General features: G+C 40.1%; 1 protein-coding gene and 1 long non-coding RNA gene across 5 annotated transcripts; one reads left to right on the top strand and one right to left on the bottom strand.

Moving 5' to 3' along the window:
- Nucleotides 1–5,321: 5,321 nt before the first annotated feature.
- Nt5c (5' nucleotidase C) lies at nucleotides 5,322–67,538 on the bottom strand. 4 transcript variants are annotated; one of them, XR_011046526.1, is made up of 11 exons: nucleotides 67,294–67,538; nucleotides 51,204–51,379; nucleotides 46,407–46,628; nucleotides 36,291–36,332; nucleotides 22,383–22,511; nucleotides 18,326–18,483; nucleotides 14,240–14,426; nucleotides 13,477–13,617; nucleotides 12,622–12,773; nucleotides 10,946–12,476; nucleotides 5,322–10,823 (listed from the first exon to the last, which is right to left on the bottom strand). XR_011046526.1 is itself a non-coding variant. In XM_068387207.1 (10 exons), the coding sequence occupies exons 1-10, from the start codon at nucleotides 67,454–67,456 to the stop codon at nucleotides 12,272–12,274; spliced, it is 1,575 nt and encodes a 524-aa protein (XP_068243308.1). In that variant the 5' UTR covers nucleotides 67,457–67,538; the 3' UTR covers nucleotides 5,322–12,271. The 4 variants fall into 4 exon arrangements, 2 of the variants coding, with proteins under 2 accessions (XP_068243308.1, XP_068243309.1); XR_011046525.1 differs by having other exon boundaries at nucleotides 10,939–12,476; XM_068387207.1 differs by having other exon boundaries at nucleotides 5,322–12,476.
- Nucleotides 67,539–73,389: 5,851 nt separating this feature from the next.
- Nucleotides 73,390–105,020, top strand: LOC137653634 (uncharacterized). The gene is made up of 3 exons (XR_011046527.1): nucleotides 73,390–73,475; nucleotides 104,182–104,409; nucleotides 104,606–105,020. It is a non-coding gene; the product is annotated as an uncharacterized lncRNA (long non-coding RNA).
- Nucleotides 105,021–126,495: the final 21,475 nt, after the last annotated feature.

Raw genomic sequence — 126,495 nt, forward strand, 5'->3', positions numbered from 1 at the left:
GTAGCTTAACAAGTAATAACAACAACAATAATAATAATAATAATAATAATAGCAAATTAAGTATATAGAAGTAATGAATAATAAATGTGAAATATTTGAAGATGAACTAATGGTGTCCAACCTACAATTGCATTCCTGCTTAGTTTCATTATTAATCCTAAACCAATATCAACCATTCAAACTAAAAAGTATGGGAAAATGATTAAACAGTCTTGGATAGTACGCAACAGAACGACTGTGTTTTTTGCGGCCGAAGATAAAGTGAAGAGTCTTTGACAGGAGAGCGGGCGGGGCAACTCGCCTGCACTCACAAACTGTTGGTAATTACCTTGTTAACAATTTCAGCAGTCATTCCAACTCCACTGAAGATGTTCACTATTTTTAAAGATAAAAGGTTTACTGTATACATGTGTAGGAGCAACTACCGTATACCGTAGATGTTTTCTGATTTTATTGGTGAATAACTTTCTCTTTCCATCTTCTATTTTTATATTTCCACTGTGATGTTAAATATTACAACATAGATGTCTTAGTCCATTTATTCTTTCATCCAATTTTTTCCTGTACTAAGTAAACCTTGTAATTCATATAATTTTTTTCAGGTGACGTCCGGATTTTTTAAAGTACAGTACTGCACTGTATTGCATAATTCACATTGCAATGGAAGCTCAATCTTTAGAGAAAGCTTCTTCGGTCGAGGAAAAATCAGCTGTCAGCCCATCTTCAGGTGCCGTGCCTAAAGCTCCGACTCAAAACCAAGTGCTGATGAAACTTTTCTATCATACAATTGCAATGTTTAGTTTACCTTTTGTTGCCTTTTTCTATAGTAGGAAAGTTATTGAGGAATCATATGGAATTGGTGAGCCAAATAATTTTGTATATGCTGCTATAACTGCTGTTGTTGTTGTTCAGGTTATTATATTCTCCTATGTATACCAAGCTTTCCAGGAGGAGGCAATAGACAGGAAAATTAGGGAACATGAAAAAAATAAGTAATTGTCCAAGAGCTTGTCTGGTGTGACACTTGCCAAATATTCCTGTATTAATAGATTGTCAATGCAATATTACTTTAAGCACTTGGAATTTAGATAAGATATTTCAGTGTGCTTGTTTAAATATAAATGTGCTTTGTTGATATCCAGCAATATTGATAGTAAGTACTCCGTAAGTGTACAGTAATGTAGTGTAATTGTAATACAGAGATAATATACATGAAGCGTTTTCAATAAGAATTTGAAAATTAAATAGTAAATGTTATGAGTTATGTAGATAGGTGTAGTTAGTGTACATAATGTGTTGTATTGTGCAATGCTCACTGTCAAGAGTATTAAGTTTTGGAGTAACAGCACAAATGAATGATATAGCATTAGTACCTGAATTAATATTGTTTTCTTTTTAGTCATGAAATAATATAATATTACTGCATTGTCATATTGTTATTAGAATTTTATTTCCATATTTTTCTTTCATATGAACATGTTACCATAGAAGTGTTTTAGACTCAATCAGATGAAACATCTTTGAATACTAAATATTTAGTCAGGTAAGAAAAAAAGAAATAAGATGATTAAAAAAGTATAAGCCAGAGGAGAAATAGAATTAAATGAGTTATAACAACAATTTATTTTTCATATCATACAATACTTTGAACTATGTGCTCATAAAATTACAAACCCTACTATTGCACTGTCATATTTACTGGAGATCCAGTTAGTAGACCACTCCTAATTTATATAAAGTACTGGAATGATGGTGAGCTATCTTTTATATAAAGCGCTGGAATGATGGTGAGCTTTCTTGAGGGAAGAGGTAGGGCACTATCTTATTCCATTTTGTTACTCTCTCTTTGGTTCTTTATCAAGGACTGGAAAGTTAGACCTGTACTCTTTCCAATTCACACCTTTTTATTTTATTTTTCTGTGAATTTTTTCCCTGTGTTCAGCATATTTTAGTGCTTGCAGTTCATGTATTTTGGTGGTAATGAGCATAACATTAGTGGGTGATTTTCCTTTATACTTGACCCTCTAAGTAGTATCATTTACAATGTTCTTGTGGTACATTGCAATATTGATGGTACTTAAGGTTCTTTGGAAGATCTTGTCAGCCCCTGGCTGTATTTACTTTGGTCTTTTTTCCTTTTTCTAACTAGTCACCTGCTTTTTTTAAGCTCCACCGTGTTTTAATCTTTGGTTGTTCCAACACGGTTACTTACCTAGAACTACCTTCTTCCCACACTGGACACTTCCCCCACAGGAATATCAGACTCTTGGGGAAGGGCAATGGGCCTCTTCCCCGCAACGGACTTCCCTCGTCCCCTACGCTGGGTAGGGGAAGAAGGACGGGCGCTACGGTCTGCCGAGACATCTGGCGAAACCACAGGTGAAGATATACTACTGGAGTCCTTAGGCGACTTCTTAGCTGCCTTCTTCTTCTTCGTCCCGAAGAGCACCCACTGGATCTCAGTCCAGTTAGCACACTCCGGGCACGTAGAGGTAGGGGAACACACTTTCCCCCTACACGTGGAGCACAAGGAGTGGGGATCAACCTCAGGCTTGGAAAGGAAAGCCCTGCAAGACTTCCCAGCCACAGGCCCAGGGCAACGACGAGGATGCTCCATAACGCAAGCTAACACACCAAGAGACACAAGGATGTAAAGGGAAAGTGAAAGGGAAACACGTGGGTAACACGCGGTAAGCACAAAGGATCGGGGGACACAAAGGGTCGCACAAGGTAAGAGAGAGCGCGGCGAGATGTTAATCATGTCGCGACCAGAAACTTACTGCCGATTCGACGACCTGAGCTAGCATGCTGCCCGACCCCGGGTCGCCTCAGGGCACGTATCACACTGCCTGAGGTTGACCCCGTAGAAAACGGAAAGAGGGTAAACTATACAAAAAGCTGGTCGGTTAGGTAGAGTTACCAGTAACTCCTAAGAAGGTAGTTCTAGGTAAGTATGTTAGGAAAAATACAAATTACTTAAAAATTTGTGATTTTTCAATTGAAAAGAAAGCATTTGGGCAAGCTTTATTATAGTACATTATATGGAAATATGATTGTCTCATAAATTATTCATAAGTATTATGGCTGATATTTCCATGAAGATTTAGTGGTCCCTACATCCTTGTGTGGTGGAAAGGCTTCTTGCTCTCTGAGAATCACGAGCGATTGACCTGTTCACCACACAACTGAACAGGAAGCTCCCAGTATTCTTCTTCCCCCTTTTCAGACTTTGGGCAGCGTTCGAGAATGCTTTTGAACACCCTTTGGGCAACTTGGACGGGCACACTTCATCCCTTCTGCCTAATTCGCTGATTAATCAATAGGTTTTTCCTTACATTGGGCCTCATCATGACCCTGGTGACTCTCAAGCGAGGGAGCTACTCCATTGGCCCACTCTTCTCTGACAGCCCCACCTTTAGAGGTACCATCAGTCCTTGGAGTGACCAAGTCAAAGGCTTTTTGCAAGGCAATGCATAGATGTCTAAATATCTGCAAAGGTCCTCTACAGCTGTCTATCAGAAGTGAGCTGTCTTCTTTAATTAGTTTAGTAGAAGGAGTACAGTACTTCTCTGGTCAGAGCCTTTCTGCAATTGATAGTTGATTTCCAAGTCTTCCCTTGCCGAGAGTTCTTTTTAGACACTGCGGTGAAAGTCTTGAGTCCGGTCTTCAGACTGAAGGGCTTAGATCTTTCATCTTTAGGGGAACCGGCTATATTCATGAGGAGTTTCGAGTGGTCTTGTCCACTCCATGATATCAAGCACCAGAGTGGGATGTTACTCGCGTTCTCATTTCTCTTGTGCGTGCCTATATGAACCTTTGAGATGGGCATCAGACACTCAAGGCTGGCTGCCTGCTAGCCTTGGAGTTGGAGAAGCAAGATGGTGAGCTTCGTGACATCTCTTATGTCAAGTCATTCTGAGGGATGAAATATCTCCTTTACTTTTGTTCCCGTGTTTGTGGCCAACACCCAAAACCCAATGAATCACGATTTGGGGTTCAATTCTTGAATTTTCCCTCTCTTGAGAGCCATCCAGCAGGAATTAAGAGGATTTGGAGCTTTAGGCCTGAGCACCAGAGACTTTCTTAGTACCAGCAAGATCAAGAGAAGATATCCAAAAACACAGTTTGGTTCTAGCTTGATTTCATCAGATGAGCCTATCCTTCTTCCTAGTGTATGAAAGGGCCAACTCAGGCTAGGGATCACAAAGTAAGGGGTTCAGCCCCACTAGGTTTCAGAAAGAGACTGTCACTGTCTAAAGGAGTACAGTATACTCACAAGTCCATACCTTTACCCTTGGTCTGTCGGTGGCTGTTCAACAGGTTGTGCAGCCAGACTAGCTCTCCTGTGGGACAAGAAGCATCTGGTCTAAGATAGCAGTTTTGACATAAGCCTTGATTGTAAGGTAGAAATACTGGCATTCTACTTTTCTTTCTTCCCCCCTTGCTTGGGGATGCAGCAGTCTTGGCCGCTATGGGCTGGATCAGATGTCAGAAGCAGGTAACCTTTCTTCTCAGACAAGATATGGGGTTGTATGGATAGAATATATGGAAAGGATTGTGGTGGTGGCCCAATGGAAATGTCCCAGCCTGGTGTTCTGCTAGACTGGTGATAAGAGTACCGGTAAACTCGATAGTTTCTTGTTGTGATTGCAATCTCACCATCCTTGTGAGCTCAAGATGGGGGGGGGGGGGGGGGGGTTGTTTGGGGAGCTTATAAGTCTACCTGCTGAATCATCAGCAGCCAATGCCTGGCTCTCCCTGGTCCTAGCTTGGGTGGAGAGGGGGTTTGGATGCTGAGCATATGGATAATTGTTTAGTCTCTAGAGCATTGTCACTGTCACTTGCCTGTCATTCATGAGGGACCTTTAAACCTATTTCATGTAATGTGTATACTTTCAGACTACATATAATATGTGCAAAGATGAAGGTTCATCTTTGCCTGTGTATCTTTTTCACTTGCTATGGGCCTAACCTAACGACTGTGACATCTCTCCCTCCTAAGGATAAGTCTCCTATAAAAGGAACAATAAGTCTCCTATAAAAGGAACAATGGTTTGTATTCATGTAGGAATGAATCACAAATTTTTTAAAGTAATTTGTATTTTTCCTAACTAAACAGACCTCAATATTCCAAGTTACATTTCTTGCATCAACAGCCCCGTAAATCCCAGGCCTAAGGTAAAAAAAATAAATGTCTACCTGATTGAGGGAGAAATGGGGCGCTTACCTGCCGAGAAATGTAAGCTTTCCTTTTTTGCACTCTTATCAAAGGGCTCAGGATGCTAGTCAGGAAAAACAAAATTACTTAAAAAAAATTCTGATAGTGTACATATTGACCAAAATATATTTACCAGTACTGTATCATGATGATAATGAATAAATGAAAATAAATGTGATTTAGGACAGTGTGTATTTCAACATATCTTACAGGTAACAAATTGGATGGGTAGGCAATTCATAAATAATTCAAAACTATGTTGCTAGTAATCAACTCAAAATACAAAAAAAAAAAATTATCACTCATTTTTATTAAAGATGACGACTGTCAATTGTACACCAATTGCTTAGTTCAAAGTAAGCATTATACTATTTTTTATGAAGACTTACTTGATAAGCTTCAATTCTACATCTAATCACATGTCTATACCTCTTTCAACCAAATTCTCTTCATTACATTCTATAAAGATCAAACCATATCTGCTATGTTTATGACTAATAATATATCTATTAGTAGCAACAAAAATAACACATTCCATAAAACAAATTTAACATTATTATAAAATAATGTACAAAACAGCTGCAATTTTAGTAGTGTAGAAAGTTTTAAAGTAAGTGTTGAGAGTTTCTTTGACAAATTTTGTCAATATTTTTAAAAACTAATACTGTACATTAAAAAAAAATATTTAGAAAAAAATTAGCAAAATGAAAATGATAACCTTTACAGCTTATATGTTAACTCTGCTCTGAATATGCTCACAAAAATAAAAATGTATTGTATTTATAGATACATATACTTAAAGATTGCAAAACTTTGTTGGTAAAAATATACTATGGATCAACCTGAAACATGTACTACAGCAGTTAACTACACAGTTTCAATAATTAACACTCCTACACAGAGATTCAACAATACATTCACAGCTACAACATATTAAATACACTAAAATTATCATCTTTCTGCTACCACAAAAATATCTATTACTGTACACTTCTTTGTGAGATCATCATCAATAGGTAGTTAAACTAGTGGTAAAATTCTTGACTCAAATAGATGTCCTAGTTTAAAAAATAAAAAGTTGTACTTGGTGTAAAGATAGCATAGACTTGGAGTTAAACAATTAAAGCTATTTTGCTAAATTTTCTCAATTATGAAGGAAATATAATTCAATATAGGGATGTGTTACTCACATTCAAGTTTAAATCTACTGTACCTGTTTAGCAAAACTTAATAGAAATCCCTCTGTCAGGCAGTGAACCATTTGGATGCTTATAATTTGTCAGGCAGTGAACCATTTGGATGCTTATAATTTGTCAGGCAGTGAACCATTTGGATACTTACAATTTGTCGGGCAGTGAACCATTTTGGATACTTATAATTTGTCAAGCAGTGAACCATTTGGATACTTACAATTTGTCGGGCAGTGAACTATTTGGATGCTTATAATTTGTTAGGCAGTGAACCATTTAGATACTTATTTGTCAGGCAGTGAACCATTTGGATACTTATAATTTGTCAGGCAGTGAACCATTTGGATACTTATAATTTGTCGGGCATTGAACCATTTGGATACTTATAATTTGTCAGGAAGTGAATCATTTGGATATATATAATAAAAATATCGTACAGTACATAATTCTAAAATGTATACATACAATACAGTATCGCAAATTTTTCAAGTACTGGAAATTTTTTTCATAACTAGAAACAAGAGTTCTTTAATAAGAGTATGATTTTGGCGAAGCTTGAATGGCCATCAAACTTCTCACGAGGTGATTGTAGTTGCTAGTAGGTGGAGGGTAAGCCTTACCCACCTGACAAGTTTAGGTCTAATTTTCACTATACATATGACCCCAAATCACTCGCCTATGCTAATGGAGGCAGAAGGACATAAGACATTAAGATTGATAAAATAAACCTGTAACTAAAGATAATCACAAAATTTTTAAGATTATTTTTCCCTATTTATACAAAACCGAGTCATTTAACAGGAGTACTTTATGCTTTAAGCAACTTTTTGAACTTAACAAGGTGGCAGTAGTTAGGGGGTAAGTTAGGAACAATTCAAATTACTTTAAAATTTTGTGATTAGTTCCTACACTAATACAAACAATTGTTCTTTAATCTTTAATAGACTTATCCTCAGGAGGGAGGAAGTAATCAGAACCAAGGATCAAGAAGCCTTTCTGGCATGCAAGAATGTAGGGACCACGTATAACTCTACACACATCCTTGATGAATGAGCATGTCTACAAGAGCTACAGTATCCCTGACGACTGAGTGTGTTTACAAGAGTATTCCTCTTGACTGGAGTGAACATCTCTTGATGGAGCCATGATGGCCTCCCTGAGGTGCAAGTACAAAGATCTTGACAAACATAGAATCAGTCTTAAGACTTTCTGCAGGAACTGGGCTGGAAACGTTAGCTGTTGTGTTGACATTGCTCCTGGAATCCTCCCCCATCATGTTGGGGGAGGGGCTCGATGTGCAAATCGGAAAAATCTTCCTCCTCAAAGTATTCACAAAGATCAAGCACGGGACATGAGCGATATCCTGACAAGGAAGAAGGGATGTCAGCTTGAAGATCAGACTCTCCTTTCCAGGCTGAAGTGCCCCTAGCTCTTGAGCTTTTGCAGCCTGACAAAGTTCTTTGTGCTTTTAGCCTCTAAAAAGCGACTGGGAGAGCATGGGCACTGAGCGGCGTGTCTTGTGAGTGCCTCTCACCGGGTGAAGAGTAGCCTTGCTAATGATTATATGAACACGATGTAGTATCTCGGTGCTAGTGCTCAGAGTAATTCTGGAAAGCCACCTGTCTTGATTTTCTGTTGTATGGAAGTATTGGAAGGACTCGGAGCATGGGAAAATCTCAACACGTGGATAGATCTCTTGATATTGAGTGGTTTCAGCAAGTGGGAAGATCTCGTTTAGTGGATTGGTCTTGGCGCGTTGGAATATCTTGGTAGGTAGACTAGGAGCATTGGAATGAAGTGACAGATGCTCTGTGACCCTAGTCACTGAAGAACAAGTGCGAGAAGTCTGTTCGGGTGGTGCTTGATGGTACGGTAGGACCAGTCGCGTGGAAATAGGTGACGATGGGGTCTATGATGAGATCTTGTATTTTATTCGTTGCATGGGTGGGGGTAAAACTCGTTGATCGTATGGGAGAGTAGATCAGTCGTAGCTTTCACTTCCATCGCAGTTAACCTAATTCAGGGCTTTTGTCGTGGGTTCGGTTAATGGTACTGAACACAGGTGGCAGAAGCAGTACATACCAATTCTTCTTCCAAGTGTGGGATAGTTTTGGCTTGCACCGATTTTTTCTTCCGTGAGAGAGAAAAACTGGTCGATTGTTCTGGAGCATGAGCACACCTCAGCCCATGTACTCAGATGTCTCTCTGAGATGGGTTAGTACTCAATCCTTCAATGATGTCTTTTACTTGTTCTACTTCTAGAGGTTACATTGTGAAGAATCTAATGATGACGAGGAGGAGGAGTAGGAACAGGAACTTACAGTTTGTCGTCTTCGGAGTATTACAAGCCAACGACAATGCTTTCACAGGGAATTCTTCAAAGCAGTTGGGGCAACAATACCAGGAGATACGTCGTAAGTGTCTTTTCAGGGTTGGGAAGACACTACAGGAGAGAAAAACTTCCTTTGACAGAGCACTGGCAAGGTCTAAGGAATTCCAACTTCCTTAGGTTCACGTTGTCGGCGTTGTAAGGCCACACTAGTAAGGAAAGGACAGCAACAGACATGCCACCCAACAGGAGCAAGTATGTTACTGATAAAGGCAGATTTGCACGGAAACCTGTCAATATCTACATTTTATCAGGAAAACAATAGCACATCTTCTTCATCTTCCTTTAATATATCCTTCAAACACGACTGTCTGCCGGTGCATTTATTCAGTCTAAACGAAAAAACCTAAGATTAAAACAGCCAGACTAGGCAGCATGAAGTATGCCTGTACTAGCTTGCGGCCAAAATCAAAATGAGATTTGCTGAATGTCGGGTGGAAGGGGCTTACCCTCCACCCACCTACAACCACAATCTCCTAGTTGAGAGTTTAAATAGTCATTCCAGCTCGCCAAAATCATATTACTATTTAAGGACAATGGTTTTTATGTGTAGGAATAAATGTAAATTAAACAATCACTGTTATAGCACAAGTGTGTTATACTAAAAAAAATAGTGTAAAACTTAATTCTTCAAGTTTTTGCAAGCCTCAAAATACAAACGTTGAAAAATACCAGCACCAAAGTATAATACTGTTCAATATCAGAAAAAAAACTTATGCTTTTTGGTTATATTGCATGAATGTAGAGCTAAAATGCTAAGAAAAATCTTTATCAGGAAGTTCGTTACAATATAATGAAAATAATATTCATGTATAAAAATAATGAAATGATTTTCTTACCTCTACTACACCACTACTTATTGCTATATCTTAGCACCTTTTAACATGAAAAGCTTCTATACAGCATTTGTTTTTCATGGATTTTTTTTCTGGAGACAGTGATTATCACAGTTGCAAAACTCTTGCCACAAACAAATTCTTAGCTAAAAAAAAAGATTCTATAAACAAAATTTTAAAACATGACAACAGGTAAAACTAATTTGAAAAACAGTAAGAGTCTTCAGTAATTATAAATGTATCAGAGCTTTGTGTACATAATACACAATAAAAAATACATAGCTTATGAAATTGTAAAAATTTGTTATAAAAACTATACTCTTCTAAAAATATGATCTTTCATATTTGTAAATCACTGGTAAGAGCTGTTCATCTAACATGTAATGAGAAAAGGTAATAATTTCTATGAAACTCCCGTAATATTCATGTTTCTCTCTTGAAGCCTAGTTTAATATAGATGTTAACCCTATAACATAACTAAATATTTCCCATTTTCTTTCCTTTTGATAGGTTTAGATCCATAGTACAGCATTGAAACCATCTAGTGATTAATGGGAATAATATTGGCTTGGGTACGAATCAGATCCTTATTATTTTCAGTTCTTCTGTCACCCTTGTGTTGAGCATTTGGCATTTCTAAACCCATCCAGATTTTTGTTTTTTGTGATTAAGGTTTATAGAGATAATACTGTAAATGTCCTCTGGATTTCTTAGTATTGCAGGATGATCATGATTCTCATTCTCTTTGTCTCATGCAGGGGGCACTATTGCAATATAGATAATTGCTATGTGGAATATGATTTGATAACTAAAAATATTTAAAGTTACAAATGTAAAAGGAAATCAACATTCAGTTCAGGGGGGAATCCAGAGAAGACTTGGATTGTTAATAACTATAGAGAAGATGATAATTATGCCTCTCTAGCAACTGATGAGCTTTTGGGATATGATGGTTTTTCTCAACAGATCCCTGTAGGAGGAAGGCTTTCCCACTTATATCAGGCATGGGAATCCTTGCATCCAAGACAGTGGTGCTCTCCATTGTCAAAAAGGGGCTATTGAATCCCCCTATCCTTCCTCCATTGTGTAAGGAACCAATACCCTTTCCAAGATATTTAAACAATTCAGCAAAGGCCCATGTTATGAAAGTAGAGGTTACAAAACTCCGTGAAGAATGCTATAAAAGAGACCTTAGACCCAGGGATTTACAACAGGTTGTTCCTAGTCCTCAAAGTGTCGGGAGGTTGAGGACCGCTTCAAGAAGTAGAGATTACAAAACTCCGTGAAGAATGCTATAAAAGAGACCTTAGACCCAGGGATTTACAACAGGTTGTTCCTAGTCCTCAAAGTGTCGGGAGGTTGATGACCGCTTCAAGAAGTTTTGATTCTAATCAAGTTTACAGTTCTAACCAAGTTTTCAGTGGAAACACCCTTTAGACAGTCCTTGGCTAGTAAGGAAAAGAAATTAGATGTTTTTGATTGACTAAACAATTCAGGAAAGGCCCATATTTTGAAAGTAGAGATTACAAAACTCCGTGAAGAATGCTATAAACGAGACCTTAGACCCAGGGATTTACAACAGGTTGTTCCTAGTCCTCAAAGTGTCGGGAGGTTGAGGACTGCTTCAAGAAGTTTTGATTCTAATCAAGTTTACAGTTCTAACCAAGTTTTCAGTGGAAACATCCTTTAGACAGTCCTAAGCTAGTAAGGAAAAGAGATTAGATGTTTTTGATTGACTTGACAGTTATAGACCTTCACATTTCTATTCATCAAAATTCAAGGAATCTCCTTTGGTTTGTGAAAGGTTCAAAGGTTTATCAACTCAAGTTCCAGTGTTTTGTCTAAGAACAGCTACCCAAGTCTTCAATAGGATGATGGCTTGAGATGGATATTTCCAAAAATAAATTGAATAATGGAGAGTAATGGAAATGGAGGTACAGGGAACGAGAAGGAGAGGGAGACCAAAGCGAAGGTGGGTGGACTGTATCAAGGATTACCTTCGATCAAAGGGATTAACCAGTGATGAGGTGTGGGACAGAGGTAGATGGAGAAAGCTGACCAGAAACATCGACCCCACATAGAAGTGGGAAAACATTTAGACAAAGAAGAAGAAATTGAATTTTGATAACAATATTTATTATTTCTATACTCGCATGATATTCATATTCTGTACATGCCATTCTCTTCCTAATGTTTAGTGATATAAAGAGGTCAGGGATTTACTTTCAACTCCGAGACTGAAAAGAAATAGGGTCTGCGGAATACCCAAGATTAACTTATTGCCATTAACTCCTAAACTGTCTCAAAACTGTACTGGAGGCCTAATCTTTAGTGAAAGGAAAGCGAATAGGACATTTTTAGTATTAGGGTAAATGTTAGTATCAATCAGGCTTTGAGAGAGAAGCATTATGAACATCAGGTGATTATAGAAATAATGAATTTCAATATTAAAATTCTGTTATTCAATCCAGCAAGATCAATTCATAATTTTAAAAACACACTGTAATCCTTAATTTAAGATAAATTTCAGATAACGTCTCTAAATATTAACAAACCTTTTCTCAAAAATAGCTTGTAAAACAGCTTTGTCTGTATTTAAAAAGAAAAATGAGATCTATCATAGAAGATTCAAAACAGATTAAACAAAAAGTGATTTATATTCATGAGGCAGTACTCCTCTTCTGGGATAAAAGGTGTGGTTTACAGAATAATCGTTGAGATTCGATAAACGAGAAGTGTAGATGTCAGCAAAACGGAAGAGACGTCTTGAAAAATATGTCGGATTATCATGCGTTCTGAATACACTTCCAAAATGTGGATTGAAGAGCTTCTTCGTCTCCTTCCTGTTAATAAACACAAAGATTATTTCATTAAAAACGGTAAATAAAAATTAACATAACTAAAAGTATTTTACAAAGGAACTCGGAATGTAAGTAATTTTGTTTGAAAGATTATTTGTGCTTAAAGTTAAGTACTGAACCCTTTTACCTCAGTCGATCACGTTCCTCTTCCCATTGCTCTATAATTTTTCGTGATCCCTCATCTTCAAAGTCTTGGCAACTTTCGATTAATCCTTGAAGAATCATCAGCCATCCACTCATCTTTTTATAATTCTCACAATTTAAGCACTGAATTTCATACTGAAACAAAGAAAGGTGAAGTTAACTGCATGAAATACTTGGACTGTACTTAATTTTTTAGCACCCAAATCCGGTAATTTCTAAGAGAAAACATTATACAGTATCTCAGCATATGGATTCAGCTAACTGCATTTATCCTGGCTAGACACAGGTTGACTTGTCTATCCATATCTGTCAGTATTTTCTGAATCCACACCTGAAAAATTTAGACAGGGGTTGACTATACCTGTAGTGATACTGAATGAGGCTGAATAAACTACATTGACTGTACCAAAAATGGTTGGGTGCTTCCTGACCAAGAATCTTCATAAAACAAAAAGAGATTATGGAAAGTAAATAAAGAAATTAGAGGATTTAATATTTCTTCAATAGACCATTCATTCACTAAAAGACAAAAGTGAAATTAGCAGGCAGGAATATACAAAACATGTTGAATGCATCAATTCAGGAAAACAATTACACTAACATAACAGATCATGCATATGCAATATAGGATATCGAGGGATTACAATCTGTTAATAAATTAATTTAAAAACAAAAAATGTATACAGTATTGTATAAGCAATACCATGAAAATGCAAAGAACCATAAGATTATCTGTTATGAATTCTCTTTTAAAAATGGCACAAAGACAGATACAGTTACATGAACTATGAATGATAAATAGTGTACATTACAGTACTAAGGAAAAAAAAAAACTTACATCTAATTCCCATATGATGGCACCTGTTCTCCAGCCATGATTTAAAGAGACATCCGCCAGATCACTGTAAGGATGATCCCCAAAGTATAATACGTGCTGACCCTGCCATTCTTTCATCCGTTGTAACTGCTTCAAATTGCCCTAAAATATTCCAAAGATAAGCAAAGACACACTGTACATATAAGAAGTATTATAAATAAAAAAGAAAGGAATAACATCATTATTAAAGTACTGTGGTTTTCTTTTAACAAATATGTAACAATAAGCAATGTTATCATGAAACAATATTATCATAAACAGACAAAAAGATACAGGATTCAAATAAAAGCTATTGTTTAGCCTAGATATTTTCCTTTGCATTCACATATATGTGAAAGCAATGGTTCATCTTAACTATGACATACCTTAACCAGAATAGAAATAACTAAAAGAACATATTTCCTAAATCTTTTCTATGTACAGTACTGTATAGTATCATAGAAATTTTCGAGTTGAAATCAACCAATTAGTCAAAGTCACTCAATAGTCTTCTGAAGTATAGGTGTAAAGGAAAACAAAGAATTTTCCTAGCCAATTAAGAAATCTTTACAGACTGGGCACCAAAAAACAACTAATAATTTGCGTGAATTTCATTGTGGAGAAAAGGCAACATTTTTTAAAGTATAGCATAAAAGTATCTCTTACTATACCACACTAATGTAATATAAATGATAAAAACCAAATAAAAGCAGATATCCAAAAACTGACCAAGTACTAGACCTACCTCGAGATATATTTTTCCCTTCTCTAATTTATCAACAGGTCCCCAAGTCTGCATGAGTATTGCTTCATTAAGTTCTCTGAAAGGCCGCATGCTGTCTGTGAAGAATGCAGGTTTCTTTGCGTTTGCAACAACAACGTCAAAGTAGTCCCTCCAGTTCTCTCCGAGGAGATAAGACATTCCAGCATTTCTATAAAAAAAAAAAATAATGTACCATGAGTAAAAATACTAAAACTGTAAATGATTTTAGTTTAAAGATACTGACTTCTCAGTGCACTGTAAATCAAACATAAATGTCAAGTGATAGGTGAAATTTAGCCCTTAAGAGGTAGCACACTCACCTACCCTGTCAAAAGTTATCAATCCTTGACTATCTACAAACTTCAGATAAGTAAATTGGAGGTAATGAAATGCAACACTCGGATAAGTATTGTATGGTTTACTGTAGTTTTAAATAAGATACACAAAAACAATATTTAAATTTCTATGTTCATGAAAAGTATAAGTGTGCTAAATAGCTATTGCTTTCATATATATAGATGATGGGCACATAAAATTTCTTGTGAATATTTATTTATTTCATACAAACTCATTCATTCATGTCTTTCAATACTCCAGACATCTTTTCCTTTTGTTTACCAGACAAAAGGAAAGAATTGGTGGACATGATCATGTGCCTATGGATATCTGGGTCAGTGTATGTGTCTATAGAGTGTTCTTGTCCACCAAGACAAATGTTTTACTTTTCATGTAATCTGGACTCTGCTGAGAATGTAGTGATCCTCCAAGACAAAAAATTGATGAATGAAGGTTAGAAAGAGTGAATGGTTTAACGCCTTTTGAACCTATCGGTTAGTGCTATCCACATGACTGTTCCACCATTAAATGCTAAATTTTAAGTCCTGTTATCCATAACAACCCTCCAAGCTTCTCATGGTTCACTCCAGGAAATAGCTAAATATCAAAACAGCTCTAAGTGAAAGAGTTCTGGTAAATCCTCTGGTCCTGGTCTTGGTTAATGAAATGGGTTTGAAGCAATTCTGAGGCTGAATGCCAAACAGGATCAGCATAAAAAGGGCTAAAATGTAGCTGGAACCTGGACAAATTTCAGAGGCCAGTTTTTACTTTTGTAAAGATCCTGATAACTGGCATGATTCAAAAGTTATAAGATGAAATACCTCTGGTACTGGCAAGACTTGTAAGTAGCACGGAATGGACTGGAGCTAAGAGTTGGTATGGTACTGATCTAGTATTGGTACAGTATTGGGTTAGCTGCTAGCTCAATGGAGATCCTGTGACGAGAGTGGAGGTGGAATTAATACGAAGACAGCTCCCAAACAACTAACTTCATTCAGAGACTGCACAGGCATTTATAGACCCTCTAAGGGTCACATAAGGTGACAATTGGATGTTTACATTTTAGGTAGTAATAGATCCTGCACAATAGCAAGGCAACTAGTGGCCATAAATTACTGTGTTGAGAATAATAATTGATATCAGTTAGATGTAAAATTTATGCCAGAGTAATCCTGGCACTGAAATACTGTAGTAGTAAAAAAAACCTATGGTAAACCTTTAACACTCATTCCAGTATAAGGAAAAGTCATTCGACTAAAAAATTACGTAAATAAGGTAAGGACCAAGAGGTAGTGGTGGAGGGTTCCCCGTTGTGGAAGCACTGTTCAGGGACTACTCCCCTGGGTTGGGGCTCCTACTTTGGTGATCTCATAGGAAATGGTATGTAGAGAATTTTTTCTTTTGTTAAATGTTGAAAGGCCGTGCTTCATAGATATAAGCAATGTGACCTAGAGGTAGGGTTCATCAAAATAATTATCCTCTCAGCAGGTTACAAATCTGATTTTACCAATTCCGGCTGTTAGAGAACTGGAGGGGGACCTCTATGCCCTGTGATTATCCTGCTGCTGCGCTAAAAAGCCTTGTGGGTGAACCTTGTGTGATGGCAGGACCCTTACAACCAGTAGGAAGGAACAAAACCCTGCAGTCAGTGCTGTACTTCAACTCAGTTGTGTGCAAGGACCTTGGGCAGGAAGTGAGAAACTCCAATGTTAGACCTTTCCACATTCCTGAATCACAAGAATATAACTATATTACTCCTTGCAATCAGATCCTGGATTTTAGGCAATAGAAAAAATGCTTCAGAATTGGGATGGCATTAAGGTGTATGCAATCTCTACCCTCAGCATGAGCTTCCAGACTCTGGAGAAGATCAGAAAATTCTCCACTGTCCACAAGATCATCAATCAATGCTGGGCTCAACAATGGTTCATGGATTTGATGGATCAAAGGACATTCTGAGGTCTGTCCCATTGGAAGAAACTTCTGAAAAAGAACTTTGTCTGCAAATTTCTTGAGAGGATGTGACCTCTGGCTACATGCATGGAGGTTATTATGCATTCTGTTGGGAGAAATTATATTTGGAAGAGGCTTTCCTCACTGACTGCATGTGATCCATGACTAACTTATTCCAGGAAAGTGGGCAATATTTTCTGTTTGGTGTGGTCCAAGAGGTAGTCCAGCATTAGAGCCCTGTACTCCAATGGTAGTGGACATTTTCCTCTTCCTGAGGTGAAACTTAAAACTGTCCTTCTCATCCACCAGGTCAACCCGTCATTGTGGAAAGGTGTAAATATAAGGAACAATAGAGATATCTTGGACCTGGTGACACATTGCAACCAACCTTTGTAAAGAATACAGGGGGACCTTCAAGCTGGGACCCTATCCATGCTCTGAGGAGCCTGTACAGATACCAATACTAACCCCTCTGGATACGCCTCTCAAGAACCTAACCGTTAAGACTGTATTTTTATTGGCATTTGTTACCAGTAGGAAGGTTTGTGAACTCTCTCCATAGTCATCTTCACAAAAGGCTGGACATTGATAAGCCTGCGATTCACCTAGGACTTTGGAACCATGAATGAAAAAATTGTGGTGCAGCAATGTACTTCTGAAATTGACCCTGCCTGCAGTAAAAGGGTACTCATTGTTCCGAACTATCAGGTTCTTAAGAGAGTACTGTACCTCTGGATAATTAAAGTATCTTGGTCTCAACACCATAGGTCTTTCCACTGTCTGAGTCTTCATGATCAGGGATGAATAAAGCTTGTCCAACAAGCTGTATTATCCTGCATGCCATCAGTGAAAGATGGTCGCTTACTGCTCTGAACTATCAGGTCCTTCAAGGAGTACCTCTGGGCAGATAAAATGTTTTGATCACAACTCTCCAAGCTTTTCTATAGTAATAGGCAGAGGAAAACACCAGCCTTCAATAGCATTATCTCTTTCTGAATCAGGTAGTTGATCATCAAAAACTATGAAGGTCCTCCCAGGTAAAACTTAACCCAACTAAAGGGCAAGGGCCATGAATTCAGTGCAATATCCACTTACGAGAACTTTCAAATACCACAGAAATTTTAGGAAAGGGGAGGCAACAATCAACCTTTACCAAATTTTTTCTAAGACCTAATGTACAAATATCTAGACACCACCTGCGGCCCTTGGTTTCAACTGATAAAAGTTGTACAGGCAAAGAACGGGGATTTATCAGATAGTACTCCAGAGCAATAGGGCTCTTACTGCAGTCAGTACTGTGCCGGAGGACCAAAACCTCACATGAGATATCACCTATTGCTCTGAGAACATAAATGCCATTTAGTCCTTGACCTATACTGCGGCATGAATGATGCCAATTGTGATAACGAATCTTTATCTTTTTGAGAATATTTCACTCTTCAACATAGCTTCAATGGCTATTTAGGCAAATTATGATTACAGTAATGGATTGTAGTGAACAAGTGCTGTTTTATATACAAAACATTTTTCAAAAAAAAAAAAAAAAAAATATTTATAATAATTAAACATTCTGGCCTCAGTTGGGCCGGGGTCGTTCCTCTGAGTTTTTTAAGGTACAACTAGCCACTGTTATACAGACATTTAGGCAAATTATGATTTACAGGTCTGCACAGTATAGTACATTAAAAAGTTTTCTATCCCAAAAAAATTTAAAATTTCCTTCATGTTTAAAATAGGACCTTGATAATAGTAAATTAATTCAATAATGGCTATACTTACACAAAGTAGAATGGACTATTTGTTATAAGGAAGATTTCCTTTCCAGAAGATTTCAGTCTTTCAAAAAACGTAACAAGATTTGGGTCTTTGATGAGATATTCACCAATATTCCGGCTCACAATCCGATGCATTTCAGGGTGTATACTACCAATGGCTGCCTAAAAATAAAAAGAATTAATTTGATATCTTCCCCATTACCTTTACATGTTCAATCCAATGAATGCTATTACATCAGGAACTCCCTTTATTCTAACACTCCCATTTTCTGATAATTTGATTTTTCTTTTAATTTGAAAGTACTGTACCTGTTTTATCCATGTTTGCCCAATAAGGGGTAATGACCTTATATAATGCTTTGTGCAGCCAATTAGAGATGGGACTGAAGGTTCATTGTTGCAACCCTTTGGACTTCAGCTGCAGCTGCTTTTACCTATCAATTTCCATCCTTTTCTTTTGGTCTCTCCATACTTAGTTTAGAACACCTTCAAAGACTACAATAAAATAGGGAGTATCCTTCCTTTGGGCACAAATTGTAAAATTAATCCAAAATCATTCAGTTTTACATCATTTGCAGTAATTCATTGGATATAAAATTCAGATGAAAAGGCAAAACAATAATGGAAATACATAATGAGACAAATTAGGGGATTCTGATTACTTGAATGTATGATGCAATTTTCATTTATTATGGCTAATCCATAAGAGAAGTAGTGGATATTGATGTTTAAAAAAGGTACGTGGAGGATAATTCATGGCAGAAAAATGGGATTGGGCTTTATGTTCCATTTAATTATATGTAGAGAAACAAAAACTCCAGATATTTCAGCCAAAATATTTGCTAATTTTTACCAAGGCTTTTGAGTACTACTAATATAATGTACAGTGGTTAGTTACTACACATTACTCAAATAGCTCTGAAAGAAAATCATAAGCTTAGTTATTTGAAAATCCATATAAAATTGTAGCAGCTGCATTTACATTGAAAGACAAATTTCTAAGTACCGGTAATTTGTATTTTTCCTAGCTATGCAAACCTGAATCCTGTAAAATAGAGTTATGTCTTCAGCGGCATTGGAAGAGCCATTGCATTGTTAACAAGGTAGTTGATTAACGAAAAGTAGAGTGAAGGGGAAGCCCTCCTTACCTACCTATCACAGAATAGCCACTTTTATCCTTAGGCCAAGGACTGATAGAGTTTGTTGATATAGGTGATATCTGTCTTTTTTTAACGAAGGAGAAGAACGCATACTACAATTCCCAAGGAACTTTATGAGAGGCCTTCTGTGTGACTACTAAGTGTTTGAAAAAAAGAATAGTAGGGGAAGGAGGAGTTGGTAAAGGGGAAAGAAGAGAGATCTACCTCACTCTTTTCTCCTTGCCAACAGTTCTTCCTTGCTACTATGAGTAGTTCAGCAGTTCCTTCTGATCAGGAACAGGTGTGCTACCTCTTTGCGTTGTCTGATATAAGTAAGGAAAAAATTCCTAGTTAAATAGCCTTCTCAGGTATTTTTTCTTTGCTCTGACATCAGATCAGACTCTTCTAAATCACAAATTTCAGATTGTAGTAAGAAAGGATTACTCCCAATCTCATCCTGGAACGACAGTGAAGACGTCATTCCAACATCCCAAGCACAAATACTTAGGTGGACACTTGTGTGAACATCTGGGGAAAATGAGAGGCTCTTTCGGAATACCTGAAGGTATGCATGCACTGCAAGTCCATTAAGTAACCAAAAGCAAAAAGTCTTCCTCTCTAGAAGCTGAGTATCGAGTGAGCTCTAACTGAATGTGGCCTGTCAAGTACCGGTTCGGCTGAGAGAACAGACTTGTGCTCCGTCCCTGTGACGACACATGAAGAGGACTGCAGAAGGTCATACAAGACTTCCAGCACAAAAATCCAGGTTTTGTTCTACCAATATTGCGTGTCCTGAGATGGAACCTGGAAGATAGGTAGGAAACAAACCTGACAGGAAGAAGAGGGGGGGATGTGCAAGGCAAAGCATTTTCTTACTGACAGCAGGGGATATACCTTTGCATCCCTCCTTCCTACATCATGTTGCTCCTATACCCCTCATGGACTGAACTGGGGAAGGGTAAGAACAAGGGGAAGAGTACCCTGCCACTTCTGGAGGAAGAAACCGCCAGTGGTCATTGCTGGGATTTGGAGAAGGTTGGGACCTTCCTCAAAACAGAGCGTATTAGCATGGCTGTTATATTAACTACAGTAAAGTAATGTATACAAAATAGCGTATACCATACAGTACAGTAAGGTAACTAGAGGGGGACTCAGAGTGCAAACCTCCGCCATGACAGCTTATCTCTCGACCTTGACCTTAACATGTATTAATTGGCGTGGATTTTCATGCAGTCAAATATGAACCAAAATTGAAGTCTCTGCGACAACAATGTCCAAACTTATGGCTGATTACGTGAATTGGACATTTTGCTTGACCGTCTCCTTGACCTGTGACCTTGACCTTCCAAAATTTAATAATTTCCAGCTTTTAATATAACAGTTAATCCCTGCAAGTTTCATTACCCTATAATTAACATGTATTAATTGGCGTGGATTTTCATAGTCAAATATGAACCAAGTTTTAAGTCTCAGTGACAACGGTCCAAACTTATGGCTGATTACGTGAATTGGACATTTTGCTTGAAGATGACCTTGACCTTTCAAAATTTAATCATTTCCAGCAAACAGGGGCAAAAAAATAACCTCCTTTCAACTTCGTTGGCAGAGGTAATTATAGGCTAGGTGTTAGGAAGTTCATAAGGTCAACAACACAAAACAGCTTAGTTCTCGACCTTGATCTTTGACCTTAACATGTATTAATTGGCGTGGATTTTCATACAGTCAAATATGAACCAAGTTTGAAGTCTAGGTGACAACAATGTCCAAACTTATGGCTGATTACGAGAAGTGGACATTTTGCTTAACTGTGACCTTGACCTTCAAAAATTTAATAATTTCCAGCTTTTTACATAACAATTAATCCATGCAAGTTTCATTACTCTACAATTAAAATTGCGGCCAGGAAGCTGTTCACAAACAAACACAAACTGTGGCAAAAACATAACCTCCTTCAAACTTCGTTGACGGAGGTAATGATAGGCTAGGTGTTTGGGAGTCAATAACGTCAACTATGCAAAACAGGCATCACTTACGAGTGATACATTATGTATGTACTGTATACTGTACTGTAGAAAGAGTGTTGTACATATATTACACTAATATACACTACAATATTGACATGTGTTGTTAGATAGGAAGAACAGTGTTTTGTTGTTATATTGGTATTAGTATACATTACAAATATGGCAATGAGTTGTCTTATTGTATACTGTATGCATGTACATACAGTACACTTTTTTATGTAGTATATAGTTACTGAAGTGTATTCATTATGAAAAACAATGCTCATGGAGAAACCATGTGAAAACAATATAGTGCAGTACAGTGGGTCACCTAGTGTGTTAACTTGACCGTGCATAGACAATGGGAAGCGAGTTGGTAGGTTATGAGTTAACCCACCCTAGAGCAGCAAGCATTGGCAGATTCTCGATCTTTGTGCCTGTCTCTGTTACCTACAAGAATATGGAGGGCTGACTGTAATATCCAACAGACAAGAGAGGAAGACATAGGTACATCTGTTCCGGCCACAGCCAAAGACAAAGCTGCTATTCTCTGATATGCAGGTGGGCAGGGCTTCCCCCTCGCATTGTCAACAACTATCTTGTTAACTATTGAATGGTTGTTCCAGCACCAGAATACATATCCTTATTTTAAAGAACAAAACATTTGTATACACATATGAACATAGTAATGCATCATGCCATCAGTTCATTTTGGAAAGTTATAAGTTTGAAATGTCTAATGTAATTATGCAATTGCAGAATAATAAAACCCTTTCATTCTTTAATACATGTCACAGTCTCATCCAATTCCATCTTTTTATCCCCAATCTAGATCAATATATTTTCCATTACAGAAGATACTCTAGGTACAAAATACTTAACAATAACATGCCTAAAAGGTTTTAGATATCTGTCTTACCTTCACATCATTAAATAATGGAACTGAATGGTACGGAATGTTGTTGTCTGAGAAGAATTGGGCCACTTGGCTGAGAAGACACATCTCAGGCATTGAAAAGAGATCTGCTAAATGAGCCATTTTTGTATCCTGGAATATAATTATCCATCTAAGAATGCAAAAATTATCAAACACAAAATGATTAATAAGGCACGGTAATATACAAATAACACAATAATAAATTTTTGTAATAATCATATTTAATAGGATATTTATCTCCTTAGTTACAGCAATAAATAATCAACCTGAAGCAACTCCACAAAGCAAAATAATACTTATACTTATGAAAAAAAAGATTTTTAATAACAACATTCGTTAATTTTATACTCGCCTGATGTTCAAATTTTTTCTTCTCCCGAAGCCCGGTTTAATCGACGTTTACCCCCCAAAATTAAATAGGAATTTTCCCATTTTCTAGAAAATAATGAGACACGCTAGCGGGTAATGGTCAGAAGTGAAACATCATAGTCTTTTTTGTTCAGTTCTTATTTCAAAGTGTTCCCTATTACTTGACATCAAAAGTGAGTGTAAAGGAGGGTGCTCATGTATCTGAAGATTAGGTAAGTATAAAAATAAATTCTATTATCAAAATTCCTCTATTTCTATGAATCTCCCCTGATGTTCATATTGCTGACTCCCACACTCTGATGGAAGAGGGACGCCAACAAAGAAAAGATATAGGTAAAAAATTAAATAATATAATTAAAATTCTAGACTCAGCTGGTCTAGATTAATGGAAACCATATCAGAATACAGTTAGAAATACTGTATGGGATTTCAGATTGTTTTTCTAACGATATTCGAAATATGGAAAAAAGAACACTATAGATCAAACAAACTCAAAAATTTAAAAGACCACATTTCCAGAAGCTACTATAAGGCCTAAAACCCAGCAATCTTGATAAGAATATATTTATTACAGGATTAACTTGCTTCACTACTGTTTCAACTAAATTCATCACTGAATAGAAATAACCCACAATAATTAAAGTCTCCCTCATGACAATCTTTAAGTCTGCATAGTAAGATTTGTAATTGTAATAAAAGCGTGTTAAAATTTACCCTCCTAAAATAAACCTTCAACTCAAAGAGGAATGGAAAGAATAATGATGGGAATAACACTAAGGGACAGAAAAAGAGCAACATGATCAGCTAGTGACCGAGCCTGCAAGCAAACGAAACGCACTGTTACCTAGGCATGATGCAACCAATCAGCCTTAGCAGACTCATCAACAACAACATTAAATAGCTATGAGATTCCTAGGATATGAAACGCTATCCACAAATGAAAAACGAATTTGCTTAAGAGTACTTACATTAGACAGAGGAGGGATAAGAGGATCAAGACTACCAACTCTGGCTTACGTCTCACAATCTAGATGTTTAAAAGAGTGAATGGGAATGCAGGAATGCAAGGGTTTAGCAGCAGAAGTTAATAAGGAAATTGAGGCTCTACAAGAGGATCTTGACTCTGTAGAGTGCAGTGAATTTTCAGAACCCCCTACTGAATGATACTCGCAGCAGAAGGACTTAAGTTAATAAGGAAATTGGGGCTCTACAAGAGAATCTTGACTCTGTAGGGTGCAGTAAATTTCCAGAACTCCCTACTGAATGAAACCCTATGACCACTAGATCCAGCTATGGAAGTCAGGTTAATGTAAGCAACCATGCCGGGAAGTCAGACTTCTCTGTAGTTTAACAAAAGAAGCTAAATAAGTCAAGACCTTTTAAGGCTAATCACTTTATAAAATTCGGTTAAAAAAAATGAGTACAGTACTTGAACTTGAAATATATTTCCTCTGAAGGGGTTAAGTCTGTTAATCACCGCTATGATGTTTTGTTTCTTGCCATTAACTTCTAGCGTCTCATGGCCTTTACTAGAGACCTGTGTCTATTGAAAGAAAAAAAAAATGGAATTTTTTTAAATAATTTTTGGGGTAAACATCGATAAACAGAGTTTATGGAGAAAGGGCAATATGAACATCAGTGGAGATTTAAAGATATAATTTAATTTCAAAGACTGGTCCTCCAGAGTAATGGGAACTGAATTGAAATCTTAACAGCTAAGTTTATTCAAAATCTAATAGTGATAACTACACATATCATCATCAAGTTTGTACAACATGCTATTTGGCATACTCCTGGAAATAACCACATCAACACAACTTTCAAGGACTACTGTACTATGGTACCAAATGATTTATCATGAAAATTATGAGAATGTGTTCAAGAGCAAAGAATTAAAAAAAAAACTGCAGTGACGTTTTGAAAAGCCTTTCATAAGGTATGCGATTGCATGCACACTGCAGTATACTTCTTACCATAGATTTTAACTAAAAAATCTTCATCAACTGATTTTTCAAAGCTTAAATATGCTTGTGCTTCTACAATGTGAAAAAATTAACTGGTCCAACTTTAAAAATTCTATATTCTATCATCAGTGTACTTCCCTCCTCTTTTCAGACTAGAGTCACAAATTAATCCACCTGGGGCCCTTTTTTTGACATACTACTGCATTTATTCATGAAAAAGAAATATTGAGTAATGGATATTTTTTCAGATTATCATCTCCATCTTTTTCCTCGTAAATTCTAGGTGTCTAAAAATTAATAGTGTCTAGAAATGCCAAGGCAATCACAAAACAATAAGATCTGTAATTCAGATTGAAAATAGTGAGAGTAATATCCAAAAAATAAATACTACATGAGAGAACTTCTAATATGCATGTGTCTTTTACGCCATAAAAAAAAAAAATCAGTTTAAATCAATTAGTGTTTTAAGAAGGAGCATTTCATACACTGATAATGACTAATGTTGAATGGTAGCATATTATTACTGCACTGAATGTAAAATTCATCTATAAACAACATGTTTAATGGTATTCTATTTTATTATTGTACTAAACATTTTTATTGGATGCATTTCTAAATCTATTAGATGCTAAATATTTTTCAGGGATTTATTTACAATACAGTATGTATTTTTATTTATTATTTTATAACTGTATTTTCCCTATCATATATGTTTATTTTATATCTGATATTTACTTCTTAAGCGCGCAAATACATTTCTATCTCTCACTCACTAAGCTGAACTCTAACCAATCTGACTTGCAAATAAATGACTAAAAATATAACTTAAAAAATCTATGCAAAGTAAATTTATTAAACTTTAACTTGTTATGAGTAGTGGAGAAAATCTATCATCTACATGTGACGAAACCTTAATCTAACCATTGAGTAATACAAAGATGCATATAACTATAATTCCAGATATGATAAAATATAAAGTTTTGCTTAGTTACATCCAGAAATTAAAAAGTGTACATAAAGAAGCATACGTGTGAGAAATTAAATTAATAATTGTTGAAGGCATGTTGTCTAATGGGAGATGTGACTTTCACATAATCTTTCATAGAAATAAGAATGAATACCTGGGAAACAACATCCAATCATGGCCTTGGCAAATCCACAAGATCCTACAGATAACGCTCATGCAAATTACTGAATAACTACTGTATGCTGAAACAAATTAGTAAACAATATTCCATATATGGGATCTCATACTGTAGTTCCGAAAGGGGGATATTATCTAAAATTAATTCTATATAAATACCTAAAATGTGAAAAAATATTTCTTTATAAATCATAATTGTTGAACAAGTAATGAGTAATTAGTTAACAGCAATAGTGGAGTTAATATCCATCTTATAATAGGATTTCACAATTTTCAATTGTGAAAAATACTCTTTGAACCAGTAGAAAAAGGAGGTACTGCACTATTAATATTCCACTTAAGAATAAGTGAAAATGCAAAATCTTGTTTAACAAAAGAAATAAATGCCAAACAGAAAACTATCCCTTTTCACTCTTAGTGAAGGAGCAATGACCCATTGGCAAAGCATAGAGTATCACATAATAGCTAGGACAATTACTAGTCCCTCAACTGCAAAAGGGGTCTAGTATCACATATCCCAGCCAAGGGTATCAATAGAGGCAAACATGAAAATATTTCTTAGGTTCCATCTACTGATAATAAAGGACCTCCATAAAAATGGAATTTTAGTTTCTCCAAAATTTAATTTATTGATTTTCATACCCAGTATATATTTTGAAGAAGCAACACTGTTACAGGAGTAAAGACACCAACTGCAAAAATGGATTCATATGAGACAGTAAAGTAAACTGTGAAACCCATAAAGAAAAGCAAGATAATTTAGCTTATAAATCATTTACAAGTAAACTGTTTATAACTATAGTCTATTTTTTATAGCGATGCATATTTGCACCCACTCACAGGGGTGCCCTTTTAGCTCGGAAAGGTTCCTGATACCTGATTGGTCGGAAGTATTTTTGTCCGAACACCTTCATTGTTCTCGAATAATTACCAAGTAATGTGAATCGAAACTTATTTATTAACCTATATTTCTCCATCAGATATATGTTTTGTCAATAAACAATGTGAAAGAATAAATATGTTATAAAGAATCGTCTTGGTAAGTCTAAATTTAATAATACAATCCGCCGAAGTCAACGACAGCAGCTTGTTTTCGGATGCACGCTTTGTAATTTTGTAATTTTTCACATATTTTAACGCAAATTGGGATGAATTACACTCAGCATAAGTTAAAAATGTTATTATAAACTTTCTTTGAATACCAGAATTTACCAAAATCATGGAATTAATAAAACCCAATATTTGTGAAAACTTATGGGGAGGTAAAAGAACAGCCTGTAGTGGCCTGGCGGGAAAACGATCCCTTCTGACTTGTAGACAGAGTTTATTTTTTTTTCTTTCGTAATATAGTTCGGCCTATTCCTTTCAGTTTAAATAGTCTTGCATTGTCTCTCTTCTTATTATTTTGCTTAGTATTTTCCCACATTCCTATTCCTCACATAATATCTATCTATTTTCCCCGATATCCCTTTCATATACAGTAGGCCTATGTGATATCCGCACTACGATTCCTTATGATTTGTACCTTACGTCAGTAAGCATGTAAATAATAATAACAACATAAATTTTATGCTGTGTAGAAAGTATAACCTATTCTGTAAACCTGAAATTAAGCATAGTATTTTTTCTTTATTCCCGCCTCTACACTATTTTAATGAGACTAGCACGCGCTTCGCTTCAAGCCATCACTTTCGACAGAGGATAAGAAATAAGGAATCGTAGTGCGGATATCCCATTTATGAAAGAAGTGATATCGGGAAAATAGATAGATATTAGGTGAGGAACAATAATGTGGGAAAATAATAAGCAAAATAATACGAAGAGAGACAATGCAAGACTATTTAAACTGAAAGGAATAGGCCGAACTATATTACGAAAGAAAAAAAAAACTGCGTCTACAAGTCAGAAGGGATCGTTTTCCCGCCAGGCCGCTACAGGCTGTTCTTTTACCTCCCCATAAGTTTTCACAAATATCGGGTTTTATTAATTCCATGATTTTGGTAAATTCTGGTATTCAAAGAAAGTTTATAATAACATTTTTAACTTATGCTGAGTGTAATTCATCCCAATTTGCATTAAAATAGGTGAAAAATTACAAAATTACAAAGCATGCATCCGAAAACAAGCTGCTGTCGTTGACTTCGGCGGATTGTATTATTAAATTTAGACTTACCAAGACGATTCTTTATAATATATTTATTCTTTCACATTGTTTATTGACAAAACATATATCTGATGGAGAAATATAGGTTAATAAATAAGTTTCGATTCACATTACTTGGTAATTATTCGAGAACAATGAAGGTGTTCGGACAAAAATACTTCCGACCAATCAGGTATCAGGAACCTTTCCGAGCTAAAAGGGCACCCCTGTGAGTGGGTGCAAATATGCACCGCTATAAAAAATAGACTATAGATACTTAAAACTACCATGGAAGACCATGGTACAGAGGCTATGGCACTACCCAAGACTAGAGAAAGAGGGTCTGATTTTGGAGTGTCCTTCTAGAACTGCTTAGCATAGTTAAAGATTCTCTCTACCCTTACCAAGATAAAATAAGCCACTGAACAATTACAGCACATTAGTTACTCCTTCAGTGAAAAGTAATTTTTTGTTATCTTAAGTGTTTTCAGGTGCATGAGGAAAGAGGAGAATCTGTAAAGAGTAGGCCAGAGAATAAGGAGTATGTGTAGGCAAAGGAAAATTAAGCCGTAACCAGCGAGGGATCCAATATAGTATTATCTGGTCAGTCAAAGGACCCAATATCTCACCATCAGTAGTATCTTAATGGGTGGCTAGTGCCTTGGCCAACCTTCTACCTATTACACAAACAAGGTCCTACTTAAAGTTGGTGTCACGGTTGCGACAACCAGTTCATTGCACTCACGAATGAGAGCAAGAATCTCCACAAAGGCATACTCCAACTCTGGTTTTTCTACTTTTGCTGGTACTAGGCCAGGTCTGGTACCATCTGGGCACAAAAATCCTAGGTGTCCTTAGGATGCTCTGTCCTAAGGACAGAACCAGCAATCTAACTAGGTTCTATGAAGGACCATGATGGATATAGTTGGGGAGTGTGATCGCTGGCACCGATCGAACCAGAGACAAATGAAGTACTAAGTACCATTCTCTCTGTTGATCATGGTGGAGATTGTAATCCACGGCCCCGTGCTCAATGTCACTTCAGCGATTTACCTGTGAATACAAGCCGAGTGCAAATAAGCAATGACGTCCTTAAGAGATGTTATCTCCTCAGTTTGAGGTACCAAAGTATCCTTAACAGAGAAGGGAGTAGCACTCCCCACCATCCAGGTAGAAAAGGTGGAGGGAACCGAAGCTTCTGAAACACCTGTCCAATGACAAGAATGTGTATTTCTGGCCAGCCTGGCTATCGGGGCAGTCAAGCCAGCTAATCGTGCCCAAGTCCAACATCTTTGGTCAGACTGACTACTAGGGTAGTCAAGCTAGTCACCTGGGCCTTGATCTCATAGGCATCAAGGCACAGGACTGGAAACAAGTCTGGCTAATGGAAAGTGCACAGCCCAGCAAGGTGCAATGCATCTCTGGTCAGCCTGGGTACCTGGGTAGTCAGGCCATCTCCCCAAAGAAAGAGTACTCCTGGGTGCAATACACCTACCCAGAAAAAATGGTGTCATCAAAAGCCCTATTGTTACTAGTAATTTTCTTTCTTGAATCAGAATTATAAAGAGAAGGAGTAAGAGGAGCAGCAACCTCACTTCTTTCTCTTACCACCTTTCCTCTTAGGTTCTGCAAGTAAAGAAGTCAAGATCTGACCGGCCAGTGACGACAAAGTTCCCCCAAGGGGAAAATCACAGGGGTCAAACTTGTCATTGCTTGTTGATAAGAAAGAGCTTCCAGCACATGTTGGAGTGCAGCAATTACCTCATACAACACCAATCCAGAAAAAAACTGAAAGTCAGCAATTTGGGTAAAACTAAGTGGTGCAAAGTATGCAACTTGACCAGGCAATACAGAAGGTTTAGCTTATGAACTTGAGTTCCAACTTCTTTTGTGAACAATGGGACTTTGTTGGTTGTGTCCTCATCTATCACTGAAGAGGGCACGGGACTGATCCTAATGCAAGTTTAAAATTCAACTTATGATGCTGTTCTACTTGAGCTTTTAATTAATTTTCCCTTGTCAAATACGGAATACTGTACCAGTAATCCGGAGTACCTCTTCAATATCTAGTAGATCCTAATGGCACTCCACAGACATCTAACATGTTATAACCATACCTTTACAAAATGACAGACACAATGAAGGCCACTGTAAAGAGAAGAAATTAATCTTTCTCATTTTATCTGAACTATTTCAAAATTAAGGTGTAATTAAAATACACTTAAAAATAAGAGCATAGTATGCAAGTATGAACATCAATACAGCACCAGAGACAATGCAGAATACATCTGTATATAAAAAGTAGCCCAATATGTTAATCATGACTATGATATCAATATTCTTAGAATGCATATTTGCAGTAACAAATGCAGGTAACGAAAAAACTATTTAAATAACTTCAATTCATAAATTCCACTTTGCCATGCCACATATACTAGAAGCCAGGTCTAACAACAGATTAGAGGAAAACATGTAAATGGACTTTTTCTCAGGGGGCACTTCCACCAATTACTACATTTTAATTCTAGTATACATAGCACATTCTAGACAACAGTCAAGGGTTTAGCAAAACACCGAATTGCATTTGGGTATAACCTATACAAAGTTTGTTAGAGCATGAACACAAACTTTGCACCATCAAATTCTTACAAGAACAAAATTGTTTATTACAATTTCATTCAACAAATCATACATCTATACTTTGGTATGAATTTCTACTTTAAAAAGATGATTCAGACCATAAGAACTTCTAAATGCTTAAATCTATTTCTACCAAAAAAAGAAAACACTCTCTAACCAATTCTAAGGAACTAATGCTTTTAATTTTTTATCATAATTCAACCAAAATACATCTTACCGTCCGCTTTTTTTCAAAGTGAAGCATGAAAAATACCAAAATCTTGCTTACTCTTGGTAAGTAACTGCTTATTCTTCGAGTAATTAATAAACATGTAGTGAGTATTAAACACTGTTTAATAAATATATGTACCATAGAAATATTGCGATGGGAGTCCAACATTTCTTTACCTTCTGCACTTTGAACTCAAAACCTTTAAAGAATATACAAAATCCACAGTGGCTCTTAACATAACATACATCTACATCACATAACTTCCCTTACCAATATACAGTAATTCTCTTGTATGTGACACCACTTACTGATGTCTTGCATGGCATATTGAAGAAAGTATCAAAGATTCTAAACAATATCCTTTTTTCATCCCTAGATTATAATAATGTACTGTACATGGAATACATAACGCAAAATTCTTCTAACAGGAAAGATGCTCTTTGAACTTTTGTAACAAAACTGTAGGATGGTAAACATCCAGCATTAATTACCGGTACTGTATATGTTTTTGAATGCAACATCCATACATCAAGGCACTTCCCCCAATTTTGAGGGGTAGCCGACATCAAACAAATGAAAAAAGGGGACCTTTCCTCTCTACGTTCCTCCCAGCCTGACAAGGGACTCTACTGAGTTCGGCTGGTATTGTTAGGGTGCCACAGCCCACACTCCCGCATTATCAACCACAGATGAAGCTTCATAACGCCAAATCTCCTACTGCTGCTACCTCTGCGGTCATCCAAGGCGACCGGAGGAAGCAGCAGGGCCTACCGGAACTGTGTCACAATAGCTCCCCATTCATTCCTATTTCTAGCACGCTCTCTTGCCTCTCTCACATCTATTCTTCTATCACCCAGAGCTTTCTTCACTCCATCCATCCACCCAAACCTTGGCCTTCCTCTTGTACTTCTCCCATCAACTCTTGCATTCATCACCTTCTTTAGCAGACAACCATTTTCCATTCTCTCAACATGGCCAAACCACCTCAACACATTCATATCCACTCCAGCTGCTAACTCACTTCTGACACCCGTTCTCACCCTCACTACTTTGTTCCTAACCCTGTTTACTCAAGATACACCAGCCATACTCCTCAGATACTTCATCTCAAACACATTTAATTTCTGTCCCTCCATTACTTTCATTCCCCACAACTCTTATCCATACATCACAGTTGGTATAATCACTTTTTCATACAGAACTCTTTTTACATTCATGCCCAACCTTCTATTCTTTACCACTCCCTTCACTGCCCCCAACACCTTGCATCCTTCATTCACTCCCTGACGTACCTCTGCTTCCACTCCACCATTTGCTGCAACAACAGACCCCAAGTACTTGACTAATCCACCTCCTCAAGTAACTCTCCATTCAACATGACATTCAACCTCGCACCACCTTCCCTTCTCGTACATTACATCTCACAACCTTACTCTTACCCACATTAACTCTCAACTTCCTTCTCTCACATACCCTTCCAAATTCTGTCACTAATCGGCCAGCATGTAACTGTACAACTGTTTCATGCCTATGTGATGGGATGGAAAGAAAAGATGCAGGAGAGCCAGTTATTTTACCTTTTATTCCAGACTTATATTTACTCATTACCACAGACAAGAAGTTTTGTCCCATGTAGGAGTTGTGCTGGCTACACAAATACATCAGCAGCCATCACAGAAACAAGAAAAAAAGTGCCCAGGAACTTGTGGGTATACTCCCTTAAGTGGAAGGTTGGAAAGGTTAATTGGGATTACCAAACTTCTACCTTTACCATATGGTTGACTCCAAGAGTCTTCTTGAAGGCCATGGTGGAACTAATATCCCTGACTTTGTGAACTGTATTCATACAGTTACCTTGACCTCCTCAACACTCAAAGACATATGCTTTGCGTATTGTCTTACGAAGCCAAAATGAGACTGATCTTCGACACCTCTTTCTTGCTTCTCCCCATGCTAAGGAAGCAACATTGGTACTCAGGCCTGAGATGTTGAATCCTCTTCAGATTCCACTATGGACTCCTCACTGGACACAATTGCACTTCTCAATTACGACCTGACGCCTTGTGTAGAAAGGGGATAGAGAAGGTCTCAAACCTGTGGCTGGGTCTTGATGATTTCTAGGTTTAGGCCTGAAAAAAAAACTCCTTCCAACCCCTAGCAGGGGTAATTGCATAATAGACCATGGAATTACTGTCTTGCTAGCCATTAACTGTTGTTCTACCTCTCTGAGCTTGCTGATGCTTTGTCCAATGTTAAGATTCTCATTACTGCCGACACGGCATGCCCAGATACTTCAACCTCTGCTTGGGTTTGACATTTGATTTTTACCAATTTATCACAATCTCCAGATGAGGACAAAAGGCAAGAACAATCTCAATACTGCAGCAACAGCCTCTCTGAGAATGCCAGGATCAGTTAATTGTTGAGATACATCCAAAGGTTTATCCTGTGCGAGTGGGCCCAAGCTGTAACCAGAGAGAACACCTGGGGAGCAGTACACAGTCTGAAACACAGTCTTAAATTGGAACACCATACCACTGAGAACTGAGAAAAAAGCAGAGGCAATTCCAAGAGGACAAAAGTATAGCTACTTGCAAGTACACATCCTTCAGATCTACTGAAAGCAGATAGAACTGCATACAGACCCATCCTGAACTCTTCATTTGGTGAAGAAACTGGTTGAGAGGAGAGAGGTCGATGACCTGTCTCTAGGCCCCAGATGACTTCTCCTCCAGGATGAGTAAACTGTAGAAGACCAGAGATCCATTTCAAACTATCTCAAGGGCATTCTTCTCTATCCTTTCACCTCTGCCAGCAAAACCAGTGCTTTAGATGATGGTGGAGGTTTGTTTACGAACACTACCAGTTTGCGAGGTGGGGGGGAGCAAGGTCCATAAAATGGTAGTAATTACTAGTCCAAAGGAAACTCCCTACGCAGTTTGCCCCATCGCATGACACGCATCACATCACTTGTGGCAACACGACAAGGAATGCTGACATCATCATCCCCCTCTATCTCCCTTCAAAATTGGCTCACTTGGGGTCCTTCAAAACTGATCTGCTTAGGCGTCTCTAAAGGGCCATGTACAGGTAAGCACAAAATACCTTCAAGTAGAAGAGGTTGCAGGCAGTCCCAAACAGGGTCTACAAAAGGTTGCAGTAGTTTTCTCTACCCTTGATCATGCAAGCATGGCCCCGCACCCAAAGGTTTGACCGCAGGCACCCTAAAAAAGCCAGAACCCTTGAAAGACTGCACAATGGAACAAAAGTCCTGCAAACGCAATTCTTCTAGGAGAGGGACGCTCCAAAATCAAGCCATTGTTCTCTAGTCTTGTGTAGTGCCATGGCCTTCTATTGTCTTGGTTTAGAGTTCTCTTGCTTGAAGGTACACGCAGGCACACTATTCTACGTTTCTTTATTTCCTTTCCTCAATGGGCTATTTTCCGTTTGAGCCCTTGGGCTTATAGCATCCTGCTTTTCCAACTAGGGTTGTAAGCTTAGTAATTAATAATAATAATAATCTGACCACCTCAGCTCCAGAAAAGGCCTCAGTGTCAATCAATGACAAAGGTTTTGCCTGAAGGTGCAATCGTCACCTCACCCAGTTCATTGCACTCCCGAAAGAGTGCAAGACCGTCCAAAAAGGAACACAATGATTCTATATTCCCTGCTCCCATTGGTATTGGGCCAAGGTCCTATACATGAGGAGCAAAATAAACCTGTGTACACTCATACCTTGCAACCCAAGGACAGAACCTGCAATACAATGGGAAACTGATGACAGACCAGGTAGGTAGTTGTCAGACAGGAAGATCTCTAGCATTGATAAACATAGACACAGAAGAAAAACCTCAGCTCTTCCTTCTGTTGATTGAGTAGGATTGAGTAGGAGAGTGAGCCTTGGCCCTGTGTTCATCCCGTCCTAGTAGGAAAGGCCAACAAATGGCCAACATAAGGAGTGCACAGGCCCACACAGGGCTGTGCACCTGTGTCCTGCCAGGCGACTGGGGGAACCCAGGGCATGGGGCAGGGGACCACCTGCGTCTCATCCACTTTCTCCCTGCTCTTGACCCATTCTCTCTAGGTACGGAGCTGTGGGCATATGCCAAGAAGTGTCAGCAACAAGTGAACTTGATGAAGAGTTAAAGAAACTATTTATCTTCTTTGGCATTACCTTGGGTGCTGTAAAAGACAACTCTGGAGAACACTTAGCCTCCTCGATCCTACTGAAAACATAAGCGTGCCACAGAAGGGGAGGCCAAGATCTACATTCAGCACATGGGATGACTGTATACAGTCACGCTCCCTACAACAAGCACAGAGAGTGTATACATCTACCAAATCATCCGCTTTCAGTAATAACAAAGATAAAGAAATTAAAACCTTTAGATAGGTCTCAACAGTACATCAGTAATTGTTCCAGTCAAAGATAAAAGTAGAGTATCTTTGACAGGAGGAGGGGGGGATATTCCCCCACGCGCACCACCTGCTGTGAAATACCTTGGCAAGTTCAATGGCCATTCAAGCTTCACAGAAAAAAATTCCTTATCTTAAAGTATGAAAGGTTTTTACGTGTAGGTATAATCATTAGTTTGGAAGGAAAGACTAAACCCTTTGGCTTAATTGATTTTTCTTCAAATTATTTTGACCTTAATATCAATCCTTAGACTTTAAGAGATAAACGAATCCCATTCTCAAGGGTCAAAATTTCAGAGCGACCTTTGAAAATGGAATTAAGTCTTTCCTGAAAGTTGAAGATTATGTAATGTCAAGACAATTACACAGAGGAAATCAACTTTAAAAAATAAATAAAATACAGCAAGGGGTTTTATTTTTATTTTTTGTATTATGGTTAAAATTTATGTGAATTCTAATGAAGATTCTACCAAAAAGTGAGCTTCATGACTAGCAACTACTCATTAGATTTTGGTATATACAAAAGCAAATTTTAGAGAAAAGTGACCTTTTAATGAATGGATTCCTGACTTATATTTTTCAGTTTATTAATGCTGTTAAGATTAAGCCTTTGGTTAGGTTTGTTTCTCAGCAGGACTATACAAAAGTTTAAATATATCTTTACCAAAATTCTACTATTAAGTAAAATATCATTATTATTGCAGTTAGATTAAAGAATTCAAATAAAACTGAATTGTATTATGATAAAAAATTGCTCCTGATAGGTTGGAAAAATATAAACTTGACTCCCTTCAACCTTCAAAGCTATAGTTAGTTGCACTCTACACAAAAGTAATAAAAGATTATAAGTACAGTATGTTATACAGTAATTAAAATAAATACTGTACATCAAAATTACACTTATTTCCTTTCAGCTTTAATATCAAACAAAGCATAAATAAAGCATTTTAGAAATGAATATATTAAACATATTTAGAATGGTTCAAATACACAGCTAACTTACACACGAAAATTTTCCCATGGAATGATATTGTTCCCCGCTGTTCTGCGTGAAGATGGAAATTAAAAGTATGAAGCTTATTCAAAAGTTTCAAAGCATAAATCATAAGCTTTAAGATAACTTTGAGATAGAATAGATAAATGCATTACATAAAAATCACAGGACTTGAAAAATACACCAAATAAATCCTAGAAAAAAAAAATGTCATAAAAATATTTGTGTTTATACAAATGCAAACAATTATTTTTACTTAGATAATGGTCATCAGTCTGATTAAACATACCACCAATCCAAAATCAACCATCTTACAAAAATAATTTTCCAAATTTAAACCCCTTATGGTATTTGTGCAGCTATAAAATTCTCAGAGACAAAAATCCTCGGAAGACATAGGAGATGGAGGCAGGCTGCTGAAGGTAGGTTTGGGCCTGTGCATACAGTTCCAGTGGATAGCTTTCCCAAGATAAATAAAAAATGACACCAACGCAGGAGAAGCGTTGGTCTCTTCACTAGTTCTGTGCAGTACTCCTAAAAATCTCTCAGAATACTGCTTGAGACGATAAAACTCTACTAGGTAGTAAATAAATCCAGAGTAATAGAACACAGTAAATCAGGACATATCCTGCCTTACCACGAACTGCACAGAAGATGAGGATCGTTGTTAAAGTAGCTCATAAAGTTAATACTGTAAAAGGCTTACCAAGTAAGCCACAGATGAACAGGAAAAGGATATGCTATTGGCTAACAAAACAGTAATAGAGGAATTGAAAATAAAATAAAAGAGTAATTAAAATTATAGGATCGTCTATAAGTCAAACAAATTTGATTCAAACCTAGCAATTTCAACCCTTACACCCATATTCCCACTATGCACTCGAACCTTAAGTCCTACCTTGACAACCCTACTCTGTGCTAAAAGACAGGACAAGCAGCCTGGTCTAAACTATCCCCTGAAACATTAATCCCTTCTTACTTTTTACATTTTCCATCACTATCAAGTACCCTTTTTATACAAACATGTACTCTGAAATCTATTTATCTGGACAAATTGACTATTCTAAACACGGTAATAAACTCTCCTTGTAGGTACTTCTGTTTTCACTGCTGAGCCCTAAATGCACTAAACAGGGTATGGGGGCTTGTTTTCTAATAATAAGCTATTACTGTTGCATTTACCATATTAAAACATTTTAAAAGCACAAGAAGACATCCTTTCATTATTATTACTAATATTATTATTATTATTATCATCATTATTATTATTATAGCTATGCTACAACCTTAGTTGGAAAAGCAGGATGCTATAAGCCCAAGGGCTCTAAGAAGGAAAATATGCTGAATTAAGTCCTGCCATAAGGAAAAAAAAGCCAAACATGGAGAAAGATGAAGGTTATCCGTCACTCATGAACAACGTAGATAGAAAGAGATTGAAGGCTTGAGTAGGCACAGGAGGGACCACTAGCACTGATTTTGACTAGAAGAGCAAGTCTCAATACTAAGGTTGGCCCCCAAGAAGGGAGGGGTGTACAACAAAGAGGAAAAGTTTCAATTTTGATGTTGAAAAGCTCATGATTTGTAGATATAAGATTTGTAACTCGTACGTAAAATTCATAAAAATACTACTTTTATGTTTTTTCCAATTTGTATGGGGTAAGCACGGTTGCCTTCTTTTTGATGGACTTTGCTTTGGCTTCGGGGTAGACCGTAGTCTCGATCGGCTGCCCTGCCTGACATCGCTTAGACCCTGGTAGTGTATGTTACTACCACTGTACTGTAATTTGAAAAGCTTGTGAATTATAAATATAAGATAGGTAACTCAAAAGTAAACCAGAAAAATACTAGTGTAATTAGTATCAAGTCTTTGCTAGTCATCAAGCAAAACCAAAAAAAAAGAAGAAAAAAATCACAAAGAATTACCAAACTAACACAAAATAATCAACGCAATTATAACTAGAGAAACGAAAGCAGAAAAGAGGCCTATAGTGCTTAAAAAATGCCTATTGAAAATTGGTCACTTTTGATTTAAAATTCCTTTACTGGGATTCCATTGAAAATCTTAAATGAACATTATACAATGCAAAGCAGAAAGTTCTAGAAAGAAAAGCAATGTCATCAACACCTAATTGCCATTACACATAATCTACGTCTAGTAGTTACCAGTTTTTTCTTTTATTATTCATGTATATGAAAATTCTACAAAATATGTAACATTATATACTGTATCAATGAAAAGGAAATTTATTCAGCTATTCAATAATACTGTATACTGTATATTGTAAAGTACTATCTTTTATACATTTTTGTACAAAGATGAGTTGAGTAAATGTCCAGAAAAGAGCCCAAGGATCAAGAGCCACATCATTTGGTGAGGGGCTAGCACTCAAACGGTTAAATAACAAAAATACAAAAAATATAACACCACGAAATTCTGAAAAATAAGAAAGTCGTGGGTTTTGAGGATTGTGAACCTGCTACCTTAAACAGAAAATGAGAAAACTAACAATACCTAGGGGAACCATAAGCACATGTATAAACCTATTTGCAGCAGCTGCCATTTCTCTTTAAGGGTGTATGGTGCTTCGCATTGGCATAAATGTATAATTAGATTATGCATAAAGGTAATAAAGCTATGCTATGTTGTTTAGTAATGACCATAGCCAAACAAAGTTATATCCTTCAACCTTGATGTCCAGTTTACATTTGATTTCAATTCCTGTATTTGACTACACCTTTTCCATTCAATACTACATTTTTCATTAGTCTTTTTAAATATTTTCATAATGCAGTTAACAGATTAGTATTGCTTCCTATTCCAGGTGCTTTCAATGATCTAGAATCTATTTATGTAATATATCTGACTTTCAACATTAAGGTTGATGATCTTAAAATATGTGTAATTAGCCGAATACTATATCTTCTCCCACATGATTTTGTTACTGTACTACCAAATGAATAAGAGTATTCCGTATTTCGGTTTTCATAAAGCTCAGTGTTATGCAGTATTAACTATTGCTATTGCCTTGTCTTGACTTAGAATTTAATTAGTTGTTAGCTATACTAGGTTCTTGAATAATTTTTAGCCTTTTATTAGTCCCATTCATAATACTAGTTGTTAATATATATGCCACTATGGTTATGCTATCTTTGCCATTAAATCAGAGTTTAGATTTTAAATATGATATTTTGATTATAAAATAAATTTTTGAATATACTTACCCGGTGAATATATAGCTGCAACTCTGTTGCTCGACAGACAACTCTACGGAAAAACTCGCCAGCGATCGCTACACAGGTTGCGGGTGTGCCCAACAGCGCCATCTGTCGACCAGATACCCAGCTCTTATGTAAACAAAGACTCAATTTTCTCCTCGTCCCACTGCGTCTCTATTGGGGAGGAAGGGAGGATCATTTAATTTATATTCACCGGGTAAGTATATTCAAAAATTTATTTTATAATCAAAATATCATTTTTAAATATTTAACTTAGCCGGTGAATATATAGCTGATTCACACCCAGGATGGTGGGTAGAGACCAGTAATATATGTTTACATTTTATGAGCTAAGAGTTTTTCATTTCATTTTAGAAGTTATCAAAATAACAAAAACAAAATAAATAGGTACCTGGTAAGGAAGTCGACTTGAACAATTACTCTGCCTTTTAAGTACGTCTTCCTTACGGAGCCTCGCGATCCTCTTAGGATGCTGATCGACCCCTAGGAGCTGAAGTATCAAGGGTTGCAACCCATACAACAGGACCTCATCAAACCCCTAATCTAGGCGCTCTCAAGAAATGACTTTGACCACCCGCCAAATCAACCAGGATGCGAAAGGCTTCTTAGCCTTCCGGACAACCCAAAAAACAACATTAAAAACATTTCAAGAGAAAGATTAAAAGGGTATGGAATTAGGGAATTGTAGTGGTTGAGCCCTCACCCACTACTGCACTCGCTGCTACGAATGGTCCCAGTGTGTAGCAGTCCTCGTAAAGAGACTGGACATCCTTTAGATAAAAAGACGCGAACACTGACTTGCTTCTCCAATAGGTTGCGTCCATTATACTTCGCAGAGATCTATTTTGCTTAAAGGCCACGGAAGTTGCGACAGCTCTAACTTCGTGTGTCCTCACCTTAAGCAAAGCTTGGTCTTCCTCACTCAGATGTGAATGAGCTTCTCGTATTAACAGTCTGATAAAGTAGGATAAAGCATTCTTTGACATAGGCAAAGATGGTTTCTTAACTGAACACCATAAAGCTTCAGATTGGCCTCGTAAAGGTTTAGTGCGTTTTAAATAGAACTTAAGAGCTCTCACAGGGCATAAGACTCTTTCTAGTTCATTGCCTACAATCTTCGATAAGCTGGGAATATCGAACGATTTAGGCCAAGGTCGAGAAGGCAGCTCATTTTTGGCTAGAAAACCAAGTTGTAGCGAACATGTGGCTTTTTCTGACGAAAATCCGATGTTCTTGCTGAAGGCATGAATCTCACTGACTCTTTTAGCTGAGGCTAAGCATACCAGGAAAAGTGTCTTTAAAGTGAGATCTTTCAGGGAGGCTGATTGTAGCGGCTCAAACCTGTCTGACATGAGGAATCTTAGTACCACGTCTAAATTCCAACCAGGTGTAACCAAACGACGCTCCTTAGTGGTCTCAAAAGACTTAAGGAGGTCCTGAAGATCTTTATTGTTGGAGAGATCTAAGCCTCTATGCCGGAAGACCGATGCCAACATGCTTCTGTAGCCCTTGATAGTGGGAGCTGAAAGGGATCGTCCTTTTCTCAGGTATAAGAGAAAGTCAGCTATTTGAGCTACAGAGGTACTGGTCGAGGATACAGAGACTAACTTGCACCAGTCTCGGAAGACTTCCCACTTCGATTGGTAGACTCTAAGGGTGGATGCTCTCCTTGCTCTAGCAATCGCACTGGCTGCCTCCTTCGAAAAGCCTCTAGCTCTCGAGAGTCTTTCGATAGTCTGAAGGCAGTCAGACGAAGAGCGAGGAGGCTTTGGTGTACCTTCTTTACGTGTGGCTGACGTAGAAGGTCCACCCTTAGAGGAAGACTTCTGGGAACGTCTACTAGCCATCGAAGTACCTCGGTGAACCATTCTCTCGCGGGCCAGAGGGGAGCAACTAGCGTCAACCTTGTCCCTTCGTGAGAGCCGAACTTCTGCAGTACCTTGTTGACAATCTTGAACGGTGGGAATGCGTAGAGATCTAGATGTGACCAATCTAGGAGAAAGGCATCTATATGTATTGCTGCTGGGTCCGGGACTGGTGAGCAATAGATTGGGAGCTTCTTGGTCAGCGAGGTTGCAAAGAGATCTATGGTTGGTTGGCCCCAAGTGGCCCAAAGTCTCTTGCATACATCCTTGTGGAGGGTCCATTCTGTTGGAATTACTTGCCCTTTCCGACTGAGACAATCTGCCATGACATTCAAGTTGCCTTGGATGAACCTCGTTACTAGTGAGATGTCTTGACCTTTTGACCAGATGAGCAGGTCCCTTGCGATCTCGTACAACGTCAGTGAGTGGGTCCCTCCTTGCTTGGAGATGTACGCCAAGGCAGTGGTGTTGTCCGAGTTCACTTCCACCACTTTGCCTCGAAGGAGAGACCTGAAGCTTTTCAAGGCCAGATGTACTGCCAGCAGCTCCTTGCAGTTGATATGCATGATCCTCTGACTCGAGTTCCACAGTCCTGAACATTCCCGACCGTCTAATGTCGCGCCCCAGCCCACGTCCGATGCGTCCGAGAAGAGAACGTGGTTGGGAGTCTGAACAGCCAGGGGAAGACCCTCTCTTAGGTTGATACTGTCCTTCCACCAAGTCAGACAAGACTTCATCTTTTCGGAAATGGGGATCGAGACCGCTTCTAGCGTCTTGTCCTTTTTCCAGTGAAAAGCTAGATGGTATTGAAGCGGACGGAGGTGTAGTCTTCCTAATGACACAAATTGTTCCAGGGATGATAGCGTCCCTACCAGACTCATCCACAGCCTGACTGAGCAGCGTTCCTTCTTCAGCATGTTCTGGATGCATAACAGGGCTTGACTTATTCTGGGGGCCGACGGAAAAGCCCGAAAAGCTAGACTGTGAATCTCCATCCCTAAATACACAACAGTTTGGGATGGGACCAGTTGCGACTTTTCCATATTGACAAGGAGACCCAATTCCTTGGTCAGATCTAGAGTCCACTTTAGATCCTTCAGACAGCGACGACTGGAAGAGGCTCTGAGAAGCCAGTCGTCCAAATAAAGGGAGGCTCGGATGTCCGATAAATGGATGAATTTGGCTACATTCCTCATCAGCCTCGTAAACACGAGAGGAGCTGTGCTTAGGCCAAAGCACAGGGCCCGAAACTGGTAGACCACCTTTTCGAAAACGAATCTCAGAAAAGGTTGGGAGTCTGGGTGGATGGGGACGTGGAAGTAGGCGTCCCTTAGGTCTAAAGAGACCATCCAGTCTTCCCTTCTGACCGCTGCTAAGACTGACTTTGTGGTCTCCATGGAGAACGTCGTCTTTGTGACAAAGACATTCAGAGTACTGACGTCTAGCACCGGCCTCCACCCTCCTGTCTTCTTTAAAACCAAGAAGAGGCGGTTGTAGAATCCCGGAGATTGAAGGTCCGAGACTTTGACCACCGCTCCCTTCTCTAGCAAAAGAGACACTTCCCGTTTCAAGGCTCGTCTCTTTTCTTCCTTTCTGTACCTGGGAGAGAGATCGATGGAGACGTTGCTAGAGGGGGTTTCCGTACAAAAGGGATCTTGTACCCCTCTCTGAGCAACTTCACAGATTGTGCATCTGCGCCTCTCTTCTCCCAGGCCTGCCAGAAGTTCTTGAGTCTGGCTCCCACTGCTGTCTGAAGTTGCGGGCAGTCAGACTCTGCCCTTAAAGGACTTGGATCCTTTCTTCTTCCCTCGCTTCCCTTCGGCACGAGCACCTCCTCTGCTGGAGGCTCTGCCACGAAAGGGTGGAATAAAGCGAGATGCTGGAGTGTCCATCCTTGGTCTAGCTGACAAGGCAGGCAAAGGGGGAGCTTTGTGAGCTGAGGACGCAACAAGATCGTGAGTGTCCTTCTGCACTAACGAAGCGGCTATTTCCTTTATCAGGACTTCTGGAAAAAGGCACTTGGAAAGAGGAGCAAAGAGAACCTCAGATCTCTGGCACGGTGTAACTCCAGCAGAAAGGAATGAGCAGAGAGATTCTCGCTTTTTTAGGACTCCGGACACAAATGATGCAGCAAGCTCATTAGACCCATCACGGACAGCCTTGTCCATGCAGGATACAATGAGCAAGGAAGTCTCTTTATCTGTCGAAGAGATCTTCCTGCTTAGGGCTCCTAGGCACCAGTCTAAGAAGTTAAAAACTTCAAAGGCCCTAAAGATTCCTTTCAAAAGGTGGTCCAGGTCCGATGATGACCAACAAATCTTTGAGCGTCTCATGGCAAGGCGGCGGGGAGAGTCTACAAGACTTGAGAAGTCGCCCTGGGCAGAGGCAGGAACTCCCAAGCCGAGAACTTCTCCCGTGGCATACCAGACGCTCGATCTAGAAGAGAGTCTAGCAGGGGGAAAAGCAAATGCTGTCTTCCCTAAACTCTTCTTGGACTGTAACCAGTCTCCTATCACCCGCAAAGCTCTCTTGGACGAGCGTGCGAGGACGAGTCTAGTAAAGGTAGGTGCGGTAGAAGGCATGCCTAAAACAAACTCTGAAGGCGGAGAACGAGGAGCCACAGAAACAAACTGGTCAGGAAACAGCTCTTTGAAAATAGCCAAAACTTTTCTAAAGTCCAAAGAGGGTTGAGTAGACTTAGGCTCGTCCAATTCTGATTGTTGTTCATCTTGATGCGCAGCAACATCATCATCAGAAAGTTCCTCATCCGACAACTGATGAGGAAACGGCAACGGAGTGGGTAACGGCTGGTTTGCTGAGTCCGGTCGCACTGGTGCATGCGTGACTGAGCCGGACGCAACGTCATGGACCTGCTGCCCAGTCTGTGAGCTGGCAACAACCATGGTAGCGCGAGGACGCACAGCGTCTACCCGAGACTGTCTAGACTGACTGGGTTGCGCAGTGGAAACCACACTGGGTTGCGGAGGTTGACGCACCGCGTCAAAACAAGGCAACTCTGAAGGTTGTTGAACATCCAGAACGTCAAAGCCAACCTCCGTGCGTCGCTTAACGTCAACATGCGGCTGGCAGACCACACTGGAACGCATGGGTGGAGGAACTCTCTCAACTGGTGAGCGTGAGAAGGTTACCTCAGCGTCCACAGGACGCACAACCGATCGCTTGGAGGGTTGTAGGCTAGGTACTGCACTAGCTGGTACGGCAGCAACCTTCTCCGCATGAAAGTCCTGCATCAGAGACGTAAGCTTAGACTGCATGTCTTGCAGTAAAGACCACTTAGGGTCTACGGGAGCAGGTGCGGCGACAGACGGTGTTAGTGTCTGAAGCGGTACCGCTTTGCCTCTCTTAGGCGGTGAGCAGTCATCGGATGACGGCAACGAGTCCGAACTGACCCAGTGGCTACAACCGGGCCGTTGGACTTGTGCTGAAGGGACCGATTTACGTTTTAACGGTCGCGAGACCTTGGTCCAAAGTTTCTTGCGAGAAACACCTTCAGACGACGAGGTATAAATGGGCTCTCTCGTCTTAGGTAGGTAGGAGCGATCTTGGGGAGATACGCCCGATACCACGGAGGGAACGTCTGTTCGCTGATTAAAGCCTCTCGAACCCATGCGTCGTACGACATTGCTTCTCCCCTGGACTTGGGAGCTTGCAAGAGGTCCCGGACTAGGAGGACGACAGGCACGAACAGACGAACCCTCAAGCGCAACACTGTCCACAACACTATCACTTGGCACTTTAGCACTTCCCACTGCACTTTGGCACTTAAGCTCCTTAACATCCGCCATGAGCTGATTACGGTCACTAGCAAGGGACTCAACTCTCTCACCCAGAGCCTGGATGGCACGCATCATGTCAGCCATCGATGGTTCCTGAGTGCCAGGAGGGGGGTAGGAGCAACCACTACAGGGGAAGGAATAGGTTGTGGGGCATGAGGAGAGGATACATCAATAGATCGAGAAGAACTTCTCCTAACTCTATCTCTCTCTAGCCTACGTGTGTACTTTTGAAATTCGATAAAATCGAATTCCGAAAGGCCAACGCACTCCTCACACCGATCTTCCAATTGACAGGTTTTACCCCGACAATTGGAACAAACAGTGTGAGGGTCGATAGAAGCCTTCGGAAGACGCCTAGAACAGTCCCTAGCATTGCATTTCCTAAATTTGGGAACTTGTGAAGGGTCAGCCATTTTGAATTGGTCAAGGGAAAATTCCAAAAAACGATCTAAGTCATCAACAAAGAATCCGATACAAAAAAGAGTTCAAGGATTTATTTGAAGAAAAACCCTGCACAGCGAAAGCTCAAAACTAGAATATAGTACTTCACCAATTAGATGTGAAAAAACTCCAGTTTAGCAACAGCGAGTAAAGTACGTCTTGTCGACACGTCGACAGAGAGAAAATTGAGTCTTTGTTTACATAAGAGCTGGGTATCTGGTCGACAGATGGTGCTGTTGGGCACACCCGCAACCTGTGTAGCGATCGCTGGCGAGTTTTTCCGTAGAGTTGTCTGTCAAGCAACAGAGTTGCAGCTATATATTCACCGGCTAAGTTAAATATTTAAAATTTATTACAATGGCTTTGAAACTGCCCCAGCAATACTAACCTAATTTGTCACACTCTACCATTTAACAACTTTCATGCCCAGGTAATTCATTATAAAACTTATAAGTTCATGTGTTAGATTGTAACACCAGTAGATTGGGACTTGGTCTAGAATGTATAAAATGTTGGTGGTGAAGATAAAAACAATGGTTTGCATTTATAAAACAAATTGTTTTAAAAGACTTTCCATTGAATATTCACATTACAATAAAATTCGAAATGAGCTCTTCCCAAAAAATACCCTAGATATAATGAAAGAGAGATATTTTATATTTCACTACTGTTAAATAAATTATGGCAATATCCCTGCAAACCTGTCTAACTGAATATTGGTCATTCAATATCATTCCCATGACCATATTTTACTAATAATTTAAGTAAAAACTTTGCTTACTTACGCCTCTTAGATGTCCTTCAACATAATATAAGGGTAAAGATCTACTTCCATATATATCTATAACTTCTTCAGGTTTAAGGTCTGTAAGACCACGGTATATAGAGCCATTTTGAATTTGTTGAAACTGGTCCAGCTTCATTAAGAGACCATGCTCTATGTCATAATGAAGGCCGCGGACAGCAAACTCGCGATTGTACTGGAGATCTTTGATTTCATCTGGATACTGTGGAAATAAGATTTTGTGGTTACTATCAAGAACATTGTACTGTAAACTACAATAATTTCTAATTTATTCATACTGCAATATGACTTAAATACTGTATACTGAAAACATAATCATTGTCAAAGTTTTTATTATAAGGGATAATAAGTGAAAGTCTATACAAGTTTGATAAAGACAACCAATGATGTTATTCTATTGAAGCCTGAAAAGCAATTTTAATAATAAGATTTATTGTTTTAACACTTATCTTGGAGTCTCATAGCTAATTCCCACAAAGCTTGAGCTTCTTGACCTCAAAATAAGGCAAAATAAATCTCTCAACCTTGATATCCCTTCTCTCTGGGAGACCAACTAGTGCAGTATCATATTTTTACTGAAGGGTAGAAACCATGCTTGGTGGTCTAAGAGAACCAATCAATCTCACGAACTCGTTCTATTAAAATGGTTAAAAAGGTGTATCAACTCTCAAATACCTTACTTGTTAGTTACATAGCTGATCACAAGACTTCTGAGGAGTTAGGAAAGTGAGATAATTGAAAAAGTCATGAACTAAAATAATATCAATAACAATTCTATTTCTCCCCTCACATAATTTTCATACCATTCCATATTTGCATTTACTGTACCATAGAATTAAAATTTTTTAAGTAATCTGTATTTTTCCTAACAATACAAACCTGAATTCTTTACATTATAATAGTGCAAACTGGGACACGGTTTTTAATACTACCGAGGTGTCAACAACCGTACTGATACACAACCATAACGACTGTTACCAGTTGGTAGCGGGGTGCGTAGCATCTCTCCCTGCTCACTCACTACAGCTCCACTTTGATTACAGATGGGACTTCTGTGGGTAGGTGATGCTAGATAACATTTGTGTAAATCAAGGTTTATATAGCTAGGAAAAATATACTGTACATTACTTCTAAATTTGTCATTTCTTTCGATACAAATATAAACCATTGTTCTTTACATAGGAGACTCACCCTATGGTGGGTGGAAGACCTCTTTCCAACTGGCTGGAACTTTATTAGCCTGGATTGCTTCATCTAATCATAGAAATGTGTGAGATAAGCATCCTGACACCTCGTTAACCAGTGGCATGACACTACCATCAGGTTGATGGCCCGTGCAAGGGTGGGAAGTGAGTGTAAGAATACCGTGACACGGTCTAGCCAAAATATAAGCAATAGATTTGCAAATATAAACACTATGATTTACTCAGACCCCATCTCTCACTCACAAGCAGAATGAAGACATAATAAATATCACCATATATATAACTAACAGCTACACAAGACCTAACTGCAGGTAAGGCCCAAGAAGATGAAGAAAAGAAAAGAAGCCAGTAATTTTTTCCATTCATCCCAGACTAAAACCATAACCTTAGTCCTTGAACTACTGCTAATAGTCCTGTGATGGAGCAAAGAAAGCTATACCACTTGCAGAGCACCCATCTATACTAAATTTTTTTCAATGAGGTGCATTTACACTCGCTCTCAGGGGTGCCCTTTTAGTTCAGAAAAGTTTCCTACTAGCTGATTGGTGTAAAGTATTTAGTCAGAATAGCATTATTGTTTTTGAATAATTACCACGTAATGTTAATCGAAACTTATTTACTAACATTAATTTCTCCCTCAGATATAGGTTTTATCAATAAACAATGTCAACAAATAAAGAGATTATGAAGTACAGTACTGTGATGGCAAGTCTAAATTTAATAACACCCGCCGAAGTCAATTACAGGAGCTTGTTTTCGGATGCACGCTGCATAATTTCGTAACTTTTCACATATTCTAACACAAACTGTGAGGGAAGGTACAAGGAGAGGGAGGAAGAAGTCAAGATTTCTTCGAGGAATACCCAGAAGATGAAAAACCCCTTTTAGACTTCTTCCTCCTCCTGCACACCGGTTCAAATGAGATGATGCTCACTCCCCACACTCATTGCATGGAGAAGTTGCATACACGAGTGTCTTATGCACGAAAGGCAAAGCAAGTGAGGATCCGTCTCTACAAATGAAATAAATACTCTGCAAGAGTGGCCTGCTATGCCAGGACAAACCCGCATGTTGTGCAAACCTTAAAACACACATACCGCTCACACCTGCGAAAGAGTAGATTAATAAAGTTCAAGACCAGTTCCAGGAGCATGGAAGAGACTGTCCGTTCTTAACGACGACTGAAATCAAAGTGGGCTTGTACCGAGTGAGTAGGGGCCCGGTTCTTACCCGCTACCCACTAGTAACAACCAGATCAGTTGTTAACACCTTGTTAAAAGTTTTTATATCTGTGTTCCAGCTTGTGCTGTTATCTTCTATGTACAGAACAATGGTTTGTATTCTGGTCGGAACAAATATTGATAAAAACAGTAACCCCAGGATATACATACATACATATGCAAAGGCACTTCCCCCAATTTTGGGGGGTAGCCAACATCAACAAATGAAACAAAACAAAAAGGGGACCCCAGGATATACCCACCGCTAAAACTTTCTAATACTCTAAGCAACATTTGGGACCCAACAATATTTAGGATATTTATAATTAGTGATGCTCTAAATAAATTTTGTATTTAAATAGTTACTATATCATGCATCATTGTGATAAGATTTAAAGAGAAGACATGTTGAAACATTTATGAACCACTGAAAATTAGATTTGCAACTACAGTACACAAAATGAAAGATAAATAGCACCGAGTATACTTTGCCTTGAGAATAAAAACATAAAACTGGCAACTTCTACCAAGCAGGAAGGGAGACTGCTTTCCTTTTGCCAGAGGTATTTTCACCAAAGTAGAACCTTCTATCAAGAGTCCTTTATTCCCTACTCCTGGGCTAGGAAGAATGGGCTGGCTGCTGATTGCCACTTCTGCTTGTAGCTACACACTAGTCTCTTCTCATTGTTCCCTTGACTATAGCCAAGTCCAGTTTGCCTAACAGCTTCATAATCTCTTCTGGAGACAAGTAAAGGTCCATACTGTCTGCCAGGAGGAGATTCTTCAAGTTGGAAGAGGAAACTAAATTCCAGAGCTCTCTTCTTGCTGCAACTCTGTTCTTCATGACCATGTTAACCAACATGTAAAGAATCATATAAAAAACAGACAAAGCTTGACCAAAATAAGCCAACAACCCTTTAGCATTTAAAAGATATCTTCTGATACATTGGGTCTCACATGATAGTGCTGGTCAAACCCAAGACCTTTGTTACTAGTTAGCCAAGAATTCTAGATATTTTGGCATGGGGCTTTGGGACCTTGTGATCTGTTTTATTTGGGTGGAATATCTAGATAGTTCTTAAAATGTTCTGATATTTTGGTCCAGGAGAAAAAAAAAAAAAAGAAATTCTGGTTTGCCTTAGAGACCTTTCCGGTCTTCCAATCTTTGATGTCTGCTAAAGTTTACAATTACAATGTCCATGGGAGATTAACAGTAACTGCAGAGAAGTTTCCTACAGATGGACAAGCCTTATGCACTGCTGTCACTACCACCTTCATTGGCTTCTGTTCCCTCAAAAATTTGAGCATGGGCCAGATTCAGTTTAGGGTTTAGGTAAAGGAGTTGTTAATTATGACCAAGATATGGATTTATTCAGAGTTCTCAAAATGGTTCTAAAGTTGTAATATAATTTTTTCCTTTGTCACAAGTGCCAGGAGTGTAAGGGGAAGCCTGCCCACAGTCTCAGAAGCTTTTCTTGATTTCCAGCAATTGGGAGAGTACTCTCACACTTTGATCTATCTGTTGTTTATTGGTAAGCAGAGTGAAACTTAAGTTAAAGGAATGAATAAGGAGCAAACAAGGCTAATACAGACTGCTGCCTCCTTGGCATGAGCCCTAGCCATTCTGTCAAGTTACTTGTCAATGACCTGCTACTTTGCCCAAGTTTTTCTTACATATGTATAAGCCCAGTCTTAGTGTGAATAGCTGTCCAGATTGCTACTGTGGCCAAGGTTGCAATTTCTGACAACTGCAAGGCCATGGATCTGATCAGGTTCAGTAGTCAAGAATTCTGTCTGGTGCCATGTTCTTGACATTTGCGAGGTTCAGGTTATGACAGTTTTTGTGGACAATTTGTTATCCTGACATTATTTATATTTTCAATCTTTAGGGAGTACTGTATGCTAATATAGCTCATATTACTATGGGAACTCTTATATTGATTCTTGGTATCAACTTAATCCTGATAGCAATTTATATTCCAGCCCTCTCTGAACTGTTGCTCTTTGCATTTGTTAGCGCAGGACTCTTACTTTCAAGAGAAGGAAATGGCATATAAAGTTGTGCGCACCTTGAAGGTAACAGAGTACCTTATTCAAATTGGATTTAAATCATTCAAATACTTTCCTGGATAATTAGCAAAGATCGGGAAATCCTAAAGCTGTACATAGTGTTACTAACAGAAAAATAGTAGATGTTCTCAACTACCGGCCATCTTCTTTTGTCTCTTAAACAAAACATTGAGGGGTTTGACTTATTTAAAGACCAAAAGCATAGCATACTGGGAGGCATCAGCTTTTGAATTTCCATTAGAATATACCTTTGAAAATTAAATAAAAACAGAAAAAACTTACCTTGTATTTTGATATGAGTACCTTTTTCCCAAGGTCATAAATCAAATGTTCCACGGAGGATTCATAATTGGCCAGTGTATAATCATAGTCAAATCCATAAACCTCAACATCCCTGAGGTCAAGCTCATTATTTGCAAAGACAGCCCGAGGATTGACATCATCTGGCAACTTTTTACCTAAAAAAAAAAAAAAACAGTAAAAATCTAAAAAAAGAGATTTTTCATAAAATTCTGTTTATGTTGTTATGGTTCTTATAATATTTGTATTGTTTATTGCTTCTCTTGTAGTTTACTTATTGCCTTATTTCCTTTCCTAACTGGGCTATTTTTCCTTGTTGGAGCCCCTGGACTTATAGCATCCTGCTTCTCAAACTAGGGTTGTAGCTTAGATGATGATGATGATGATAATAATAATTTGCTGTCAGCATCTTCTATCATACCCATACCAAAATACACAGCACTTGACCTGACCAGGTAGATATTTAACTTGAGAATTGAGTAGATATAATTTTACAATGGCTCAATGTTGCAATTATCTTCACAAAAATGCTACCATTCAGAATTTAATCAATAAATTTACCAATGCCTTTTCATTTACTCTAAGCATGTAAAAAAATATTTTTTCCTCTTTCTCTTGTTATAGTGTTACAAAACTTCAAAGTTAATTCTATTGAGCGACATGGTATTTTTTCTGATGAATAGGTGGTATGGTAAGTTGTCAAACATGGGTCAATAGGTAATTGGGTGTAATGAGTTTGTTGGGCCTGGTAAAAGATAGTGTCTGTATTTTTTACTTACTACACTCCTGTTACAATATGTTTTAACCTATTTTTGACAAATAACCATTACAAATCACACTGTATATCAGAGATTGCAATGGTAATGAAAATTAATTTTTATGTTTTCTAATCGTAGAATACAGAATTTTTTACACTACTCCAAAAATGTTATTTTCATTAGTAAAATAAATTTTTGAATATACTTACCCGGTGATCATGTAGCTGCAGCTCTGCTGCCCGACAGAAAAAACCTACGGGCGGGATACGCCAGCGATCGCTATACAGGTGGGGGTGTACAACAACAGCGCCATCTGTCGAGTAGGTACTCAAGTACTTCTTGTCAACACAGAACCAATTTTCTCCTCGGTCCACTGGGTCTCTATGGGGAGGAAGGGTGGGTCCTTTAATTCATGATCACCGGGTAAGTATATTCAAAAATTTATTTTACTAATGAAAATAACATTTTTCAATATTAATCTTACCCGGTGATCATGTAGCTGATTCACACCCAGGGGGGTGGGTGGAGACCAGCATACATGTTAACATTAGAAGCTAATTATCCCGTATTTCATTTTAGCAGTTATTCAAAATAACAAACATAAAATTAATAAGTACCTGGTAAGGAAGTCGACTTGAACCATTACTCTGCCTTTTTAAGTACGTCTTCCTTACTGAGCCTCGCGATCCTCTTAGGATGCTGAGCGACTCCTAGGTGCTGAAGTATGAAGGGCTGCAACCCATACTAAAGGACCTCATCACAACCTCTAATCTAGGCGCTTCTCAAGAAAGAATTTGACCACCCGCCAAATCAACCAGGATGCGAAAGGCTTCTTAGCCTTCCGTACAACCCAAAAACAACAATAAAAAGCATTTCAAGAGAAAGATTAAAAAAGGTTATGGGATTATGGGAATGTAGTGGTTGAGCCCTCACCTACTACTGCACTCGCTGCTACGAATGGTCCCAGGGTGTAGCAGTTCTCGTAAAGAGACTGGACATCTTTAAGGTAAAATGATGCGAACACTGACTTGCTTCTCCAATAGGTTGCATCCATTACACTCTGCAGAGATCTGTTTTGTTTGAAGGCCACTGAAGTTGCGACAGCTCTAACTTCATGTGTCCTTACCTTCAGCAAAGCATGGTCCTCCTCATTCAGATGAGAATGGGCTTCTCTAATCAAAAGTCTGATGTAATAAGAAACTGCGTTCTTCGACATCGGTAAAGCAGGTTTCTTAATAGAACACCATAAAGCTTCTGATTGTCCTCGTAATGGCTTCGTACGTCTTAAATAGTACTTAAGAGCTCTTACTGGGCATAGTACTCTCTCTTGTTCGTTTCCAACCAAACTGGACAGACTTGGAATCTCGAACGATTTGGGCCAAGGACGAGAAGGGAGTTCGTTTTTAGCTAAAAAACCAAGCTGTAAGGAACATGTAGCCGTTTCAGATGTAAATCCTATGTTCCTGCTGAAGGCGTGTATCTCACTGACTCTTTTAGCTGTTGCTAAGCAAACGAGGAAAAGAGTCTTCAAAGTGAGATCTTTAAAAGAGGCTGATTGAAGCGGTTCGAACCTTGCTGACATCAGGAACCTTAAAACCACGTCTAAGTTCCAACCTGGTGTGGCTAACCGACGCTCCTTTGAGGTCTCAAAAGATTTAAGGAGGTCCTGTAGATCTTTGTTGTTGGAAAGATCTAAGCCTCTGTGGCGGAAGACTGCTGCCAACATGCTTCTGTAACCTTTGATCGTAGGAGCTGAAAGGGATCTTACCTTCCTTAGGTGTAAAAGGAAGTCAGCTATCTGAGTTACAGAGGTACTGGTTGAGGATACTGAATTCGCCTTGCACCAGCTTCGGAAGACTTCCCATTTTGACTGGTAGACCTTGAGAGTGGATGTCCTCCTTGCTCTGGCAATCGCTCTGGCTGCCTCCTTCGAAAAGCCTCTAGCTCTTGAGAGTCTTTCGATAGTCTGAAGGCAGTCAGACGAAGAGCGTGGAGGCTTGGGTGTACCTTCTTTACATGCGGCTGACGCAGAAGGTCCACTCTTAGAGGAAGAGTCCTGGGAACGTCTACTAGCCATTGCAGTACCTCGGTGAACCATTCTCTCACGGGCCAGAGGGGAGCAACCAACGTCAACCTTGTCCCTTCGTGAGAGGCGAACTTCTGCAGTACCTTGTTGACAATCTTGAACGGGGGGAACGCATAAAGGTCTAGATGGGACCAATCCAGAAGAAAGGCATCTATGTGAACTGCTGCTGGGTCCGGAATCGGTGAGCAATAATTTGGGAGCCTCTTGGTCATCGAGGTAGCGAACAGATCTATGGTGGGCTGACCCCACAGGGTCCATAGTCTGTTGCAAACATTCTTGTGAAGGGTCCATTCTGTAGGGATGATCTGACCCTTCCGGCTGAGGCGGTCTGCCATGACATTCATGTCGCCTTGAATGAACCTCGTTACAAGAGATATGTTTCGATCTCTTGACCAGGTGAGGAGGTCCCTTGCGATCTCGAACAACGTCATCGAATGAGTCCCTCCTTGCTTGGAGATGTACGCCAAGGCTGTGGTGTTGTCGGAGTTCACCTCCACCACCTTGCCTAGAAGGAGGGACTTGAAGCTTCTCAAGGCCAGATGAACTGCTAGTAGCTCCTTGCAGTTGATGTGTAGTGCTCTTTGATCCGGATTCCACGTGCCCGAGCATTCCCGACCGTCCAGTGTCGCACCCCAGCCCGTGTCCGATGCGTCCGAGAAGAGAAGGTGGTCGGGGGTCTGAACAGCCAGTGGTAGACCTTCCCTGAGAAGAATGTTGTTCTTCCACCAAGTCAGTGCAGACTTCATCTTCTCGGAGATAGGAACTGAGACCGCTTCTAGCGTCATGTCCTTTCTCCAGTGAGCAGCTAGGTGATACTGAAGGGGTCGGAGGTGGAGTCTCCCTAACGCGATGAACTGGTCCAGCGATGAAAGCGTCCCTATCAGACTTATCCACTGTCTGACTGAACATCGGTTCCTCTTCAGCATGCTCTGGATGCATTCTTGGGCTTGACTGATTCTGGGGGCCGACGGAAAAGCCCGAAAAGCTTGACTCTGAATCTCCATACCTAGATAGACTATAGTTTGGGATGGGACGAGTTGGGACTTTTCTATATTGACCAGGAGACCCAATTCCTTGGTCAGATCCAGAGTCCATTTTAGATTCTCCAGACAGCGACGACTTGACGCAGCTCTTAAAAGCCAGTCGTCCAAATAGAGGGAGGCTCTGATGTCTGCTAAATGCAGGAATTTGGCAATATTCCTCATCAGTTTGGTAAACACTAGAGGTGCCGTGCTTAGACCAAAGCACAGGGCTTGGAACTGGTAAACCACCTTCCCAAAGACGAACCTTAGAAAAGGTTGGGAATCTGGGTGGATGGGGACGTGAAAGTACGCGTCCTTTAGGTCTAACGAGACCATCCAGTCTTCCTTCCTGACCGATGCTAGCACCGACTTCGTCGTCTCCATGGTGAACGTCTGCTTGGTGACAAAGACATTTAGAGCACTGACGTCTAGCACCGGTCTCCACCCTCCTGTCTTCTTCGCCACTAAGAAGAGACGGTTGTAGAAGCCCGGGGATTGATGGTCCCGGACTATGACTACCGCTCCCTTTTGTAGCAAGAGAGACACCTCTTGCTGTAAAGCTAGCCTCTTGTCCTCCTCTCTGTACCTGGGAGAGAGGTCGATGGGAGTTGTTGCTAGAGGGGGCTTGCGCAAGAATGGAATCCTGTACCCCTCTCTGAGTAACTTCACAGACTGTGCGTCTGCACCCCTGTTCTCCCAGGCCTGCCAGTAGTTCTTGAGCCTGGCTCCCACTGCTGTCTGGAGAAGATGGCAGTCAGACTCTGCCTCTAGAGGACTTGGAACCCTTCTTCTTGTTGCCACGTTGACTATCGGCACGGGTACCTCCTCTGCTGGAGGTTCTGCCACGAAAGGGCGGAATGAACCTAGACGCTGGTGTGTCCATCCTAGGTCTAGGCACGGAAGGTAAAGCTGTGACTTTACGTGCGGATGACGCCACCAGGTCATGGGTGTCTTTCTGGATCAACGAGGCGGCAATCCCCTTGATCAGCTCTTCAGGAAAGAGACACTTCGATAGCGGAGCAAACATCAGCTCTGACTTCTGACATGGTGTGACTCCCGCCGACAAGAAGGAGCAAAGGTGATCTCGCTTCTTGAGAACTCCAGACACGAAAGAAGCCGCAAGCTCGCCAGACCCATCCCGAATGGCTTTGTCCATGCAGGACATGATGAGCATGGCAGAGTCCTTATCCGAAGGGGAGGTCTTTCTGCTCAACGCTCCCAAACACCAGTCCAGGAAGTTAAAGATCTCAAACGCACGGAAAACTCCCTTCAAAAGATGGTCCATGTCCGAAGAAGTCCAGCAAATCTTGGACCGTCTCATAGCCAGTCTGCGGGGAGAGTCTACCAGACTTGAGAAGTCGCCCTGGGCAGAGGCAGGAACTCCCAAGCCGAGAACCTCTCCTGTGGCATACCAGACGCTAGATCTGGAAGCAAGCTTGGCCGGGGGAAACATGAAGGTAGTCTTCCCAAGTTGCTTCTTGGCCTGCAGCCACTCTCCCAGTACCCTTAAAGCTCTCTTGGACGAGCGAGCGAGTACGAGCTTCGTAAAGGCAGGAGCTGCTGACTGCATGCCTAAAGCGAACTCAGAGGGAGGTCAGTGTGGAGCTGCAGACACAAACTGGTCCGGATACAACTATTAAACAGGGCAAGGACTTTCCTAAAGTCTAAGGAGGGAGGCGTAGTCTTGGGTTCATCTATGTCGGAGTGTTGATCGTCCAAATGCGCAGCTTCGTCGTCATCAGAGATTCCTTCATCCGAATGCTGAGGAGGAAGCGGCAAAGGAGGAGAAGAAAGCTGAACGGCTGAATCCGGCAGCACGGGTGCATGCGTAGCTGCACTGGATCCAACGTCATGCCGCTGTTGGTCAGTCTGAGAGCTGGCAACAACCAAAGCGGAGTGGTGGTGCGTGGTGGGGACTGCCGTGGGTTGCGGAGACTGACGCATCGCGTCAAAACACGGCCGCTTGACTCCACCTTCCTGCTGATGCGGTAGCTCACGCATGTCAACGGAGGGTGCCGCACGTCGGCTAACGTCAACATGCGTCTGGCAGGGTCGACTGCGCATCGGTGGTGGAGCTCTCACAGCCGGAGTGTGGGAGCAGGCAGCCGCAGTGTCAGCTGAGCGCACAACCGTGGCAGGTTGTAGGTTAACGGGTGCAGCGTCAACCTTCTCAGCACGATACTCCTGCATGAAGGAAGCTAGCTGAGTCTGCATAGACTGCAGCAAAGACCACTTAGGGTCTACAGCGGTTGGTGCGGCAACAGACGGAGTGATTGCCTGTTGCGGAACCACTCTACCTCTCTTGGGAGGTGTGCAGTCTTCGGAAGACTGCGGCGAGTCCGAACTGACCCAGTGGCTACACCTGGGCCGTTGGACTCGCTCGGAAGGGACCTTGCGCTTGAGAGGTCGTGAGACCTTGGTCCAGCGTTTCTGTCGAGAAACCTCTTCCGCAGACGAGGAATGAATGGGCTCACTCGTCTGTTTGTGGGTGGGACGATCTCTGCAAGATACGTCCTCAACCACGGAGGGTACGTCTGTACGCTGATCAAGGCCTGTCGAACCCTTTGGTCGTATGACATTGCTTCTCCCCTGGGCTTGGGAGCTTGCAAGAGGTCCCGGACTGGGAGGACGACAGGCACGAACAGACGCACCCTCATGCGTAACACTAACACTTTTCACTGCACTGACACTCACTACACTTCCCACTGCACTTTTCTCCTTCAACTCTTTGACGTCAGCCAAGAGTTGATTGCGGTCATTCGCTAATGACTCAACTCTGTCACCAAGAGCCTGAATGGCACGCATCATATCCGCCATCGAAGGTTGATGAGAGCTAGTAGAAGGGTCGGGTGTAACCACTACAGGGGAAGGAATAGGTTGTGGGGCATGGGGAGAGGAAAAATCAACAGAGCGAGACAAACTCCTCCTGATCCTATCCTTCTCAAGCCTACGTGCATTCTTAAGGAATTCTTGAAAATCGAATTCCGAAAGCCCAGCGCATTCCTCACATCGATCTTCCAATTGACAGGCTTTACCCCTACAATTGGAACAAACGGTGTGAGGATCTATAGAGGCCTTCGGAAGACGCCTAGAACAGTCCCTAGCGCTACACTGCCTGTACTTGGGGACTTGAGTAGGGTCAGACATCTTGAATTAGTCAAAGGGGGAAATCCAAAATCTATCCAAGTCGTCAACAAATAATCCAAAATCTAATCAATGAAAGTGATAAAGTATTGATGATAACTCTGTACAGCAAAAGCTAATAACTAGAGAGAATACTTCACCAAATAGCGTGAAAATCAACTCCAGAAACAACAGCGTATCAAGTAGGTCTTGCCGGTGGCACGACAGAGAGAAAATTGGTTCTGTGTTGACAAGAAGTACTTGAGTACCTACTCGACAGATGGCGCTGTTGTTGTACACCCCCACCTGTATAGCGATCGCTGGCGTATCCCGCCCGTAGGTTTTTTCTGTCGGGCAGCAGAGCTGCAGCTACATGATCACCGGGTAAGATTAATATTGAAAAATTACCAGTAATGATACTTTTATTTGCTAAAGTAGCATTTAAAGGTACTATTTACAAGCATTTTAATGTTTTAACTGTATTTTCTTATCTATTTATAAAATAATTATCATTACCACTGTTATCATTGTAAAGTGCTGTAGGCTAAAATAATAAACAATAATAATAATTTGCTATTACAAGTTCAATAGCAAAAACTTATCATATTTGAAGGAACAAAGTGAATAAAAATAATGTACATTATTATGTCTTTTACTAACATATACAGCAATTATAAAAAATAATATGATACTCAAATTACATAAAAAAGCAATTACAGTACTGTACTGTAATGTGACTGATGCGATAACTGAAAGACAAAGAGATATGATCTACCCACATGGCAGTGTTTCCATACACCGCCATGTGATCCCAATGCTATACAAGAGGGGCATGATAATCAAAAGGTAAGAAATTGAGACATTTTAGAATTTTCAGTTTCAGGGTGGATGTCGACATTTAACCAACATCGAGAGAGAAGCATTATGAATTCTAGGGGAGGTTCATAGAACTGAAGTTCTTATGGGATAAACTCGGTTGCCTTCTTACACAGCTGAATATCCACAAATAGGAAAAGGTCGAAGTGGTCGATGCTATGTTGAGTATAATAAACTGCATCTAATATTAGCAAATAAAGATGAATAAAATGCATATAAATAGGAGTTCCAATCATTTATATTTACTCTTCAAATTGTCAAAAAATTCAAAGAAACAGAGTGAAAATTCAAATGTCTAAGACAGCCCTAATCAAATGAATAAGAAATAATAATCCTACAAAGAAGTCTACTCCACAGTTCTGCAATGAAAGAAATGGATGATACAGTCAACCAACAGAATGTGGATGTTTACGGTGTGATCAATCAGATGAACATAAAAGTCCACCATGCAACATGAATCAAAAGTTCTTCTTTTCTTTGTTTTCATCTTTTCAACTTTATAAGTTGAATTAAAAGTAAAAATTGAAAATGTCCAAATAGAATGTAGGTGATGAAGAGGAACTAACCATTTCAACCTGTTTACCTCAACCTCCAAAATGTTTGATAAAACAAAAAAAAGCAACAATTCATTTGGGAGTAAGTTAATGAAAGGTTATTACAGTACATTTTAGAACTCCTCGAATAGTTCTATGGCTCATTGAACAAAAGTATAGGTTCTCAATTGACATTCTTTTGAGAATAAATGCTTATGTATAATATCCAAATACATTTTTAGGATATTCACTTACCATTTACTTTGATGGATTATACTTAATCACAACATTGGTTAAAAATATCGACATCATGACTCCTTAAAATTGATATCTAACTACTCTTCAATAAGGCCTTCATATCGAGCTAAATAGAAAAACTATAGCATTGCTTCCTGCTAGTGCAGTAGTTCAAAAATTAAAAATATCAGACCAATAAATAAACTAAAGATACAATAATCAAAGTTTGTAAAGCAAAAAACTCATGAATAGTTGGCAAGGCACCACAGCTACCCAGCCAAAATAGTTGTGTATACATGACGTACACTAATCAATGAAAGCATAAATTTCTATTCCTGTTGAATTGCTTGGCAAATAATACTTAATCTTTTAATACTGTAGCAGGAATACTGGAATATAGTACAGTACTATAATAAACTACATCCCTTATCAAAACACCATAATAATTCCTGATTTTTATAGTCTACAATCATTACTGTATTGCTGGAGAATATAAGAAATATTATATCTTCATCTAAACAATTGGCAAAATCACATCATAGTTTGTTGAAACTTTAATCATCACAATCAGATCTACAGGTACTGCAAAATCTAGCACAGTAATAAAAATAGTGATTCAACAGAATATCTTTAAATAATTATAAAATATAACTACTGACATGAATGATTTCATTTGACAAAGAGACTCATCTCAAATGAATATCTAAAAGGAAACAACACACTGCTAAAATAAACAAACAGTTAGATGCTGAAGAAATAGCTTTTGTTGTCTCATGTCATATACAGTATACAAACTATAATAAGAACTTTTATATTAAGCTACAATAAGACCTAAGGCAAAACAAAATACCTTATACTGAACTATATTTCAAAATCAGTGTATCATTAAACATATCCTGTATATAGTACAGCATTTCATCTTATAATTTTATAAAACCAACCTTGATATTTGACTTTACTTGCAGTATTAAAGTCTCTCACTATAAAGAATGCACAAGTTAGTTCCAACAAATCAAAACCTATCAAGATATGAAAGGTATGCTGTACCGAGATTTATTATTCTTCTTCAAAAGTGCCAAAATGCTTTAAAACTAAGGTGATAAATCAAATACAACAAAGACAACTATGCAACCCAAACACACACTGCAGATATGATGCATGGCATGATGGCAAGTGCACTTGGCAAACTAACAAGAAGCTAAAACTGAACTCAGTCAGTGACTCAATACTCCTGTCATACACTGAGGGAATCTGTATCATGATCTAAAATCTGTTGATGAGGGACTGTACAGAACAGCATAAATTTCTTTCTTGGAGTAGGATTAAATTTAAAAAATACCGTAAAAAAATGGAATACTGTAGCAAAACGAAAAAACACTATAAATACAAGAAATTACTAAATACAAATTTATATACAGTATAAAAAAGTATTGAACAATTTATTGTGTGCACAGTACTGTCATAAACTGTGTTTATTTACATTTACCTTTGAAAACATGTTCTGTACAGTATCTAAAAATTGTACAGTATATAAATACTCAACATATTCAAGAACACTTTAAAGACAAAGGTTGCTAATGAGCAATGTAGGCAAAGGACATGTAATTTTAGGAGCCACACACTGTCCATGAGAAAACACACGCAAATGGTCAGTGCCCAGGCCCCTTTCAACCCAAATCAGGAATGGGGACACCAGACAGATACAAGATTATTTAATAGTTAATGCTGGGGACATCCACAAACTTCCATCTTTAGGTAACTAAGACAGGAAGCTTGAGCCAATAAAAATATATAAAGCCCTGAGTTGGGTAGAATATAGGACCAATTTAACAGGAAGTTCATGCAACACCACAAATAAGTCACTATCATATCATAAGTTGATCCTTCGACTGATATTATCATCTGTCTTTTAGCATAAAGGGGTGAAAATACTGTAAATACTGGGCGTCATTACAGACTCGACCCTCAAAAGATAGTTAACTGCATCCCCAGTGTCTATTGATGAACCAAGCGTTAAGGCCGTATCATCAGAGGAGAGGAGGTAGAGTGTTCAGAAATGTAGAATTTCCTCTGTCTGGATATAGTTGGTTGTAATATCTTGTTGGAGCAACTCTCACATAGGTAGTTCCTCCAGCTGGATAATTGGGCGTTTGCAATGTCGATGGTTTCCTTAGCCATTTCTATCCAGGGAAGTTCTAAGGTGGGTCTTGAGCTTATCAATCCAAGTCTTTCTTCCTTTAAACTGCTCCAACTGGCTATCCCATACTGTTTATCTGCCTGATGAGAGTCAGGACCTTCAGCAATATTCTGACTTAGAGTCTTCTGCTTCCACTAGGGCTGGATCTAAGTCTAGAGCTGAAGGGTCGATCCTGTCTAATGACTCCTAACCCCTTGGCCAAGGTAAGGAGTCGTCTCGTTCTGAAGAGGGGTAGCGAGTTTCTGGGTGTCTTCTGCCTATTTCCAGTACCGAGTCTGGACAGTAATGTAGGTTGATTGCAATAAGGTAATTACTTGCAAAACTAAAGGTTTCCTTCATTCACGTGCTAGCCTTGGGTGACGATATGAGTGCTTATACCTCTCGAGGGCTAGCACTGTAGCAGCCTTGGACAGCCTGACCCTTGAGAAGGATGAAGTTCGCCGATGATCTTACAGTGACCTATCACTTGAGGAGTGATAGATCTTAGGAGAATGTCTCTTAAGGTTGGCCACCTTATCTGGTGTCCTTGTGTGTGGAGATCGATCTCATGAAAAAACTTCACTGTAGCCTTCCTTTGGTGAATTGAGCAGGTTATATGTAGAGCACAAGAGCATAGAAGAGGGCGTGTGAATATGAGATTGATCTCTAACTGAAGAGCAAGAGCAAACAGCCCAGTGCATGCAAACAGAAGAACTCTTTCAGGGGAGAGAATGCACCCATAGCACAGATAGTAGAGCATGTGCGAACAAAAGAGCGCCCACGTGAAAAGGAGAGTGCTCACACAAACAGATAAATGCACGCTAATAGAAGCCTGGAGTACAGTACTGTACAATATAGGAACCCGCACGAACAGGTAAGAATTTCCTCAGCATCAGACGGTAGCAAGCTAATACACAAGTGTGCCCATTAAAGGTAACCACACAAACAAGCAAGACCTCAGAATTAGATGAATACACACTAAGTGCTTATAAGTATTAGAACACAAAGTCTCTCACTGATATCTGAAGATTTTTCTCATCCTCTGCAGGGTGCTGTCTGAGAGGGTTCGTCTTCGGAGGACTTAAAGGTATAACTTCTGACTCAAGATGATTCCCTTTTTTCCTTATGAAGACTGAAATAACCAGACAGTACCACTGTGGAAGACAAGGTCGAAGGAATAGAGCTTGGAGATGAAGGAGGCAGTGTGAGTTGCCTTCCCTTACTAATTATTTAGTTAGGTGACGGCACCGCTGAAACTGAGGATCAATAATCTACTGTACCTTCAGGGGTCCTGGGCAGGATGGAGGAGGTCATGTCAAGTACTTCCTCCCCAGGGGCAGCAACGGAGGAATGTACAGGCGGAGAAGACTTGACCATCGATGTTCCAAGGGCTTGCATAAGACTTTTCGTCAATGGAATGTCCTCAATGCCTAAAGAAGGCTACAGCGTCCTTAGCTGTGTAGTAATCTGTAAAGATGGTATTGGTTCTCCCAAGAAGACAGAGTACCTGCTTCTCTGGGGGAATCTGATAATGCAGCATTACTCTGGGCTTACCCTAAAGTTAATTCAATGTCATCATCATTCTTTGTCCGCCCCAGGGAGAAAGGGGACGGGCTCAGAAGCTAGAATAACAAAAGGAGAAAGGAGAGATCCAGCGGATTTCTTCACCTTCAAGGAAGACCCCGAAGGAGATAGGCCTCGCCTGGACTTCTTCCTCTGTACCATGGTCTTCCACTGTCTTGGGTTAGAGTTCTCTTGCTTAAGGGTACACTCAAGCACACTATTTCATCTTATTTCTCTTCCTCTTGTTTTGTTAAAGATTGTATAGTATATAAAAGAGATATTTATTTTAATGTTACTGTTCTTAAAACATTTTATTTTTCCTTGTTTCCTTTCCTCACTGGGCTATTTTCCCTGTTAGAGCCCCTGCGCTCATAGCATCCTGCATTTCCAACTAGGGTTGAAGCTTGGCAAGTAGTAGCAATAATAATGAGTTGACTGAAGAAGCATGGGAAGCTGTCGTCGACGTCTTAGAGAGCGCCCTTCTCTAGCATGGCCTGGACTACTGCTCAAAGGGCTAAGTCCTTCATCAATCACTGGCGATAGGATGATGACATTGCAGGTGGAGGATATAGGGGAGGGGAGAACTGTTGAACGGGAGGAGGTAACCAGATCAAAGAATGTCTACCGTTCATCTTTACATTCCTAGATACCACCACCTCCTCCAGCTTGGTTGCAGGCATTCTAACACAGGTGGCATCGTGAGAGGATCGGCCCACCTAACAGGGTTGTTGTCTTCGCTCTTGACCTTGAAGATTCGGAAAGAGCTGATTCATTACCAGCTTTAGGATGGAGGGAGCAGGGTGAGTTGCTGCTCTGTACTAGCCTCTGTGCCTGCCTAGCTAGAATCGAAGCTCCTACTTGACTGGAAGCGGACTGTAGTCACTGGAAGGTCAGAGCCAGGTGTAACAGTGAGTCCTGGCTGGCTTTCTTCCACTTCTCAGTGACTGCCTCAATTTCCTCTGTTAGAAACACAGAAGGACTCTTCAGTGAGGCGTTCCCAAGGTTCAGAATCTCCCGTCAGCCAATCTGTCTATGGAACCTGGAGGTCAATACATCGTGCCTCTTCTAGACCTAGTTTACCCACTGGTTGGTAGTGTGATCAGTCAAGGACTCTATGGCTTTGGCTCTTGTCAGGACAATGTTCTTCCTCTTGTCGAGTTGGACAAGTTCTCCGTGTTAGCTAAATAGCTAACTGTCCCTGACCAGTGGTTGATCAAGTAGCCATCGCTGTGCTGTCCATGCTCGTAGCCTCAGTTGATGTAAAGGTACAGTATAAGGATGCGTTGCTAGGCGGTCTTCAGTGACACCTGGGGTCAACGCGTCCTGTGTGAGGTAGTGCACTTCCTCTACTGCATAAAGGCTGGAGCAATTATACAACAGGATTTCCCCGCCATCAAAAAATTCTTCCTTGCAATGACCAGGCCATTCCCCTGAGTATGCAGGTTAAGACCTGTAAAAAAGGTGAAATCTGACTATTCCTGCTCCGTATCTGGCGCCTTACATCAGACTGGCTGTAGAAGGGAAAATGTCAGATTCATTGGAGTCCTTTAGAACAGGATTGTCCCCCTCTGATACCATACACAGACAGTCTTGGGAAGGGTCGAAGGTCAAATAAGTCTTGCAGGTCCTCTCTCCTGGGAGGGTACGATACAGAACAGGACTAACAGCTGCACTCCCTCTAGAATCACTTGGAACTCCTGAGTCCTAGGTCTCCTTGCGAATTCTAGGGTCCGCTGAGGTACTGGACCTGTTCTTCAGGATGCCCTTCAAGTCTTTCTTTCTCTGAGGCATGAGCCCTCAGAGAAAAGGAGATGTAGCTACGTAGTCACTTCCTCTCCTTTGCATCCTCCATTTTGCCCAACACTGATCTGGATCTGTGTGGGTTTGAAGCTGGCTGGTCAGCTTCGTCCTTCCTCTGCCTCTGAGAGAGAGAGAGAGAGAGAGAGAGAGAGAGAGAGAGAGAGAGAGAGAGAGAGAGAGAGAGAGAGAGAGAGAGAGAGAGAGAGAGAGAGAGATTGTATCGAATTCAATCAGCAACAACCAATAAATGTCAACCAAGTTTATTTATCTGGGTGAGAGAGACCCCGTATAAGTCCGAGGGTGATTGTTGCCTACGGGAGGTATCTCTTGCAGCTGAAATAGAGGCATGGCTCATTGAGGAACACATGCCATCATCCCTATCGATGAAAGATTTGCAGTGGAAACTTCCTCCTGCCTGTTGCGAGACTTGTTTCATTCATAAGATGCCTTCTCTTCTCTAAATATCTCGCATTTATCATAAGTGTGTGTTAGTGAAACATTGTTAGAGAGAGGGGCATCTGTGTGAGGCACGTCTGGGAGAGGAGCGCCTGGGTGAGGCGCATCTAGGTGAGACACGTCTGGGTGAGGTGCGATATTTTACCAGTTTTCATGGAGGGAGATTCTCCCTCCAAGCATAAACCTTTTCTTCCTTTCAAAAAATAACACTATGTATCTTCTCTAAAGCAGATCAAGGACAGCTCTTAAGAGATAGATTGTTTAATGTGATAAATTTTACATGAAGAAAAAATTTTCCTTTGATGATTTTATAACTAGAAGAAATGCTTGTATGGAGCCTATTATTTCTATGGTGTGATAATATGAAAGAAAACCCTAGATTCTAAATTCCCATTATGATATTCAGTAAACTTTTATATAAAAGGGTAGGGAAAACACAAATTAGTGTTCTGCCTCAACACTGATGATCAAAAATACATAAACACAAAATGAAAAGTAAGAAATTCTTAACAGTTCATATATTTAGAAAAACTCTTATACAACAGAGGTTAATTAACAATAATTTTGATAAATCTTTACATGTGCACGGGCAATTAGTTAACAATAAACCATTAGTTTTCCCCCATTACCCAACATAAGATGCCTCATACAGAGGTAGCGCTTTCAGTGTATTTCATGAAGAGCATTATATGCATTACCGTACTTTTACTTGCAGGTTTTTGCAAGGTCCCTTCTGGCCATATCTGCACTCACTCGTTAGCTTTCTGCTATACAGTACCTCCATTCCCACTTTCATACTTCAATCATGTTGTTCAACCTCTTGAAACTTTCAATCCATGGTGTAATCGATGAATTTTTCCGTCAAACCATGGAAGTGAAAGGCCTCTCTGGTCCAGTGCTGTGTCATATGGCCTCATACTATACTCAATTTTTTTTTTAATGAGGTGCATTTGCACCGACTCGCAGCCATGCCCTCTTAGCTCGGAAAAAGTTTCCTGCTACCTGATTGGTTACAAATATCTTGTCCAACCAATCAGCGATCAGGACACTTTTTCGAGCTACAAGGGGACCGCTGCGAGTTGGTGCAAATCTGCCTCGCTGAAAAGAATTGACTATAGTAAGGGGCCAAAACTCCACCTACCTAAACTACCTAAGAAGCTGCTTTGGTATTATTGTGGTGTATTGCATCATATATATGATATGATTCCCAAGGGGTAAAATTAGACTCTAGCTACAACTTCTATCTATTAGGTTAGGATTAGCTTGTCAAAAATCGCTTTGGGAATAAAAGCCTACCGGTAAATTTGAGTTGTTATTTGTACCCTCACTGTCATGTTATCATTTTAATTTACAGTAAATTTTTACTAACTGAACAATTTAAATTATCATTAAAAAAACAGGGGAACATCAAAACATATATGAATATATTGTTTTTAACTCACTTTCCCACAAAGCTTTATGATCTTGGTAGCTCTGTTGGAGACGTTCTTCAGAGTAGTCACGACACTGAGTTGCACACATGATTGGATATTTCGCGATCCTTTGCTTGAATCCAGACCGTCCACTGGCCCAAAGCATACTACCCAATATTCGCAAGCTTGGCATCCTTTTAATTTTCAGAGCTGGCACCTCCTAGTCAAAACAAACTCGTACTCTACCGTCGTCTGCTCGCACGCTTACGATTTTTGGTGACGTTCACGCGCTCTAGCGTGCTATAACAGGTGATTTTAGAACTGTTCATTATGTAAGGAATCAATTAATTGCGTTATAGAATAATCAAACTAAAATTTATTTTTCAAGTAAAATCTTCTATACTATAACAGGTTATTTTATAACTGTTTATTATATAAAGAATCGATTACTTTAGTTATAGAATCATCTAACGAAAATTTATTTTCAAGTAAAATCTTCCATATTACAACAGGTGATTTCAGAGCTGTTCATTATGTAAGGAATCAATTACTTTAGTTATAGAATAATCAAACGAAAATTTATTTTCCAAGTGAAATCTTCCATACTAACCAATCTATCCCTTAAGGGGTATTCTTGATCTGTTTTAGAGAAAATAAATACATTGTATTTAGAATGAAGTGAAGATTAAGGAGTGGTTTACTTGGGCGAGTCCATTAAAAAGGTGAGGACTTATTTATAATTTCTCTATTAAGGCCCCGTACTAAGAAATGCTAAAATGCTACAAACCATATGAATAATAGTATCTTGCTTAGTTTCCATCTTTCGCCTATTATTTTTATTTCCTTCAGGTTCTTAGTTCCTAACTACTCACTCCGCAAAATATGTTTGCGGACACTCTATCAAATGATTGATAGGCTTTAAGCTTCTTAGATTTCATTATTATTATTATTATTATTATTATTATTATTATTATTATCATTATTATTATTTATTATTATTATTATTATTATTATTTGTTAAGCTACATCCTAGTTAGAAAAGCAAGATGTTATAAGTCTAAAGGCTCCAACAGGGAAAATACCCTAGTGAGGAAAGGAAACGGACAGAATAGTCTGCGTAAATACGGTAGCATAAAGCAATACAACTATAATCGAAGACAGTGGAAGACGATGGTACAGAGCACAGCGGTTATGGCACTATCCAAGCCATAACAATGATGATAGCAAAACGGATTATAGGCAATTATGATAATTTAAATAGAGGGCTGTAACTGTGTCGTGATTGGCCGCCAGCTCTGCTCTACAGTGGCTCGCTTTGCTCGCAAATAAACATTATGTCATTGCTCCTCTGTTTTAGAAAATAGTACATGAATGTGCTGCACACCTCATCCTCTTCGTGGGTCACTATTTATTGTTTGATAATTACCTATAATCTGTTTTATTGTTAGATTTGTTATATTTACACGAATTAATTGCGAGGAAGTCGTGGTCAATCACCATTTGTTTGGGTGGAACATGATAAAGATTTTCTTCTGAACCTAGCCACTTCCTGAAATAGTAATCCTTCACGATGGATCTTTTTTTTACATTGGCATTTTTTGGTATTTTCAAACTTCTTTCAGATTTATGGTCAGAAAACAAATTGAGTTTACAGATGAGTTTTAGTGTCTCCTTGGATATATGCCCCAAGATTGTTCACTCTAGTAAACCCACATTTCCATTTTAAAGGAAATCAACACAATCCCTTTGCTTACCCTTTGGCCTCTAGGCCTAATTTATAGATCCATTCTAATCCAAGGAAATATCAACAACTCAAAATAGCTTCCTCAGAAAATCATAAGTGAAGCTACTCACAGGTCTGGTAACTGCTTGGACCTCGTACACACCGACTCCCCTGGCGTTACAACTAATAAGATTGGTTCTCCAGTCGGGACATCTGATCATACCTTGATTTCACAAGTAGTGAATACTGAACAACCTGTTCCTGATGTATCATATTCATGTAAGATTATATGAAATCTCAAGCAGACTGGAATTGGATTTGCATGATCTTTTGGGCTTGAATTGGTCACAATTGTATAGTAGTGTTGATCCTGTAGTCCCTTTGAATGAGAATCTAGTCAACATAATTGATAGGCATATCCCTTCTCGTGTGCTAGGGTACCGAGTAAAGGATAAACCATGGTTCAGTGATGATTGTAGACGTGCTTATTTGGAGGAGCAGGACACCTATCATCTTTTGAAGGGTAACAGATCAGATTTGACCTGGAATAAGTATAATTAACTTAGAGCTTTTGCTCAGAGAGTTTATGCTTCAACTAGGAGCATAAGTGGTGGATTGCCCTTAAATCTGCACTCTTTTGTGTAGATGCAACAGATCCTCCTTTATTTAAACAAGATGGCTCTGTCACTCACTGTCCAAAGGGAAGGGCAACCCTTCTGGTAAGCAGAGTAATGAGAAACTCGAACTTCCTCATTTCTATTTTCCTGAGGCTAAACTAACTATAAGTTTAGCTTTTCGATCTTGAGAAATTAAAGTTCTCTTGATGCACCTTGATGCTTATGGAGATGTAGACCCAAATGGTACTTTTCCTTTGTTTTTTTATAAAGACTGCAGATTTCTTAGCTTTAAAGTTAATGTTATTTTCCACAAGTTAGCAAGAAGAGGAGCTTTTAGCACTTGTTGGCGAATTGGTAATGTTACTCCACTAAGTAAATGTGTTTGTGGTAGCTCAAGTCCAACTGATTACCGCCCAATTTCCATAACTCCCATATTATCTAATGTTTTTGAACGTCTTAATAGGTTTGCTGAATGTAATCATCTATTCACTAGTTTGCAATTTGGTTTTCGTAAAGGCCTTGGACCATGTGATGCCCTTCTTACAATCTCCAATGCTGTACAGAAATCTCTTGATTGTGGTCAGGAAGTTTGTATGATTGGCTCTGATTTAGTGCTGCCTTTGACCATGTTAATCATGAGGCCCTTGTTTTCAAACTCAAACGTATGGGAGTGGGTGGGTCGTTTCTTAGCATCATTATTGAATTTTTAAGTAATACATTGCAAAGAGTTGTTGTTGATGAACACCGTAGTAAGTATCGAAATGTGATATCTGGTGTTCTTCAGGGTAGTGTTCTTGGCCCACTACTTTTCATACTATATACACATATATGTTTGACCGAGAAAACGAGATTGTTGCATATGCAGATAATGCTACTCTTGTGGAGAAATATATTTTCATTTAATTTTTAGTAGGAACTTGTTGTTCCTGAAAGTCTCCCTACAACATTTACGCAAAGATCAGCAGGGGAGGAAAAGGAGCACTATCACTCGAGGTGCAAACACCCTGTTAACAACTTTGATGATGTAGTTCACATACCTTCACTCTAAATGAAAACCTGTACTCTGTCCAGAGGCCTGAAAATTCCACACGTGAAATAAAAGTAATTTGATGGCCTACTTTAACTTTGTCAGGTCTAAAACTATCCCACTCTTAAGCTATGTTTCTGCTCCGCTCCAGGGACCCCAGTGAAAGACTGCACAGGAATTTTACGCTGTAAAATTATTGAGACAATGGCAATGGAAGGAGCAGTAATGTATTTTAGTAAAGTAAAAAGTTAAAGATAAGGATCTTTACCTTCGAAGCATAGAGATTAAATCCTAAGTCACTCGCTAATACTCTATTACCTTAAAGTTATTTAGACTTAATCCTTTCAATATATCTGGTAGCCTATACTGTCCCGAGATTAAACATTTATGTTAGATATAATCAATGGTAAAATAGGAGTAGTAATACAAAAGGGTGTTATTAACTTAATCTAGTGATTTTATTACACAAAATTTACATTTAAAAAAATCGAACATCTTAACGGAAGCGAAAGAGGTTAAACAAGCACAAAACTAAATAAAAGAAATGCAACCTAACAAAATCAAAAGGCAATCAAAATATGCGTGACTCAAGGTCTCTTGCAATGATGAATGAAAATGGGGTCGGACCCGTGGTGTTTTGACCCGAGACTGTACTAGTCTCTAAAGCAAAAGTTACACACAAAATCTGTACACACAATTCCACGCATTCAGTCCGAATTATGCAAAAGCCAGTTAAACTAAATCAAGTAAAACGAAAAATTAATCTAGTTTAAAAGGGGTGGGGGGACTATGTGTGGCCACGTAGTTTATCTGCACTCCTTACTTGAAAGACAACTCTTGACTATCCTCACAAATGACCTTGGAATGGATAGTTTGCACCCTTGACTGGCTCACACCCCTGGAATCCTTGCTTCTTGGAAGATCGGGTATCGCTGGTGCAGTTCCCAGGATCGTCTTTTTCCCTCTCTCCAGCCGACAGGACACCAAGACTCCTATCATTTGTTTGGTGGGAGTCGAGTTGGAGGGGCGAGCCAGAGATGCACAGATTAAGTGATCATGTTGGTCAGCCGGTCACACAGTCATGGTTCTTTCTCGAATGGGGCGACCCGTAGGTCACGTGGGTTGTTCACCTGGATTCAGCTTCCAAACAGGTGAGGGTCATTTGGCATATAACCCAGTTGAGGTGCCATATCTGGACTTTAGGGCGCGGCAATGTAACGTTGTAAGGAGTAAGTAGGAGGCAGGATTTTGTGCAAAATACGAAGAGAAATCTTGCAGCTTCAAGCGAATATACATACATAATAACCCTACCCATTCTGGCTTACTGAAAGTTAATAATCTAAATGAGCAATTAGCATGAGCTGGTGCGATGGGCATGCATCTTGAAATTAATCAGACCTGAATAGGTACTGAAAGATAAAATAAGCTGCTTATAAGTCAGCAGTACTAACGTTATATTAAAAAACCGGTGTAATAATTTATCTTAACACACGTAGTTTAAGGAAAGAACCATCGTACGCCGGCATAAGGTTTTTGTTTTGCTTTCCTACGCAGTGACATCACCAACAAGGCGTACAGAAATGTCAAATAGTTAAATTCAGCGTAGCCTATCCGTTTTTTGATAAAGAAAACGTAAAGTATGGGAGCGAAAGTTTTAGGCATGACTGCAATATTGGGAGCAAGTCCAAAATACAAAAAAGAAAGAGCGTAGAAAAATTCTTCACAACTCTATTTGAACCAATTCCATCTCCTGAATATAGATCTGGGGTTTCTGAACCCCTTAATAGAGATCTAGCTAGAATTAATGCATGGTGCAAATTATGGTATGTGAAGCTGAATCCTAACAAAGCTCAAAGTATGATTGTAATTAATCCAAGGACACTGGCTCCTCAAGGTTTGTGTCTTTTTCAATGGCACAAAAGAAATGGCTTATGAGAAAGTCTTTTAAGATTTTTTGTGATCAATCTATTCTGAAAAAGTGTTTTAATTCTTTCATTCAACCTTGTTTCGAGTATTGCTCTCCTGTCTGGTCTTCAGCTGCTGAGTCTCATCTTAATTTGTTGGACAGGAACTTACGGTCTATTAAATTTCTTATTTCTGATTTAGATATTAATCTTTGGCACTGTTGTTCAATTAGTTCATTATGCATGTTGCATAAGATTTTTTTATATATATAATTCTGACCATCCTTTACATTCAGACCTTCTCATTCAGTTAGCAATACTGGGCATGCAGTTAATTCAAATAGTCAGACCTTCTTTATCAAAAGGCTCATTACTACACGGTACTCTAGAAGTTTAATTCCAGCTGTGACCAACTTGTGGAATGATCATCCTAATCGGGTAGTTGAGTTGGCAGAAACTCAAAAGTTCTAATTTGCAGCAAATGTTTTTATGTTGACCAGGCTGACATAAGTCATTTTATAGTTTATATATAAAATATGTGTTTTAATGTTGTTAATGTTTTTAAAATATTTATTTTTTTCCCTGTTGGAGCCCTTGGGCTTAGAGCATCTTGCTTTTCCAGCTAGGGTTTTAGTTTAGCTAATAATAATAATAATAATAATAATAATAATAATAATAATAATAATAATAATAATAATAATAATAATAATAATAATGGTATAAAGGGAAACTTATTTCAGGAAGAAATAAATCGATTATGTCTAAAATGTTCAAACTATTGTATAGATGGCACCACGTGTCAGAGAGGATGATCTATGAAAACAATTCATTTAAGGACCTTAAAGTATGGCTTCCTTAGTGATGTCTCCATTTACTTCATAAAACTTAGAGAATAGTTACGACATTTTGTCTGTGATCATCCTTGGACCGTGACATTTGAGGTTGGTAGTTTTTTATAATTGGACTTTAGTAATTTTGTGTTGCTTCCTATGTGTGGTATTGAATGAATGAATCATCATATCTATAGTGAGGGAATATTTACTTAAAATTATAAGAACGTACTTAATTTTCTATGTTTCCAGGGGCGTCTACAAGCATGGCTAAAATTTCCCATGCCGTTTATTACAGTGATGTAGTAGTTTAATGAAATTATCTTGCATGAATTTCAGTTCGTCTACTTTATTTAAAAAAAAAAAAACTTAATGATTTGGTTTAATTATAGAACAGTGCAATATAAGGAGATTGAACCTCATAATTAAATAGATCTTTGCAAATACAATATTGTGAATCCCATATACTACTAGCGGAAACCCCTACTTGGAAATGATGCTGTATTCTGTTATTGAAAATTTTAATAATTACATTTTAATGTAAATCTAATTGTGAACATTGGAATCTATAGATTCCACGAGTCGCAATACAATGTATTACTGTACACGGTAAATTCACCTATCGCCCTTCAGTCCTACCACTAACCTCAAAGAGTACGGGGTGCCGGTGTGACGGTCTGAATGATCCCCCGGTCTCGGAATTCTCCTTAACATTGTATAATGGTTCTTTTCCGCCATTAGCTCGCTTCACTCGCATGAAAATAAAACATCAAGTTCATATGTACTGGCAAGCGGTAATGTTGAGCTGCGCACGCTAACATTACAGGAAAATAAAACATCAACCTCGTATGCACTGGCAAACGGTAATGTTCGCGCATGCGCAGATTATCAAGGAGAATTCTGAGACCGGGGGATTGTTCAGACCGTCACATCTGTTTAGTATGTGGCCTACCTTTTTTATTCTGTTTTATTATGTGGCCTACCTGGCTTGTTAGGTTAGGTTAGGCCACGTACTAAAACAGATATAATTTTGTAGGCCATTTTGGCAAGGTAGGCCACAAACTAAACTGGCACCCAGTACTGTACATATTTGGGTTTTACCTGACATTCACTAGTTTTTGCGTCTGTTTTTCTCGTTTTCGGCAAGAATTTCATCATTTCAAAGAGGAAAAGATAATTTCAACATCTCGCTAACATAAGGAAGAAGAAAATTTGCTGATATATTCAGTCCAGAAGTGGGTAATATTGGCAAAATTAGTGGATTTGGGGAAGGAGAGATGGAGTGACAATCTCGCCTAAAGCAGCACGATATTGAGCAAAGGGATCTTTATGATTGAATTATGATAAATAACTTTGCTTTGGTTTATTAATATGCAAAAGGAACATATTCATAATCATGATTTATTTATATTGTCTGTAAAAATACAAAGAAACTTTGAACGCCCGCATCTCAAAAACGGATTTTTAAATATAAAACTTACCCGCTGGTTATATAAGAATGGCTAAAGTCTCCTGACGCCCTGGCAGAAATTTCAAAATCTCGCGCAGCTTATCGCAGATATGCCAGGTGTACACTAGCGCCCTCGCGGTACAACAGGTAGAACTATAACCCACTGTGGAGAATTTCTATCTAAATAGTTGAGTGGGAACTTAGTCCAGGAAAGTCTCCCTACGGCAATTACCCAAATCTCAACAGGGGAGGATAATGAGCACTTACTCTCGAGACATAAACGTCCTGCTAATACTTTACTGCCATAGTTCACTAACCTTCACTCTTAAATACAAAAGGAGGCAATTTTACTGTCCAGAGGCCGGAGAACTCCACACGTTAAATTGGAAATAATTTTTGGCCTACTCTAGCTTTGTCAGGGCTAGAGTCATCTCACTCTAAGGCTCTGTTTCGACTTCGTCCCAGTGACCCCAGTGAGATGCTGTACAGGTATCTTACGTTAATGCAATTAGAGACAATAAAAAAAAGGGGGAACAGTGGAGTATAAAAGTATAAAGTAAAGTTAGATGGGGATCTTCACCTTCAAAGCACTAAGTTAAAGAGCGTACACTCGCTGATACCAACTTAACTATGTCTAGAGTAAGTTACTCTACACACCTTGGGTACTTCTGACCCGTCCCATAGTATAAATTGGTAAAATTCATATAATGCGGTTAAAGATACCAAAATGTGTAATCTATTCCAAATGATTTATTACAGTAAAAGGGGATGGAAATAACTCGATGATTTTAACACAACAAAATTAAAAATTGGAAAAAATATCAGTAACTCAATTATAAGTTTTTCATATGATAAAATGAATAAGTGAAGTTACAACACAAAACACTTGAAAATGTTAAACGGAATTAACTTGTGGATTAACCCTCAAACAGAATAAATAAGAGTAAAAAAATTCTGATCAACAATTTGTGCGGTAGGCTGCTGTGAGGTCCCAACATGTGGTCAGTAACCTCAAGCAATTACCAAGATAAAAAAAAAATATGAGTACATTCACTTCCATGCACGCAGCCCGAAAGATGTAATGCCAAAATAATACCTAAACTTAGCTTATGAGAAATAGAAACTTATCTAAAGGGGGAATGGCCATTAGTTGAACTCACAAGATTTTATATGTTGTGGGCGCCCGTGTCCTAAATGTGGCGGTCTTCAGTTTGCTCACTAGGCCTACAGCACTTATTTTGCAGAGTCAACGGTCCCCTCCAACTAGCCCCCATGACTGGAACCGACGTGCAGTAGAATTAGCAGCTTTGCACTGACACTGGTTATCTGCTTGACCTCCTCTACGTAATCTTGATTAGTTATGGTGTAAGGGGACAGGCTAGTGATGGAGAGTGGGAGCACGAGGTTGACATTGGAGCCTGACTTGGCAGCTCCGTTTCGTACCGTGGCCTGTATGTTTGTGAGGTAGAGTTCAGGTCAGCTGCGTCCTCCTTCCTTCCCAAAAAAAAGCGTATCTTGGTGCGGAGGCCTACGGTCTTGAGGTGCCAACTCTCATTTAGGACAGGCTTGAAATACTTGAGGTGAGTTTTAAGCAATACACTTATTTAGAATACAAGGAGAAATCTTGCAACTCCAGGGGACAAAGATAATCCTAACTCTAAACATCTGGCTTACAGAATAAAAAATGAAACTAAAAGGTAATGTAGCAAGTCGGGTTTACGTGTGTGGACAACCATACCTCCTAGACTAGCAGACTTGAGTTGTAATTAAGAGATTTAAAATACTGTACCTAAATACTTACGGTAGAATAATGTATACAAAAACACAAAAGTATTAACCTTGGGACACTCGCTTAAGAAAGACACATTACTCACATTTTTCCCTGTCGTGACGTCACGAACAATAACAAAGTCTACGTATAAACTATGAAGAAGAAGAGTAGTGAAGAAAATTCTTCACACCCACAAGCTTCAGTTCTTTTTCTGCCACCATAGCTGGCTGTCATATTGAAAATTCTCTCTTGCTTTATTACTGTGTTTGGACGTTATTTGGTGATGTACAACGTTTTTTGAGTTTGGGCTATCACTTAATTGTTTTCCGTTTCATTTATTCTTGAAATCTTTTTGTTTGGGGTTATATTTATTAATTTAACCTTTGTTTTGTTATCGATCTTTCTCTTGACTTTTCAATATGGCCGACCCCTCCCCTGTAATTCGTAAGTGTGTTAGTGAAGGGTGTCGTACTTGACTCCCTAAAGGTTCTATAGACCCACACAAAATTTGCATTAAATGTAGGGGAAAACCATGTTCTTTTGGGGATCGGTGTAATGAATATTTTTCATTAACAGAAAATGAATGGGTAACATATGAACGTTATGTTAAGAGATTAGAGAGGGACAGGGTTAGGCGTAGTTCATCACGCTCTGTTGATTTAACCTTGCCTAATGTCAGTGATCCTATTCCTTTCTCCGTATTGGTAGATCAGCAACCGAAGGAACTTGGAGGACATGTTTACCGCTATTCAGGCTCTCGGTGAAAAAGTTGTCTTTAGCAGCAGATAGAATTCAGATTTTATCCGAAATCAAGGTACTGAATAATCGTGACTCTGAAGGAAATGTGAAAAGTGTTTCGAATGTGTTCAGTGTTGTGGAGGGTGCGTCTGCACGATCTTGTCGTTTGCTCAGCCTACGACCTCTTTCGAGCTCCCGAACCCATGGGAGAAGTAATGTCGGACGGCGAAAGGGAACGAGAAGCTTCATCAATCGTACAGACGTTCCCTCGAACGTTCCTACTGCCATAACACAGGTCATTCACCCTCATCGTAGGAAAGATGAGGTTGGTACGTTATCACCGTCCTCCGATGAAGGTTCAGGAAGTGAAACCTGGCATCACGCGTCTAGACCGCTCAAAAGATCGCACGCGGTTACAGTGAGCCCTCGCTACTTCGCGGTTCGACCATCGCGGATTCACCACTTCGCGGATTTTTTTCATAACCCATGTATATAAACATATCGCGGATTTTCCGGAAATTTCGAAAATATCGCGATACTGTATTTGAAGACCCCAAATACGATATTTTGTTACCTGTAATTCCATTAATACTGTAATTAGTAATATCTGCTCTTACTGATGGTTCATTACATTACATATGACATATAATTCAGTACAGAAAGAAATAAAACACGAAAAGAGAATGTGATCATACGATAATTCAGCATACAGTACGTAGTAAAATTAAATCGAACATGAAACGCAGATCAGATGCAGTCATACCGTATTAGAATGGTGTAAGGCTGTTGATGGCTACTACTGTACTACAAATGTAATGGATGTGCATCTTTTCCATGAATCTTTTGTATGTATACGTACGTAGTACTGCATCCAATAATATTCTTTGTTGCAAAAATCACATCTCGAATAAGCGTACATATCCTACAACAAAACAAGCGTAAAATAGCGTACGTAAAGCTGTACTGTATACATAGGGTACCTTGTATTTGAATTGGTAACTACTACGTATCATATAAGACGGATTGTGATTGGTTCAAGCGCTGATAGATGACGAATCAGAACCCAAGTTTTGTAATCTAGCCTGTGATTGGTGTTTTGACCGCTTCTCCAACCTCCAGCATCTTTTCGCGGCCACTTCGTTCGCTGCTCTCTCGCCGTGTAGATGCTGCTACGTTATTGTGAACTTTAATCTGTGCTGTGCGTGACTGTTTTAAGTTGAACTTTTTGTTGAACTTTGTTTAACCCCTACTGTACAATGGCTCCCAAGCGTTCTGCTTCTGCTAAGGCTGGTAGTGAGCTTAAACGCCACCGAAAGATGATGACGATTGCTGAGAAGGTGACGCTTCTCGATATGTTAAAAGAAGCCAGAAGTTACGCGGCCGCAGCCCGCCATTTTGGAGTCAACGAATCCACCGTTCGCTACATCAAAAAGGACGAGGCAAACATTAGAAAGACGGCTACCATCACCTTCAGCAGATCAGCGAAGCGAGTCGTTACCACGCGTAATAAAACAATCGTACGCATGGAAGGTGCTTAAGCAGTTTGGATTGCCGACTGCCGGAAGAAGAACATAGCCTTGGATACGAACACCATCCGAACCAAGGCTTTGAGCTTGTATGAGAATTTTGCGGCAAAGGAACCTCAAGACGACGATGGCGACCATGCTGAAGAAGATGATGATGTAGATGAACCTCAACCAGGGACATCCACTGATTCCCAGCCTCAAAAACAACGTTTTTCCGCCAGCATAGGATGGTTCGTGAAGTTTCAGAAACGCTTCGGCCTGAAAAGCGTTTCCCTGCATGGCGAGGCTGCTTCCGCTGACACTGCCGCTGATGAAACTTACGCGAACGAGACGTTCAAGAACATTATCGCTGAAGGTGGATACAAGCCGGAACAAGTGTTTAATATGGATGAGACCGGCTTGTTTTGGAAGAGAATGCCGTCGCAAACTTTCCTGTTCAAAGAAGAAGCCAAAGCCTCTTGCTTTAAAGCGTTCAAAGATCGCGTAACCCTCGTGATGTGTGGCAATGCTGCTGGATTTTTGCTAAAGCCTGGGCTTATTTACAAGTCGAAAAATCCTCGCGCTTTGAAAAATAAGAATAAGAATCTCCTTCCCGTGTACTGGATGCATAATAAAAAAGCATGGATTACGAAGATGCTGACCTCCAACTGGTTCCACCAGTGTTTTATCCCGCAAGTCAGAAAATATCTCATAGAGAAGGGCATGCCATTTAAGATCCTTCTCCTTATGGATAACGCTGGTGGACACGCAACTGACCTGTCGCATGAGGGCATTCAGGTTGAGTTCCTGCCACCCAACACCACGTCATTAATTCAACCGATGGACCAGGGGGTTATCAGGGCGTTCAAGGCCCTTTACATGAAGAATACCTTGGCAGACCTCGTTGCGTGTGTGGATGCTGCCCAAGAAGATGAAGATGAAAATTTCAATTTGAAGGCGTACTGGCGGAAGTACACAATAGCCACGTGCCTGCAGAACATTCAGAAGGCACTGCAAGAAATGAAACCTGCAACCGTTAATGCGAGCTGGAAGAAGTTGTGGCCCCAGATTGTTTACGACGACGAGGGATTTACACCGTCTGAAATTCAACACTGCAATACGCAAATGTGTGTAGTTGGCTGCGATAATTGGAGGTGACGGGTTTGGCGACATGACGACTGAAGACGTCGACGAGTTGTTGGACTGCCATTCCCAGCCGCTAACTGACGCAGACCTAGAAGACCTGACGAAATCGGCCAGTGAAGAAGACAGTGAAACGCAGGAAGAGACCCAAGAAAAGGGAAACGCAGGAAGAGACCCAAGAAAAGTGAAACGCAGGAAGAGACCCAAGAAAATGTTCTTCCAGCCTCGCAAAAAAGAGCCAGTTCCTCCTGCTAGTACGCCTTCGGAAGAAATTGAAGAAGTGTCCCTGGAAGAAGTTGAAGAGGTGTCCCAGGAAAAGACACCTCCGTCTGAAGAGACATAAAATACTATCATTGGCTGCACAGTAGAAGACATCATCAGCTTCATCATCATCATTTCTACTGTGCAGCAAATTCATCGCCATCATCATTCAAGTTTTTCTTCAACTTCTTTCGTGGCGAGTACAGTAACAATCTTTATTTTTTACTTTAATATTCTAACATTTTAATATTTGTGCCTGTTTTAGTTTAGTATGCATTAAGTTAAAGGGAAGGTTTTAAAAGTCTGAATATACATGTTATAACCTATCATATTTTTTTATTTAAAATTTACATTTACTGTACGTACGTAAAACTACAATCTCTCTCTCTCTCTCTCTCTCTCTCTCTCTCTCTCTCTCTCTCTCTCTCTCTCTCTCTCTCTCTCTCGTAAATTGTTTTCCTGCTTTGTTACGTATGTACTGTATGATTTTATATAGATACGGTAAATAATATTTGTAATAACATATTTTCTAAAAGCTTTTACTGTAATATAATTATTTATCACTTTCATCATGCGCGTTAAATGCCTTCGTTTGTTTACTGAGCATGGTTGTTTACTGAGCGTACTTTACGACGCCGTCGTTTCAGGCGGCGTCATAAAGAAAAACATTTCATTTGGAAGTCCTAAGAAAAATTAAGTAAAACATTGGTAATAACAAAATCAACATACTGTACTGAATAATCAATATAATCGATGCAAAAACTAACCTATACACAGATGTGTAAATGCGTTTGTTTCTTCATTATGATCAGAGATAAACGTAAACAAAACATTGGTTGCCATTTTTTATTGTGCTTTTTGGCGTGGTTAGGAAACGCATGATATAAAATCGCCTTTAATATTTGTGCCTGTTTTAGTTTAGGGTACTGTAGTACATGCATTAAGTGTTCTGTACATTGAAGGGTAGTTTGTTAACAGTACTACGTACAAGGGAAGGTTTTAAAAGTCTGAATATACATGTTAAATAAATACGTAAATATGGTGTCACTACTTCGCGGATTTTCACCTATCGCGGTCGGGTCTGGAACCTATCTACCGCGATAAACGAGGGCTCACTGTATTCAGCATCCTGAATCGCCTGCACGTCCAGGCTGTAGTACTTGGGATACGCCTGAGCGTTTCCATTATCCCGATGCTTGCACGCTTGCAAAACGCTTGGACCACGGTGTACATGTCGGTGTTACAGTCCGATTCAGAGTTATTGCCTGTTGCTGATGTTACTATTCATGCTCCACCGCTTCCTTCAGACTGGCTTTCGTCACTCGAAAAGCGTGGTGATAGTGATATTGATCCCTTTAGAAAAGGAATCGATCCTAAGTGGTCTATGGTTTTGGGCATGAAACGACAGCTCTCATCGTTCATGCAGTCTTATCAACCTGCGGTTAGCAGTGCGGTTGGGCGTCAGACTGTTGTCTCTAGTGCTGACGTGTTATCGCACTGGTGGTCTCCCATTCGCAGTATTCAACAGCAGGTTGATTTAGATGAGTCACGACAGAGGGTTGTTGCCAAACAAAAATCGACTTACGAACGCGACGAGGAGCGTCGGCAAGTGGACACAATGCGTTACCGTGACGGCTCTCAGCAGTCGACTCAATGACGCGATAAAGCGTCAGCGTCAACAGCAAGTGGACGCTAGGCTCCCATGGATGACCATCACCAGTCTACTCATGGCGGCATAGAGCGTCGGCGTTAACAGCAAGCGGACGCTAGGCGTTCACGCGGCGACACTGCAGTGGACGCCTGACACAGAGCGTCGGTCCATTCAACAGCAAGCTGACGCTAGGCGTCCTCGTGACGACACACGGCAGTTGACCATTGACGTCGAGCTCTCCGCTTCAGTTGGAGACTGTTCCCCAAACTAAAGGCGAGTTTATTCGTAAATCTAGTGGATTTCTATTTGTCAAATAGAAACAATTATTGATCATGGTAAGCGGTCTCATTCAGACGTTGTTCCTTCGGTTCAGGCTGCAGCAGCTGGTGCACTGCCAGAAGATGAACTTGAAGGGGATTCTGACATGGACGAAGCATTAGAAGCTGTTTCTGAGGAGGAAGAAGACAAACATTATCAACATTCTGTTGATCTTAGGAAATTGATATTAATTTTCATAGACCTTTATCCTGAGCATTTTACCCGTGGCTCCTCGTTCTCCTCCATCGGAATTTATCTTAGGGAAGGCAACTAAAGTGCCTATTTATACTAAGATGGTACTCTCACACTCTTCTAAACGAGCCTTGAAGTTAATGGGTTCCTGGATGGATTCAAAGAGAACTATTGGCCAAATGGCCTTTGCTTTTCCACCCGCAAGATTGGCCTCTAAATCCAGTGTTTGGTACGAGACTAGTGAAGTGCTGGGCTTGGGATTTCCTACTTCTGCCCAGGGAGATTTCTCAAGTTTGGTGGATTCTTCTCGTCGTCTGGCCTTAAGAAAAACAAAGGTATGGTGGTCAATGACAGAGTTTGACCATTTACTTAAGGGTTTGTTCAGGGCCTTTGAAGTTCTAAATTATCTAGACTGGTCTTTGGGAGCCTTAAGCAAGACGGTCTCCGAAATGAAAGGCATGGATACTAGTGGCCTTATTCATTTGATGTCCTGCATGGACAAAGGTGTGAGTGATGGCTCTAACGAGTTAGCTGCTCTGTTCACAGCTGGAGTAATTAAGAGGAGGGCTACTTTGTGTTCCTTTCTCTCGGCGGGAGTTTCTCCTTACCAGAAATCGGAGCTACTATTCGCTCCTTTGTCAGCTACTCTATTTCCACAAGAGTTGGTAGGGGAAGTGGCCACTGCTCTCACCCAGAAGGCCACTCATGACTTGGTGGCCAATACAGCCAGGAAAGTTCTGCCTTCTGCATTTTCATCTCGTAAACCTAAGGAAAGTTCTTCTGGGATACGACCTTCTCAGTCCTTTCGTGGTAAACCTACCGGAAGGGGTTCTTTCAAACCAGATGGGAGAAAACCTCGGAGGAGAGGAACCAAGACCGGCCGAGGTAGAGTTTGACTGTCCTATCATTCAGACAGCAGTAGGTGCCAGGCTGAATTACTTCTGGAAGGCCTGGGAGAGGAATGGAGCGGACCCCTGGTCCATCCAAATACAGGGAGGGACCGAAGAAGCGAGTCATGCGGCTTCAGATGTGTCTATTACTAGAGAAACTAGCAATAGAGGAAGTGCAAGATTTAACATCTCCAGGGTTTTACAACCGACTTTTCTTAGTTACCAAGAGTTCGGGGGAATGGAGACCGGTTCTGGACGTAAGTGTTCTAAATGGTTACGTCCAGAACACGACGTTTACGATGGAGACTCAGAAGACGGTTTTAGCAGCGGTAAGGAAGGGCGATTGGATGGTCTCATTAGACCTCCAAGATGCTTATTTCCATATTCCAATACATCCCAGCTGCAGACGTTATCAGAGATTCATGGACGGAAACAAGGTCTTCCAATTCAGAGCCCATGTTTCGGTCTCAGCACGGCCCCTCTATTATTCACCAAGATCATGCTGAATGTAGCAAGCATGTTGCATTCGAGGAGAATCAGGGCCTCCCTGTACCTGGACGATTGGCTGATAAGAGCCTCCTCAGCCGATTGCTGTTTGAAGGACCTGAGAATGACACTGGAATTAACCAAGGAACTGGGCCTCCTGGTGAGTTTGAAAAAATCGCAACTGACTCCATCCCAGGAGATTCTTTATTTGGGGATGGAGATTCACAGTCGGAGTTTTTGGGCTTTTCTGTCGCCTGTGAGGATACAGTCAGCTCTTCAAACAATCCAAGCTTTTATGAGGACGACCTCAGTTCCGTAAGGGAATGGATAAGCCTTCTGGGGACACTCATCATCAGAGAAGTTTGTGACTCTGGGGAGGTTACATTTACGCCCCCTTCAGTTTCATCTCAATCGGCATTGGAAAAAAGGGGACAGTCTCGACAGGGAAAGCGTTTCCATCACGGACTCCATGAAGTCACATCTTCAGTGGTGGAACAGCGAGCACAGACTGAAGGAAGGCTTGTCTTTACATCAGAAGAGCCCAGACCTCGTGTTGTGTTCAGACGCCTCAAACTCGGGGTGGGGGCAACACTGGGGAAGGAGCTCTCTGGAACGTGGACAGTGGAGCAAACAGCTCTCCACATAAACCAAAAGGAGCTTTTGGCAATACATCTGGTCCTCAAAGGCTTCGAAAAGCATATCCGGGACAAAGTAGTCCAAATCAATGCGGACAGCACTACAGTTCTGGCCTTTATAACAGAACAAGGCGGGACCCACTCATGGACTCTGTACGAGATAGCAAGACCTCGTCTCATATGGGCAGAGGAAAGGAAAGTGACACTTTTGACTCGGTTTATTCAAGGGGTCAACAATGTGAGTGCAGACAGTCTCGGCAGGACAGGTCAGATTCTCCCCACAGTGGATATTACACCAAGACGTCTGCAACAGTCTGTGGCAGTTATGGGGTCATCCTCTCGTAGATCTCTTTGCAACCGCAAAGACAGAGACTGGAGTCTTACTGCTCACCGGTACCGGATCCCGAAGCCATGCACATAGCTTTCCTAATGAATTGGTCGCACATGGATATTTATGCATTCCCCCCGTCCAAGATTCTTTACAAGGTGATACAGAAGTTCGTATCCCACGAAGAAACCAGGATGACACTGATAGCTCCGTTCTGGCCGTCAAGGAGCTGGTTTCCAGAGGTACTGGAATGGATGGTAGATTTCCCGAGAAGCCTTCCCTTAAGACCAGATCTTCTCAGACAACCTCACTTGGCTCGAAACCACCTAAACCTCCGAGCTCTACGTCTGACTGCCTTCAGACTATCAAAAAACTCGTTAGAGCTAGAGGTTTTTCGAAGAAGGCAGCCAAGGCTATTGCGAGAGCAAGGTGGTCTTCCACCATCAAGGTGTATCAGTCCAAGTGGGAGTTGTTCAGAGAGTGGTGTACGGCTAACGCGATTTCTTCATCCAGTACCTCTCTAACTCAGATAGCAGATTTCTTCTTAGACCTTAGAAATAATCATAACTTCTTGTCCTCTACAATCAAAGGTTACAGAAGTATGTTGGCTATGGTTTTTAGGCACAGGAACTTAGACCTCTCCAATAATAAGGATCTGCAAGACCTGCTTAAGTCTTTTGATACCACCAAGAAAAGACAATCAGCTCCTCTTGCCTGGAATTTGGATGTGGTGCTTAAATTTCTTATGAGTGACAGGTTTGAGCCTTTGCACTCTGCTTCTTTTAAGGATTTAACTTTAAAAACTTTGTTTCTGGTTAGCTTAGCCACTGCTAAAAGAGTAAGTGAAGTACACACTTTAAGCAGGAACATTGGTTTTCAGGATGGAAAAGCTATTTGTTCCTTACAACTAGGGTTTTTGGCCAAGAATGAAAATCTGACTCGGCCATGGCCCAAATCCTTCGGGATCCCTAACCTTTATGATTTGGTGGGAGATGAGTTGGAGAAGGTACTCTGTCCAGTAAGAGCATTGCAGTTATATGTGGACAGAACGAAGAATCTGAGAGGGGACTCAGACGCTCTGTGGTGTGCAGTTCGACAACCCTCACTGCCCATGTCAAAGAATGCCTTATCATTTTTCATTAGACTGTTAATTTGAGAAGCTCACGCCCAGTGTAATGAGGCGGACCAGAGGCTTCTTAAAGTAAACACACATGAAGTCAGAGCGGTAGCAACTTCAGTAGCTTTCAAACAGAATCGTTCTCTGTTTTGTATAAAGTAATCATTACCTGACTTTCCTAATCAATTACAAGCTTCCAAATATTTGAGCAAAAGTTCCTGGATGTTTTGGCTATAGTAAAACAACATCCAGGAACTTTTGCTCAAATATTTGGAAGCTTGTAATTGATTAGAAAAGTCAGGTAATAATTACTTTATACAAAACTGCTTCGCTGGCAAAAGCAAATTTCATGCACAGTAACTCATCAATCTCCCAAAAGTAAACATTGTACTTAGAAAATGGAATACTGTAGTTCATAATTTAATCGATCGGGAAGTTATTTTTCCCGAGTATCAATAATCATTAAAAAAAAAAGAAAATGGCCAAACTACCCAGCGTTCCTCCATTTCTTATAGAAAAATCTAGTTTCGTTAGAAATTAAATTAATGTTTATTAACAGATTTATTAAAATTCCTTAAGACCAGGAGTTTTGAAAAGTACATTGTTTATGCTGACATTCTTTCGTCTCGACAGTGATCACCCCTAAAGGCTTTCTTAATTATAATCGATCCTTCAAGTAAGTCTACAACACTAAAATGCTTTTGGTTAATTAAATTTCCTTTAAGCTTATTCAATCACTACTTCTGTACCACCACTATACAAAATTTTGTCATAATCCAGATTTTACTGCAAACATTCTGTAAGAAATATGTCAAAAATAATACCAGAAGGCCCAATCGCTGCCTCTGACATCTACAATAAGACAAAGGGTAGTTTTTCCTTCATTATTCAAAGAATAGTCAAACAAGGATACAAGTGGACAATGGACAGGTAACTTTTTTTTTTTTTTTTTTTTTTTTCCCGCTGCAATCCTAGTGAAACATTACTTTGGACTTTAAGTTGCTCTTACTGTATGTAATTGGTTATGAAACCCATTATGCCATTGTAAGGACAGTGAGACAAGCTTCACCAACGACAACTGACAGTTTATTCAAACATACGTGGAATTTGAAATATAATACAGAGTGCGGACGGAAAAGTACCATGCGCGCAGGCGCCAATTTGGCTTGAACTAACCGCCAAAATGTGTTTTTACACACGCACAAATACTTTAATTACTAGTTAAATAGGAACGATTTCCATTTGTATTTGGCATGTAAACAATGTACAAACGAGCTACAAGCGAGGGGTGTGCTCTACAACGCTCACAGTGTCACACACAGGTGACGTTCATAAGTCATGGTTCTCTATCTCCTCCCAAGTCTTGATCGGCTAGGAAGAGACTGATGAAGTTTGAACAGTAATTAACTGGGTTATTGAGTTTAAAATGGAAAATCTTCACTGAACAGCCTGATAGTTCTGTAAATTATACTGATAAATGAATGTAATGAGGATGGTAATAGGACATCTACCCTAGTAACAGGTTGATCAAACATTCTTCAAACTAGACAAGTTACACAAAGCAATAATTACACTGATGAAAGTAATGCAATGTCTGATATAATATCAGGTCGATCGAGCATTCTACGACATTGGATATAGACATGTTAATCATGAGATGAAAAATCATAGTCTTCATGCCATTTGGGCGTTTTGACAGTCCTGGATGGCCGGCCCACGGCGAGACCAATTGGTGGGATGGGATTTGCTAGTTGGGGTGGAGCGGCTGGCGTTGAAGGTCTGACACGACTTGGTGTTGCTGGTGGGGGCAGTGGAGTTTGGTCGTTCGGCGTTGTGTGTATAAGCTGGCGAGTGTGGTTGGCCGGCTTTACAGGCGTGAGTGGGGGAGGTTGATCGACTGATGTTGGGTAATGTCGGTCAGCCAGCAGTTGTGGTTGGTCAGCAGGCGGGTCCGGCGGTGTTGATACGTGTCGGTTAGTCTCCTTCGGCTTGGTCGGGGCCGCGCTTGCGGGTGGTTGAAGGGGTATGCCACCATAGGTTATATTTTGCGACTCTGTCGGGGTCGTAACCGGTGTGAACTTTCTCAGGAATTTCCGATTGCGCAGCGATACTCGGCCCGAGCCATCAACCTTTACCACGTACTGGTCGTACTGCCTTACCTCGACGACTGTCCCGGTCCTGTCCCATTTGGTGGGATGTGGGCCAGTTTGATTCTGGATGCGAACATGGTCACCAACCCGTAGGGGTGGCAGACGGCGAGTGTGTTGTGACCAAGTGTCCATCATGCGGACATGGCGCTTGCGTAGGGCTTCTTCCCTGGATGTCAGGGTTTCGCGCCATGTGGTGTGGGGGTTGTACTTCCCAGGAAGGATAGGGATGAGATCGCGGATCGGGTGACCGAAGACGCACATGGCTGGGGAGATTCTTGTGACTGGGTCTGGAGTGTTCCTGTACTGGAGGACTGCTTTCTGAACGGCATCTGTGTCTAGGTCTCCATTTGTCCCCGTGTTGTTAGTAATCAGGCGCTTCATCGTTTTCACTCCGATTTCCGCTCGGCAATTGCTGTGTGGAAATGCTACTGACGACAGTCGGTGGTGGACACCCCAGTCTCTCAAGAACCCACGTGTTTCGGTTGCCGTGAATTCTGGCCCACCATCGCTGGCAAGTTCCTCAGGAATTCCGTACGTGACGAATGCACGGCGCAGGTTGTCAATTAGTCCTTTAGCACCACTGGTAGACTTTGATATAAGTGGCCAGTTCGAGTATCGGTCCACAATTACCAGGTAGTGGGCACCCTTGTGAGTGAAGTAGTCGGCACACATTGACTGGAATGGGTAAACAGGCAAGACGGGTGGGGTAGGGGGGGCGGATGGTTGGGAGGGGGCCATGCGGTGGCAATCCTCACAGTTATCTCTAGTCGCCTGTATGTCTGCGGTAATGCCGGGCCAGTACACTGATGCCTCTGCACGAGCAGTCATCATGGTAACACCCTGATGTGCCGAATGTAATGCGGATAGGACACCCTGGCGCAAGCACGTCGGGATGATAACACGATCTTTGAACAATGCGACACCGTCGAAGGTGATGAGCTCGTTCCGTAGGTGGTAGTACGCACGGAGGTGTTGTGGCATGTCATCTTTTGATGTCGGGAACCCATGTTCGATGAGCTCTGTGAGCGCGTGAAGGGCGGGATCACTTGCTGTAGATTCCCGTACACGGTCCCAGGTGACCGCTGGAAGGGAATCTAGGGCTGTGAGGTATGCGGGCTCTTCAATCGTGCATGTGTCACAGTCCCTCAAGCGTATGCCGGCAAGGATATCGTGGTGGACCAACGGTATGGAGTGGTCGCAGACTGATGCATTGTCGTCAGGGAGATACAGTTTTTCTGGGTTGGTGTCGCCTCTCGGATGACGTGAAATGGCATCAGCTGCTTTGTTGCGCATCCCTGGCACATATACGATGCGGAAGCGGTAGCGCAGTGTCTTCTCCTTTAGGTTGCGCAGTCGGGGATTCGGGATGTCATCCAGGGATCGGTTCCCCAACACCTTTAATAGTGGCTTGTGATCTACCGCAATGACCAGGTTTGAGCAGCCGAGGACAAAGTAGCGTGATTTGTCAAGGGCATCGGCTACCGCCAGGGCTTCCCCCTCTATCGCGGCATACCTGGATTCGGCTGGGTGCGTGAAACGACTCCCGACTAGGGTCACCTTCCAACCTTCGCGGCAGCAGAATGGCTTGTCTGTTGGGCATTGGCAATGTTTTTGGAATAGCCAGAACCCGATGCCTTCTTTAGACCAATCGGTCGCAAGGCATGTCGGCTTGGTTTTGTCGAAGATGCGCACCCCGTTGGTAATTTCATCTACAATGGCCTCTTTAGACGCTTGGAATGCGCTTTCAAGATCGTCGGTCCACGTAAATGCCTTGTCGGGTTTCAGTAGCTCGCGGAATGGGAGCATGTGCTCAGCCATACTGAAAGCATAAGACACTTGGTTTACTAGGCCAAACCACGATCGAGCGTCGGTAATGTTCTTCGGGCGTGGGAAGTCTGATATTGCCTGCAGATATTTCGCACAAGGGCGCACACTGTCCATTGAGATGGTGAAGCCGGCAAATTCTACCTCGCGACAGCCAAACAAAAATTTGTCGGGATTGAGGGTGATGCCGTTTCTCCCGCAGACGTCGAGCCAAGTGACTGCCTGGTAGAAGCTTTCCTCAATAGTGTCGGCCCACAGTAATGTGTCATCAACGCATTTCGTCATGTCACGGACGTCGGATACTATCTCATCATATCGCCTTGAGTAGCCATCGCCTGACGCGGCATAGCCTTGTGGGGCGACACAGTATCGATATCTGCCCCAGGGTGTGATAAAGGTGGTCATGTGGCGGTCCTCCTTGTGCAGTGGTACACTGTGGTATCCATTCCAGGCATCGAACACTGTTTTTAGTTTCCCCGGTGGGACACAACGGGCCTGATGAAAGGGCGATTGGGTGTGGTGTGTTTCACGGGTGGCATGAGCATTGAGAGCCTGAAGGTCTACCGTCCTTCTAGGCTTCCCCGTCTTCTTGGCGCAGACTACCATTCTGTGGCACCATGTCACCGGCTCTCCTACGGGCACTGGCTCGATAACTCCCATTTTGACGTCTTGGTCCAGACCTGCTTTCACGGTTTCTTGCCAGTGTAACGCTACTGGAATGGGGGTGTGATGGGCAACGGGCTTAGCATCTGAGTCAACCATCAAGCGCATCGGTGGGCCCGCCATCATGGGGAGGGGCTGGTGGACGCACGTGTTGAATGTGCTGGAGGCATAAAGTTCCTTCAGGTATCGTTGAATGGCCTCCCTGTTACCTTCTGTGGCCGGCATGGGGATAGACGTAGGTTTAGGTGGGGGCGCCGTGCGCCGAGGACAATTGCATTGAGATGTCACTCCATTGTCACATGTATCATTTTGCGGTGTACAATTGTCTGTGGTGGCCGCACTGCACGACATCTCACCCAGTGTGGGGAAATCTTTGGAGATTATGCCAAGATCGACGCAGGCGCTGCGTGACAAGAACACTCTGTCGGTCGAATCCGTGACATACACTATTTGCCGAGATTCGGTTTGCGGATCTCCGGCGTGTGTTCCGCAGAATCGGACGATGGCTGCCCCTAAGATACGGATATCTTGTTTATTCGCAGCCTTCATTCTCATCGAGACCGGGAGCAGGTCCGCGGTCGTCAGGCCCATCTGCTCGATAACGTTAACCCCGACCAGACAACTCTGGCAACCGGTATCGGCCATGGCAGGGAGTGTTGCAGGTCTTGCGCGCTTGACCGGTCTGAATCCCAGGGCGAGGTAATCCCCTGCATGGATGCTGAGTCGGAGGTTTATGAACGGCTGCGGTTGGGAGTTCCGCCTGAGCCATCTGTCGCACATGTTGTCATACAGGTGGTGATCTAGTGCTAGCAACTGTTCACCGTCGATCGTTCGGATATCTGACATGGCACACAGCTCTACGAATGCTGCCGTCTGTTCGTCGCATGCGTCTGTGTTGGCAGATTCAGCCACCAATTTACTCCGGCACATTCGCTCTATGTGGTTATCGCGATTACATTTGCGGCACTTTCTACTGTAAGCCGGGCACTCAGTCTTCCTGATTCGCCAGGGCGCATTCTTGCCATGGCCCTTCTCACCACAGTACCCGCAAACAGCTTGTCTGCCACCGTCACTTGCATCCGTCTGACGTGCATCGCCCCTGTTTACCACGTTTTGGCGCTTGATGCGGCGATAGGAGCTGGTGACAGCCTCCGCGCCATGACTGTGGGTGTCCAGCAATCGGGACGCAGACTGCTTACCAGACTCTTTCGCTTCGATGAACCTGATCGTTTCCTCCAGCGACATCTCCTGCCGCTGGTCGCTAAGTAGATCCAGCTGGATGTCCTGGTCAGCGATACCTCGTGCAAGCACATCCTTGATCACGTCGTCCGCAAAGTTTACGTTTAGTCCACATGTGCACCTCTTGACGTATTTGCACGTGTTTGCTTGGGCCTTCACGCGGGCGTGAAATGCCCGTATCGGTTCCTCGCGGCCCTGTCGCATGTTTGAGAGAGCCGCCCGCGCCACCATTGCGTTCTCCCCGCGCACCGCGAGGCCTTTTATCGCACTAAGCACCGCATCCTCCGATTCGCCTACCAGGCTCCTTCCCGCAGCGCTGGTGATGTCCTTGCGTAGGCTTTCCTCACAACATTCAAGGAGCTGTACCACAACATCATCCCCTTGGAGCCCGGTTCCCTTGCGGTATTCGCCCCAACGAGTTAGGAAATAGTCCCACTCCCCACTCGTGCCGGCCGCTGATATCGATGGGCGCTTAAGTTTTTCAACCCTGGTGCTTGGCGGGTGGTATTGAGCTACTGGGCCCTGGGCATGAGTCGTTGTGTGTGCGTTCAGGAGCGCTGCGGTAATGATGGGCTCTGTGGATGCCTCGGTTCGATAGGTGCATCCAGGCACTGGGCAACCAATGCTTTGTGCGGCCATTTTGCTGCTTATCACTGTGAATTGCCTACTAGGGAATTACTGACAGAGTGAATCACTTTAATCACTGCAAACCATTTGGATACTACTGACCTTTTGAGTCCTTTTTGCTGTATTCATGTTCTCCACAGGTTTGCAGGTTTGTTCATATCGTGGTGTAGGGACACACAATCAGGTAGATCCAGTAACAGGCTTAACTTTAATACACAGTAACACTGTTCTTGACAATTCCCGGTTGCATTAGATTCAAGTCCATTCACTTTAGTTATGGCCAGGTTTAGTTTACCCTTGGCTGGCACTAGTCACCACATTATCACTGAGCTCGTTGCATCACTTACAATAATGTCTTTTAACAATGACTTCTCCCTCGGATCGTTTGTACATAAATAGGAACGATTTCCATTTGTATTTGGCATGTAAACAATGTACAAACGAGCTACAAGCGTTCACAGTGTCACACACAGGTGACGTTCATAAGTCATGGTTCTCTACTAGTCAATATTAATAGTTAATGTAATGATAAATACATGAAATTGTAGCTCTGCGGGAGCGGAATAAATATATACAGTTAGCCACAGTGTGGCGAAAGGAGAATTTAAATAAAGTAGAGAATTCGGTGAAATTGCTGGACGACGGAGGAAGTGATGTCCTTACACCACCATTACGTCATAATGACACAGCTCTTGGCCAATAATCTGTAATTGGAACTACTTGTGTTTGCGTAAGAAAGTAAGGTAAACTCATTAAAAATAAACATTACTGTTGAGGAAACATCTCGACCGATTTGGGATAAGTTTGAGGTCAAAATTTATCAAGCCCATATAAATCCACCTCGTTCAATCTTCTATAATGACACTATAATACTTTTTATATATAGCCTTTCAATGCTCTTCCCATGTAGGTGATATTTTTTTTAATATCCAGTGTGGCATGCTTCTGAAAATTTACCTTCATTTCAACATTTTAATACTCATAAAAGAGAAAGCATGAAGTTCATTTCTGTAAGTTAGTAAGCTTTATGAAGATAATATTTTCCCAATTATGTTAGTCATGCTGAGATGTGAACTTAAGGGTATCGGCTGGGTGTAATTTAGGCGATATTGGCTGAAATTTGCGAAAATTGTCATATTTCGATACGAAGCCTTTTAAACGGTTTAAAGGGTCTACCCCGGTAAGGGATTAAAGGGCTGGGTATGCGCAAGGCCAATATATATTGGCCTTGGGTATGCGTAACCTTACCCTTTCTTTTTGCGTTCATCCTCGAAGTATTTATTTCTATTATAATTTTTTTTTCGTTCGTCGTACGATGTTTTCCCAATAGAGTCGGCGTCTCCCTATGTTCGAGGCGAGTGACGGTTTAAATTTCAAAATGTCATCTGGCAAACACAAAATCCTTTCGGTGAAGCATCTGCTTGACAGGCAAAGTATTAGCTGCCAAGAGAGAGATTCCTACACCAGTTCTACGACCAGGAGACGAAATGTAGTAAGAAAATAAAGGAATACATGCAAATAGTAGATGTAAATCTGTCAGAAATAGAAAATTCATCTATTGCAAAATTGAAAGAGAAAGTAAGAAATGTAGACACCAAAATGTGGAAGTCGGAAATGGAAGAGAAAGAAACATTAAGAATATATAAGCAATATAAAGAAATCGAAGAAGTTAAGTTTTAATAATACGTTAAAGACTTAGCTGTTGATAAAGGCAAGAACACACACTTTAGATCTAAATTGGAGAGGCAGATACAAGATGTATGTGTGGCCATGAAGAAGAAACATTGAACACTTTATATTACATTGCGAGATGTACAAGGAAACAAGAAATAACTGCACTATTACATCAACCATATATTGAAAATGAACGTGAAATAATAGCGGACATTCTTTGTTTCAATAATTGTGATATAAAAGAAATAGAAAGAAAAAATATTATCCAAGAATTGTGGAAAATAAGAAAAAATAATAAGACCAAGTGACAAACGACTGTAGCATATAAAGAAAAGAATAGAGGAGCCGTTGTAAAGGCTTATCCTCAAAAGTACAATTACAACAAACTACAAAGCCATTTGAATTTTGAACCGAGACATTAACACGGTTTAGTCTGTGACCGTTCTCTCTTGTATTTTCAAACTGTTGCATCACTTTTTCAGACTATTAAACGTCCATTGTGATTTATAAATACTACTGGAATGCCTGTAAGGAAGTTTAGAAAGCGAAGGGAAGCAAGCATTCGTAATATCAAAACTTATCATGAAAACAAAAGAAAAAACAAAGGTGATGCATCTCTTGTGGGGACTACATGTGAGGAAGACCCCATTAGCTCTTCCTCAAGAACTAGCGCTCAAACATATCAAGATGATGATGTTGGAGCTGATGATTTTATTTTGAAGTTATCTGATGATGATGAGGAGAAGAAGGAAGAGGAGGAGCAGCATGGTGTGTTATCGGAAACTGGAAAAGAAGAGCTCCTAAGTGAAAGCAATGATGGGGAAATAGTTTCATTACCCTTGAAAGTTTTGAAAGAAGCTTTTAGTTTGACATATTGCCGGCGGTGTGATAGCAACATAACACTCGAAGTCGATAAAAACAATTTTGATGTTGACTTGAAACTCAATTGTCGGTGTGAAGAACAGTCTGTTTTTTCAACATACAAAAGTGAAAGGAAATGAGTGTGGAAACTTAAAATATCGGTGAAACAACAGCTTCTTTTGTGTATCAAAATATAATAAATGGGGGAGGCTTGGCAGCGTTGAATAACACTCGAATTGCCTTAGGTGCTTGACCTATGGGAAACAGCACTTATCAAAGGTATAAAAAGTATATTGAGCGGATTGCTTGCCGGAGGCCTGGAGCTACAACGAATCCCCTATTTTTTAAATCCAAGGCCAACTAAGGTAATTGAAATTTTGTATCGCCTACTCCCATAGTAATTTGTATCTACATAAACCAATTCCACCATTTACCAAGCGAGATTTTATCTGCAAATTGAAAAGACGAAAATAATTCCATTAATCTTCCTGTTACATTCTCGAAACCAAACTGCCATACTTAAGAAAATGTGGGGGGGGGGGGGCATTCGGAAAATATTCCCGAATTACCCAAACACAGGTTTGTTTCATTGTGCTTAATGACTTTTCTCTCATCCAATGAGCATTTCATCACTTGGAATGTCCTGGATTGCTTCTTGAAAGTAAAAAATGGAATTAAAGTAGTTTAGCCTAAAACTTTAGGTAGATAATTAATTTGGTTTATTTTATATTGTAATATTAGGGTATTGGAACTCTCATCATAATAGAATTTAGTTTTAATGCACAATTTTGAATCTCGAGTACCAGTGGCTGAAACTATTATTGACAGTTACAGATTTTAGTAAAATTCCCCGTTTCATTATAGAACAGTACAATACAAGATTGGAATATTGGAACTCGCACAATTGAATAGATCTTTGCAAATACACTTTTGAATTTCATATAATACTGGTGGCAACCTCTATTAACAAAGCTACCGATTTTAGTAAAAATTTCCTTTTGCTCCTTTTGACATCATACCACATGCCACAGGAGTCTCCTTCCCTCTAGTAGTTCAGAGAATAACTAATAGATGGTTCTTCTGTCAGAGGTTACTTGGGTAAAATTATTAAGCAGAAACACCTTGTAGAAAATAACTTATTTGATGTATTTGTGTGTATTTTTGGACAATTTTTATAATGATTCATGGCGGAAATTCATAGTTTTTGAGTTAAGGTGGGTCGACTACCATAACTAAAAAGCTATGGCTTTGTTGTAGGTTTCATCATCAATTACGTTCGAAAACCCTTAAAATATACTGTGCTGTGTACCAGTCTAATTGTAGGATATTTAGATTTTGTTTAAACTTTTTCTGCCAGTCATAATCATAAGTTATCTGGTAAAGTTTTACTGTATTACAAGTTTTGATGTCGAACAGAAAATGTTTTCCTGTAGTACCTGTAGTAAATAACGTGATTTGACCTTCATTTCAACCGCAAACCAACAGAACAACCAATCTGACTAACTTTTAAGTATCCAACTGGTATGTCAGGGGCCACGGCTTCTAGCCAGCTCCCTCTATCATTCATTTAACCCTTGTTCAACTATTCCAATGTTTGTTCCAGCCTATGCTGGAGACTCCCTATTAAAGGACTACTTGTTTCTACACTAAATACAAATCCTTATTCTTTACTATAGGAGATATTCTAGCGCGAGTTAGAAAATATGGCAGAAAACCTTAACAAGATTGTTAACGACCGGGCCGGTAGTTATCCCCTGTTGGGGGTGGGGGACTGCTGGCCGGTAGCTACTGAGTACTTTCAATCTAATTCTTGCGTCACAGTGGTAACACCGCTGCTTCCGCTTTTGTTTGACTGGCAGACTAGCCTTTCTTTAAGTGTTTTTTTTTTTCATTTTTTTCTTTTTTCTCTTTAATTAGATGTGATGTCCTCTAATTTGAGAAAGTGTACCGGGATTCCTCCGAAATCTTGTGGCACATTTGTCACCACCGGAGGTGGATCCTCATTCCCTATGCCCTTCATGCAGAGGTCATATGTGTGCTGAAGGCTCCCCCTGCCTAGTATGTAAGGAATGGCTGCCTACGCAGTGGGATAAGATCATGAGGAGGAAGAAGAAATCCAAGAAGGATTCGTTACCTCCAGGTTCGCCGTTGTAAGGTAAGGAGTCTCGGTCCTCTTCTTCGGCCCCTCAATCTCTTCCTTCAGACTCTTCTTTGCCTCCTACGTCAGGGGGGAAGTCAAGGAAGAGCGGCACCATTGACTCAACACCCATTCCCCCGGGGCAGGCAAATAAAGTGCCCCCCCCCCCCCCCAGATAGTTTCGTCTGTCATCGGAAATAATTTATTACCGCTTCTATTCCAGATAACGTGCGAGCAGTATGGCTTGCCCTTGGACTTTGGTGGAGGTATGGAAAATGTTCCTCGCAGGCACATTTTTACCTCAGGTCCCTTCTGTTTTGGAACCCTCGGGAGTTCCGGACCTCGCCGATATCCCGTCAGCTCAATTGGAGGCTGCTGAAGTGTCAGCGGAGGTAATAACGTCAGCCCCTGCAGAGCCTACTTCGCTCCTCGCTTGCATTACGACGAAACAACGTCGCAAGCGTGATCATCGTGATTCCTCCTCCTCCCTCTCCTCCTCCTCCTCCTCCCTCTCTTCCTCCTCCTCCTCCTCCTCCTCCTCCTCCTCCTCGTATTTGTCCTCCTTAGAGGATAGGAGAGAGAAGAGGAAAAGGAGAGCTCGCTCTCCTTCGCCAAGACGTTTTCGTCGGAAGGAGAGGCGACCTAGGAAGAGACGTCATCGTTCTCGTTCTTCCTCGCCTTCTACCTCTTCACGAAATGTCTCGCCGATCCATAAGCGCTCTCGTCACAAACATAAGAAGAATACTTCCTCGCGCTATCGTTCGGCTTCGCGATAGTCTTCCTCTCGCGGGGAATCATCTACGAGACGTTCGCGCTCTTCTTCACGAGAGAGTTCTCTCAAGTGCAATAAGCGCTCCCGTTGGGGTGAGGTTAAATCTGATCGTCCCCAGAGCACAACCAAGGGAAGAGAACACTCCGAGCGCGATTCCTCTCCTTCACATTTCTTCGCGAGGAGCTCAGCTCGCGCTGGGAAGGCGAGAGAGAACACTACTTCTCGCCGTCGCCCTAGTATTATCAGAGAGAGCGCGCTCCCGTACGTCAAACTTCCCAGTGCGCAAGTCTCCGGACATATCCGAGCGAGGTCATTCTCCGCGCCCTCGCGTTTCAGACTGAACAGCACCCATTCCAGTACTTTCTAATGAATTACGAAATATGGGCTTCGCGAGAACTTTGGAAGAAGACGCAAGGGTTCAGCCCTTCTCCTCTTCGGCTGAGAACAGAGGAGAAAGGCCAGGCCGCCGATCAACGCATTCTCTTATTGAGACAGTACCGTTAATTCAGTCGCCTTCGCCTAAATCTTCAACTTGCAGGCAGGATCTTGCGCGCGCCGTGCCATCAACCAGCGCCCAGCCTTCCTCTGAATTGTCGGCAATGGAGTATGTTACCTTGCCGTTACCTTCAGACATACGGGCTTCTACCGCCCTCCCTCACGAGGAATTAGCACGACCTGAGGATTCCTTGGAGGAACAACCATCAGAAGACTTAGAGTCCGCCTATCTGAGGGCTCTAAGAACTATGTGTAATATCTCAGGTCTCGCAGATATACACCTGTCGCCTCGTCATACCGACGCTCTAGCTTTAGACAGACTGTTGTCCTCCACCTAACCTTAAGACCAGAATCGAACTTCCCTGGTCTATTCACACTGCAGGCCATCTGAGGAAGGTCTCGCAGGGGGTCTCGGGGGAAACGAATTCCTTGAAGTCTCAAGGATCCCTTAAGATGCTGCAGTTTCCTTTTTCCAGGCAAAGGCGCTTTTACAAGGTCAAGAGATGCCAATCCTTCGCCTCTGACACTTTATCCCCTCACAGCAAGGCTTACACCTGGCTGCTCTGCAGAGACACACACTTCCCTTCCAGTCTCCTTTACCGCAGCAGAAGCCTCGACAATGGAAACAGCGTCAATGTCTCTTCTAGAGGCACTATCCTGGTTTGACACATGGTCTGGCACAGTGAGCTACCTTGCAAGTCACGAGGACCTTTCAAACCAAAATTCCATGCAGTCTCTGCAGGAAGTCCTGGCTGCTAGGGCCAAGACAATGGACTTTTCTAACTGCTACGGCTGCAACGATGTGGGGCAACTGGGTTCTCAAAAGGAGGGAATTGGTAGTCTCCAGACTGCATAGGAGCATCGGTAAATCTGAGAAATCTGATTTGAGGAACTCTGATCTCCTACAACCTCTCCTCCTCTCTAGACAAGCAGTCTCCACCACCTTAGAGACTTGGAGGAAGGAGACGCAGGACTCTGCAATGCAAAAGGCTGCTTCCTTTTGTCCAATGCAACAGCAGCCAACTCCACAACCCAAGGCAACAACTGCAACTCCACTGCCAGCCAAGAACCCCAGCCGCCTCTCTTTTACACCCAAACCTATGGGCAGAGGAAAGTTGGCTCCTCCTAAGGCTAAAGGCAGAGGGAGGAACCCTAGACAGAAATAGGGTCTCGACTCCCCCCCTCACAGTGCGTAGGGGGGTGCTTGCAGGAGAGTTGGAAAGCTATGGGGGCCATGCAAGGACCATAAGGGTGCTTCGTTGGGGATGCCGCATTCCCTTCATAGACTCTCCTCCTCCTCTAATTCCTCCCCCGATCTCATCCTCCCAGGTCCCTCGGGATCCCGGGAAACAGCAAGCCCTAGCTCGGGAGATACAGAGCATGCTTCTAAAAGACACCATTCAAGAGGTCTCAGACTCTTCCCCGGGGTTTTTCAGTCGCCTCTTTCTGGTAGAGAAAGCCTCGGGAGGTTGGAGACCAGTAATAGATCTTTCGACTGAACCAGTTCGTGAAGCAGACTCCATTCAAAATGGAGACAGCGGCTTCTGTCACCCAAGCAGTACGCCCAGGAGACTTCATGGCATCTGTAGACTTGAGAGATGCTTATTTCCAAGTGCCAGTCCATCGCACATCTCGGAAATTCCCACGCTTCCTGGCTCAGGGTCGAATCTTCGAGTTCAAAGTCAAGTGCTTCGGCCTCTCGACCACCCCACAGGTCTTTACGAAGATCTTCGAACTTGTATCTTCGTGGGCGCACAAACATGGAATTCGTCTGCTAAGATATCTGGACGATTGGCTACTCCTGGCCTCGTCCAAGGAGCTAGCTCTGGATCATCTGAGAAGACTTCTGAGTCTCTTCAAGGATCTGGGGATCCTTGTAAACGCAGAGAAGTCTTGCTTATCTCCGACCCAAGTCTTGAAATATCTGGGTATGTCCATCAACACCCAGGCAGGGAGTGTTTCCGTCTGAAGACAGGCTTCGGAGACTGGATCAGTCCATCACCCATCTCTTGTCTCCAATACCACCTTCAGCCAAGTTGTGGCTGTGTCTTCTGGGCCATCTTGCCTCTGGAGAAACTAGTTCCAGGCGGGAGATCGAGAATCAGAATTCTCCAATGGCATCTGAAGATCCATTGGTCTAAAAAGTCAGATTCCCCATTCTTGGCAGTAGAGGTCCCAAGTCTGGTGCTACAAGATCTTCATTGCTGGTCGACCAGAGAGAACACCCAAAAGGGCATTCCCCTCCAAAACCCGAGTCCGAAGTTAAAACTCTTTTCGGACATGTCGCTATGGGGATGAGGTTCCCACCTAGGCCCCAAATTAGCATCAGGAGTTTGGTCTCTGATAGAGAAGTCTCTCCATATAAACCACCTAGAATTATTAGCTGCCTGGAAAGGCCTAAAATTCTGTGTAGAAGATCTACACGGACGAGAGGTGGTTCTAATGAGCGACAACTCCCCAGCCGTCTCGTACATCAACAAACAAGGGGGTACTCTGGCAAGAGAACTCTGTCTGTTAGCAGTCCAGATCTGCCAGTGGGGAGAAAGCCACAACATTTCTCTTTCAGCCAGGTTTATTCCGGGCCGGAGAAACATCGTGGCGGATCAGCTGAGCAGGCATCACCAAGTGCTGAGTGGAGAAAGGTCTTTGGATCCTCGAGTAGCGAAGACAGTAATAGCTTTGTGGGGTTTACCCACAATAGATCTGTTCGCCACCTCTCTAAATGCGAAACTCCCCCGCTACGGGTCCCCAGTTCCAAACCATCAGGCAGCGATCCAGGACGCCCTCCAACACTCCTGGGACAACCTGGACGCCCTCCAACACTCCTGGGACAACCTGGACGCTTATACCTTCCCTCCCTTTTGCCTGCTCAGAAAGGTGATCAATAAACTCAGGATCTCTCAGGACTGCAAGCTAACTCTAATAGCTCTGGCTTGGCCAAGCAGAGAGTGGTACGCAGATCTCCTTTCCCTGCTGGTTTAAGTGCTGAGGTTCCTGCCTCCAGAACCCCGTCTGTTGACGCAGCCACACAGTGGTATCCCCCACGGGAGAATCTACTTCCTGAAACTTCACGCCTGGAGGCTGTCGAGTCTCTCCTCAGAAGCAGAGGCTTTTCAGGAAAGGTGGCTGAACACATGTCCAGGCACCAGCGCCAATCTTCCACAAACCTCTACCAAGAAAAATGGTGTGTGTTTGCAGCTTGGTGTAGAGGGCGAGGCGTGTCTCCACTCGATCCCTCTCTTCCTTTAGTGGCAGACTTCCTAGTTTACCTCAGGGAGGAGAAACTCCTTTCAGTCTTGGCAATTAAGGGCTATCGTTCAGCCTTAAGCTTCATCTGCATACTGAGAGGAGTTGAGCTTTCCACCTCAGAAGATATCATCTTGTTGATTCGAGGTTTTGAGAGATCTTGCCCCCAGTGGAGATTAGACCACCACCTTGGGACGTGTCCCTGGTCTTACGCTCCTTAAAGGGGCCTCCATATGAGCCCTTAAATAAGGCATCCGATTTCTTCCTCACCCTTAAGACCGTCTTCCTAGTAGCTCTGGCCTCGGCAAAAAGGGTTAGTGAACTTCACAGTCTATACTACGAAGTCACCCATACTAGAGGATGGGGGGAAGTCTCTCTCAACTTCATGCCAGGTTTTGTGACCAAAACCCAGAATCCTTCATCTGCCGATGAGAGGTTTTGAGAATTTCAATTTTCCAGCCTCAATAGGGCAACTCAGGATACTGACCAATTGCTACTGTGCCCGGTCAGGGCGCTAAGGAACTAACTAAAGTGCACCAGACCTTTCAGGCCACACCTCAGTCATCTCTTCCTCAGTACCAACAAGGTTAAGAAGAGAATCTCTTGCAACACCACCACCTTTCTGGCTCAAAGTTATTGCGAGAGCCATTCACGGAGACCCTGAGGCAGCTCAACCCAAAGCCCATCAAGTTAGGGGAGTAGCTGCCTCGCTGGCGTTTAAGAAGAATTTCTCAGTCTCCCAAGTCTTAAGAGCTGGAGTCTGGAAGCGCCTATCTACATTCACCCCTCACTATTTATCAGATTTAACTCATAGGTCTCTAAACACCTTTTCTATAGGACCTATTGTGGCAGGTCAGCAGGTGCTGTAACTACCTTTACGCCCTTTCAGGGGACAGTAGCCATTGATCGAGGATTCTGAGTTACACTAGGTTTTAGAAGAACATCCATCTATCTTCTGCTCTTTCTTCTTCCTCCCATCTGGGTGGCCTAGTCTGTGACCAGTTTCGGCTGGACTCATTAATGGAAATAAGGTATGAAACTCATCTGAATCCTATCACAGGGTGTAAGTTATACTCGGTCACGAGGGTTCCCCTTTTCAAGGTCAGGGGAACCCTTTGTATGAAAGGGTCCTGGTATTGCTCCCAACCCTCTTCATGCTGAAACTTTGGTTTCTACATATTTACAAACCTTCAGTCATACTGGATTTGGGGATCTACAAAAAGTTAATGGGAGATTGTTCAATAATAGTCTAGTCTGAGGACTATTTTCTTTAGGTATAGAGAACCCTTCGTCCACCCTGACCTTAAGACTAAGTCTCCTATAGTAAAGAATGAGGGTTTGTATTTAGTGTAGGAACAAATGACAAACTTATAACAGAGTTTGTATTTTTCCTAATATACAAACCCGAATTCTTTACTCAAATTTTCCCTCCGTCACCGCCTCCTAATATAGTCAAAGCTAGAATCCGATTGAAGGTACTCTGTAGCTACCGGCCGGCAGTCCCCCACCCCCAACAGGGGGATAACTACCGGCCCGGTCGTTAACGACCTTGTTAAGGTTTTCTTCCTTATTTTCCAGCTCGCGATAGAATATCTTCTATAGTAAAGAATTCGGGTTTGTATGTTAGGAAAAATACAAACTGTTATAAGTTTGTCATTATGTATAACAAGGAAAAATAAAAATTACTTGAATTTGTAATCCGTCATGGCTAACATTGCCTTTCACGTCATCACGAGGGAATATTTTAATATATTATCTTGAGAATTAAATTCTTATGTTCTTGGCTTGTCCTGACATCACACTAAGTCTTCAAAATAGATTGTACTTTGAAACAGCTTTAACACACTTAGTGTTGCGTTTTAATGTGAAGTAATTACTATCTTTATATACAAAATTTATTACTTGGGTTAGTAGTTTTCCCATATCTCAATAGCAAAACATGCTGCTAGTACATATAAATGAACATTTCATCAAAATTACTCGCAGGAAAAGCTATTTTAGATTTGTTTCTAATGGTTTCACCCTTCATCAACTTACTAGTTCTTGAGGATGTTTTCTTTTGGGGTTACTGATGATTGTGGTGTATTTGTGGTAAAAAGTAGTTTAAGTACTAAATCTCATGTATTGAATATTAAAACTAAAAATTAACTGTATCGCTGATGGCTTATGAAATAGTTATTGGATGCATAATGCAAGTTTGACTCTTGAAACCTGAATCTATTTTATAGTGTTTCGGCGAGATGTAGATAAATTGACTCCTAAATTAGTTGCTTGGAACTAAAGATTTTTTAAACTTATTTAAAGCTTCTTGTGTGTCAGTATATAGTGTTGGATATTTTTTCTTGGAGAAATAGTATGTATGTTATAGTTTTCATTGTTGCTTAGGTGTATAGGATTGTAATTGGCTTGGAATGCTTGTGTCAGTTTCAATCTTAGTGGATCATTGTGAATTCCATTTCATGAAATTCTAGTGGTCTCCAAATATGCTGCCATACTACTCAATTTGAAGGTTGTGTGATTTTTTTTAAGCCTTCTGTTAATTTTTAGGCTATGTATAACGGTTTTATGAAATTCATTGTGTTCATGACTTACACTGATGATTGTAACACTGAAATTTGTAGATAATTAGCTCTTTTCTTTATAGGTGCCAGCACTGAAGAATCTGGAGAAAAACTTTTCAAATTAAACTACATGAACTTCATCTGTTGAACTTAGAAAGCAGACTGCAAAGTAGAAGAGGAATTGCTGTAAAATGAAGATACAAATCTTAGGATATATGAATTGTCCGAAACGAAATAACGTGGTAGATGATTTACTCAGACGACGGGAATTGGTGGAAAGTGTAGATAATTTTGGAATTGGAATTTAAATGGTATGCTATTGAGCTATTTTTAAGGGTGGAATAGTTTATCCACATAATGACTTGGAAATTTAGAAAAAGGAAGGATATTTTGTATAATGAGTTTTACCAAGAAAGATAAAATTAGGTTAATGTAAAATGGCTAAGATGATAAAATATGCTAATGAAATTAAAATTCAGTATAATCTATTTAGAATATTTTTTTCAGGTTAACGTAAGTGCCTCCAATATTTCCTCAAACATTTGAAGAAGTTCAGAAGGTTGTTCTGCAGACGACTTGTCAAGAATTCAGAAGAATCCTTCCCCAGTACAAGATAAGTTTGAAGAATCTTTCTCCAATACAAGATAAGTTTGAAGACTTTCTCCAGTACAAGATAAGTTTGAAGAATCTTCCCAGTACAAGATAAGTTTGAAGAATCTTTCTCCAATACAAGATAAGTTTGAAGACTTTCTCCAGTACAAGATAAGTTTGAAGAATCTTTCTCCAGTACAAGATAAGTTTGAAGAATCTTTCTCCAGTACAAGATAAGTTTGAAGAATCTTTCTCCAGTACAAGATAAGTTTGAAGAATCTTTCTCCTGTACAAGATAAGTTTCAAAGAGCATCAATTCAAAATCGACTTTACAATGGATAGGATGGTCTAATATTAATCGGATGGGTTTCATGTACATAAAACTTTTCTCAGTAGAATGAGTACCAAACTGATCCCAAAATTTAATTCTAATTTAGTGAACTTTAATTTTAATTGCCTTTCAACAAATATTGGTATTTCAACGGAAAGATTTGAGGTAATTTGATTATTTTACTGTAAATAGCTTCTTTAACAAATTTTATTATTAGATTTATCATTGGAATTAGCTTTTTGAAATACTGTATTACTATTAAACTATTTCGATAAATTTTGAGACCTAAAATTCAATTTTTCTAAACTTTGAGACAAGTTCAATTTTGCTAAACTTTGAAATGACTAAAGATCAATTATGCTGAACTTGGGATAGTTTGTTTTATTATTAGGAGTAACTAAAAGTTTCAATTGTGAAAATACTTCTGTTTAGATCTCTTTTATTGTATCTACATATATTCAGTTTATTTAATCTACGTGTATTCAGTTTATACATTGGATTTTTCCATAAATATCCAACAAATTGATTGTAGGGGGTTACTGTTGTTAATTTTAACACACAAATATTGTAAAAATTTCACCCTTTGCTTAATCACAAGGCTGCTCGTTATTTTTCTGGTTATTTAGTAAGTTTTTATAAAGTTATATGCAACGATTAATGTTCCACTAGTTGCTCTCCATTTCATTATTTCTAAAAGCCTCAGAGGTACATGAACTATTTTCACTTGAAGACTTGCCTTTAGTAGTCCTTTGTGACTGATGGACATTAAATGTATCATAATAGATGGTCAGTGGACTGATGGACATTAAATGTATAGTAGGTGATAAATGTGAATCCATTCTAGATTAAACTGAATATATGAAGAGCCAATTGACTATTTGGACAGACAGATAGAAGCATGAGTGAAATAGGAGTCTAGCATTTTGAAATGCTCTAGACAGTTAATGTAATTAGTTTAAAAGGATAGAAATTTGGTTTACTTTTGATATTAAGAAGGCTTTTGTTCATATACTATTACAAACCACCACCTGTTCATTACTAGAGGAGTGGAATAATAACAAAGGCTGGAATATGGCAATTAAATGGTTAACGAGATGTCAACAACCAGCGGGGTACTTACGCTGTGGGCAGCAGGTTGGCGGAACCTCGATTTAATTTCAGCCGTGAAGGAGAATTCTTGGCTGTGAATTTTTTACTTTATGCTTTTCTGCATTCTGTTTCTTTTCTTAACAGCAGTGTATTTGCTGATTGGTTGTGATCATGTGGACATGTCCTGGGATCCTGCTGAAGACCTATGGGACTTGCATAAGTAATGTTGAGGTAGACCCTCGTAGGTTATTCAGTTTGTGCCGAAGGCATTTATGCGCTGAAGCCTCGCCTTTTAAAGTGTGTAGGGAGTGGTCATTCTCCCAGTACGTGTTTGGCATGAGAAGGGGGCGGCCTAAAGGGTCTTTGTTGAAGGCTTAAGAAATCCAGGCCTGCATTTTCTCCCGGAATTCTCCCTTCGGACTCCTCCCTGCTGTCTTCTTCCTGAGGGTGGTCGAGTAAGAGCGATGGGCATGTGTGTTGCTCTACAATCGTGTGACTTACGCCTACCACTCTTCGCGACACAAGCTACCCCCTAACTCTACTTCAATAGATCTTTCAAAAGGACCTTGGTGCCATCAGAGATCGTTGGTTGTGGAGAATCTCGATTTGGATGGCACCATCAATCTGCATGAGTTGCACATTCCAGGTCCATCTAGACTAGCAGTTCCCAACCTTTTTTGTCCTGTTCCCCTTTTTCTAGTCACTTCTTCACCTGTGGACCCCTACAACGAAATAGATGAAGTCAGCAAAATTAATAAAAGATTATTTTGCAAAAAGGAATATATTGATGTAAAATGCCTTTCATTGTTATGCTAATTAAGTTGTAGGCCTATTTATATGAAATCGGAAAATCTTCTGTTCAGCACCTTTTTTAAGTGAAACATATAAGAAATTATTAATAATAATGTATGCAAAAACTTATATGAAAAAAAAGTGAAACACTTCATTGGTTACAAAGTGTCCCCTTATATTTCTCAATGGGACTTAAGGGGTTGTTTTTGAGCAACCAGTTCATGAATCCTTGGCTCAGTGGCAGCCAGTACACACCTCAGGTCATCTTCTACAGACAGCTTGTTCCTTGACTTTGTTTTTATTGCAATTAATGAAGAAACCCCACTTTCGCAGAGGTAGGTTGATGCAAAAGGCAAAAGAACTCTAATTGCTAGAACACTGTATATGATTCCATCATTGAACACCAGAAGCTCGACAAGGAATTTGACGAATAATTCTTAGCCGTTGAATTGTGGATAAGCTCAATGAACTCTTCTTGTGCGTCTTCTAACATATCATCAACCTGACAAAAGAATGGAGTTTTTGTTGATCATGCATGCGGAGGGCTCAAGTCAGGAAAGTAACAGCGAAATTCATCCTCTGGCAGAGACAAGCGATCCCAGATTTCCTTGGACAAGGTGCTTAAAAGCTGACCATCAGCAAGAACTTCATTTGATGATGGAAACATCATAAATTTTCCTACTCACTTCTTATACAGCTCCCATTTGGCCATAAATGCATGTATCGAATCACAGTGGCTGAGCAAGTTGGAATCTTTTTTCCTAGAAGCTTAACTTCAGCTGGTTGAAGATTTCAAATTTGCCCGTAAGATGGCAAAGCGGAGCTCAGTGTTCTGATTACAATGTCTCCAACAGGTTAGTTTTTTCCATACAGCAAGAAACATTTTAACTTCCTGGCGAAGAGAGAGAAGCGGGACAAAAATCTCCTTGGAGAAAATCACCTGTCAGATGTATAAAAGAGCAAGTAACTATGTTTGCATTCCATGTCATGACACGGTTACTGGAACAGTCTCGTGTTGAGAGCATAGTTTTTCACATAGTTAACGACCTTGACAATACCAGTGAAAATTACGAGAAGCCAAGAATTATGCCAAAGTCAGAGCAGCTTTAACTGTCTATTTTATTATATAATTATTCTTATCACAAATAAGATGTTTTCCCATCATAGTGTCATTGTCTTTTTTCATATATTGACAGTTTCCATGGATAGAGTTTCACATACTCATCCCCAGAAACAAGGAAACATAAAGTGGCAAAGAAAAGTTTCAGCGGCAGTCAAACCTTAAGCGTTTTCAATGTCCAAACACGGCTGACTGTTTATGCAGATAATGAACCAAAGTGTTGCAGGCTTTTCCTTTAAGCTTGATGTTTCCGTATGTCACCAGCCTGGAACTTTCTCTGGAAAATATCTTCCTTGACCAAACATGTTAATTAGAAAATTTGCATCACAAACCAGGTAGGGCTTTATCCTAAAAAAGGACTTTAATGTCGGGGCGACGGGAGGGGGGGAGACGAAACCGCCCGGTATGAATGAATGAGACTAAGTCACACCCCGTGGGTACACTTAGTCCTCAATATGTCGGAACGTTGAGGGAAGACTGAGGAACAAGCATACTTGACCCGTATGTCATAACCAACAACCATCGAGTAAGAGGAAGGGTGTACACTGGAGGAGGGGGGGGATGGAATAGCCTCCCCAACCTGTGGGGGGGGGGTATGGTACCGGGGAATCACCAGTGCGTAGTGGTAGACAGGGCTACCAACTGGAGATCCCCTCAACATGACATGAAAATCCCAAAAACATGATCATAATGGAGTAAAGCAATAAATATAAAATCAATGCACAAATACACAAAAATAATTAATGAATTAAAAGCAAAATCACGTAAGTAAGGTTAGGCATGCAAAAATATGGCGAGAGAGGGACTCGGGCGAGTGGTAAGGGAGGAGCATGACGCCATCAGCAGATGGAAAGCAGGGGTACCAACCTAGTTACTGAAGCGGTAGATCGAACAGTAAAAACAACAAAATACGCGAGAGTCCCACTCGAACCAAATGTAAAACTAGGTGGAGCGTAATAAAACTAAAAGGTTTAATAATAATAAGTGAGAAGGTCGTCTTTAACTCTCCTAGAACTAGCGAAACAATCTCAATGGTGACGCTATCCACCAACATGCACGAATGCAGGCATACCAACATAACCTACTCCTGATGAAACGCTAACACCGATATCATAGGATAACATAAACTAAATGCTATATGAAAGCATAAAGTCGGTGTACTATATAAATATAAGGAAAAAACTCCTAAAGGTTCGAACAAATATTAATGACGGACGAACTAACGAGAAAAAGGGCAGAGGCGAAAGTAAGAACGGGGACGCCGCTCATATATAAACACTTCTCAATAATAAAAACAAAGGTTACACTGCCCAATCTCGCTAAAACTCATGGATAAAGTACTTAACTTTGATGGGGTATCTTGGGAATCGGCCATCGAGAGAAAGTTGATGATAAATCCAATGGTAAACACGAGAAAAAACACGGACTTATACGAATTAGGTGCTAGAAAGGAGTGATGGGCAAGCGTGGGTAGAGTTAGTAGTACTGGTCTGCGAGGCAGGGGAGGTTGAACTGCACCTCGCTATTGAGGGATTTCGAAGAGGAGAAGTCTAAATGGTACGAGACCTCTGGTATTTCGCCCCAGTCTATACCGACGCCATTAGGTGAGCGAGCTAGTTCAACCTAGCATTCCTATACATTTTTTCTCTGGTAATATTAGCAGTTATATTCCTTTGAAATGGTGCTTTAGGAGCATTTCACTGGGCGGCACAGGGATTGAGCCCAAAAATAGATTTTTCCTTCGTCAAAATCCCTTTAATGTTAAACCTTATTTTTGTGTGTGATTTTGCAATCAAGAGGGGGCCTTAATAAATGATTATAATTGGTCTTGCCTCTTATCCATTTTCATGGGTGTAGAATAACCATGACATGCTGTGTATCACTAAGAATTGTAAGCTTCTTTTTCTTTTATATTCTACAATTTTTTTTTCTTTCTGATGTAGAGGTGAGAATGTTAAGTGAGGTCTGATGTGCAACCTTGTTTTATACACCCTTTGATCATGACACAAGCTTGTTCAAATTACATTTGAATTTAGCCCAAATAGATACACTGTTAGGTGGGCCTTTGTTTATACTTGTATATGTAGATTAAACATTTAGAGGATGGATTCCTATGAGGCTCTGCCTGGAATATGTCTCTGCTTATGGTTTTGAAAGACTTGACTGCGTACTACAGTTTTGTATTTTCTCTCAGGAATGAAATAATTTTTTTCCTTTTTGTTATAAACTAAGTTTTTCCTTCCCCTGCAATGTCTTCTTCTCAGCCACTAATTTATATTTTTTTCTGCAAGACACCCTAATCCCTGTAGGGCTTTGAGATGCTAACTAAAATTGCAATCAAGAAGCATTCTGCAGACATTTGACTGTTCTTATGGACAGAAATTCCCAAGTGTGAGGGTATTTTACAAAAAAACTTGTGAATTAGCCCAGACAGTGGACAGAAGGAACAAATCTGTATCAAACATACTCTGTGTATCCTGTTAACCCAGAGAATTGTTGGAGTGGTCTGAACATTCCTCTACCTTATAAACATGCTGTGAACTTGGTGTAATGATCCAGCAATGAATAAATTCTCAACAATGATGCAGTGAAACAATTTAGACATGTCTTAATGATGTTTATTGAACTGGTACTCCAGTTGGCCTAGTTTGCAGCATAAATTGTGAATAGCATCCTTGATGTTCAAGAAGTGGCTTTACTGCTATCTATATAAAATCCTAAAATTCTTGGCCCATACACCTTGTATGGCAACTTCGTAATTGAAGTTTAGCTATCATGATAGAGTACCGACAGAATTATGCCAAAGTCAGAGCAGCTTTGACTGTGTTTTATTTTATAATTATTCTTATCACTGAAAAGTTTTCCCATCATAGTGTAATTGTCTTTTCATATTGTCACAGTTTCCATGAATAGTGTTTCACATACTCGTCCCCAGAAACAAGGGAACATAAAGTGGCATAGAAAAGTATCAACGGCAGGCAAACTTTAGGCGTTGTCAATGTCCAAACCTGGCTGACTGTTTATGCAGGTGATGAACCACAGTGTTGCAGGTTTTCCTTCAAGCTTGACGTTTTCTAATGTCACCAGCCTGGAACTTTCTCTGGAAAATATCTACCATGACCAAAAATGTTAACAATTAGAAAATTTCCATCACAAACCAGATAGGGCTTTATGCTAAAGAAGAACTTTTATATGTTATACCTTATTTTTGTGTGTGACTTTGCAATCAAGAGGGGGGCCTCAAAAATGATTATAATTGGTCTTGCCTCTTATCCATTTTCATGGGTGTAGAATAACCATGACATGCTTTGTATCACTGAGAATTGTAAGCTTTTTTTTTTTTTATCTACAAATTTTTTTTTTGTCTTTCTGAGGTTGAAGTGAGAATGTTGAGTCAGGTCTGATGTGCAACCTTGTTTTATAATCCCTTTGATCATGACAAGCTTGTTCAAATTATAGATATACTGTTAGGTGGGCTTTTGTTTATACAGTAGGGTCCCAAATTATGCGAGAATTTGGTCGATTAATGACCTCGTATAAATGGAAAATCGCGTATTTCAAAACACACAACTAACAGAAATAATTCCATTGCGGCCATGGCAACCAGCAATTTGCCTATTCAAAAATAATGTGTTTACTACCCATTTCCAATACTTTCTTTGTACTATACTGTATTTCTTTATAATATCAAATTGTTCTTGTAAATAAATCAAACATTTAATATACTTTAAAGTTCTAATAACTTGAAAAATGGTTAAAATTATAACCAGGATAGGTGTAAACACCATATTTCCCGTTATAACACGACCCAAAATACAGACAAATTTTAATGTTTGTCATATCTATTGTATAAGACAACTGGTGAATAGCAAAACCATCACTCTACAGACTAGCTTTTGTTGTATGATTGAAAATCCAGAATTATCAAAATAAAGGCGATTTTATATCATGCGTTTCCTAAACACGCCAAAAAGCACAAAAAAAAAAAAAAAAACTACCAATGTTTTGTTTCCATTTATCTCTGATCATAACGAAGAAAGAGACGCACTTACTCATCTGTTAGTTTTTGCATCGACAGCAATCTTATCAGTATTGATTTATATGTTGAATTTGTTATTACCAATGTTCTAATTATTTTTTATTTGAACTTTCAAATAAATGAAATGAATGTCATTTATGTAATGTTTTTCTTTATGATGCCGCCTGAAACGGAAACCTTCCATTTGTTTACGCTCCATCTTCGATCATAATAAACAAACGAATGCATTAAACACACATGATCTAAGTCATAACTAATGATATTACAAACATTTAGTAAACATTATGTTATTACAAATATTTTACTTACCGTATCCATATAAATTCCTAAATTCGTAGCAAAGCTGGAAATTTTTTTTCCTTATGCGTTTAATCCACAATAGCAAACTGCCGCTATTGACAGAGTGATAACTTACGATAATTCTAAACTGTTACGAAAGATAATGTCCTTTCCATATCCAAAATACTTTTCCTAACTTCAGTTATAAGTCAACTTGTACCCACCACAATTATGGATCCATATGCAAAAAAAGGTAAAAGAAGAAAGTACTAGGCCTATTTTTAAAGTCATCGAACAATTAGGTTACCGCTATGACGTTCAATGTGACAGAGAGAGAGAGAGAGAGATGGTTTTAAAGTACGTACTAAACAATAAATATGATAGGTTATAGCACATTGGTGTTTATGTAATATTAACTGTATAGATGGTTTGAATAAGTTAAGAAATGGTGTAAACAATTCTTTGTTATTGTATTCGCGCGGAAGCTGATGTGATCACAGCCAAAAGTAAAACAAAAATAAGTTAGCAATACTCGATTTTTAAAACACACCCGAAATTTAACAACATAAGTACTTTTTATTATAGCGCAATTGACATTTAAAGATAAAAATTTTCTGGAATAGAATGGTGTTTCCTAAAAAATAGTGGTTTGCGGACGAAATCGGTTACCGTATTTTAAGCTATGATTGAAATGGATGTATACACGGTATAATTTTTTCGTTTTGTATTTAATTGACACTTCAAGAAAACCGATTTTGGTTTCTTCATCTATTTTGTAAGTATTGTATAACGAGAGAGAGAGAGAGAGAGAGAGAGAGAGAGAGAGAGAGAGAGAGAGAGAGAGAGAGAGAGAGAGAGAGAGAATCAGCTGTTGTAATTGAATGCCGTGTTTTTGTTTCGTGTACCCCCTGAAGCGAGGAATTGATCGCCACAACTAACAATATTCATGTAAATTTCATTCTTAAACTCAAGTTGCCATATGTGAACTATGGTTTTATTTCTTACGGAGAGAGAGAGAGAGAGAGAGAGAGAGAGAGAGAGAGAGAGAGAGGAGAGAGAGAGAGAGAGAGAGAGAGGGGGGGATTTCTGCCATCAAATCTCTCTCTAGATTTTATTTTACCGTCTACTCTACAAAACCAATGTTTGCAAATCAAATGTATACTGTTTAAAATATGACAAAATATTGACGACTCTTTACCGAAGTTTAGGCTATTCACTGCCGATAAACACAAAATATTGACGACTCGTTACCGAAGTTTAGGCTATTCACTGCCGATAAACGAACCCAGTCTACTTGTGAAAACCTTGAACGCCCAGAGGGAAAAATAAGGCTTTTAAATATACTGTACTAAACAAAAATAGTGCTTTAATATACCATCATTAACACTACCATTACAATTATCGTAAGGTTGGAGAAAGATAAAGATTGCCGAGAACGTAACCACATTTTTGTTTACATTTTGTCAGCTGGACTCGCACAGTTAACAGTTGATTTCATTGTTGATGTGGAATTTTATCCTTAAATAGGCTATTCATTATGAAATTATGTTAATGAAATGTAATGTTAATATTGTTTTGTAATATTTATTATAAATCACCGTATTTAGGGCTACCAATATACTTAAAAAGACAATAGATTTGATACATTTTGTAGTGCTTGACTCGCGAACTTTGAACAGCCTCGCAGATACAGAAAATTTATTTTTGAAAAATAGCGATCGCGGAAAAGGGGAATCGTGTAATTCGAACACGCATAATTCGGGACCCTACTGTACTTGTATATGTAGATTGAACATTTAGAGGGTTGATTCCTATCAGGCTCTGCCTGGAATATGTTTCTGCTTATGGTTTTTGAAGACCTGACTTTTCGTACTACAGTTTTGTATTGTTTTCTCTCAGGAATGAAATACTTTTTTCCTTTTTGTTATAAACAAAGTTTTTCCTTCCCCTGCTATGTCTCCTCAGCCACCAATTTATATTTTTTTTCTGCAAGATGCCCCACTCCCTGTAGGGCTTGGAGATGCCAACTAAAATTGCAATCAAGAAGCATTCTGCAGACATTTGACTGTTCTTATGGAGAGAAATTTCCAAGTATGAGAGGATTTGACAAAAAATTGTTGTGAATTAGCCCAGACAGTGGATAGTGGGAACAAATCTGTATCAAACATACTCTGCGTATCCTGTTAACCCAGAGAATTGTTGGAATGGCCTGAACATTCCTCTACCTTATAAACATGCTGTAAACTTGGTTTAATTATCCAGCAATGAATAAATTCTCAACTATGATGCAGTGAAACAATTTACATTTCTTGATGTTTATTGAACTGGACTCCAGTTGGCCTAGTTTGTAGCATAAATTGTGAATAGCATTCTTGATGTTCAAAAAGTGGCTTCACTGCTATCTATGTAAAATCTTAAAATTCTTGACCCATACACCTTGTATGGCAACTACATAATTGAAGTTCAGCTATCATGATAGAGTAATGACAGAATTATGCCAAAGTCAGAGCATCTTTAACTGTCTGTTTTATTATATGATTATTCTTATCACTGACAAGATGTTTTCCCATCATAGTGTAATTGTCTTTTTTCATATATTGACACAGTTTCCATGGATAGTGTTTCACATACTCGTTCCCAGAAACAAGGGAACATAAAGTGGCAAAGAAAAGTTTCATTGGCAGTCAAACCTTTAGTGTTGTCAATGTCCAAAGCAGGCTGACTATGCAGATAATGAACCACAGTGTTGCAGGCTTTTCCTTTAAACTTGGCGTTTTCTTATGTCACAAGGCTGGAACTTTCTCTGGAAAATATCTACCTTGACCAAAAATGTTAACACTCAGAAAATTTACATTGCAAACCAGATAGGGCTTTATCCTGAAAAGGGACTTTTTTGTTATACCTTATTTTTGTGTGTTTGACTTTAATTGATTATAATTGGTCTTGCCTTTTATCCATTTTCATGGGTGTAGAAGAACCATGACATACTGTGTATCACTGAGAATTGTAAGCTTTTATTTTACCTACAAAATTTTTTTTGTCGTTCTGAGGTAGAGGTGAGAATGTTAAGACCGGTTTGAGTGGAGTGCAACGTTGTTTTTAATCCCTTTGGTCATGACACAAGCTTGTTCAAATTACATTTGAATTAATCCAAATAGATACACTGTTAGGTGGGCCTTTGTTTATTCTTGTATATGTAGATTAAACATTTAGAGGATTGGTTCCTATGAGGCTCTGCCTGGATATGTATTTGAAGACCTGACTTTTCTTACTACAGTTTTGTATTTTCTCTCAGGAATGAAATACTTTTTTCCTTTTATAAACTGTAAGTTTTTCCTTCCCCTGCAATGTCCCCTTCTCAGCCACCAATTTAGATTTCTGAACCTTCCCTGGTGCTAAGGAGGAATGAGGTAGGGACCGTGGGGAGGGATAGGGCTGAGGGGAGGATAGTCGTAGTAGAAGGCAGCAGTCGGGTGTAGACCGGCACCTCGTAGTTCCGTGGGATATTGAAGGAGGAGAGGTCTAACTTGTGAGGGACCTATGGTCGTGGTTCTTACACGCCCGTTACTATACCGACACTCATTAGAGTGAGCGAGCTGGGTTTATTCCTGGCATTCCATGCATCTTTTTTCTCTGGTATATTTAGCAATATTTATGCCTTAGAAATGGTGCTATAAGGAGCATTTTACTGGGCGATACAGGTTCCTCGCCCAGAAATAATTTTTTCCTTCGTCATAATCCCTTTTCTGCAACACGCCCTATTCCCTGTAGGGCTTGGAGATGCTAACTTGAATTGCAATCGAGAAGCATTCTGCTGACATTTGACTGTTCTTATGGACAGAAATTCCCAAGTGTGAGGGGATTTGACAAAAAATGTGAATTAGCCCAGACAGTAGACAGCGGGAAAAAATCTCTACCTTATAAACACTGTTAACTTGGTGTAATGATCGAGCAATGAATAAATTCTCAACAATGATGCAGTGAAACAATTTAGACATTTCTTAATGATGTTTATTGAACTGGTACTCCAGTTGGCCTAGTTTGCAGCATAAATTGTGAATAGCATCCTTGATGTTCAAGAAGTGGCTTTACTGCTATCTATAAAATCCTAGAATTCTTGACCCATACACCTTGTATGGCAACTTTGTAATTGAAGTTTAGCTGTCATGATAGAGTACTGACAGAGTTATGCCAAAGTCAGAACAGCTTTAACTGTCTATAATTTTTCTTATCACTGACAAGCTGTTTTCCCATCAATGTGTAATTTTTTTTTTTCATATATTGACAGTTTCCATGGATAGTGTTTCACATACTCGTCCCCAGAAACAAGGGAATAAAGTGGCATTGAAAAGTTTCAGCAGCAGTCAAACTTTTAAGCGTTGTCAATGTACAGACCCAGCTGGCTGTTTATGCAAATGATGAACCACAGTGTTGCAGGCTTTTCCTTTAAGCTTGACATTTTCTTATGTCACCAGCCTGGAACTTTCTCTGGAAAATATCTACCTTGACCAAAAATGTTAATTAGAAAATTTGCATCACAAACCGGATTGGGCTTTATCCTAAAATAGAACTTTTATATGTTGTACTGTACCTTATTTTTGTGTATTTGACTTTGTAATCAAGAGGGTGCCCTAAAAAAATGATTATAATTGGTCTTGCCTCTTATCCATTTTCATGGGTGTAGAATAACCATGATTGATTGATTGATTGATTTAAAGTTTTCAGGCATCCTGAATAACCATGACATACTGTGTATCACTGATAATTGTAAGCTTTTTTTTTTTATATATTCTACATTTTTTTTGTCTTTCTGATGAAGAGGTGAGAATGTTGTCAGGTCTGATGTGCAACCTTGTTTTATAATCCCTTTGATCATGACACAAGCTCGTTCAAATTACATTTGAATTTAGCCCAAATAGATTCACTGTTAGGTTGGGCTTTGTTTATACTTGTATTTGTAGATTAAACATTTAGAGGATTGATAACTATGAGAGACTGCCTGGAATATGTCTCTGCTTATGGTTTTTGAAGACCTGACTTTTCGTACTACAGTATTGTATTGTTTTCTCTCAGGAATGAAATACTTTTTTCCTTTTATAAACTAAGTTTTTCCTTCCCCTGCAATGTCCCCTTCTCAGCCACCAATTTATATTTCTGAACCTTCCCTGGTGCTAAAGAGGAATGAGGTAGGGACCGTGGGGAGGGGTAGGGCTGAGGGGAGGATAGTCGTAGTAGAAGGCAGCAGTCGGGTGTAGACCGGCACCTCGTAGTTCCGGGGGATATTGAAGGAGGAGAGGTCTAACTGGTGAGGGACCTATGGTCGTGGTTCTTACAAGCCCGTTACTATACCGACACTCATTAGAGTGAGTGAGCTTGGTTTATTCCTGGCATTCCATGCATCTTTTTTCTCTGGTATATTTAGCAGTATTTATGCCTTAGAAATGGTGCTATAAGGATCATTTCATTGGGCGATACAGGTTCCTCGCCCAGAAATAGAATTTTTCCTTCGTCATAATCCCTTTTCTGCAACACGCCCTACTCCCTGTAGGGCTTGGAGATGCTAACTAGAATTGCAATCAAGAAGCATTCTGCAGATATTTGACTGTTCTTATGGACAGAAATTCCCAAGTGTGAGGGGATTTGACAAAAACTTGTGAATTAGCCCAGACAGTGGCCAGCGGGAACAAATCTCTATCAAACATACTCTGCGTATCCTGTTAACCCAGAGAATTGTTGGAGTGGCCTGAATATTCCTCTACCTTATAAATGTGCTGTGAACTTGATGTAATGATCCAGCAATGAATAAATTCTCAACAATGATGCAGTGAAACAATTTAGTCATTTCTTAATGATGTTTATTGAACTGGTACTCATCAAGTTGGCCTAGTTTGCAGCATAAATTGTGAATAGCATCCTTGATGTTCAAGAAGTGGCTTTACTGCTATCTATATAAAATCCTAAAATTCTTGACCCATACACCTTGTATGGCAACTTCGTAATTGAAGTTTAGCTGTCATGATAGAGTACTGACAGAATTATGCCCGAGGCAGAGCAGCTTTAACTGTCTATAATTTTTCTTATCACTGACAAGCTGTTTTCCCATCATAGTGTAATTGTTTTTTGTTTTTGTTTTTTTCATATATTGACAGTTTCCATGGATAGTGTTTCACATACTCGTCCCCAGAAACAAGGAAACAAAGTGGCATAGAAAAGTTTCAGCGGCAGTCAAACCTTAAGCGTTGTCAATGTCCAAACCCGGCTGACTGTTTATGCAGATAATGAACCACAATGTTGCAGGCTTTTTCTTTAAGCTCGACGTTTTCTTACATCACCAGCCTGGAACTTTCTGTGGAAAATATCTACCTTGACCAAAAATTTTAACAATTAGAAAATTTGCATCACAAACCAGAAAGGGCTTTATATCCTTAAAAAAAAGGATACCTTAATTTTGTGTGTGACTTTGCAATCAAGAGGAGACCTCAAAAAATTATAATTGGTCTTGCCTCTTATCCATTTTCATGGGTGTAGAATAACCATGGCATACTGTGTATCACTGACAATTGTAAGTTTTTTTTTTTTATATACAAATTTTTTCTTGTCTTTCTGAGGTAGAGGTGAGAATGTTGAGTCAGGTCTGATGTGCAACCTTGTTTTTTAATCCCTTTGATCATGACACAAGCTTGTTCAAATTACATTTGAATTTAGCCCAAATGGATAAACTGTTCGGTGGGCCTTTGTTTATACTTGTATATGTTGATTAAACATTTTAGAGGATTGATTCCTATTAGGCTCTGCTTGGATGTGTCTGCTTTTGGTTTTTGAAAACCTGACTTTTCGTACTACAGTTTTGTATTGTTTTCTCTCAAGAATGGGATACTTTTTTCCCTTATGTTATAAACCGTAAGTTTTTCCTTCCCCTGCAATGTCCCCTTCTCAACCACCAATTTATATTCTTTTTTTCTGCAATACGCTCTACTCCCTGTAGGGCATGGAGATGCTAACTAAAATTGCAATCAAGAAGCATTCTGCAGACATTTGACTGCTCTTATGGACAGAAATTCCCAAGTGTGAGGGGATTTTACAAAAAAACTATTGTGAATTAGCCTAGACAGTGGACAGATGGAACCAATCTGTATCAAACATTTTCTGCGTATCCTGTTAACCCAGAGAATTGTTGGAGTGGCCTGAACATTCCTCTACCTTATAAACACGCTGTGAACTTGATGTAATGATCCAGCAATGAATAAATTCTCAACAATGATGCAGTGAAACAATTTAGACATTTCTTAATTTTGTTTATTGAACTGGTACTCAAGTTGGCCTAGTTTGCAGCATAAATTGTGAATAGCATCTTGATGTTCAAGAAATGGCTTTACTGCTATCTATATAAAATCCCAAAATTCTTGACCCATACACCTTGTATGGTAACTACGTAATTGAAGTTTAGCTGTCATGATAGAGTACCGACAGAATTATGCCAAAGTCAGAGCAGCTTTAACTGTCTATAATTTTTCTTACCACTGACAAGATGTTTTCCCATCATAGTATAATTTTTTTTTTTTTTTTTTTTTTTCTTCATATATTGACAGTTTCCATGGATAGTGTTTCACATACTCGTCCCCAGAAACAAGGGAACATAAAGTGGCATAGAAAAGTTTCAGCGGCAGTCAAACTTTAAGCGTTGTCAATATACAAACCCAGCTGGCTGTTTATGCAGATGATGAACCACAGTGTTGCAGTCTTTTCCTTTAAGCTTGACGTTTTCTTATGTCACCAGCCTGGCACCTTCTCTGGAAAATATCTACCTTGACCAAAAATGTTATCAATTAGAAAATTTGCATCACAAACCAGATAGGGCTTTATCCTAAAAAAGGACTTTATGTTAAACCTTATTTTTGTGTGTGACTTTGTAATCAAGAGGGGCCTTAAAAAATTAGTACAATTGGTCTTGCCTCTTATCCATTTTCATGGGTGTAGAATAACCATGACATGCTGTGTATCACTAAGAATTGTAAGCTTTTTTTTTCTTTTATATTCTACAAATATTTTTTCTTTCTGATGTAGAGGTGAGAATGTTAAGTCAGGTCCGATGTGCAACCTTGTTTTATAATCCCTCTGATTATGACACAAGCTCGTTCAAATTACATTTGAATTTAGCCCAAATGGATAAACTGATAGGTGGGCCTTTGTTTATACTTGTATACTGTATGTAGATTAAACATTTTAGAGGATTGATTCCTATGAGGCTCTGCCTGGATATATGTCTGCTTATGGTTTTTGAAGACCTGACTTTTCGTACTACAGTTTTGTATTGCTTTTTCTCAGGAATGAAATACTTTTTTCCTTTTTCTTATAAACTGTAAGTTTTTCCTTCCCCTGCAATGTCCCCTTCTCAGCCACCAATTTAGATATTTTATTTTTGGTTTCAATGACATTTTCCTCTCCGATCCTAAAGTTCTTATTGTTTACTGAAATGTGTACAATTAGATCTTGAGTGGAAAATATACTGCTGCTCTTATTAAGGACTTCGTGCATAGCACTGCGGAGAGATGGGAAACCCAAGAATAAAAAATAGGGAAGTAATGTTCTAGCTGGGTCCCCTTGCCCAGTATAAATTCAAGGGGTGGTGCCCAGTGCCCAAGTCATCCTAGATGGGTTACCTTTTACACAGATTTCTGAGTATTCCAGTTTTTGAAACTGTGTGGTCGGCATTCAGACCCTAGGCAGTCTGCGTGCTACATCTGGCCAGAGTGTGCAAAACACCCTTTTCTCCAATTTTTGTTTCATTTTTTTCCCCCCCTGATTTATAGGGCTTATTTATTACCATAATGAAAAAATTCATATCTAGTAAGAAATTGACTTGGGGAAAAAAAAAAACTATTTGATTGGAGGTCTACATCAGGTCTATATAGGGTCGTAATTCCAGGTCTTAATATAAAGTATCAAGGGAGGAGATAGAATTTGATGCTCCTCTTCAGGATTAATTGCCCTGGCGTCGCAAAAGCGAAGGTCACGGGCAAAAATCCTTTGTAGTTTGGAGATGTCCTAAGTTACCTGAAGGTGGTATAAATGTCAAAGTACTGTCCTTAAAAAACTGCAGTAGCTGGCTGCCCCCTTTAACAGGGCAAGAGAAATGCCAAACCTCTCGATAACCTTAATAGCTTCTATGTGGCCACACTAAGAGTGGTTTCCAGATCTACGTTAATAGCCCCTTTGTGGCCACACCAAGAATATTTTCCAGATCTATATCTGTTAGCGGAGACCCACATGTACTGAAACAGCCTCGCACCAGGATTTTTCACAATGCAGTACAATCTCTGCATATTCATGCTTGGAGATTTATCTCCTTTCCAAGAGTTTTTTTTTTTTCAACTGCTTGATGTCTAGTTAACACTTTTACCCCCAGGCTATTTGGAACTTTCCAACCCTTTACCCCCAGGGGTTATTTTTTTTTCAAGCACATTTTGCAATATAATTTATTTAAATTGCTTTAACAGCCTTAATTTTCGTCATAGAGAGGTCAGGTTGGTCTCATTCTCTTGGAAAATGCCTGAAGTTTCTGATAAAATTATCAAATATGCAAAAAAAAAAAAATATATATATAAATAGCAGTTTTTTGCAAGGACGTACCGGTACGTCCATAGGGGTTAAGGGATGGATTTTGTGAAATGTACCAGTACGTCCTTTTGGGGTGAAAGGGATACCTTCGAAAATCCTTTGCATCAGTCTACCAGCCCATGTGGACTGTCTTCTGTCATTGGTGCTGTGGGAGTTGTAGCCATCTGCTCAAAGCCACTCTACCAATAATAGCAGACTTATTCTTTTACCTTGAAGTAGAAACTTCTTGGTTTCTGTGGTGAAAGGCTATTGTTCAGCCTTGAGCAAAGTCTTTAAACTTTGGAGTAGGCCTACAGGTATACCTCGCCCTGTGTTGGTAATTGGTTCCTGGAAAGGCAGCTTAAATCGAATGTCTCCAAATTTACTTGTCACTAGGCTAAAACACATACCATAACCAATTCTGTTATATTTAAAAATGCAATTTGAATAATATATGGTTATTAGGAATCAATTTCAAGGTTACAAAAATTTCAATTTTTTAATGTAGTACAGAGAAAAAGTAAGTTTATGAATATATGTACATTCATACAGGTAAATGTAATATTTACAAAACTGTACATTGCAGGCTCTCTATTTGTTAATGTGGTTTATTCTAAGACCGTAAAAAATAAGAAAAAAATAAAAACTACAATTAGTTTGAGAAACTAATTGAAAGTCCGGCCATACAAGGAGATCACGAGGAAGCGACACTTAAATGGCCGCGTACACACCCGTAAGGGAACGTGAACAAGCTGCTGAGAAAAAACCAACAAGGTAATTGAATTAACTAGTGTTGCTACCTAGAAATCCCAAACAGACAATTGTGATGCTCAACTTGGGAGCAGGCATCTCCAAAACGTCGGACATCTTCAAAAACACAAAACACGGAGCAATGAAAAACACATCTGAACCTTCACTGGTGCTATGGAGGAATGAAGGTGGGGGGGGGGGGTGTAGGGGCGAGGGGAGGATAGTCGTAGTAGAAGGCAGCAGTCGGGTGTAGGTCGGTACCTCGTAGTTCCAGGGGATGTTGATGAAGGAGAGGTCTAACTGGTGAGGGACCTATGGTCGTGGTTCTATCACTTCCCATCAACTATACCGACACAAATAGAAGTGAGCGAGCATGCATCCTTTTTTCTCTGGTATATTTAGCAATATTTATGCCTGAGAAATGGTGCTATAAGGAGAATTTCACGGAGCGACACAGGTCGAGCCCAGAAATGTATTTGTAAGGTAAACAAGTTATCAAAATTTTGTATTAGTGTGAGATAAACTAATGTTAAGTTTATCAATATTTACATTTAATTTGCTTACATCACATATGCAGGTTGCTGTGGATCGTCAACAGCTGATTCTTGCTATTGTTCGAAACTTTTAAATAAGAAACAGGTTGCGAGTTCCTTGAACTGTTCTTTAATTTAAGGCTTACATGATAGGAAGCAAAATTATATCAATACATTTAATCATATGTGAGCATAATCGTGATAACTGTCGTGATCTTGAAAATGACTGACAATAAGATCAATCAGCATTTGCTGGTCATAAAATGAACCTTAAATTGATAATACGGTAGAAAATTAAAATATGATTAAATGAAATACTGTATGTATATAGAAAAGTGAGTACATCCGTCCCTGGAATCCAATGTATCACAAAGCATGATTTATCTCTTTTTGATAGAAATAAATGATGCATTAATCAATATGGGTGAAACGGGAGAAAGTGAAGATATAAACTCAAGTTTCAAGGCTCAACTAGTAGATGATGTCTTTAGGGAAGCTTTGACATCAGGCACGGATCTTCGTCAGTATTCTCAGTCAGTTGAAAAAGAGCTTCGACAGTTGGAAAACTTGAGTATCCAAGATTACATCAAGAAGGCTCAAGATATTGCTACTCTACATCACCAGATCACAGAATGCGATTCCATACTGGAACTTGGTGATGGAGTTTTTTTTTCTTTAAATATTTGCCCCAGAACCAAGTGAAGATAAAGTGGCATAGAACATTTTTTTTCAGTGATAGCCAAACTTTTAAGTGTTGTCAACTCCTAAACTCAGTGGATTGTTCATGCAGATTATGAACCACAGTGTTGTGGGGTTGTCCTTTAAGCTTAGTGTAGGAGTAGAGTTCTGTTGTTAAGATAATCGGTCCACCCAGGCAATACCAGAAAAGGGATTTTGACGAAGGAAAAATCTATTTTTGGGCGAGGGACCTGTGTCGCCTAGTGAACCCACTCCCTTTTTTCTTCACCCTGGGCTGATCCAATCTTGGGGTGCTAGTAGGAATGAGGGAAGAAGCGTGGGTAGTGATAGGGGTGGGGAGAGGGTAGTAGTCGTAGCGGGTAGTTGTCGGATGTGGAACAGCACCTCGTAGTATCGGGATATTGAGCACCTCGTAGTATCGGGATATTGAGGAAGGAGAGGACTAATTGGTAAGGGACCTCTGGTAGTGGTTCTAACACGTCCCAGTTACTATACCGACACACTAATAGAGTGAGCGAGCTGGTTTTATTCCTGGCATTCCATTCAACTTTTTTCTCTGGTATATTTAGCAGTACACTGTATTTATACCCTAGAAATGGTGCTATAAGGAGCATTTCACTGGGTGACGCAGGTCCCTTGCCCAGAAATAGATTTTTCCTTCATCAAAATCTCTTTTATCATGTACTAAAACATTTTGATTTGATATTGGTTAAGGAAAATTTGTGAATGTCCAGCATGTGAATTGTTTTTTTATTATTCAAAATTTATTGATCTTATCTTGAGGCTGGAGTGTAAAGGGATGCTAATTTTGCTTTTAATTGATTACTTGAATTGACAAAAGAATGTTAATGTATTCCTAAATTTTTTTTTTTCCCTTTACAAATAACTTTTTTTTTTTTTTGCTTGTTTTTTTTTAATACAGCATTTTATTCCAGTTCCTTACACCAATGGTCTCCCCTTCTCAGCCACTGTTTTTTAAGTTTTTAAATCTTTCTAATAAGTTATTTATCATATTTTTTTCTCCCACACTGTGTCCCGTTATCAGTTAATAAATGTTCCCTTTCACCTAATGTTCTGACCCTTACTTAAACTTGAGGCCATCTTACCTTAAATTCAAGCTATTCACATATACTGCTCATTTTTCCCAGAAATGAATCTGCGGTCACGCTACGCGTTGACCCAGCAAGATTAAGGTGGGGTAAAATAAAAAAAAAGAACTAAGGTTCTAGCTGGGTTCCCTTGCCCAGTATCAATCAAGGGGTGGTGCTCCGTTCTCTTGAACTGTTACCTAGGTTTTTGGGTATTCCACTGTTAATATTTTTTGTGTAGTGAACGCTGGGGTGTGGTCGGCATTCGGACACTAGGCCGTTCGGGTGCCACCTCTGGCCACAGTCCGCAAACCACTACAACAGGGTGCAACAAGGATTCTTGAATTTGTTCCCCCCACATTTCTTACAAGGGGAAATGTGATGAACCAAGCATACTTATTACTACTATATTAGCAACGAAGTTGAGCTTTGAGTTCAGTACAGCTCTAAAATCTTCTTACCTCACTTGAACGGGCCATGATTACCTTGGGCTATCTTCGAGTTCATGAGTGGGAACAACTCGGGCTATCACATCTAATGCCAAGCCTGAGATACCCGGGTTAGAATCCAGGCAGTTGGAATGGGGACTTTCTCACTCCTAAGGATGAGTCTCCTATCGTAAAGAATGATGGTTTGAGTTGTATAGGAATGAATGAAAGAAATTTTTAAATTTATATCTTTCCTAACTATACATAACAGAGTTCTTTACTCAAACTTTCCTGCCATCCCTCCCCCATGATATTTCTTGGCTGTAATGCAATTGAGGTTTGAGTGAGCTGGAAGAGTGGTGGTAACCACCTTGTAGCTGACTGGGTAACTACCTGACCGGTGGTAGAGTCCTGTTAAAGTGTAACTACCGTATTCCAGCCTTCACTGTTATTCTACTCCAATAGTAAAGAACTCGGGTGTGTGTAGTTAGGAAACGTACAAATTACTTTCAATATTTGTCATTTTGTACCTTGATAGAAAGGGACACGCCTATATAAAAATAGTTAGTTTTGAAAATTTTCTTGAATATTTTCATGTCTGCACAGCTGCTTAGCTAGATGCAAATTTTTCTATTGATTTGAGAAATTACTCAGTTGATGCTGGGTAACTGACAAACTTCCTTTGACTGGTGTTGATTATATTAATTTTTCTTCATTGATTATGATTTACACAATTTAATCACCATATACTGTAATTAGACTTTGAAACCTTTAAACCAGGCATTTGATGGCAGGTTTTTTTGTACTAGCTTAACTCAAATTTTTATTGGTGAAACCTTTAAACCTGGCATTTGATGGCAGGTTTTTTTTGTACTAGCTTAACTCAAATTTTTATTGGTGAAACCTTTAAACCAGGCATTTGATGGCAGGTTTTTTTTGTACTAGCTTAACTCAAATTATTATTGGTGAAACCTTTAAACCAGGCATTTGATGGCAGGTTTTTTTTGTACTAGCTTAACTCAAATTTTTATTGGTGAAACCTTTAAACCAGGCATTTGATG

The sequence above is a fragment of the Palaemon carinicauda genome, chromosome 14 (assembly GCF_036898095.1).
Source record: "Palaemon carinicauda isolate YSFRI2023 chromosome 14, ASM3689809v2, whole genome shotgun sequence".
NCBI classification, from domain to species: Eukaryota; Metazoa; Arthropoda; class Malacostraca; order Decapoda; family Palaemonidae; genus Palaemon; species Palaemon carinicauda.

Excerpts from the sequence above, each read along its gene's own strand:
- Nt5c (XM_068387207.1), bottom strand. The coding sequence starts at position 67,456 with ATGCCAAGCTTGCGAATATTGGGTAGTATGCTTTGGGCCAGTGGACGG. Across the intron at positions 51,380-67,293 it reads TCATAAAGCTTTGTGGGAAA|GTAAAAAGTTGCCAGATGAT; the intron begins GTGAGTTAAAAA and ends TTTTTTTTTTAG. Across the intron at positions 13,618-14,239 it reads AGGGAAAAATATATCTCGAG|GGCAATTTGAAGCAGTTACA; the intron begins GTAGGTCTAGTA and ends GGAATATTTTAG.